The sequence below is a fragment of the Capsicum annuum genome, chromosome 1, assembly GCF_002878395.1.
Source record: "Capsicum annuum cultivar UCD-10X-F1 chromosome 1, UCD10Xv1.1, whole genome shotgun sequence".
In the NCBI taxonomy this organism is placed as follows: domain Eukaryota; kingdom Viridiplantae; phylum Streptophyta; class Magnoliopsida; order Solanales; family Solanaceae; genus Capsicum; species Capsicum annuum.
In genome coordinates this window covers 226,350,769-226,494,947 of record NC_061111.1, presented here as the reverse complement: position 1 = coordinate 226,494,947, position 144,179 = coordinate 226,350,769, and the positions used below count along the sequence as shown (strand labels likewise).

Below are 144,179 nucleotides of genomic sequence, written 5' to 3'. Positions count from 1 at the left end.
TATATACTATGCAATTAGATAATTGTTTAAAATAATTATCCATAAAATGTTGATATCTACCTGGTGCATTTTTATATCCAAATGGTAACACGTTCCATTCATAAAATCCTTGTGGTACCGTAAATGCGGTTAATTCTTTAGATTCTTCTTCTAGCTTTAGGTGGTAAAATCCTGATTTACAATCAAATTTGCTAAAATAATTATATCCTTGGATTTGTCTTATTTTTAATATCCTATTTGGTATCGGATAATTATATGTTATAGTTTTTGCATTTAAATTTCTATAGTCAATAACCATCCTACTTTTTCCTCTTTTTTGTTCACTATGTTTATTTACTATAAATGCTGGACTATTATGTTTACTATTACTTTTTTGTATATATTGTTTTTCTAATAATTCATCTATGTGCATTTTAAATTCTTTTAAATCATCAAAATTATAAGTTAATGGTTTTTGTGTTATTATGCTATTCTTATCTATTAATTCTATTTTTATAGTAGTTTTGTGTTTTTCCCATCCTTTTAATGGATCTTCACTATATAATTGTTCTAATTTTTCTGAATTATTTCTATTTTATTTATTGAAAATATAGTTATTTCTGTTTTATTTATCGAAAATACTACTAGTTCTACTGTATCTTCAGTATTGTTTATATTTTCTAACTTTTGTGTAATTTTTTCACTTCCTTTTATCCAATCAGTTTTCTTTCTTATTTTATTATTAACTCTTTTTGCTCTTACTTTTTGTTTGCATGGTGTTGTAAACCACCAGTCTGTTTTGGTTATTATGTGTGGGTATAATTTATCTAAAAATGGCATTCCTAAAAGTATATCTTTTGATGTTAATTCATAATTATAAATTTCTTCTATTGTTAATATCTTATCCCATACTTGTATTTTTACATTCCTAGCTTTATAAGTAATTAAGCTTCCTTCATTATTAAATCCTTTAACTATTATTGGTGTTTTTAGTTTATCCCATTTGCTTTCTGGTAAGCAATTATATCTACATAAATTAGCTTCTGCTCCTGTATCTATCATAGGCGTATAATATCTACTGTAATATCCTTCTACTACTATCTTCATTAATACATATATCTTCATTTCATGTTAAGGCTCTTTTTAAGAATAACTTTTCTTTGTTATATGTTAAGGTTAATTGTGTATGTTCTATATTATATGGTTTTACTTGTTCTAACCATTTTATTCCTAATATTATATCTGCTTTTTGCATTTCTTCCTTTACTTCGAATTCTATTTTTATTTTTCTAACTCCTAACATTATTTCTTTTTCTGCTATATTTTTATTATTTATTAAACTTCTTGGTAGATCTGGGCATATATCATTGTCAGTTTTTATTTCTTCATTTTTTACTAGATATTTTGCTATATGATTTTCTTCTTGTCCTGTATTCAAAAGTATTAAATATTCTTTTTCATTTATTTTTCCCGTTATGTAATATTGGTTTAAATTACTTATTGAATTTGTTTCATAACTTGTTCTTTTTGATGAGCTTGATGATTCTGGCTTTTCATTAGCTATTCTTTTCGTTGTACTTATTCTATCATTTACTATTTCTAAATTTTCTTCTGTATCTATGTCTCTATAGGTATAATCATTATAATCTATTGTTTTTACTATTTGTTCGAATGGGCTTTCTATTTGTATTTTGTTAATCTTATTTTTTCCTGTTATTTTATGTTTTGTTGTTAATACATATAGATTTTTACATCTTGCTGTAAATATTTTACTTCCTGGGGTTAATTCTATTCCTGATATTTTCCAATATAATACTAATGATTTATCTATATTCCTATCTGTTACTGCTACTGAATAATTTGCACTTATTATAAATTTAAATTTTTGGTATATTAGATTTCCTTTTACGGCAGTTATTATGCTTTTTTCTATAGGTTTTATAATTCTAACGTCTGCTAAATATAATTCTATTGGTGTATCTATTCCTTCTCTAAAACATGCTTTTATTAATATCTCTGTACCTCCAAGGTGTACATATTTTATTGGATCTCCTTTACTTTTTATATCATTTATTTCTTTATTAATTATTCTTTTTGTTACTAATGGTATACTAGCTTTTCCTTTTGCATATCTGCAGTCTATTACATGTTCTTTTTGGCATACTACATAATATTCATCTTTTTTCCTAGTAAAAATATTTTTTATTGTTGGTATTTTAAATATTTTCTCTACACTTAAATCTAATTCTTTTCCTTTTATTTCATCAAATATGTTACTATCAAATATTATTTTTTGTTCCGTTCCTTCATCATTTAAATATTCTTCTTTTGTTATTATTTTTATATCTTCTTCAGTTATTTAATTCATCTATTTCGCTATCTATTTCATTATCTGTTTCGTTTTCTGAAATTTCATATATACTATCTTCACTTTCTAATTCATAATCTATATAATCTATCTGCATATATTCGGTATTATCTATTTTTATTTCTGATATTTGTTTATTTTTTGGATTTTTAGGTAATTTACAATCTCTAGCTAAATGTCCTAGTTTTCCACAATTATAACAAGTACATTCTTTTATAGATTTCTTCTTCCTATATGGTCTTTTATGTTTATAATTTTTTACACAATATCTTTTTCTTGGTTTCTTATATTTATATTTCGATTTTTTATATTTTTTATATTTCTTATGTCTTTTTCTTTTCTTATAATATCTTTCTTCGCATCCAAATTGGGGTGCTATTTTATTTTTGCAACAAGCTAAATTTCTTATTAATGTTTTTTCCATTTTTAATTCTTCTCTATATTTTCCACATAAGTTTCTATACCATTGTTGTAAATATTTTATTCTTGCTCCTAACGTATCTACTATTTTTGCTTCTTCCCAACTTTTTATTATTTTCGAACTAAATGGCTCGGGTAATTTATTAAAATATAATTTTCTTATTTCTTTACTTTCTTCTATACTATATGCTCCTTTGTAATAATATTCTTTAAATGCGCAAGTATATTCATCTATATAACACATATTACAGATTGCTAATTTTAACATTAAATTTCTATTCATATCTCTTTCTTCATTTTGTTCTTCTTCGATTGTTGTCGTACTACCAAATTCATCTTTTATAGCTGTTTCATATTTTTTTAATAATTCTATAGGTGTTAGTTTAGTTGTTGTCGATGATGTTCCTTCTATAGGTTTATTAGTTCTTAATACTTTTTTGCTATTTTCGGTTAGATTTGCAAACCATAGTTTTACTGATCCTATTAGTGTTTTTTCTATATATTCCGGTGCATCTGTTATATTTATATTATTATCTAATAATTGTTTTGTCATATATCCTATCCATAATTGTATTGTTTTTTCTGTATCTATTACACAGTCTAGATCTAAAAAGTTATAATTTTTATTCACTATTTGTTTTGGTATCCATTTATCATATTCATTATATTTTTTGAACTTATTCTTATAATATATAGGTTTTCTTATTTCTGTTGTTTTAGGGATTATATTTTCATTTTCTTTTTTATCAAGAGTATTTATTTCTGTTTGGGTATTTTCTCTGTTTTCCTCATTAATTTTTTGTTCTTCATTGATTTCTAAATTTTTTGTATTTGTCAATATTTCTGTGTATGTTTCACTATCTTCGGACTCATAATTATCTGTCTCTTCAATATCTATATTATTTATTTCTAATTCTTCGTTTTTTATTTCTAATTTTTCCTTAAATTGATTTATCTCATTTAGTAATTTCTGTTCTCTATCTTTTTCTTCTTTTTCTTTTTGTCTTTGTTCATACAGTTCTTTTAACATTTGTAATTCTTTTTCTAATTCAGCAATTCTACTATTTTTGGTTTCTTCTATTTTTCGTATTTCTTCCGTAGTTTGTTGTTTTATTTTTCTATTTCCTTTTTCCTATCTATCTCTTCATTTTCTTTTTCTATTCTTACCATTGCTGTTAATTTATCTTCTAATTTTAATTCTTCTTTTTCTAACATTAGATATAAATGTTCACCTATTTTCTTATATCTTCGTCCTAGATTAGAAAATACTATTTTTATTTTTGATCCTTCGTAGTTTTCATATATTTTTTCATCTATTATAAATTCTTCTTTATTCATTTTATTGTGAATAGGTCATGTTGATATACATATTCTAAACTATCTATTTGTGATTCTAATTTTGATATTTCATTTTTTTGTGTATCTATTGAATTTTTACTAACTCCGGCAAATATATTATAATGTAGTCTTTCTATTCTTATTTTTAATTCTTTTCGTTTTTCAGAGATAATTTGTTTTAATTCTTTATATTGTTGTATTTTATTCATTTTAAATTATATTTATAATATCTCGATGGATACCTAAATCTAATTTTATCATAATTAAGTGTTATATGTTTCATTCTTCTAGATTTTAAATGTGTTATTAATTTTGATTCAGTACTAGATATTAATGTAATTAAGTAGGCTAGTTTTTGTGGATTTTCTTTTGTTTTATTTAGACTTATATATTCTGAATAATTACTAATTAAAGATTCTTTAATTTTTCTAAAAGCTTCTCTATTTTTAAATGGTCTTCGCATAATTAATTGAATATTTTTGTAGCTAAATTTTTTAACTCTAAATCTAACTCGAACATATATATTCTAACTCTAACTCTAATATATATCTCTTCCGTACTTTGTAAATTGCTGTGCTCTGATACCATTTGTAGGGGGGTGTGCGGATTAAATGTATCTAATAGATTTAGTAGGTTAACACAATAACAATAACAAAAAAAATTATGTTAAGATAGAAGATGACAACCTGAAAATTGTGATGAAAGACAACTGCAAGTCATATATCAATAGCTAACAACATCATAGATTTTTCACAAGATCTATCACAAAAACAGAAGATAAATAGTGAAATACATAAAATAAATTTCACAAAATGACGAAACAAAGCTACACATAGAACACCATAGGAGGATATAAAAAAAAACTAAAAACAAAATCAAAATCTAACATTTAATATAGATCCTAAAAAGCAATAAAACAAAGACCATATACCTAACTATCTACTAAAGCTTCAAATTACATTATATCAAGCTAAAAATACTTTTACTATTGCAATATTTATAAAAGACAATGATAGGAGAAGTTGAAAAAAATACAAAACTGGAGAAATATTATGATAAAATTGATGAAGAAGATTCAAAAATAAAACTCTGGAAAAGCTAGAAAAAATTGATGAAAAATAATTTAGAATTATAACTCCTTTTATAGAATTTTATTTTGGACTCGTATTTGATTTTGATTAGAATTGATTAGAAAGGAAAGGGAATTTGTTACTGCTCAGTTTCTACGAAAAAAAAAAAACAAAATTGCTCAGTTTTATTTATTTTTACATAAAATTTATATATTGATGTTGACTTTTTTGAAAGTTGGAGATTTTATAGGAATTCTAATGGAGTTTGGTTTTATTTTTTATTCTCCAAAATTTACGTTTACACTATTATTAGTTGGTTTGAAAGTCTTAAACTACATATATTTTAAATAAGGAAAAAAATCCTAAATTACATATATTTTAAATTAGGTAAAAAATAATTTATAGTTTAGTAGGTTTAAAATTCCCAAATCAGAAAAAATAATTAAATTATTAACTTTTAAATATAAAAATAGCGAAAAGATAATTTTGTCTAAAGTGAAGACCTTTAATGAAGGGAAAAAAGTTCAAATCACTTTTTAAAGGTCTTCACACTTTCAATATATAGATATAGATATATAGTTATATACTAATTTATAAAATATATACACATGAATACGTTAAATATACACGTCTATAGAAGATATATTCACATATATACGCTCTACTCAATGTATATGTACTACTTTAAATAAATATACTACAATATATATATATATATATATATATTTCAATAAAAACAGATATTTCAATAAAATAATATTATATTTCACAAAGATAATCAAAGAAAATAAACGAGGATATATTTCAGTGAATAATGATTGATTTTTTTTTTTAGTATATCAGTTTGTAAAACCTACTCAGTACTCCCTCTTTCCTACTGTTTCTTCATGTTTATCATTCATATAGTTTATATTTTCCCCAGAGTTTTTTTTTTTCACTTTACCATGTTCATCTCTTCCTCTTAATCTATGTTCTTAACATCTTACTTCTTTAACCACACCCCGAAAAATTTTTGTCTGGCAGCTAACACTAGTTCTTTGTCTATTTTGCAGACCTGTTGGACTATCAAGGCCAGAATTCCTAGGAATTTACAGGTTAATCCATCGTTGTTATTAAGAAATTAAGAGGCTAACCATATACTAAGGGTAAGAATTTTATAGATAATTTAATTTACATGATTTACAAAAAATATATAGAATAACTTTAAACATGGATATAAGAACATAAGTATAAATATTTTTTATGGGGAAAATATGTAAATAAGAACTTACATGAAGTAACTAGGAGAGAGGTTTCCCTTTCGGGAACCCCCTTAAGATTGAATAGAAAACTTGGAGCTTTTATTTAAATCACAATGGTACAAAGTTTATACAAGAAAGACTGGCTTGGATAAGTTTTTTGGGAGGAAGGGTTTAAACATTTCAAGTAGGTTTTGAAGTTGGTTGATTTCACTCTACCTTCCTTCTAAGAAATGTACGCCTTTTATAGGCAAAAACTAGATAAAGTAGTGGATCTAAGGATTACTACGTGGCCTAAACACATGTGGCCGACACTTAAAGATAAGAGATAAGAAAGAATCTTTAATAATGCAAGCCGGGTACTCTTTTGGGCCCCATCGTCACATGCATTATTAATTCTTCTTTCAGACTTATTTTGATGCGTGCTTCAACAGTTTTTCTTTCTTTTGGAAAGTAGTGATAAAGGAAGCACTCTGACCACCCTGATTATTACAAGACATAAAGTGGGCATCCCCACCTGACTATACTAGCTAATAATACAAATTGTATATTGTCTTATGTATCCAAGTTGTGCAGGGCAATTGAGTCGAAGCTCATTCCCGAGTCATCGTCTTCATATGGATCCTAAGCGTCCTGAAAGTGTGCAATACTATCTTCTTCGTCTGATCTTGCTGAATTATTATCTGTATTATTTATCTCTGGGACAGTTCTGTCTAAATTAGTGGGTTGTCCGTCTGGCTGTCCATTTATATGTTTATCTTATGTCTGGTTGCTGAAGAATCTGTCTAAAGTCTGTTTAATTATAGTCTCTATTGTTTTATTTTTTCTTTTAAATATTAAAGTCTTCTTTAAAATCTTATTTCCTGATCTTGTTAACTTATTTTTTGATGAAGAACACCCTTCATCTTTACTTTTTGGCAAAGTGACAGCCATTAACGGGTTTGATTTGTCTTTACCGGTCACCGTTTGAACCGGACTAGCTGTACCAACATCCGGTACAATGGATTTTAGAGCATTTAGTGGGAAATGCACACCCTTCTCATCCATTTTTTGAGGAGATGGAGAACTCTGAGTCTGAGTCTGTGTTTTTGCATCCATTTTGCTTACATTTGTCTGCTGGGTGAGTCTTGCTTCTAATAATTGTATCTGCTTTATTAATCTAGCGTTTTCCACGAGGAGTGATTCTTTCTGAGCATTTAGTTTCTTGAAATTCTCCGTCATTGAAAAATAATAGTTGCAGAAAATAATCTTTCCAGTCTCTTTTTGCAAATTATACTGAGGTATTTGATCTGGATTTTGTCTGAGTAAAGGAGATATATAGTAGTTTGGTCCTAAATATCCTCTAGCATGATTGGTGGCTTCGGTAAAATCATTAAAACCTTTAAAAAGAGGGGCTTTAAAACCTTGTATTGAATCTAACACTTCTAACCATGTTTGGAAAATTCCGTTAGTTTTTCCATGAATGACTACATAGTATTTAAACCTAGGCCTACTCTTTTCTGCCATGTAATGGCATAAAGAGTTCATGGATGGCATAAAATGATTACGGTTTTGTTTATTATAAGAGATCCAAAGGTTATCTACTAAACACCTTTGGGGTCTATCTAAAATGTAATCTGGTCTTACTCTAAAAGATATATTACTCTCAGGGTAAGCAATTAAATTAAATGGTCCAAAGTGAATTCTTTCCATTGTCTCTAAAGATTCTAGTGGTCTAAAATTTAAATTACCTAACATTGTCTGTTGATACGACTCTGAAGACGAAGCTACACCTTTGCCTTTGTCTAGAGGAGATTGTCCTGTTGGTCTCATGCTGAAAATAAATGAGTGAGATTAAACTTATTTATTTATTCCCAGTTGTAGTTTACTTAACTGGTCTGCTAATTCGTTTTCTTTACCTTTTATATGTTCAAATACTATATTCTTGTAAACAGATATGGTGTCTGTAAAATTTAGCCATCTTCTTCTACTACTAGTTTTATCATTTATTTTTTGATGAAATTTAATTATAGCTTCACAATCTATTCTAACTAAAATTTCTTCTTTATTTAGAATATATAATTTGAAACTATTTAACCCGTATATTATAGCTAATACTTCTAGGTCTATAGCACTCATGTTTCCTTTTTCTTTATATGCCCCACTCTGATATCCACATATTTGTTCCTCATTTTTATTACTGTATTTATTAGGTCGTGCTTTTAAGATAGCTCCCCATCCTAAATCACTTCCATCTGTTTGAATGATTAAATAATCTGATTCTAATGGAATATTTAGATCTGAAATATTTTTAATTTTTCTTTTATTTTTTGGATTAATTGAATGTCTTCTATATTGAAATTTTTCTGCCCTTTACTACCTGTCTTTGCGTATAATGGTCCTACTATTTTTCCTATGTCTTGAATAAAATTTCTTGCATAATTTACTAATCCTAGAAATTTTTGTAAATCTTTTGTCTTTTCTAATTTATCTGGCATTTCTAATACCTTCTTTGCAATGTGTGGTTGGAGTTTTACTTTTCCATTTCCTAAAGTTATTCCTAAAAAATTAATATAAGTCTTACATAATTCCATTTTCTTTTTACTTATTATTATTATTCCATGTTTAACTAATAATCTGAAAATTATTTGTAAGTGTCCTAAGTGTTCTTGCATATTTTGACTGAATACCAAAATATCATCTACATATACTAATATGAAATGTTTATATTCTCCAAATATGTTATCCATCTTTCGTTGAAAAATGGGTGGAGCTGTCTTTAACCCAAACGACATAACTAACCATTCAAAATGTCCACCTGGACATGTGACTGTCGTCCATTCTATGCTGTCTGGGTGCATTTTGACTTGCCAGTAACCTGACTTACAGTCAAATTTACTATATATCTTTTTATTTTGAATTCTATTAATTAACTCACTCTTTTCTGGTAGTTTATATGCATCTGTTCGGGTGTTATCATTTAATTTTTTATAGTTAATTACCATACGAGATTTACCTCTTATTTGTTCACTATGATTTCTTACCATAAATGCAGCCGATCTATGTCTAGAGGTAGATCTTCTTATTACTTCTAATTGTAAAAGTTTCTTTATTTGTATATCAAACTCTTTAGTATCTTCATTATTTGTTTCTATAGGTGTTGTTTTTATAGTGTATTCCGAATTAATTATATCTAATTTACACATTATCTCGTTAGCGTCCCAATGGGCTAACGGTCTTTCTCCTATTATTTCCATTCTATCTAATATATATATTAATTTTCTAAATCTTTTGGACTATTTATTATTCCTATTTTATCCATTCCTTTTCTAAAATTATAGAACTGAGTTTCTATACTCATTAGGGTGTAGTCTTTTTCTATATCTGTTAAGCATTCTTGTCCTTCTGCATTAAACAGAGTATAATTTCTAACTTCTTCTAGGTTTTCTTTTATATTTTTGTTTTCTTTTGACAGGTTGCTATTTTGGCATTGATTGTTTTAGCAATTGTCGCAACATGGTTCTGGAAGCAATCTTGTTTTATGTGTGTTTAGTGTTCTATATACTATTGACAATGTTACTATTTGTACTGGTGTATAAGTTAAATTTTTAAAGAGCAATTTTCCATATCTTGTTAAGAGACATCCTCCTTTATTCTGTATACAAAATCTTAGTCCGATAACAAAATCTGATCCTATATTTAAATCTCTTGCTAATATTTTATTAACATTGTAAACTGGGTTATAGAATTTATTGCATGTATTTAAAAAACTTATTTGTGCTTTTTCTATGTAATAATTATAGATATTTTGTGATCCATCCATTTGAGTGGCTGTTATAGGTCTTTCAAGTACTTTTAGTAATTGTTCCGGTACTATTTCTTTATTGATTAAACAACTAGTACATCCGGGATCTACTAATGCTAGAGTTTCTATTTCTACATCTTTTATTTTAATTTTTACTAAAACTTTTATGGTAGAGAATTCTTTATCTTCGTTGCATATTAGACTAGTGTCATTATTTTCTAAATTCATAAGTTCTGCTTCAAGTTTTTCTAAATGTACCGCCTCTTGTGTATCTGTTTCTTCTATGACGATTTTGGTTTTTCCTTTTTCTAGGATAGTTAATCTTTGTTCTAAATCATTTACTCTGGTTTCTAAAGTAGACACCCTTAGATTTAGGATTTGATTATTCGTATATTTTTGTCCGTTATTTATTTCTGGGTCTACTTTTATTTTTAAAGTGTTTTCTATACAATTTATACATGCTTCTAAGTAACATTTTTTGCATTTAGCTCTATTATCTTTACTTGGATACCAATTACATATACGACATCTATTACTGTCTAGACCTTTATTTCTTTGGAATTCATGTATACATTCTTGAGTAATATTCATTAAATTATTGATTACTAGGTTGTTTAAGTCTAAATCCTCTATCTCTTGTCCTAGCTCATTAACTAAGTTATCCTCTTCTGATTCTGAAGAATCAGATTTTGGATTATCTTAATCATTTATATCAATGCTTATTATTGAGTATATACTTTCTGTATCTGACATGTATTCGTCTACATTTAATAAAGTTTCTTGAAAATCCTCTATTAGGTGAGAATTTCTAGTTCTATTATTATTTCTTTTAGGACATACATTAGCTAAATGGTCGATGCTTCCACAAGTATAGCATTCTAATTTGTTTTTATAATTTATATCATTTCTATATTTCCTAACATGTCTATCTCTATTTAACCATGGTTTTTTAGCTTTTGATTTTCTTAAGAAGTATTGTTTACGACTATATGATTTTTGATTATGTTTCTTCTTATATTTTCTGTATTGTTTCTGATCGTAATTCTGGGTTGTATAGATAACAGATTTACAGAAATTCATTTCATTTCTTTTTAATTATTTTTGTATTTGTATGTTTGTACATTTTTCTGTTAATATATCCATTATATGTTGTGTTCTATGTCCTATTGTCCATTTTAAATTTGGGTTGGCTACTACCCATCTCTTTTATACCATCTATCTTCTATTTCTCTTCCTAAGGCTCCAGGTAATTTATTGAATAATTTTTTGCCTAATTCTTCATTAAAGGTATTTCCGCTGACGGTGCAATAATAAAAATAGTCTTGTAGGAATTTCTTTATATATACCCAATGCGAAATACTTAATTGTTCTAGTTTGATTAATGCTTCCTTTTGTACTGCTAATAATCCACTATTTGGATCTTTTCCAGTTAATAGCATATGCATTTTGTTTGTGAAATTATAGGGATTTGGTCCCATACTTAATAAAACCTGGAAATCATATGGGCAGTTTGTCTTAAAACTTTCCCATGTAGCTTTTGCAGATTCCCCTAAGAAGGTTTCTAAATATTTATACATTGTTTCCGTATCTGTTTCTGTATAATGTCTTAAGTAATCTGCAGCTACTATTCCTTTCCATAAGTCTATCACTGTATCCCACATTTGGGGATCATGTGCTGCTATATTCAGAATTTTACCTTTGCTTCCTCCTTCTTGTAGTTTAATATCTTTTAAATTTAGTAAACATGGCACCAACAGCTTCTTTATAACCTTCTTTATTTTTATATTCTTTGAGCAAACCAGAAATATCGGCTGCCAAAATATTACAAACAGTAGGATAATAAGCACCAAAAATTCAACTGTAGCTACATAAAATTTTTCTAAAAACTTAACAAGATTATTAATTACAATCCAATCAAAATCATGTAGCATGCAATCAGCAGAATCAGCAAATGAACCGCAATGTTGGTTAAAAGCTAGTGTAATAGAAACTCTATATTTATAACAAATTTTTAAAAACTCATACGTTGAATTTCATCTAATAACAATTTCTTCAGGCATTAATATCGGTGCAAGTCTATTTTCTTGACATTTAACTTTAAATTCTCTAATTTTTGATCTACGATTATTTCCTTGAATAAAACCAAAAGCAAGACGAATTTTTTCAATATAAAACTCAAGACCATCTTTTACAATTAAATTATATAAATGACACACACACTTAATATGAAAAATTTCAGGCAACGACGGAGATAGCTTAGATTTTAACTTTTTTATAGTAGTCTTGTTGTTAGAAGCATTATTAAAAACAATACATAAGATTTTATTTTTGATACCATAAAATCCGGCAACTTTAACAATAATCAGCAATAAAATCTCCAGTATGTTTACGATCTTCATCATATAAAAAAGCAATAATACGTTTTTGCATTACAAAACTGTTATTCATCTAGTGACAAGTAACAGTTAAATAATCATTTTTATTTACAGCACAATCAAAATCATAAGTTAGGGACAATCTATATTGAATATTTTTTAACAATGTTGATAAATAAAAACAATACTGTGAATGAAGTCTAAAAATATCAGACCGACAAGTACATCTAGGAATATCATTAAACATAGGATTATAAATTTCTTGAATATAATGAATAAAGGCATCAGAAGAAGGAAAACTAAAAGGCAAACAACCCACCACTACCATTTTAGCTATTTTTTCCCAGTCCCTCAATTTATTATACTTTTTCGCTACCTGACCGGTTGTTGGGTCCATTCTAGTTTGCGTTGGCCCACCAACATCCCCACCACCTTGTGCAATATTTAACTCTCTTTCGTGAGCATCACCTATATGTCTCATTAACATACCCGTACCCCCTTGCTTGCCACCGTTTTTATGCTTATATATGTGTTGACAAATATTGCATTGTACCTCAATATTTGATATACGTTCAAAAAATTGCCATGCAATACTAGTTGTTTTACGAGCTCTTGGGGAACGGGGAGGACGGGAAGGGAGATTAACCAATTCAGATCTAACGTTAGCATTTCTTACTGTGGGTGTCTTACCAATATTTTCATCATCTTCGTCTAAATTAACCGCATCTATTTCATTTTCTTCATCTATAACATAATTTTTCTAAGCTTCTACATAATTCATATCGTGAGCATCTACACCTATTTCTTCCTCAAAAGGTGTACCAAGCGGTATCGGAGGCGAAGGCTCACGGGTATATCTACTACTTGAAGTACCTTTACCGCTAGTAATTCGCTGTTTACTACCACTACCGCTTTCGGGACAAAAAATTTTAACACCTTTAGTAGCGAGGTTTCTTAATTTATCCATAATATAAATTAAACTAAAAAAATTCAAAATACATAAATATAATAAAATTAAATACTCAACAATTAATACAATAAATAAAAATTAAACGTAAGAGATGAAATGACAATACCAAATTTTGGAAGTATCCAAAGATTGCGACTTTAAAAACTTCCACTTGCACTTTGTAATTGCAAAATTAAAAAATTAAAGTGAGCACTTTAAGAAATTAAATATATTGAATATTTGAGAATTGAGAATTGAGATTTGAGAGAGAATGAGATTTGAGAGAGTGAAAAATTGTGTGAAAAATGATTTGAAGGCGTAAGATATTTATAGAATTTTTTTTGGGATTAAAAAATATTTTAAATGAAATTTTTTTTTTGATAAATGGGCCCAAACTAGCCGTTTGGACCCAAAAATGGCTATATAGCCATTGGGCCAACGGCTAGTTTGGCCCAAATATCAAAAAAAAAAAAAAAAAAAACATCCGAGCTGGGCTGGGCCGGTTAATCGACGGGCCTGGACCAGGCTTGGTCCGAGCCGGGTTAACCAGGCCCAACCAAATAATTTAATCGGCTCGGGACTCGATACCCTACATGATGGGCTGACCGGGCTGGGTTAAATTGGGCTGGTTTTATTTAGTGGGTTGGTTTGGGTCGGGTTGGACCGGGTCAACCCAGCCCATTTGATAGGGTTAATTTATCTTGATGAAGTCTTAGTAATCAAGTAAGCTGAGTTATGCCGCGACATTAAATCAGGCACTAATGGGAGGCAACCCATAATTTGTTGTTGTTGTTTAGTTAGAATTAGTTATTTTCATGGTAAAATTAATGTGGTTGTCAAGTGTGCAAGAATTGTGATTCGGGGAGAAGGAATAGAACAAGATGCAGTGTTGTGGCAAAAATATTGAATGACCGTCAGCCACCTGACAGGCCGTCACAATAGCTGTCAAGGCCATGGGTAAAAAGTACTCATTCTATGACGGTATGTGCGACGGACCTTTACCTCAGTGATGGACCATCACTTTTACCGTCAAGATGAGTCTACTTGCATGATGTTCTGGTAAGGTGTGACGGATTAGCCGATGGACCTTCAGTCTCCTGACGGACCGTCAGCTTAACTGTCATAAAAACCCTAGTTTTTTAAAATAAAAAGCGTGGGTCGAGCCAATTAAAGTCTAATGGGCTATTTTGAACTGGCCCAAAGGTCTATTAAATGAATAAAAGGAATCAGAATGTTAGCTACATGCACGCTCCTGTCTCTTTAGCTACCAAAACTGTTGAAACTCCCACACAGTCATTGTTTAAATCAAATTCATCCTATCTGAGGACTCTTTACTTTCCTTCCACTCTTATTTAAATAACCACCTATCACGATTATCTTTATCCGCATCAAAATATAAGTTCTTACTTTTAAAAGCAATAAGTGGTAGTTGTTCCTAAGTTGTGAAGTTACTGAAAAGTGAAGAAAACATCAATAGCAACGTATGGTTTTAACTTTTTATCTTTGCTTAAAATACTGAACATTCCATAATGTAATCTTGTTGTCTTTCTTGAGAACATTTGTTTTGAATATGATTGTGAGTCGAACACTGGTGCGATTTGTTTAGGGTGAAGTCTGAGTAGCTCATGTCCTATTAATCCCAAAGATGGTTAAAAAAAAGGCATTATGGGTTAAAAATTATGTATGTGAAAATCAAGGCTATCAGGTGTTCGATCGAATGCCACAAAAAGGCATTAAACAACAAGAGCCATGGGTGGCGGCTGAATTGACGGACCATCACTGGGGCCATTGCCAATACAAAATTTGAATTATATTCTGTTAAGCACTGACGGATAGAGCGACCATACGTTATTCACCTGATGGACTGTCAGCTAGTCCATCATTAGGTTTCTGAGTTATTGAACCATTGGTTAAGCTGTGATGGACAAGGCAATCGGTCGTCACTCACCTGACGAACCATCAGCCTGTCCGTCAGTTCAAAGAAATGACTCATTTTTCTGCTTATTGTACATTGTTACATCTTCTAATTGGTAGTTTGTTTATATGTTCTATTTTTAGGCATAATAATTCAAAAATTACCTTTAAGAAGAGGTGGTGGGCAGTATCAAAAGTCTCATGAAACCACTACTCAAAGGGACAGAGGTGAACAGGAATGGGGTGAAAAGCACCAGCTTTTAACACCTGTCAAAGTGAAAAAAAGAAACAAGCAGTCTCCCAGTTTGAGGAGGAGAGTAAAAGTGAAAACCGTAGCAGTATAAGTTCTAGCCCCTATATAGAAGGGGTTAAACTTCAAACCCTGACCCAGTCGAGGCGTCAGAACCTAAGGAAGGAAACGTAATCAAAAGCAAGGATCCGAAAGTGCGTAAATTCATTTGGTGGAAAGTTGAGGAGGCTAAAAATAACTTCTATGATAGGCTCTATCCAACACAAAATATACCTATTAAGAGAACCATCTCAGAAGAGTACCAAATAATTACTTTCGACCTCCATGAGTATCCGGAGTGGGAAAGGAGGTTCAATGAGTACGAGTTAACAAACTTGAGCAAGCCTCCGGGATCGTACTATCCAAATTTAGTGTGGGAATTCTTTGCCAACTACTTGGCACTATTGGAGAAGGAATGTCCTAAGGGTACCATACTAACAGACATGAGGAACAAAATAGCAATTCCTATGAGATGGATGATGGTTGACATCTCAGATTGCATAATTAATCGAATGTTATTTGGCCCAGATTATGAAGCACCGACAGTTACACCAGAGCTTGAGCATCGTATGTTGACAACATCTAGACAAAGGCCTTGGCTGGCTAGGCTTTTCACAGATAACGGTAATCCATCATAGTTGTAGAGTAAAGATTAAATTTTTAAATCATCCCTAAGTTTTAGGGCAAAGTTTTGGTGGGCCATTGTCAGATTGCGACTGATACCAACCAAAGGAGATGCCAACTTGGACAATCAAAAGGTAGTGCTAGTAGCCAGTATGATTTAGGGGTTAAAGATTGACTTCAGCCACATAATTGCTGATGAAATATTTATCCATGCTCATAAAATGGCAAACGCATTACCATTTCCATGCTTCATCACACAGTTGTGTAGGTAGACTAATGTACCTATAATCAGGAGAGTTGACAATGAAGTTTGAGCTTTTAGTAACTAGGACCTGGAGCAGATGAAGGACGATTCTAAATTTGAATACGAGTCCATAAGCCAACGGCATATGAGACATAGTCTGCACCCGCTCTAGAGACTTCATAGATGCCTTCAGGTATTCCAATTGCCATTAACCACTTATGTGCCACTAGATTATATGCGACCGGGTACTTTTGTAAGTTTGGAATCTATGCCTCCAGTGGGAGAGACATCAGACACTGTATCTAGCCTACCAAGATATTCGGAGTACAGGTTGACACAGGAAAACTTTGCAAAGATTGAAGCTCGGAAGAAATTCGAGCGAGAATTGAATGCTTGGTCAAAAAAATTTAAGCCATTTATAGAACGGATTGTCGTTGAAGCTCTCAAGCCATACAAGAACCTAAATGTAAGGATGGATGATATGGATAAGTGGGTGAACAATTGGTTTAGAGAGCTATCCATTCCAGATTTTGCAAAGTTTGTGGCAGAATTTAAACAGGCATGGGCTAAAATTATTGAGTTAAAGAGACAACCACCACCAAGTGTATTTGACCTTTCATTGGTAGTAATGATGAAGAAGGTCTTATAGATCTCATGGGCAGGCCACTTAAGGATAAAGGTAAAATAATTGATGAAAGTGGTGACACAAAAATAGAGAGAAAGAAGAGGTGCAAGGATGAAATTCTGGAACAAAGAGCCATGAGAAAAGTAATGAAAATATCAAAAAGAGATGAAGAGAAGAAAAAGAAGAAAGTTGTTGATGAAGCAGTGGGGGTTTCTACTAGTTCAGCTCGAGGAAGTGGGCATATGCCAGAATTAATTCCTCTTTGATATGTTCTAAGGAAAAGAAAACTATGTTGAGCACACCAATCACTGAGAGGGTTGCTACTATTATACCTAAGGCCAAAGAAGCCTCGCCTGAATCGACTGATTCACAAGCCTAAGGGCTTCTCAAGTAGTCTATTTCCTTGTACTTAAATTATAATATATTGATGACAAGGACAAAGCATTGTTTTTAGTGGGGGTTGGGTACTTATTGTGAAGTTAGTCACCACGGGGGTTTTTGTTGCCTGTGTTCTTTTTCCTCGTATGCTATCTAGTAGAATCGATATATTTAGTTGTTATTTTTCTGTAGTTTATCTTTGGTGTAACTTTTGTGATTATAAATATGTTCTTTTGTTTTGTCAGTTTCATGTGCATTAAAGAAGGATGATGTGGTAAAAAACTGTGAACTTGTTAGTTTATGAAAATGCTTCTTTGTTAATGTGTGATGATCAACTATTGTTGATCTATGATTGGCATTAAAGTGTTGAGTTAAAGCAAGCATAATAATGTGATGCAAATCCGAGAGTCTATAGTATGAGTATAAGTTCATTGCCAGTGTATGTGAGTATTTGATACAGTTATTACATTGTGTGTACAGCTAGAACTTGCCCAGTTCATTTTTTGTAGAATTATGGTTGATTGAATAGGATAGGATAGTAGGCCTCCTTCTAATACTAGTCCATTTAACCTCAAAATCCCTATAAAAAAAGAAGTAGTTTAGCCCTTTGAACCCTTTTTAAGCCTCTGTTGTTAGTTGTTTGTTTAGTACCAATGATCTGAATTCACTCTCTTCTTAATATTAGTACTTGATTTTGGCCCTGGTCTAATCTTGGACATTATGCTTCTCAACTCAGGCGAAATACGTAAATTGAGGGTGGCTACTATTTGGAAGTAACCATTTGAAGTTAGTAATTTGATTTGTATAAATTCTCTCATTCAGCCCTGATTTATTTAGATAATATGTACCTCAACTGATAGCATTAGCATAAATTGAGGATGGCTGATGCAGAAATATATAAAAGGGGTAGTTTAAGGTTGAAGGATGAAGAGTATAGTTTGTAAAGAAAGTTGAAATAAAAAATGAAGTAGTCATGGTGAGTAGCATCAAAGTCAAAGAGGGTGAAGTCTGCTCTTGAAGTCACTATCCCTAAAATATTCCTCACCTGTCACCAAAGCCTTATTACAAACTATAAGAAGTCCTATTTGATCCTTGTTAATTGGCTATAGAATACACAAGATTATAAAGGTAAGCTTGTAGGTGTACATTCTGTGTTTGAAACTTCCTTTGTGAGAGTGAGAGTCCTAGTTATAGTCTGTATTTTAAATGAGCAAGTATGGTGGATTTCTTTGAATGTAAGGGCAATCTGAGCTGTACTTGTCAATACTGACTTCTTTGAGATATTGTGTTCATGAGCATGCATGTGTTGAATTGGAAGATAATGCCAATTGTGGATCCTTATGTATTGACACTTCATGAGTAAGGTGCCAATTGAGTGGGTATGTTATAGTTCAATAGTTGAGTACCCGTCACTGTTCTTGGTTATGTATGTGATATGGTGTTGAGTTGCTTAAGGATAAGCAATTGTCTTAATTTGAGGGTGTTGATGTTCTGGCATTTGACGAAATATTTTGCATCTTTTACAAGGGATAATTGTATGTTTTTAAGCAACTATTGAAGCATTTGACATTGGTTTTTATGTGTTCTTAGGAAAATGACTTGGAAAACGAAATGGCTTGGAAAATCAGGAATTGGATGCATGTGATGGACTAACTGACAGACCGTCACTGTATCCAGCGGCCTTGAACAGAATAAAGGTCATCAAAGGCTGAAGCGACGGACCGAGCAACAGACCGTTAGCAGAGTGATGGGCTATCAAAACTAAATAGAATAAAGGTCATCAAAGGCTGAAGTGACGGAACGTCACCATAGCCATCGAAACTAAATGTAATTAAAGAAAATCAGAGCCTCAATGACAGACTAGGTGATGGATTGCCAATCTCTCGACGGGCCATTATTTTGCCGTCAACTATGACGTGGCATCTTGCATTTTGAATTTTAAATCTCCATTTCCTGAGAACCCATAAATACCCAGTTTAGGGTTATGTTAGGTATCTTTCAGCTCTTGAAATAATTTATAACTGAGAATTCTTTGAGAAACGAGATCACTTCTTTGGGTTTACATTTTAGTCATCATCCAAGATCTGGAACAATCCTTTGTATCTTTGTAAGTAATTTTGAATTGTTTATGATTACTACAATGGAATCCCTTTCTTATATTATGTGTGGCTAAAAATCCCATAACTAGGGTTATCAGAGCCTTGGTGTGATTTGTTGCTAGGGTTGGGAGAATGCTCAAATTCCTCAGATAATTTCAATTACATAATTTTCTCTTCAAATTAATGATCTTTCTTGGTTGCAAACTTGAAGGGTGTAGTTACAAGAAAATCAAAGGCTTTAACCTTTAGTTTATGGGTTGGTGCCTTAACAGAAATAACCCACTTGAGAATTGAATTGAACATTCCACATCACTCTTTAAGTTTGAAAGAATTAATGTGTAGCCATCTGTTAAGGTTGAGAAAAAATTAGATGGATTTTAGATTTCAATTAACCTTGCAATTGGAATTGTTAATTAAGGATTTGAAATAGCTCTCAACCCCGATTCTATCAACACCTTGGTGACCATAATCCTAGTTCACTTAATCTCACTGAATTCATTCTACAAAATACTCAACAGTTCAAATACCAAGTGATACTCTCGACAACATCTATTAACAACATCTCCCCCTTTTATTTTCGAAAACCTTTGATCAATAGTCCGTTAATAATCATACAACTTAGTTAACACTATATTCCCTGTGGAATTCAACTCCAACCTAGTTGGGTTATATATTTGACAACGACCGCATATATTTTCTAAAGAAATTTATAATTTGGGTGTATCAATAGCTTGGCATGAATATCGATTTCTCAGAGGCCTATGGCAGGGGACATTCAGTTTTTATCCAATTTGATGGTTCACCTTGATATTTCAGATCCTACGAGTATTTTGTCTTGTGTGGAGGTGAGGTCCTCCCTATTTGAGCAGATTCATAATCATCGGCATAAGGATAGCAAACTGTGTATTCTCCATGACCAGGTGGTGAGTGGTCAGTTTGGGAGGAACATCATTGATTTTGAGGGTATCTTGAGATTCCAGGGTCATATTTGTGTTCACCGACTTGATGATTTGATTTAGTCTATTCCTTATAAGGCTCACAGCTCTAGATATTCTATTCACCCTGGTACATCTAAGATGTATAGAGATTTGAGGCAACATTACTGGTGGATGGTATGAAGAAAGATATGGCAGACTTTGTAGCTCGTTCCCTATGTTTTCAGTAGGTTAAGGCCGAGCATCAGCATCTTAGTGGATTAACTCAAAGATTACCCATTCTTGAGAGGAAATGATAAAGGATTACTATGGACTTATTAGTGGATTGCCTCGTTCTTCCCGTGGTCTTGATGGTATTTGGGTAATTGCGGATCACTTGACCAAGTCGGGATATTTTATTCCTATTTAGATGACCTTCAATACTGAGAGATTAGACCAGATTTATGTTTGGGAGATAGTTCATTTGCATGGGGTGCCTATTTTTTCTATCTGGAGTGGGTGTTAGGTAGGAGCCCAAACGATCTGGCTAGTTGAGTCATGACAAGATAGTATCAAAGATCAAGTTTTTGATCTCCTAGTGCAAGAGAAAATATAGAGTTGAGTCTCGCGAATTAGCGTGTTGACGTCCACATCAAATCTGTAGGAGGCTAAGAGGCATCTAAGGAAACTATTTTACTTTCTTCTCTCTTATTGTGCTATCTCAATATTGTCTCCCTGGGTTGATTCCAACCGGTATCTAGTAGATTCTAATTAGTATCTCAACTACTACAACTGGTACTGGTTAACCCCAATTGGTATCTTACAATGCTAACAAGATGGAACGAGCGTTCCAACTAATAGAGGCTAGTAAAGAGGTGTATGAGGTTGCTTGATGGTGTGTAAAAACTTGTTGTGGGATAATGGTGTGTTTATAGTCACTATGTATGTTGTTATGAATCTTAGTGAAGTGCAACTTGAATTGTGATGGTTAAACTCCTATGTATAGTTGCTTGTCATGTATGCTGCTTGAATTATATTTAGCCAAGGAACCCGAGCATCGTAGGGACCAGATGTGATATCGAGGGTGACTTTATTTTTGCAACTTGAGGAATGTCTTATCTCTTTGTGATTTGGAGTATTCCCTGACTCCTATTAGAATCCCGATGAACTACCCAAAAGCCTTACCTTTTTGTGGAAAATATCGTGGTGTTTGAGAGGAAAGAAAATAAAAAGTTTATCAAAAGCTAATTGAGTTGAGGAATTAGTTGTGTTTATAATGGCTTGCATTGCGATATAAAATTTTAGACCTTAAAAACTCGGGTACGTGAGAGTTAGAAATTGTAATAGTATTTAGGGGATAGTGAGACCTTAAAAACTCAGGTACGTGAGAGTTATAAATTGTAATAGTGTTTAGGGAATAGTATAGTGCGGAAGGGGCGTGGAACAGTTAGCAAAATGAGAAAAATAGAACCACTGAGGGTTGTCGCTATAACAGTACAACTATAGTGTTAGAATTATCCACTGCAATGGCTCTAGGAAGTGAACTGCCAGGGGTTTCCCACTTTTTGTAATTCTTTAAATTGTTGTGAAATAACCTGATTTTTGAATTAATAAAATGTCATAAATCAATCCAACACTCTTATAAGCTAAGGTAATTATTATTAAGGGCACAGGAATGATGAAAGTGTTTAAAATGCAAGAAAAATAAATAAAAGAAATTATTTGTTACATGCTCATAAAAAGGGCAAGCCAAATCCAAAAATAATAAAATTTTAAGTAAGGGGGGAATCTCTAACTGGAGGGGCCACCTCTGAGGATCGAGGCGTCTGACCCTTTCTCCTTCATGCCGCTGAGGAATGAGAACTCCTTAATATTTTTTCAAGTCAGCTTTGGGAGCTTTTTAGTGGGTAGGGGCAACCGAACATTACCTGGTTCGCCTTTCATATCCTTACCAGCATGTGATCATGGGAGAGACACTTTTTTTTAATTCATCTCTGCTTGAAGCACCATATAGGCACAGGCCAGGTCCGGTGGGCAGTCAAACTCGAAGGATCCAATCTAGTAGGGGGAAATTGGGTCCATCCTATATAGCCTCGAATAGTATCCAGGTCAGCATTCCAACTACCAAGAGATACGAGAGCCTGTGTGGGAAGGGAACTCAACGCTACAGCCCCATCAATTCGACTACTCTCACCATCTTTCTCCACCTTCATCTTTTTCTTACTCCATTCGTATATTCCCTTACCCACAATACATTGTATGCCACCTCAAACTTGCTGATGGTGTCCTAAATATCTCGAGGTATGTCTACTCTATCACATAGTGTGATGACCAAAGAAGGCTGGAAAAGATACCTTGACGACCTCTCCCTAGCATAAAAGTACTGCCACTTATTCATAATTTGAGCCCCTAAATTTACCTTGATCCCTGCTACAACACACACCACTACTATAACCCAATAGAAGTCCATATCCATAATATTTCCCGAAGAATGAATCCTCCAGGAAACCAACTGTAACCATACTTTAGACTTGGATGAGAACTAGGTACTTTTAGTCCCTTGGCGCTGGATCATTTTACCTTATGAGCTCGCCCATTTAATGACAAAACCCTGGCTACCCACTATAAATTAAATTCCAAAATATTTTCCTCAAAGGTGAAATTAGAAGGGTTCGGGATACCTAGGGTACCATTAATGGTGAAAATATTCACTGCAACCTTCTTAAATCAAGCACAGACAGTATGGAGAGGCACTGACCAGTCCACAGTTGGAGGTTGGCATAAAACTCCCAAACGACTTTCATAATTAAAGGACTGTCTTAGTCAACATCTCCCACCTGAAAGCTTTCATCTGGTTGTAGAAACCCCAAAACTCCTCCTCCACATTCATCATCATTATGCCCCTTTCAAGAAGAAAGCCCCTAATATGCAACACTTTCTCATAATCATCACGATATTTAATGTTGGTCAATATATAGTAATGGGGTATGTTGGGACATGATAAACCTAAAAAGACACCACAAAACTAGGTTATAAATTAAGACGAGGTATAGAGGGAGGGAAGTAAAATTCAAAAATTTTAGAAAAGTAAAAATCTGGGAATCTACTACATAATACCACAACGGTTAATTAACACTGCAGTTGTGCCGATGCAATAGAACTTACCTATGCGGCGATACTGTTATAGAGAAAAAAGTCTACCTCTGTTGTAATTCACCATCTTCAACCCGCTAACCTCCCTTCCATGGCAGATTTTTGACTTCTCTCCATATTTTCAAGCTCTAAGTACATATCAGGCTTAGTAAAGTTCCCTATGAACCTTTTCACGCTGAAATGAGAATGTACAACAGTAAAATTCACCCCTAAATCACTCAAATCCATTGGGGAAGGTGGTGAACCTATACCTCCGACCCCCCCCCCCCCCCCCCGACTGAAATTGACCATGAACTACATCAATCTTATGCCTAGGACTTTGTAGGAGCATTGTAGATGTAAGAGAACCTAACATATTCATTATTTCTTCAAGAACACCACCAAATTCAAGTTCAGTTCATCCAAACCACCCAAAATCTCCATATTCTAATGTAATTATATGATTCTATGATGAGAAATAGATAAAAGAAGTAGTAGAGATGAAGGAATTATCTTGAATTCATTATCGGAGGGAGATTTTCTAGAGAGAGTTGAGAGAGTTTGGAATAAAAATAGGGGAACTGAAAATTTCCTCCTATAACTATCGTGAATCGTTACTGCAATAACCAACCACTACAGCGGCAAAATCTTCTTAATGTCAGTTTCGTCCCAATTTTTTGTACGTTGTAGTGTTGTGTCTTATTTGAGCAATCATAGAAGATAGTGATCTAGAGAATTAATTAGGTACACCTTATATGGGGAAATAGGAGTAACTGTAATATCTAAACTAGGCAAGACATAACTACCTCTAACTGTAGAGTGGAGGGGTACGTAAGTGCGCTAGTGAATATTTTAGTATTCCTATTAACAACCCATTGTAGTTGGAACCCCACGAGTAATCATACAAGTGTCCAAAACCTCACCTTAGGGTCATTCAGAGATGAACGGGGGTAAATTGGTATCTAATGTAATGACCCAAATCGTTGTTACGTGTGAAAATGCTCCAAAAATAATTTATATTAAATAATACGCTCAAATTGGGCCCAAAAAATTAAAATAGACATGTAAAATGAGGCCTCAAGAGATTGGGCCAAAAGGCCCGATAAAAAAACTGTTGTAGCAGTACCTGACAGTAACCTATCCAAGAAAATTTTAAAAATCCTCTTCTCTATTACTTCCCCAAGTTGCTGGAGGAGGGTGGTGCATCAGTTGATTCAATTCGATTTTGTGTATTATTAGTTAGGTTTATCAATTTTCAGGTTAACAACATGCTAAATCGATAACCAAAATAATAAGATATTTGCTATCGATTTTTGGTTTATCGATTTTGATCCTTAACGATTTGTTTTGCCAGTTTAACCGATAAGAAAATGCTCCTCTTATTTTTTTCACCTTCTCTTCTTATTTTTATATGTTCTTATATATGCACTACTTTCATGCATAAAATCCTACACAAAGTACAAGTAGAAGCAAATTAAAGTACATTATTACTAAACAAGTTTATTTCTTTTTTTGTTAAGTAACGAATTTGAATATAGTAGCAATCAATAGTGATCTCTAAAAAAGAAAAGCAATGTAGGTTTATATTTTATGCTAATGGGTGGAAAACCAACAAGCCAACAAGTTTATAAATAAAATTAAAACACTAAGAAAACAACTATAAAATGCAAAAAGTAATAGTGTATGTATTTAAAATATAAAGCCATTATTATATAACTAGGGATAAATATGTAATTTTAATATAATATTATTGGGTTATGGGTTTAACCGTTAACTAAAATCTTAAAATCAAAAACCAAATTGACATCCCAAGAAAAATTTTCTAAAATCGTCTAAAATTTGTTAACCCATTAACCCGATACCGATGAATCAATAACGATTTTTTTGGTTTGATTTATCGGTTAATTTAATTTTTGTACACCCCTAAAATTGCATATTCCCCCAAAAAATAATTTGAAAAACCCCACTTTTCCAATCATGAGATTTTAGAGACCGAAGTTCATAAGGCAGTTTTGAGGCACTCCCGGTGGGCATCCGACATGGAAAAGTGCTTAGCATTAGTGGAATAACTCTTTTCTCTTAATATCATCCGCATTTGACTATGAGGTACGTTATAGTTTTTATTTATCATACCAAGTACACTTGACCTAGATTCATTTAATATTGATAGTAATGTCGGGAGTTATCATGCATTAGGCCTTCCAGCACAGTGATTCGAAGGAAGAAAATGATAAAAATCTGGCTAGGCTATAATATGGTAATTAATCGTTGTTATACCCTATTTATTTAATATTCCCTGATATGAAAGAGGTTGGATTTTGTGATAATCGTGGCTAAGTTGAGAAAATACTACAACTCGTAGGCAGGGTGTAAGTTAATTATAGTAAAAAGGGAGTTGAATTAAGCTACGGTATAGTAAAAGGTGTCATAGGAAGTGTGATTGTTCTCGCTTTAAAAAAAGTTCATCAAACGAGAGTGAGAAGTAGAGGTTGAAAGTAACCTAAGAAAGAGATCTTTAACCTATGAGTGGTCTTAAGGTGTTAGAACTATCAAATAACCAGGCCAGAGATGTAAGGTCAAGTGTGAAAGTTTCCCAAAATAAGTTGTAGGAAGTCATTGAATATTAGGTCGGAGATATGACCTATGGGAAAAACTTACCCTAGAGGCAAGACTTAAGCCCCAAAGAAATAAGTTATGACCTATGGGCAAGAGTTGACACTAGCTTAGGGTGTAATGACTTGGCAGATGATCTACAACTCTTACCCTAGAGGCAAAAAATAATACAATAAATGCATAAGTTATGCTCTATGACCAAGCATTGACACTAGATTAGTGTGTTATGATTTGGTAGATAATCTAAAGTCTTGCCCAAGAGGCAAGATTTTTAGACCCCAAAGGAACAAGTTATACCCCATAAGCAAGAGTTGACACTAGCTTAGTCTGTAATAATTTGATAGATGATCTGTAACTCTTGCCTAAGAGGCAAGACTTTTAGATAACAAAAGAACTTATACCCCATTGGCAAGAGTTGACACTGAATGTCTATAATGATTTGGCAGATGATCTATAACTCTTGTCCTTGAGGCAAGACTTAGACACCAAATGAACAAGTTATCCTTCTTAGTCAAGACTTGACACGAACTTAGTATTTAATGATTTGATAGAAAATATAACTATTTCCAAAGGGACAAGACTTTTAGACCCCAAAAGAACAACTTATGCCCAATGGGTAAGATTTAACACTAGCATAGACAGATGATCCATAACTCTTGCCCTAGAGGCAAGACTTAGAGACTAAAGGAACAAGTTATGCTTCATGATCAATAGTTGACACTGCCTTAGTATTTAATGATATAGTAGATGATCTATCACTATTTCCCATGAGAAAAAACTTTTAGAGCCCAAAAGAACAAGCTGTGCCCCATGGGCAAGATTTGACATTAGCATAGTGTGAATGATTTGGCAAATAATCTATAAATCTTTCCCTAGAGAAAAGACTTAGACACCAACGAAACAAGTGCATAGGCAAGATTTGGTACTACCTTAGTCTTTATTGATGTAGTAAATGATCTATAACACTTGCCCCATGGGAAAGAATTGGCAATGCCTTAGTTCTTAGCTTAACTATTTTTTAGCTTATAAATACATATTTTGTCACAAAAGAACAAGTTGTGCCCCATGGGCAAAATTTGACACTAGCGTAGTCTGTTATGATTTGGCAGATGATCTATAACTCTTAGCCTAGAAGCAAGACTTAGACACCAACAAAAAAAGTACATAGGCACGATTTGACACTGCCTTAGTCTTTATTGATTTAGTAAATGATCAATAACACTTGCCCCGTGGGCAAGAATTGACACTGCCTTAGGTTTTAGCTAGCTATTTTATAGCTTATAAATACATCTTTTAGATCACAAAAGAACAAGTTGTGCCCTATGGGCAAGATTTACACTAGTGTAGTCTATAATGATTTGACAGATGATCTATAACTCTTGCCCTAAAGGAAAGATGTAGACACCAACGGAACAAGTGCATAGTCAAGAGTTGACATTGCCTTACTCTTTAATGATTTGATAGATGATCTATAACTCTTACCCAAGAGGAAAAACTTTTAGATAAGAAAATAGAAAGTTATGCCCCATAGGCAGGAGTTAACACTACCTTAGTCTGTAATGATTTGGCAGATAATCTAACTCTTGCCCTAGAGGCAAGATTAGACACCAAAAGAACAAGTTATACTACATGGGCAATAGTTGACATTGCCTTACTCTTTAATGATTTTACTTATTGAAGATGTATATTCTAAATTAAACTGTTAGTAAGCTTTTGTTGTTTCATTTTTCATTAGGTTTGTGCTTGCAATGGATGAAAAAAAAATTAGTACTGAGCAATATAATATAGGGAAATCAATTGAAATTATTGACAGAAATAATGATATAATGGTGATTGAACCAACGTTGGAGATTGAAATAGCTGAAGAAATAAGGCACTCATCCGAGATTATGAGGGTACGACAAAAAAAGAGGATAATCGATATTGAAACTAGTTTCCTGAGACACAATGCCTCTCTGAATTAGGTAAATGCCAAGTCGATTTTTCTTGACAAAGAAAATATGGTGAAGTTCATGTCAAATATTTCAATTACACACAACATTTAGTTTAAGGTTATCAAATCAGAAACAACAAGATAGTCGCTGAGATATTTGGACGACAACTGTGTGTGGCGGTTTCATGCCTCGAATAATGCCGAATCTTTGCTCTTTCAGGATACTATATATAAAAAGGCTCACAGTTGCTTGATTGATTTCATAGTGTCCGACCATAGGAATGCGTCGAAGATCATGTGTGACTACATACTAGAGCGCGTGACTCTAGTAATGTAATTACACCAAACTTTGTGGTAGATGAAATGAGAAGGAAATATGAAATAATCATATCCTATAACAAAGGATGGTGAGCAATACAACATGCCTATAAAGTAATAAGAGGAACACCTAAAGAGAACTACAACAGGTTGTCATCGTATCTTTACATGATGAAAGAAAACAACCCGGGCACATACACAAACATCAAGAGAAACAATGAGAACAGGTAAACATGCTATATTGTTGAAATTGAAAACTTTTGCCCATGAGGCAAAAGGTTATTCCTTAATTGCACTGCTTAGATTATTAACATATATGCAACCCTTGCCTCATGGGCAAGACTTAGTTTAGAATATTATTTAGTGATTATAAATATCAAATGCAAAATATTACTAATATTCTTCTGTTCAACATAGGTTTCGGTATGCATTTTTTGCTTATGGTGCTTCAATCATCGGATGGACAAACTGTAGACCGATAATAATAGTAGATGTAATATTTTTAAAGTCAAAATCTCATGGTGTCCTTATGATAAAAGTGTCAAAGGATGGAAACAACAACATATTTCCTTTGGCCTTTGAAATTGCAGACTCAGAAAATAATGACTCTTATAACTGGTTCTTAATCGGTTAAGAAATGCAATTGGGGTACGTGAACAATTGTCTATTCTATCATATCACCACCCAACCATTGAAAATGCAATTGCAAATATCTATCCAGAGTGTCAGCACGAGATATGCATTTATCACATGGAGAAAAAATTAAGAAAAAGATACTTCTCAGAGTTCTGTCACTCATCTACAATGCAGCAACAACATAAAGCACTGAATTTGATACTTTCATGGATGAGATAGAAAAAGTTGGCACAGTTGCTGCAAACTACTTGAAAGAAGAACAACCAGAAAGATGGGCACGTTCATTTCATACCAACAAAAGGTACGATAAGCACACGACTAACAACATAGAGTCCATGAATGCAATACTTATAAAAGCAAAGCAACTACCAATAATGGGACTGATTGATTACATTCAGAACAAATTACAAATTTAGTTTTATGAATGAAAAATGAACGTGCAAGGAACATTTCATGACATCACACATTGGGCGGAAGTGGAGGTGACTGACAAGATTCAAGCTGTCTTGAAATTGAAAGTAAGTAATTTCTGTTGAAACTTTTCATCTTACAAACACACATTTCTGTCTTTAAAGGTTCCGGGAGAAGAACTACTATTTGTTGCATTTGAACTATTTATTTATCCACATGATGTGAAGATTTAAATTGGTGTGTTCTTTTGTTGCTAAGTCATTTTAAGTCCACATTTTACTACTTGTTAAGTTGTAAGTTTTTTTGTTAGCAGTGGATCATTTAGAAGTAGTAGTAGAACTGATTTGCCTCTCAATATATGTAATTGAAAGAGTACTGAAGGTTTGGCATAACTTGTATTTGGTAATAGGGAGATATACAACAAAATCAGTAGATAATTAAGAAGAATAACCTCTACATATTGTTAAAAATATGATCTTTACAAAAGGATAGCCTGCATCAAGTTAATCTACTGCCCAAATAGTAATCTGCAACCAGATGACTCCTTATTCTTGCATTTTACATACACATGAGCACACATATAACATATAAATTTGTATGTCTCGTTATAATAGAGCTATAATATTTTTTGTACTTGTTATATTTTGTATATCTTCATCTTTTTAATGCCATCAATGATATCACTTGCTTACTCAAATCAATGTCTCTATTTACATATGGACGTTCATATGACTTTTTTATGTAGAGATGAGTTAATAATGGGAACCCAGATTCTGTGAATTGACTGTAGAGAATGTCACTAGATAATTTTTGTTTCTAAGTTAAACTAAACTATTTATTAATCTCTGTTATACTAAATCACTAGAAAGTGATATGTTCATATCTGTGATTTCATGTGGGTTATTTTTGTTCTGAGGTTTCATGGGCATAGCTTTCAAGATTACAAAAGATCTAAGTTGTCATTTATTTATCATTTTATTTACAGGTAAAACATATTGATGCAACAAGATTTGTTGTAAGAGAAGAAAGATTTGAATATATTGTAGACTTGAAGAATAGGACTTGTCAATGCTTGGTATTTCAAATAGACGAGATAACATGCACCTATGCAACTGTAGTGATAAATAGTAAAAATACGAACAAGTCTAGCTATTGGTCTCAAGCCAATTTTGGATACAAACATACCAAGAAGAAATCCAACCAACTGGAATCACAACATCAAGGATTGTTCCAGATAGTATAAAGGATCTAATGACAAAACCCCAGATATGAAGGTTCTACTAGGGAGAAGACAAACAATGAGATATCCTTGCAGAACAGAATCTTCAAGAAACAATTATAGATGTTTGAGATGCAAGAGAAACAGGCATAACAGATCAGATTGTCACTACACTCTGATTCTTCATCCATATGCAAGAAGATGAAGAAAGAAAAATAAAACAACATAATTAGTTTACTTTTTATTCGAGATTGGGTCAAAATAACAGTTATAATTGGATTCTCCGATCCACTATTTTAGTTAGTAACAAGTACTTTTGACTTTCAACAAAACAAGTTGCATGAATGTCTTCTTATTTAATCGAAGTTTTAACTTTTGGTGAAGTATTTAACTCAATACCTTCTTATTGATTGTTTGTGAAAGTTACTGCATGTTAAATTTTTTTATATATTGATGTGTAAAAATATATCATACTAATATGATTTGGGGAAAAACCACACCCCAAGATATGTGATGCAAATAATTCCACGGGATACACTTTAAAATTTGCCTTGAAGGCAAGATGCAGAAAAAGTTATGCCCCACGGGCAAGAGTTGACACTAGCTTACTCTGTAATAATTTGGTAGATAATCTATAAAACTTACCCTAGAGGAAAGACTTAAGCCCCCAAAAAACAAGTTATAACCTATGGGCAAGAGTTGACTCTAGCTTAGGGTGTAATAACTTGGCAGATGATCTACAGCTCTTGTCCTAGAGGCAAAAAATAATACAACAAATGCATAAGTTATGATCTATGACCAAGCGTTGATACTAGATTAATGTGTCATGATTTGGTACATAATTTATAAGTCTTTCCCAAGAGGCAAGATTTTTAGACCCCAAAGGAACAAGTTATACCCCATAGGCAAGAGTTGACACTAGTTTAGTCTATAATGATTTGGCAGATGATCTATAACTTTTGTTCTAGAGGAAAGACTTAGACATCAAAGGAACAATATGGGCAAGGATCGACACTACCTTAGTCTTTAATGATTTGGTTGATGATCTATAACTTTTGCCCAAGAGGCTATTAACTTAAATGCAAAGATGAGAACGCGTAATCAGTTCAAGGTTTTCTTGAAGGAACTTAAGAATGAAAATTAGATGAATTAGTTGGCCTTTTCGAGTTCCAACTAACAAAGAGCTAAATGTTAACTGTAATTATGTTGTAATGGTGGTTCAACTCACAATTCTTCAAAGAACATTCTTCTCCTACCATACAAAATATGTTTATAGGAATATTACAATCTTACAACCGTGTGAGAATCAATCTTCAAGACCAAAAACTAAGATATTAAAAGTCAAGAACGAAAGCAATAAAGATTAATAATTACCAAAAGAAAAGCATGGGGGAGTATTCACTTGCGAGTAGAAAAAAAGATGATACAAATTAACAAAGCAAGAATCTAACCAAATAAATAAAAGTGGAGAACTAATTAACGAGGAAGAGTAGATGACCCTTATATTACAAGGTCTAAACTGTTTCTTATTTTATGGAATTTAATTGAAGACAAATGTGATTGAAAAGTTCACAATGATCAAAATACTTATGTAGTAGTCGCACATAAGTAATGATGAGACGGCCTCCGCAGGAATAAGTTATACCTCATGGACATGAATTGGCACTGCCACATTGTCTACTAATTTAGAAGATACTCAATAACTCTTGCTTCAGGGGCAAGATTACCACAAGGAGAAGCAAAAAATACTCTTTGATTAATAAAACATAAATATATAAGGATACCAACAAATGAATCAGCAGTGATTCTACATTGTATACTTGACGTTATCACATTAAAATAGCTGATTCAATTTAAAGGACTATTTAAACTTTACAAAATCGCATAAAAATAGATAAAAATACTTGATGTGTAGTCATTTTCAATAAAAACAAAAGTAAACTACTGTCCCTTGTGCGTCCTCTTCCTCTTTTTCTTTCCAAATAATCTGCCAACTTTTTCTGTAGTGCTGTCTTTTACACCAGCTTGTAGTTTTCTCTTTTCATAGTCACACAACAAAGCTCCATACCTCATGCGAACATAACCAATGTCAATCTCTTTTGAAATATCTCTACTATGAATGAAATATTTAGCAAAGGCACAAACAAATGCTCTACAATCACTGTTAAACAAAAGAAATATATTACGTGAATATATGAAAAACAACAATAAAAGAAGTGAAATGAAAATTTAAAAATGAATGCAATAAGATACCATTGAGTTTGTTGTGGCATCTCATCAACCATTTTTATCAGCAAAGTGTCATTTTCAGATTTGTCAATGCCTTTCTCTAGATAGAAATTGACCTTTTGCAGAAACTATAGTATCAGTGTTTGGTAAGGTAACATCACTTTTTGAACAACTTTATCACTGCACCTGGTATGGATGGAGTTGTATACTATATACACCAATTATTAAAGTCAAAAACTCTAAAAATCCAGTGTCCAAGTTCAGATTTTTCTTGTGGAACATAAATTGGACATAACACATAGTCAACCTTATTCCAAAGTACGTTTGCATCACAATAGAAGCCTCTAATATACTCCTCAACCTCGTGTTTCTCGGGGATGACAAAAAAATCTATTCCATTTTCACAAAGTTTTGATAAAGAGCATCAATCTTATTTCTAAATACAAAGTTGGTTGTAGTGAACTTCACAACAATATTAGGTTCGTATTTCGCCTTCTTCTTTATATAGTAGAATATTGTATCCAAATGCTGAGACAAAATAAAAAGAACAGTGAATAAGAGTATTACATCACATTCATTACATAAAGAAGTAACCAAAGTAAGATGATCAAACCCCTCAAATAATTAGAACAATTAAACCTTCACAACTTTCATGCACATTGTGCGACAGTTAAAACTGCCACAAGCATCATTCTCAAGATTGAAAAATGTTATCATTTTCAATCAATGCAAATTACAAGGCAAGTAGTAGAAATTTAAAAAAAAAATGCATTGTGATTACATGACCTCATACTGATCTGCGATGTTACATAAATTAACTCAGAATCTTTTATGATGTATTCTATACTTATAGGAACAATATTTTATCCAGAAAGAAATTAGATTATTAGAGTTATGATGGTTTCCTTCATTTCAAATCAAGTTCGGTTCAACTTTATAAAATTCTTGACAAAACAGGTATGCATTTTAGTTGCAGAGGCCTTAAGTGACATTCCTGAGGTAGAACAAGAAGTTGTAGGAGTCACTGATGCTACAATTTATAGAGATGGTGATGTTCTTCAATACTTTTTAGGAGAAATAAAATATGCTTATATATCTGGAGTTGTTGTATTGAACAAATTTAGGTCCACGATTCAGTATGACTATGGAGATGAGCTATGCTTTCCATTTGTGCTAACACACAGAGTAAAATTACAGAAGGTAGAAAGTTGCGACAATTCGCTTAAGGCTTTGATGTTCTTGCAAGAGATTAGGGTTATGAGTATTTTTTCATAAGGGCTTATGAGAATAATTTTGGTACTCGACATTTGTATACAAATGTAGGTTATAAAATAGTTCCAAGTGATGCTCTATGGAAGACAAAGTGGATTGGTTGAAGAAGCGTTCTTATGGTTAAACAAGGCATTGGTATGTTTAAAGTATGGCAAAAGTTAAAACATTGTAAACAACCATTGAAACAACTAAAAGATCAGGGACTTGACAGTATTGGCAATAGAATTAATGTAGCTAGGAAGCAACTGATATTCCTTAGCCATGAATTGGTAAAGGGTTACTGCAATGAATGCTAGGAACCAACAAAATATTCTTAGTTCCAGTTAACTAACATAAAAATTTGAATTGTAAATTTGAACAAAATGCAATTTCAAATTTTGTATGCTATTTAAACAACAAGACATGAAACGAGTAGGTAAAACAAATATTCTGTACTAGTTAAGGAATGGAAGGTTTGCTTACCAGGAGAAATCTTTAAGTATTGGGTTGGGTGCCAAGCGAGCTTCTTACTATCCAATTTCTTCTATTTACACTACTGAGAATTTTGCATTTTCTTGAACAACACTATGATTATCTTTGCCTTATCAACCAAAAGAGAGTTGAAATTTGCTAAGTCAACTCATCATAATTAACTGTGTCTTTGGGTAAAGTTGCTAAGATTTTAAATTGGTACAGAAGCATTACGAGGAACTACAATCCAAGTCGTTTTTCCCCAAGATGATTGACTACATTACATCCGGTCCTGTTGTTTGTATAGTAGAGTTCTTCTGATTTAACTCTCGTTTCTGTTATACACTGAGTCAAATCATCAATATCAGCAATGTGGTACATGAAAGTGATACCCCCGACAATGGAAAGTGTGAAATAGGTAAGGCTTTCCTAGTTTAGCACAGTAGTTGAATAGCATGTCGAAAATCACACCCTGCTTTGTCATGTTCACCTTGGTAGTTAATAAAATCTTTAATTACCAAAAAACAAGACTCACATGAATCCATTTATAGCATTATCATGAGCCTAAATTGACTTTAAACACTTCAAATTAGAAATTCTCCACACTTTCAAACTCTTACCCCAAGAACCAGAAAGAATGTAACCATTACAAACAACTAAACAAGAAATACAGTCAGAATGTTCAACCTACAAGAAGAAAGGGAGGAACAAAACAAAGGACAAGCCAAAAGTACATTAACCGTGAATAATCACATATGATATAAGGAACAATAAGGTTGAATAGAACAGGAAGGAACACATTAAAAATGTAGATTAGGATAGCAAGTGATAATACCGAGTCATTCAAAGGTCGACCGCAAGTTGCAAGGGAATTAAACCACTCATTCGAATCCAAAATAAAATAGCTAAACATTAAACATTCGGACAACACATTTTTTCCTTAAATGTTATTTTTTTGGCACTTAAAATATATGACAAATAAATACAGTCAGAATATATGTGTTACCATAAGTACAAAAATGAGAAAATGAAAAGCCTAAAGATAGTAAACCAACTATTTTAACTTATTCAATCCATACTCGATGAATGCCCAAAAATCAGTGTTCAAACTTGACAGGTTATCAAATGCTTCAATGTCACAGATGAAAGGGTGCATTTGATAAAAAATGGATTGGGATGCACACGAATCAAAATATGTCACATATAGAGATTTGGATAACTGTCCTACAAATTTTTGTCTAACTGATTTTTTAGGAGTGGTATCCTTAACTTCTACTTCTATGGAAGATGGCATGGAATTCAACTCGGAAGCAACATCACTAATGGCTGATTTGCTGCCTTTTTTCCTCCAAATGTATGTTTGTTTTTCCAGTGGAGAGCCTTTACTTTTCAATGGAGAAACACGAGTACTTTCTTGTTCATCATGCTGAAAAAAAAAAGAGAAAGAATTAAAATTGATAGAAAAAACAACCTTAAGGTAATAAGGAAAATAAAAAGATAGATCTTACAGATATCTCAACATTACAAATTGTTGAATCAACATTCACAAACTTCTAAGTTCCATCCACATCAGAAATCATGTCTTCTGTATCAACATTAATACCACCAAGCTCCTATTGAAAAAAACAATCACATTTTAGTGAATTAGTTTAAGCAAAGAAACATGTAAATTGGAATTTAAGACACTTACAGATCTCTCAGATTGAGTATTTTTGACATTAGAAGATGTTGGAAAACTAAAAGTGTCACGACCCAAATGGCCATGAGTGGTACCCACACTAATCTTCATATGGGAGAACTATTTAAACCGAACTATTACCCAATCACTTAGTCAATATAAAGATGATATTATTATAAAATAACATAATAACAATAATCCAGGACTAATCATTAATAATGCAAAAGTCAAAACTACTTAATAAAATCCTCAAGACCTGAAAGTCATCGAACAAGAACTTTTAAACAATGATGATGTCCAAAAGAGATATCCAAAAGTAAAGTAAATAAAGAATGTTTCATTGCCCGAAAGATGGACAAGAACAAATAATATGACTCATGGCAGCCTGGAGATGGAGTACTTACCCTTGGATCAAGATCTGCTATCAAACTCTAGAGGTGAGATCATGTCTGAGCCTCTAGAATACTTTCTACACTCAACAAAAGAAGAGTTCAGGGTAGTATCAGTACAAACTACTATGTACTGGTAGGTATCATAGGCCAACTCAATTAATAGCATGTACACAACATAAATAAAATAATAAATAGATAGGCATCGTCACATAACAAATATTCAATGAATCAACAATACAGCAACAACAGGTCAAAACGTGCTCACAAATAAGCCAAATAACCATTAAGAGTATCAACCATACCATGAACATCCACAAAATCAACACAAATATGTACACACATGCTATGGGACTTATTTTTGCCCAAATAGTCATGACCTGCAGGGAATAATCTACGTTCATGTACCGTACCGGCATGATACCCGATCCAACATAACATATCCATACCAGTGTGGTACCCAATCCAACATATACATATCTGTACAGGCGTGGTACCCGATCCAACATAAACATAACCGTACCGGCGTGGTACCTGATCCAACATAAATATATCCATACAGGCATGGTACCCGATCCAACGTACATATCTGTACCAACATGGAACCCGATCCAACATATACATATCCGTACCGGCGTGGTACCCGATTAAAAATATACATATCCGTACCGGCGTGGTACCCGATCCAACATATACATATCCATACCGATGTGGTACCCAATCCAACAAATACATATCCGTACTGGCGTGGTACCCGATCCAACATGTACATATCCGTACCGGCATGGTACCCGATCCAACATAAACAAGTAATATCAATATCAAATTTACACTACCTCACATCATACAGTACAACGTACCAAGTTTACAAGTACACTTAAAATCATAAGACAATTCCAACAAGTAAATTTTCAATAATCATTTATACACACCTCAACAATCCAAACATCATCAATTTCAAGCACGTCCGAATACCAATCAACAAGTATCCAATTTAGGAGCATATACATAATTAAATCGAGTCTAAACTCTAATTAAACCATAACCTAACTCAACCGAAGAATCTGAATGTCATTAGTCCACAAGTGTCTTGCCCTTCCTCACAAATTCGAGATGTTCAAAATCTATTTAAATATTTAACTCCCATAAAAATATAAACTAGTACATTAAATTTTAACTAAAAGGAGTCATTATTCTGCCCCCAAATCAAGAATTTTTACCCAAAGAATCCTAGACCATAAATCTTAAATGTGGCATTATATCTAATAACTATTCAGTTATTTTTAAACCAAAACTAGAGACAAAATAAGAGAAAACAAGAATAGTAGTTGTCAGTTTCTGGACATTATGCATGATTGGGGACGCCTTTGAAGGAAACTGCACCTAAATTACATGAGAAATATAACATTTGGCAATCTTTACATCATTATTATTCAATGACTAATTATTACATTGTCACAAAATTGTTTATCAACAATTAACTAATCCTTACATAGCCACCAGGTATTATTGAGTAACAATAACCCATCTAAACTTATTTTCTTCACTCCATTGTATCGTACTATATGCATATTCAATTCATCCCTTATACCACCATCATGGACCAATGATTGGTCATCATTATCTCATTATTAGATTGTTCTCTTATTACTTAATAAATTTAATAAGCACAACAAAGGTGCAAACAGCGATTTTGTCACTGCTTAACCTCACTTAATCCCCACCGCCTCTGGTAATTAGTTACGCATATGGAGCAGTAGAAAACAAATTGACATCAATAAGAAGTTACCTAGGTCTTAAAGGGAGAGACCTTCTTCAAAGCTGCAAATTGAAAAACAAGAGCTTCTAACCGTATTATGGTAAACACTAGCCACTTATATTTTTTTTCTTTTATTGACCACAAAATAAATAAATTGGCATTATGACCCATTAAATTACTAATTACACTAATTATTTAAAAATATCCCAAACTTTTAATAAATTCGCAAAATTTATTCAAACCCCCATAGAAAGAAATTAAATATGTAAATTGACTAAAACGTATGTTCCGAAATGATTAAAAATATCAAAATTCTAAATCGAGGTCATCTTGACCAAAGGTTTCTGGTTATCAAACTTCAATTTATTAAACTCAATATTCCAACTAATGACTTCAATAACTTCCGAACACCTCAAGAATTGGTACTACCCATCCCATGAGTCATAATTCACATACACCAATTACGGGGAGAGCTAAAATAGGAAAGATGAGAAAATTTCACAAACGATAGGGAGGGTAGTTACATCAAATACCAATTAACAATCGTTGGTCCTCGAACGGGCAAACAAGCGACAAGAAAGGAAACTAAAGAATTACCTGAATCATCAAAAAGATATGGAAGATTCTTCCATTGGACCATTACAGATGCAATCTCCTTAGTCCTCAATTTACAAATAACCAATTACCTAGCCGAGCCTATGCTACCCCAACCGCCTCAGACTCGAAAGGTTCTATCAGTATACAATAATACAAGGCATATTCTTCACCCATATACATGCAACCGTCCTATACCGGCTAATAAATATAGGTGCATACTGGTGATAGGAGATGCGCATTCAGAAATGAATGTAAAGTACACAATCAATATCATAACTCATCATAACTATCCTCATCAGGACCATCATCATTGTAAACAACCTCCGGCCTTTCTGGATATTAACACACCATCAACAGCATCCTCCGGCCTTATCAGGTATCAACATATTATAAATATATCCTCCAGCCTTGCCGGGTATCAATATCATTACAATAGTCATTACTGAATAACATGCACTAAAATACTCAAAATATAGTCATATCACCATAAAATATCTATCTAGTCAATACTTCCCAACTACTCGTTATTAGCTAACCAACACTTATTATAATAGAATCACTACTTCGCTAGTCATCACATAACCTCTAGTTATTAGCCTAAACATTATACTTCACATAATCCTTATTCACAGGATAGAAACCAACCACTATTTATTTAGCAGCCAACATCTAACACCTAGTCAAGGTTCATCACTAGACCAAAACCGTCATTTATCCACCATTTATTATTATCAACTAATCATCCTATATCCATTAATTATTACTAGACAATACATTACTACGTGTCACCTAACCATCTTTTATTAACTGCATCCATTCATTATCTAACCATCGTTTACCAACTAATCCTTGTTGAACTATTCATTAGTTACCATTTAGCAACTATTCAAAGTTATTAACTAGTCACCTCTTATTACCAATATCTTTTCTTATTTAGCCTCATTAACATACAACTCCTTATTTATTGACTAATCGACATCACGAACTTAGTCATCAATACCAACTAATATTCACCTATGCTAGATCCGACCTCACCATGAGCCATGCATTAACCATCGCTAGCTACCATGTTTCAACTAAGCAAGATTCATTAACTAATACATTAGATTCCTTGCCAGACAAGTGTTATAGTCCACTAATAGACAACTAGTTACCACATAGCTTAACCGTTAATTAGGCAGAACAATCATAAGATCATATTTCAGCTATAATCACATTAATTACCAATATAATACTCATGAATATACCAAATTTGTGCATGCCATCTGATGATAGGCGAAATTACGCGCCTATATCAATATATTTTGCCCATATTTTAGCCTAGTTTCGAGAACTAATTATCTATTTCGTACACTTTTAGTCCTTTTTCCTGTAAATGAGCTAACAAATGTGATTAGGAAAGTTTCAGGTATAAATGATGCAAAATACAGCAATTTATGGCTTACTTGACGCAAAAGAAAGCTCACAAACGAGATGGAAAGGAGCTGGACGCATAAAGGACTAAATCTGCTGCATGGAAAATCTGTCCCGGGCTAAAACAGCATTTCTGAAGACTTTGGGACTTACAGACACAAAGCTGGATTTTTGCCATAATACATTAACCTAGTGCAATTAGGTTATGTGTTTCATCATTCTATTTGGATTATAATTTTGTAACCTTACCCTAGTACAATTGGGTCAAGGATTTCATTAGTATATTAGGATTTGGTTATTTATTTTATTAGTTTAGTAGGAGTAGGATAGGAGTATTATAAATACCCTATCATGTTAGAGATATTAAAGGGGGGAGACATTCTGACAATTCATTCATCTCCTTACAATTAAGACATCTTCCTACAACCCATTCTCAATTCTTCATTCTTCTACTCTTAAATTCCACAACAAGAGAATCGTTACTTGCTACGGAATCACTAAAACCACACGCCAAACACCTACTATTCACGCCATCCACCATGCAAAACGTGATATCCTTCGCATTCATGGGTAACTAAATCTCTTAGTTGGGGTTATGGAAGCCGAATGAGTTACTATCTATAGCTATGAGTTTGTGAGTTCAAGACAAGTATATTGCTTATATCATTATTCTCTTCATCTTAAATCTACATTCTTTGCGGTTCAAACACAAGAACACGCCATTCTAACATCTAACCTGTTCGAGAGAAAGGTTATTTGTCTAGAAAAGAAGACGCATAGACCAACGCCAGTCTAACATCTGACTTGTTCGAGAGAAAAGTTATTTGTCTGGAAAAGAGATAATGTCAAGGTAGTAGGACACCCTTTCCTATTAAAAAGCTAGTGCCGTACCTGGACTAACTTCTTGGAGAATTCGTACCGTTAGTCACGCTTTAAGCTCGAGAGAGTTAAAGTGAAATAGTCCTTGTTTAGGTCGAGAGACGCTTGGATTTACCATCGACTACAATTCTCTATAAGCAATTACATGTCAAGACTCTACACACTCATAGCCAATAGAGACGTATACCTCAGAAGGTGGACATAACCCCAACGCCTCAATTCTCATTGTTTACAACACACGTGACAATCTCTCTTTATTTTGCTATTTTCAGTTCTTACATTCTTGTTTTGGTTACATACTACAATCCCCCCTTTCCTACGAGACTTGCACTAAAAGTCTAGTAATTTCTCTTGCTTGTTGGCCAAGCTATTCTCTGTGGGATCGATACCCAACCCAGGTTGGGTTCTATATTTGCTAACGACCGCTTTACACTCCCACGAGAGCTGTAGATTGAGCGTTATCACCATCACCAGTATCCAATCAATAAAATCGTAAGAAATATATTGCATCTTCCCCCATCCCATACCAGAGAAATATGTATACAAACATATATATATTCATAAATTATAATCATATCCTTTACACTGATAAACACTCCTCAAATATTCAATCATTATCATAACAAGGTCCTTGGCCTATTAATTTATCCGAAATAGGCACAACATTATAATCACGACCTTAAGCCCATATGCATATCCGAAACTCATATCGATAATCATATTTATAAATCATAGCATATCTCTAATCATCTCACATATAGGAGGTATAATATAGATAGATATGTAATCGTCTTTCGGATATATTATATCGATAGGTCATATATCATGACTACGAGAAATATCACATCTCTAGGCCAATTGGCATATCTAAGAGGAAATAACATCTCTATAGGTCAATCATTAAGTCTAGGAGAAAATAGCATCTCTATAGGCCATATAATGTATCTTGGAGGAATATCATCTCTAAATGCTCAATATCCACTTCCACAGGATGTATCATAACTATAACTCAAAAGCCACAATCAGGGAATATCAATACAAGTTACCAAGTTACGAAGTAACCTTATTCTAAGGTTTACTAGCCTCATCTATGTCAAATATCCGCAACAAAGTCCATAAGACTTAACATAAGTTTAGGCCTAAGTGGGCCAGACGATCCCATTTCTAATTCTCAATTTTCACAATTAAGCACACTACACCCCAAACTAGGTTAAGGTATCTAGTTCATCTTCTAGATGTCAAGTAAGTCATATTCAAGCCTAAGATAGCAACTTCAACTAGAAACAAGGGTACTCAAGTCAACTCTACCCAACTTACGAATTTCAAGACTATCAGACTAGCTTAATAAGGCTAAATATACAAATCATGCTTCAAGTACTAAAACCACATCCCAAACAAAGGTTTACATCATAACCACTCTACAACTAATCTAAACTAGAGAGGGGAAGCAATAGGATTCAAAAAAGGTATAAACATGCCATTTTACGGGTCCCAAGCCCGCATCTAAACTCCCAACATCAACAATTGAGGCCAAGTCATCCTAATCATAATCAAACCTAACATCCATATCCACACACAACATATATCACACATCATCTGTGAAGAAAAATAGATAGAAGCCTATAAAAACCCACACTTAAAAAACTTCACATTAAGCTTTTTCTCTTCTAACAAACCCAAAACAATCCGTAAGTGATTCTCATGTTCCTTTTTACTCTTAGAATAAACCAGAATATCATCAATAAAGACAATCACAAAAGAATTCAAGTAGGTCTTAAATATCCCCTTCATCAAACTCATAAAAGCAGTTGGGGATTAGTTAGTCCAGAATACATCACAAGAAACTCATAGTGCCTATACAGGGTTCAAAAAATAGTCTTAGGAATATCGTCAGGCCGAATCTTAATATGATGATACCCAGAGATCAAATCAATCTTAAAAAATACGGATGCACCCTGAAACTGGTCAAATAAATCATCGATATAGGGCAAACGATACTTATTATGGATCATAACTTGTTCAACTGCCTATAGTCTATACATATACGAAGACTACCATCCTTCTTCTTCACAAACAAGACAAGAGCACCCCATGGAGAGGCAGTTGGATTGATAAAACCCGTACTTAGCAAATCCTACAACTAAGCCTGTAGCTCCCTCAACTCAGTCGGAACCATCTTATAGGGAGGAATAGAAATAGGACTAGTACCTGGATCTATATCACTACAAAAATCAATGTCACAACCTGGTGGCATACTAGACAAATCTTCAGAAAAACCTCTTGGAACTCACACACCACAGAAACTGACTCAATAGATGGGACCTCTACGAAAGTGTCCCAAAGATGTTGCCAGGAAGGCCAAAACACCTCTTCCAATTAACCTTCTTGTATGCAGAAAGGAAATAAGTTTTATTAGAGTAGAACTATAATCACCCTCCCATTAAAGTCTATGTATTCCTGGCATAGCCACAATCACTGTCTTAGCATGACTGTCCAGTATAGCATGATAGAGAAACAACCAACTCATACCCAAGATTATATCAAAATCTACTATGTCGAGAATCATAAAATCTGCCCAAGTTTGATACCCTATAAACATAATAGAACAAGAATGATAAATCCTATCAACAATAACAGAATCCCTAATAGGAGTAAACATGTGAATTGGAAAGTCAAGTAAATCACACACAATTTCCAATCCCAACACAAAATTGACAGACACATATGAGAATAAGAACCAAGAGCAAATAATACAGTAGCCATCTAATCACAGACAAGAATAGTACCTGTAATGACAACGTCTGATACCTCTGCCTCGGGCCTGTCTGGAAAACCATAGATATGGGCCCTAGCACTAATTTGAGCATCATTTTTATCAAGTTTATTACCATCCCGATGAGGTTGATTACCACCCCTACCTACCTGATGACCACCACGACCACTCTATAAACAACCTTTGCCATTACCACCACCTTCCCTACCTGCTAGGATAGAGCTCGAGAAGTCTGCTGCTAGCCAAACTAACCATAATGCCTCAAATTAAGAAAAACCTCATAATATGACTCACTCCATCACACCTATCTTCTATAATAAGAATGAAAAAAGTCAGATACCAATTGGATTCACCACATATCAATTAAAATCAAGTAATAGTATGTAAGAAAGAAGAATTTGAATTTTCATAGTACCCTATAGCCTCTCGAAGAAAAGTACAGACATCTCCGTACCGTTTCGCAAGACTCTACTAGATATTTTCTTATACGACAAGATCGATGAACCTAGGGATATAATACCAACTTTGTCATGACCCAAATAGTGATGAGTGGCACCCCCACTAATTTTCCCGTGGGAGAACCATCTAAATCGAACCATTACCTAATCACATAGTCAATATTAAGATGATATTATTATAAAATAACATAATAACAATAATCCAGAACTAATCATTATTAATGCGCAAGTCAAAACTACCTACTAAAATCCCCAAGATCCGAAAGTCATCATACAAGAACTTCTAAACAATGATGATGTCCAAAAGAGATATCCAAAAAATAAAGTAAATAAAGAATGTTTCATTGCCCAAAAGATAGACAAGAATAAATAATATGACCCATGGTAGCCTGGAGATAGAGTGCTCACCCTTGGATCAAGATCTGCTATCAAACTCTAGAGGTGAGGTCATGTTTGAGCCTCTAGAACACTTTCTGCACTCAACAAAAGAAGAGTACATGGTAGTATCAGTACAAACCACTATGTACTGGTAGGTATCATAGGCCAACTTAATGTAATAGCATGTATACAACATAAATCAAATAACAAATAGACAGGCATCATCACATAACAAATATTCAATGAATCAACAATATAGCAACAACAGGTTAAACAGTGCTCATAAATAAGCCAAATAACTATCAAGAGAATCAACCATACCATGAACATCCACAGAACTAACACAAATACGTACACAAATTATATGGAACTTATTTTTGCCCAAATAGTCATGACCTTCAGGGAACAATCTATGTTCATGTACTGTATCGGCATGGTACCCGATCCAATATATACGTATTTGTACCGGTATGGTACCCGATCCAATATATATATATCTGTACTGGCGTGGTACCCAATCCAACATAAACATAACCATAACGATGTGGTACCTGATCCAACATAAACATATCTATAACAGCGTGGTACCCAATCCAACATACATATCTGTATTGGCATGGTACCTAATCTAACATATACATATCCATACTGGCGGGATACCCGATCCAACATATACATATCCGTACCAACATGGTACTCGATCTAACATATACATATCCGTACCAGCGTGGTACCTAATCCAACATATATATATATATATTCGTATCGGCGTGGTACCCGATCCAACATATACATATTCGTACCAGCGTGGTACCCTATCCAACATAAATAAGTAATATCAATATCAAATTTAGACTACCTCACAGCATACAATACGATGTACCAAGTTTACAAGTACACATAAAATCATAAGATAATTCCCATAAGTAAATTTTCAATAATCATTCATACACACCTCAACAATTCAAACATCATCAATTTCAATCACGTTCGAATACCAATCAACAAGTATCCAATTTAGGAGCATACACATAATTAAATCGAGTCTAAACTCCAATTAAATCATACCCTACCTCAACCAAAGAATCTAAATGTCACTAGTCCACAAGTGCCTGACCTTCCTCACAAATTTGAGACGTTCAAAATCTGTATAAATATGTAACTCCCATAAAATATAAACTAGTACGTTAAATTTCAATAAAAAAAAGAGTCATTATTCTACCTCCAAATCAAGAATTCTTACCCAAAGAATCCTAGACCATAAATTTTAAATGTCACATTATATCTAATAATTATTCAGTTATTTTTAAACCAAAACTAGAGACAAAATAAGAGAAAACAAGAATAATAGTTGCCATTTTCTGGACATTATGCGTGATTGGGGACACGTTTCAAGAAAACTAGACCTAAATTACATGAGAAATATAACATTTGGCAATCTTTACATCATTATTATTCAATAATTAATTATTACATTGTCACAAAATTGTTTATCAACAATTAACTAATCCTTACATAGCCACCAGGTATTACTTGAGTAACAATAACCTATTTAAACCTATTTTCTTCATTCCACTGTATCGTACTATATGCATATTCAAGTCATCCCTTATATCACCATCATGGCCTAAGGATTGGTCATCATTGCCTCATTATTAAATTGTTCTCTCATTACTTAATAAATTTTATATGCACAATAAAGGTACAACCAATGATTTGTTACTGCCTAATCTCACTTAGCCCCCACCGCCTCAGGTAATTAGTTACGCATATGGAGCAGTAGAAAACAAATTGACACCAGTAAGAAGTTACTTGAGTCTTAAAGGGAGAGACCTTTTTCAAAGCTATAAATTGAAAAACAAGAGCTTCTAATCGTATTATGGTAAACCCTAGCCACTTACAGATCTCCCAACTTAAGTATTTTTCACATTAGAAGATGTTGCCAAACTAGAAGAGGCTGCAAACACACTAGAAATAATATTATTTATTATTGAATCGACATCGCCACAGTTTTTAGTTCCATCAATATTGTCTCCATCAACTTTAATACCACCAAAGACCTATTGAACAACATAAACAAATTGTGCATCAGTTTAAAGAAATAGACTAGTAGAATAATTATTATTTTTTGTTGGTGATAAAAAATCGTTTGTTGCCGGAAATATGTTGCTCACCTAAATGACTTTGTGAGGAATTCTTGCCTCATCTTCTGAAGGTTTATTAAAAAGTAATTTATTTTGTAGATATATTACTGTGTACAATGGCTCCTATTTATAGCTTTAAATTAAGGAAACATTTATAAATATCACAACCTTTTTCAATTTATGATGATGTTGCAGAATTATGGTTTTCTGTTGGGCAGACTTATCATGACATATGTTTTCAAAATTTGGTTTTCTGTCGGGCAGAATTATGGTCGATTTACCTACAGCGGAGAATAGAAAGAAGATTTTGAGAACTCTTCTAGTAAAGGATAAAGCAGTAGATCTTCAACTCCCATATTTTTTCCCTATGAGGAAGAATAATCAATAAGAAAACAAAAAGCATGAGTAATAAAGCAGACAATCAAAAAAGGTAAAGTTGAAGAAGAATAATTGGGAGCTAGACGCATGTATTACCAAATCTTTCTTCCTAGGAACCTATATCATTGATTTGATCATAATTTCCATTGTAACATCTCAAAATTTTAACCAGGCGTCTAAATAACTAAAAGGAATTTCTGTTTGGGTTTTAGTTTTTTTTCATCTACAACAAATCTCCTTGAATATCTGTTGGAACTCAGCTTTATTACGATCAGCCAAATATTGTCACTAATAACAAAGTAGAATAGCTAATTGCAACTTCTGTGGGTAGAACTACCAACATGAAACATAATTTCAAAATCAAAGATATACTGTATTGTTTATGAAATAGTACAAGGAACCCTACTTTCTTTATAAAGATATTCTATCCAAGAAAGTTTATGTAGCAAAAATTGCAATTTTTGATCCAAGATGGGCAAAGAGTAGCTATGAGATCATGAGGACCAAAATAAAACTAAAGAAAGTACTAAGTGCATCATATGGTCCAATCAAACGAGAGCAGGAATATCTTTGTGATGTGGTTCAGCATCTTTGTGTTTTACAAATACTCAATGGACTGACAATATAAGGACTGGATTACCTAATTCTTTGCCTGTCTCATGTCTTCTATGTTTAGAGGCCTCAAATCAATTACTCTTTCTTCTATGACTTTTTCTTTCTCATCTGAATGACCTTCTGCATTCTTCCCTTCTTTTACTCGCCACTTCTTTTCCTATGAGGAAGAAGAATAAATAAGAGAACAAAAGAACATGCATAAACATGCATAATAAAGCAGACAGTCAAAAAAGGTAAAGTTGAAGAAGAACAATTGGGAGCTAGAAACATGTATTACCAAATATTTCTTCCTAGGAACCTAGGTCATTAATTAGCGCATGTTAGAAGGATCTTTAGCTTGGCTAATATTAGTAGAAGATCCCACGTGCATCTATTTTTTATATGTGCAAAAGAAAACTTTCAAAATGCTCATTCACCTTGATGCAGTAAGATAATATAATATAAGTATGATAGATTCTCCTTGACCAATTTAATGGATGTTGAGAAGACTAATAAGCAAGAAAGCACAAGCAGTATAAGGTCACATATACCAATTGAAGAGTAATCAATTTTCTTCACAAACCTTTGCACACTGTTTAGCATTATATTCAAAACTCCCACAAACAAAACACGGTTTCTTACATCTAGCTGAAGTACAGTTAGCTGCAGTGTGACCCTTTTCACCATAATTATAGCATGTTCCCCAACTCCCACAAGAACATAAAAAGATAAGGCAGGAAACTATTTACTTACAGATCTCTCATTTTCTATAGGTTTGTGAGAAGCATCAGATTGATCATGAACCATTGGATCATGACTTGGTTTAGCTTGTAGATCCGGTTATTTATCTGATTGAATATCCCCATCTGCTTTAAGTTTTCCCAACAATAATCTTTTGATTTAAGATAATTTGGACTTTAAAATTTTGTTCACATCTAGAATCTTTTTAAACTTCTTCGAACGGGTGCTTCGATGTTTCTGCATACAGAATACATGAAAAATTTTAAATAATCTATTTAACAGACAAGTTTGTAAGAGAGATTAGAGGAAAAAAACTGATGCATACATCAAGTTTCTTATTTAACACACTGAATCGCTTGTCTTCACTATCATTATTACTTAGCAGCTCATGCTCCAATGAGAATTCCCCATCCACTCCTTTCTATTAATAAAAAAAAATTAACATAACTAAGTATTACAATAAACATATGCTGATTAAATCCATAAAATAAAAATAAAATAAGTGTAGATACTTACCGAAGACTTTGATTTGTTTGAGTGAAAAAATTTGACCACTATTGTATATTGTGGAGTAGTACATGTCACATAACGCAACATAAGAGGATATTTTTATTTAGAGACTATCTACACATTTTTTCCCTATATTTGGGGAAAATATCTCATGTGCATACCATAAAGGCATATAGAAAACCTACAAGCTGGTATGATGCTCCGACAATGGTTTTTGTTGGTTTCAATGAGCTTTTCAATGAACTTAAAGTTTCATCAAAAGACAATTCACCCCATCCAAACTCTCTACACAAAGTTTCATTCTCTAATATCATAATAAGATTAGCATAAATGACCTTGGCAGGCCTCTCCCCTAACAACACGCATCCTAAAAAATAGATTTCAGCTAGCTTGACAGCGTATAAATTATTTTGGACTTCACTTTTCCTTGTTTTCATTACAATTTTCAAGTCCTTCATTTTTAATTTCTCTGCGCCATCAAAGTAAGTGTTCAACAGACGACTACCACCTCCTTTTTTCCCAACTGATGCTAATACATTACTTGAACTTTTAGTTGACAACCCAGTAACAAGACCAAAATCATCAAGTGTAAACTCAATATAACTTCCCTGGACATAAAATGATATTGAATTCTTCTTATTACATCTTACTTCCGATAAAAATATGCAATGTAAAAGCATACCGGATGGATTTAGATTACCTAATTGCACAAAATTCCCAAAGTCATATTTCTCTAACAATGACAACTAATTGTCATCCAAAAAGCTTGTTATAGTTGTGTGGTAATTTGAATCTCCTCTCTAACGGGGGTCTGATTTAAACCAATCATTAGGATCAATAAAGTACTCAACACGATTTGTCTTACTAGACATGCTTTACAAAATCTGTAGAGTTACAAAGGTAAAAAAAATTTTCAAAATAAAAATTAACAACAAAACAAGAATCAAGCTGTAAAATAAAATTTATCGAATAAAAAAATTAACCCAATGGCTACAGAAAATACCCAAAACTCAACTCTCACAAACAAACCTAAACAACCAAGTGACTGGACAAAAATGAGTTCACTGAGTACAGAAACCTCCAAAAACCCAAATCTCACCACCAAAAACACATTTTTATCAAGCTGATTTAGATTTTTAAAAAATAGAGTTTATAAATTGATCCATGCATTATAGAATGTGATTAAGAGAAGAGAAGAGTGATTTCCAGCTAAAAAAAATTGCTATGTAACAAATAGTTCAAATGCATTCTATGAGATTAAGAAAAAATTATAGAGAATTACCTGTGCAAAGGAAGAAATTGCAAAGAGATGAGGGACAAAATCAAAAACCCAAAACGTAAATGTGATTTCACCAAAGAGAAGGAGAGAAATCCGAAGCTCCAAGTTTTGCAATGAAATTTTTTGTAGCTTGGAGATGAAATTTGTTGTAGCTTTGAGATGAAATTTGTCCTACCTTGAGCTTTGTGCAGTGGGAAAATGTATTTTTAACTTTATTTTTTGGTACAAAATGTACTATATTAATCCGAACTTTGATATGAAATTTGGTGTAGCTTTGAGATGAAATTTGTCCTACCTTGAGATTTGTGAAGAGTGTAAATATATTTTTAACTTTTTTCGGGTAGAAAAATGTATTTTAAACTTAAAGTTGGTGCAAATAAATTATGTCATTTAAAAAATAATTAATTTTTAATAAAATAATATATCTCAAATTATGTCTCATGGGCAAACGTTAACACTATTAATCTGTATTAAATTAGCTAATGTTTTGCAACTTTTGCCTTAGAGGCAAATTTAGACCCAACAAAATAAGTTACGCCACGCGGGTAAGAGTAGGCATTATTAGTTTGTATCAACATAATTATACAATTCTAACTTACGATGTCTAGTTTTACAATGTCTAACACAGAGTCCACCCAGATAAAAGTTATGTCCCACGGACAAAAGTTGACGTTTTCTTAGTTTGTAATGATTTGATAGATGATCTATAACTCTTGCCCTAGGGGCAATACTTTTAAATCACAAAAGAACAAGTTGTGCCCTATAGCAAGAGTTGACTTTGCCTTAGTCTGTAATGATTTGACTGATGATCTATAACTCTTAACTTAGAGACAAAACTATAAACAAGTCCATAAGAAAGAGTTGGCACTACTTTAGTCGTTATGATTTAGTAAATGATCTATAACTCTTGCCAAGAGGCAAGACTTTTAGATCACAAAAGAACAAGTTATGCCCCATGGGTAAGATTTCACACTAGCATAGTCTGTACTGATTTGGCAGATGATCTATAACTCTTGACCTAGAGACAAAACATTAGCCCGAAGACTTCAAAAGAACAAGTAATTCCTCATGGACAAGATTTTACACCAGTCACACTATGTGTAACTTATGGGGTATGTAGTAACTATTGTCATAGAGGCAAAACATAGTCGAATGACTTTTAAAAAAATAGTGTATTTCACAAAGTTTAACTAATTGATTATTATACAATTCTCAGCTTAGACGCATAATGTGCAGTAATTGTTGTCTTACATACAAAACACAACACAAGGCTTATAAAAACTAACAAATACTTAATGGGCAATAATTATGCTATTTCAAAAAATCTAACTTATGGAGTATTATATAACTATTGCCTGGAGGAAAATGTAGCTCAAATTTTTAAAAAAATTAACGTATGCCTTATGGGCAATAATTTACATAATTTTACAATGTCTAACTTATGAGATACACTATGAATCTTGTAGAGAAGACTTAGCCAATGAGTTTTAAAAGAACAAGTTGAGACCCATAGACATAACATGTAGTAACAGTTGTCTTATAAACAAATAGGTCAAGGACTATAAAAAATTAACGAATATTTCAAGGCAACAATTATACTATTCACAAAGTCTAACTAATTGAATATTATGTAGTTCTTTCCTTAGAGGAAAAATGTATCTTAGAAATTTTTCAAAAAATTAATGTATGTGAAACAATTTACACCATTTCACTGTGTCTAACTTATGAGATACTCTAACATAAGTTGATAACTCAAAAAAAAGAATATATCATGACCTTTATATAACTTGTCTTGACAAAAATAAACTCACAAGTAAAAAAGATCAAGATCGAAATTTGATATCAAAAAGTCGAAAGAGCAAGTATTAAACAAATAAGAAAAATAAAACAAGAAAAAATAATGCAACAATTTACAAAAGGATAAGCAAAAATCGTGGCAAATTAGTTGAAAGTAAAAACTGTCAATTACAACTTGAGTGACCATCTTTAAACATCATAAAGAAACAAAATATAAACTTAAATCCTCTTAAGAATTTTTCACGTCTTCAGCAGTACAAAATTCATCTTTTATAGAAATATGATCAAAAACATCGGGTGGCATTGAAGTTATTTGAGTAAAACTAAGACCATAATATTCATCTGATACTTTGCATCATTTTTTTTTTCTAGAAAGAAAGTCATCAATATTTTCAGGAGCTATTGAAAGATCAATTTCTCCGTTTTAAAGCTTGGCACAAATCTGTGAACTGATTTCAAACTTGACTTCATCTTCTAGAATAGGAACATTTTTCTGCTGCATTTCATCTACCCTCTTGAAAATTGCAATGACAACTCCTCGTCTGTCACGTCATTTATTTAATCTCTAAATAAGCTCCATAATAGAATCACACTCAGACTCTAGAGACTATAAAAAAAATTAATAATGTCAACAACACAATCAACACAATTATTAATGTAATGATGTTGTTTCTATTGAATAATAAATCTAATGTGAAATTTACCGTAATACAGCTCATAACCCCATCTAAATAATTATCAAGATGAGTCTTCGTAGAAGAGGTAACTCTCTGCATGAAAATTGCAAAAGAAAAAGAAAGACTACTAAAGTAAGTTAGAAACTCAACATTGAATTATGATTTGAACATTAAAATAATAAAGCTATATTGAATTTTAAAGAAAAAGAGAGTGACACAAAGTCCATCCAGATAAAAGTTATGTTCCATGGGCGAGATTTGACACTAGAATAGTCTATAATGATTTAGTAAATGATCTATAAATCTTGCCCAACCGGTAAGACTTTTAGATCACAAAGGAACAAGTTGTGCCTCATGGGCAAAAATTGACACTAACATAGTCTGTACTAATTTGGTAGATGATCTATAACTCTTGCCCTAGAGGCAAGACTTAGACAACAAAGAAACAAGGTCATGAGCAAAAGTTGACACTGCCTTAGTCTTTATTGATTTAGTAAATGACCTATAACTCTTGCCCAAGAGGCTAGACTTTTAGATCACAAAAGAAAAAGTTGTTCCTCGCGGGCAAGAGTTTATATTGCCTTAGTCTGCACTAATTTGGTAGTTGATCTATAACTCTTGTCCTAGAGGCAATACTTAGACAACAAAGAAACAAGTCCATGGGCAAAAGTTGACACTGCCTTGGTCTTTATTGATTTAGTAAATGATCTATAACTCTTGTCCAAGAGGCATGACTTTTAGATCACAAAGGAACAAGTTGTGCCCTATGGGCAAGAGTTGACATTGCCTTAGACTGTACTGAGTTGGCAGATGATCTATAACTTTTGCCCTAAAGGCAAGACTTAGACAACAAAGAAATAAGTTCATGGACAAGAGTTGACACTGTCTTAGTCTTTAATGATTTGGTAGATAATCTATAATTTTTTTTCAGGAGGCAAGACTTTTAGATTACAAAAGAATATGTTGTACCCATGGGCAAGATTTGACACTAGTGTAGTCTGTAATGATTTATAAGATGATTGAGAACTCTTGCCCTAGAGGCAAGATTTTTAGCCCCCAAAAGAACAACTTTTGCATAATGGGCAAGAGTTGATACTAGCTTAGTCTGTAATAACTTAACAAACTATGAAAAATTTAAGACTTGGAGATTACTATTTCAAGCTTGATAAAGAATGATAATATTTTGAAAACTTGATTATATCATGTATGACTTTTTTATATATAGATTTACATGATTTACTATAATTAAGACACAAGTTATGTACAATCTCTAAATTTTGAAGATTGTTTTCTTTATGTTGATCTATAAATCTTGGGATTGGCAAGGCTAAAACGATATCAAACATTCATAATATAAAAACAAGAGAATGACAAAGTTGACTGACAAGTTTAGCATCATTCCTAACTCAAAGTTCTCTAACGAGATTCCTACCTTGGTAAAATTTACCTCCCCTACAACTTAAAATCTTGTCTAGAAAGGTCTTTGATCAGACAAGGAATAGCCTTACCAGTTATTGATAAGAAACATTCAAAATGTTGTAATGATCACCTTATCATTTTTAAACTGAGTACCTTTAGAACAAAACAGAGTATTTCAGAGGAGAACAAAGCTAGACCCACTTTGAACAAATCATAAACTTCAAAGATTGATAACATAATTGCTTACATGAGCATACCAAAAAGGTAAATGCAAATTTAAGCATGTATTATGATACATTGTACATACACATTTGACCACAGAAAATGTACTTGACTACGTTTTATAGGCATATCTCAGCAAAATTACTTCTTAGAATTAGGAAAATATTGTAAATTTACCCATAAGTTTTTAATATCCAAACATAAAGTATGATTTCAAACATTTCTCTAGCCAAGCTAGAATCTTATAGAGATGATTTTTGACCAAAATAAAAAAGAACAAAATAAATAAAGTAACACACTAACACCTTTGACAGCAAAGTATCTGGGACACAATAAACACATGCACGAAACATGCAAACAAGCTGTCATTGAACTAATGCAGACACTTCGAAGCTGATGTGGAAAATAGTCCTAATCGTACCTCATTACGAGCTAATTCTCAAGTCATTCCAGTTTACAAAATTAGAACAAAGTGATTTCATTAAAGTGTTTAAACAAATTTAAGAGAAAATCTCAATTATTGGCATATTTGACTTTAACATTCATCATTTGTACATAATATTACTAAGGTAGTAGATGATCTATAAATCTTGACATAGACGCAAAGACTTAGCCCCTATGGAAACAAGTTATGCCTTATGGGCAAGTATTGATCTTGCCATATTGTCTATTAATTAAATATTTGCTCAATAACTCTTACCCTAGAGGCAAGATTTATTCCACAAAGAAACAACTAGCCCCTATGGATAAGAGTCGACACTATCTTGTTCTGTAAAAATTTGATAGATGCTCTATAATTCTTGCCCTAGAGGCAAGAATTAGCTCTCAATAAACATATTTAAAGGAAGAGAGGGTGACAGAGAATTCTTCATCTGTAAAATATATAAAAAGTGAAGTTGCATTTTTTGTAGTATACTAATAGACATTGATGTAAAATACATGTAAATAATAAAGTGAATTTAGTAGAAACTTACATCAACAATGATGTTAATTAAGTTTGAAGGTAAAGGTCCTAAAGAATTGGAAGCAACATCCACTAAGAGACGCTCTATTTCTTCATCAGAAGTAACACATGACTACAAAAGAAAAAGCATAGAACAATTTTTGATTTTTAAACATAAATGTATACAAACAAGAACACACTGGACATTTACAAACAACAAGAACACTATTATTTTTTCAATAAAAAAAACTGATTGTACAAATCATTTTTATATTATGCTATGCAGGTTAGAGATTCTCCCATTTTCAAATCAAACAATGACTTTAATTCAAAGTTAATTACAAACCCTAATACTCCTATTTAAGTACCCCTCAGTTTAAAAAATAATGACCTACTTTCCTTTTAATCCATTTTAAAAAGAATGACCCCTTTCATTTTTTGGCAATACTTTAATTTCAACTTTGCACATGACATGTTTAGGACCACAAGATTAAAGGACATTTTGGTACATTTGACATAACTTTAATTTAAGGTCACAAGATTCATAAGTCTTTTTTATTTTCTTAAACTTGTGCCTAGTCAAAGTAGGTCATTTTTTTTAAACGGAGGGAGTAAAATTTATTAAAAATATACAAAACCCACAAATTATAACATCTTGAAGATGAAAAATTAGCGCAAGCTTGTCCATCTTTTTTTGTATATCGCGATTTAGATGATTTAAAAGAGATAGCAACAAAAAAAAAAGAATTACGATGAAGAGAAAAAGCATCAACGAGAAAGAGTAGGGCGTTGGAGAGGAGAGATGCGTTCAGGGGCATTAGAGAGAATAAAGATGAGTTCAGGGGTAAAATAGTCCTTTTGATATGGCACTAAAGCAATGACGGCTATTTACCTAAGGGTTTTTTATTTAGTGTTAAATATACAAAGCCACCAAAATTTGGGGTCAACAAATGTAATTTCAACAATTTAAAATTAATCAATATTGCTTAAATCAAAACTAAATATTGGATCCATTGAAATAAATTTGACCAACTCCATTAAAATAAAAATTAAACACATTAATTGAGTAGGTGTGGATCAGAATTTATTTTAATGAATTTTATTTTTAATTTAGAGTTTAAATAATATTGATCGATTTGAATTTGGTGATGTGTACCTTTAATAAGAGCCTACGTGGTAAAAATGATTTTGCAAAATCATCTTTAAAAATTAAAATACGAATGAATCTTTTCTAGAAAGACAGTGAAATAAACGGGCCAAATTTTTAATGAATGACATAAATAAGTCATTTTTAATAATTCGATAATATATTTGATCCTTTCAACATATAAATTTAAGTATTAGATGTATTATATAATTATTTAATGATAACAATAATATTGAAAGAGAGTAACAAAATTCTCTTAATTTTATAAATTTAATAAGTAGTAAATGGAAATTATTCATTTTAGTAACGGGTCATATAAAATGAAAGGGGAAAAGTAGCTAAAAATCTATTTTTGAAATATAGTGTTAGTAAAAGTTTATAGATGGATAGAAATCCAAAAATAATCTTGGCCTTAAAACTTAATAGGAACACGGCAAAAGTCAAATTTCCTATTGAGATTTGAGCATCAGTGGAGGCATATTCTCTGGAGCAGAGCCACTCTCCACTCGACCTCTCTCTCTAATTTACCTTTTCCCCATTCCTAAGTCGTCTCAATTTTGGGTAAGAGTCTTTTTACTTTTTAGACTAGCAACTTTTTCTTTTGTATATCCATTCAAACTGTTTCTTTGATTCTTTTTAATTTATGAAGAATATAAACACTTTCAGATGGTTTGTACTCTCCTCGTCCCAATTTATGTAACATCTTTTCAATTTTGAAACTCAAGCAAATCTATATTTAATTCTATGTTATTATATCTCTTTTAAATGTATTGAATTGGCAATTAGTATGATATTGGGCCTGTTTGGATAGGCTGAAAAAAAGGGCTTTTGAAAGTTCTTTAAAAGCGCTTTTGAAAGTGCTGAACTTATTATTAAAAATAAGCAGTTATGTGTTTGGATAAAAGTACTGAAACTTGAAAAAAAGTAAAGTTATTGATGTGGTTGGTAAACAAGTGATTTTAAACACTTTGTTTGGTCAAAATGTCTGAAATACCCTTAAAGCTGTTAGCAGTATATAGAGTTGATTATTATTAATTTTTATTTTTAAAATGATTCAAATTAAAATTAATATATATGTATATATATATATTAAAAATATTTTCATGAATGACTATTAATTTGTGTGCTAAAAAATCTTTTTTTTTTGTTAGAAGAGTAAACATTAATCAAAATATATATGTTACTAATCATTATAACTATATTAATAGATAAATAGTTGGTCACAAATGATACTATTTGTTTGATAAAAGACTCTTAATTAAAAAATATATTACTTGTTGATTGAGTAATGATTATCACTAAAACATTGGTGAATACGAATATTGTATCGTGAAATATAGATGGATCATTCACTAATCGTCCATGAAGTTGTATATCTTCAATAAGTATTCTCCATATATTTTGGTTGGTGAATTATTTTTTTAATTAAAGAAATTCATATGTTGTACAGTAATAATTGTCCAAATTTAAAAGAATATATTAAAGAAGGAGAATAATATATGAAATTCATATTTCATAAATTAGAAGTTTCATACAAAAGAAGTACTAATATAGCTAGAGTTAAGTTTGCCATAAATACAAAAAGTGAAAATATTCAATTAATACAAGCATTAAAAGCTATTTGGGGGCTACACAAGGGTAATTTTGGAATAAGGAAGAATTTTGAGGGACAAAAATGTCTTTTAATTGGTCAAACTACTATGGCTTAAAAGCCAAAAAAAAAAAATAAGTTGGGAATTGGAGCTTTTAGTTTTTGGCTTATAAAAAGCAAATTTTGGCTTTTTTTAAGCAATTTTGAAACTTGCCAAACACTCCTAAAAGTAAAAGGTGGCTTTTAAGCCATTTTGACCAACTTATAATCTTATCCAAACACCCTCATTGTATATTTATGTAGCTTCCAAATCTTTAAGTTATATTTATAAACTACTTGACTTCTAGGAAGCAAAAAGTATCACGTAAACTTGGACGGAGGCAATGCAGTATCAACTTTCATTTTATGTTACTGTACTGAGACACGAAACAATTTTCTTATTCAGTACTGCAACTTAAATAAGTACATGTCCGTAGTTCGTAATTTCCTTTTTTTAATACCCATTTTATGAGTAGTGGTTGATGTATTCCCTTGAATGGGTGTATTGCTAGGATAGTAGTATGCAACACTTATTTTGCCATCTTTTTGATTATTTAATATTGAATAAAAGAATGGATTGAGTGTATGTTTGGTATGAAGGAAGAAAATGTTTTCTAGAATATAAGTGAGTTTCTTAGTAGTAGTACTGATTTTTGATAACCGTCATGCTTAGGTCAACTTTCGTGCATCTCGACTAAATTTACGAGATACTATCTCGTAACTCTATCCATCAAGAGAAGAATCACCTAGTGTTTTTTAATCTCTATTGCGATTTGAAAATGAGATTTGAAGTTATCAATCCACTTTATTGACCACTAAGACACACCCTTAGGTGCAAGTGATTTTCTTACTTATTTTCTTGTAGTTGGCATGTAAGCATAAAATATTATCTTAAATGCATTTGTATATAATCTAAAAAAAATACTATGAGAGGTGGGGGTGGAGGGGTAGTGGTGTGTGTTGGTAGGGATGGGGCTAAAGAAGGGACGTGTTGGAGGGTGAGGAGGAGATAATCAATATGGAATGCCACTTGTAGAACTTTTCAATAGTGCAGTTATTTTCCTTGTTTTTAAATATTTTGTTTTCTTGGAGAAAATATTTTTCAAAGATTTTGACTAACCAAACTTGAGAAAACTGAAAAACATTCACACACACGGAGAGATATGAAATTCAAGACCAAAATGGTCATGCGTAAAGATTGCCTAAAAGGAGGAGGCGGCATTTAATTGGGTGACAAAATGTTGTGTTTAACATCCTTTGATTTTTTTATAACTGAGTGTCTGGTCCAACTTATGGCGTCAACTGTTCCACCAGGTACCTACTATCTCCACTAACACAAGTACCAAATAACTCTACCCACCGAGGCCTAGGCGAATAGGAGAATGTTTTCTGCCTTTTGCTTGAATTTGAACTTGAGACCTCGTGGTTCTCATATCTCCATCAACTTTTTTGGCTAATTGATCACACCCGTGGATGCGCCTTGATATTTAATCTTGAGATTCTTGTGCATTTGTTTTATTCCTGTTTTCCAGGCTAAGGAAACATAAATCTGTATTTGCAGAGGTGTACCTCTAAATAAAGTGATGTCTTCTTTAATCAGTCAAATGGTTCTTCCATCAAGTAATGGTTACAAGGCATGGGAAGATCCTTATTTTTTTAAGTGGAGGAAAAGAGATTCTCATGTCCCACTCCATTGCCATGAGTCAGTTGAAGGTAATGCTCGATTGCATCTATATAATGCTACTAGCAATGATCATGCTAAGCGTTTGTCTTGTTAGAGTTCTCCTCTTATGCCTATCAATAGTTTGGCTTACAGATATGAGTCGGACTGAAGTTTACAATGTTATTCTTACAAAAGTTGTATTTTTCATTCTTATTTTCTCGGTACCTGTATTTTTTTTTTATGCAGTTTACTCTTCTATTATTGTGAAGTTATATGTTAATTAGAGAGAAGTAGGAAACCAATCAGCACTAAGATAGTGCTGTACTATATACAGTGAACAGGATTGACCGACAAAAGGCAAAAACCTCCCTACCTATCCTTGGAGGAAATCCATGAATTCTGAAACAGATTGGGCCTCATTTACAGTTTCCTGTTTACACCAAAAATAAAGCAAAATATATACAGTTAATTTTATCTTCTCAACTGAATTGACTTTGTCTTCAATAAAATTCAAATTTCTCCCATTCCAAACTGTCCACCATATTCAAGCAGGGATGACATTTCATATTTTGGTTAATGCCCTGGTTAATGCCTCTTGTATTACAGCATCTGAGTAGGTCCTGTGCAGTTTTAGGAATTACCCAACAGAAGACCAGGATGTTTATAAAAACAACAACAACAACAACAAACCCAGTGTATTCCCACCTGGTGGGGTCTGGGGGGGTAGGATGTACGCAGTCCATACCTCTACCTCTGAAGAAGTAGAAAGGCTGTTTCCGATAGACCCCCGGCTCAAGACACGCGGTACCACACAAACACATAGTAAAGCACAGCACAAGGTTACAAGATTACATAACATAAATACGGCACCCATAAGTAATCTAAAACAAAGGAAAACACACAGATCCATAATAAAACATGGGACACGGGCTCCTAACATGCATAAACCCCCACCAAGTAGTTCCCTACACTAGCGACTCAGGCTGGCCCTAGTCCTCTGCCCTGATTCGCGTCCTCCAGACCTTCCTATCTAGGGTCATGTCCTCGGTGAGCTGTAACTGCTCCATGTCTCGCCTAATCACCTCACCCCAGTACTTCTTCGGCCTACCCCTACCCCGCTTAAACCCATCCAACGCTAGCCTCTCACACCTACGGACCGGGGCATCCATGCCCCTCCTCTTCACGTGTCCGAACCATCTCAATCGGGCTTCCCGCATCTTGCACTCCACTGGTGTCACACCAACCTTCTCCCGGATGTTCTCATTCCGAACTCTATCCCCTCTAGTCAGCCCACACATCCAGCGCAACATCCGCATTTCTGCCACCCTCATCTTTTGGATGTGGGAGTTCTTCACTGGCCAACACTCCGCTCCATACAACATGGCTGGACGGACTATCGTCCTGTAGAATTTGCCTTTAAGCTTAGGCGGCACCTTCTTATCACACAGCACCCCCGACGCGAGCTTCCACTTCATCCATCCCGCCCCAATACGGTGCGAGACATCCTCATCAATCTCACCGTTACTCTGGATCACGGACCCGAGATACTTGAAACTCTCCCTCTTACCTACCTCCTGTGATTCCAGCTTCACTACTACTTCGTTCTCCCTCCTCATGTCATTAAACTTGCATTCCACATACTCTGTCTTGCTTCTGCTCACCCTGAACCCTTTATACTCAAGGGTTTGCCTCCACACCTCTAATTTGTCGCTCACACCCTCTCGGGTCTCAGCTATCAGAACTACATCGTCTGCAAAAAGCATACACCACGGCACCTCCCCTTGAATACGCCGCGTCAACACATCCATTACTACTGCAAACAAAAAGGGACTAAGAGTAGATCCCTGATGCAACCCTGTCCGGACCGTGAAATGTTCTGAGTCTCCTCCCGCCGTCCTCACCTTAGTTTTCGCTCCATCATACATATCCTTGATTGCTCTGATATATGCCAGCGGTACTCCCCTCACCTCCAAGCATCTCCAAAGCACCTCCCTAGGGACTTTATCGTAGGCCTTCTCCAGGTCGATAAACACCATGTGCAGGTCCTTCTTCCTCTCCCTATACTGTTCCACCAACCTCCGTACCAGGTGAATTGCCTCCGTCGTCGAGCGGCCAGGCATAAATCCAAACTGGTTTTCTGAAATAGACACTATCCGTCTCAGCCTCACCTCGACCACTCTCTCCCAGATTTTCATAGAGTGACTCAATAACTTAATACCCCTATAGTTGTTGCAACTCTGGATGTCCCCCTTATTCTTATAGAGAGGTATCATGGTGCTCCACCTCCAAGCCTCGGGCATCTTTGCCGTCTTGAAGATTTCATTAAACAATCCCGTCAACCACCTCAGACCAGCCTCTCCAACGAACTTCCAAAACTCGGCCGGTATCTCATCCGGCCCCGTCGCCCTACCCCTTCGCATTCTGCGAACAGCCTGTCTAACCTCTTCTACCTTAAAACGTCTACAATAGCTAAAATCCCGACACTCCTCTGAGTGCTCCAGTTCCCCTAACACAATAGCTCTATCCCCTTCGTCATTCAAGAGCTTATGAAAGTACGACTGCCATCTATTCTTAATGTGGCCGTCTTCCACCAACACTCTACCGTCCTCCCCCTTAATGCACCTCACCTGATCGAGGTCACGACCCTTCCTCTCCCTAGCCTTAGCGAGTCTAAACAACTTTTTCTCCCCTCCCTTCCCCTGTAACCCTGCATACAGGCTCTCAAAGGCGGCCGTCTTAGCTGCCGTGACTGCTGACTTAGCCTCCTTCCTCGCTAGCTTGTACTCTTTCCTGTTTACCCGTTTCTCCTCTTCGTCCTTACTCTCCACCAACTTGGCATACGCCCCTTTCTTGGTCCCTACTTTCTTCTCCACCTCTTCATTCCACCACCAATCCCCCTGATGGTGCCCGGCCCGGCCCCTAGAAACCCCCAACACCTCACTCGCATTCTCCCTGATGCACCTAGCCGCCCTATCCCACATACTATCCACGTCTCCCCTACACTCCCACACCCCCATTCCTGCCAACTTCTCCCCTATCTCCCACGCCTTCACTGGCGTCAAGCCGCCCCACTTAATTCTAGGTCTACACTCCCTACTTCTCCTCTTTCTATTCTTCTTTATACCCAAATCCATAACCAAGAGCCTATGTTGGGTCGAAAGGTTCTCACTCGGGATGACCTTACAATCCTTACACCACGCCCTATCCCTTTTTCTAAGCAACACAAAGTCAATCTGGGTCCTGGCTACCGCGCTCCGAAAGGTGATCAGGTGCTCGTCCTTCTTCGGGAAGCCCGAGTTCACCACCACCAGCCCAAAGGACCTCGCAAACTCCAGTAGGGTAGCCCCCTCCTCATTTCTCTCCCCAAAACCAAAACCACCATGCACATCACCAAAGCCTCCCGGTAGCGCCCCGATGTGCCCGTTGAAATCTCCTGCTACAACAATCTTCTCCGAGCTTGGCACGCCTCTCACCACCTCCTCCAAGGCCTCCCAAAACCGCATCTTCTCCTCCCCCTCCGATCCCACTTGCGGTGCATAGGCACTACACACGTTCAGGGTAAACCCCCGAATGACCAACTTAATAGTCATCAACCTATCATTGATCCTCTTCACCTCTACTACCTGACCTCTAAGCTCTTCATCCACTAAGATGCCAACTCCATTCCGACGCCTCTCGCTCCCAGAGTACCACAGCTTGTAACCATCCACATCCCTAGCCTTAGACCCTACCCACTTGGTCTCCTGAACACACGCAATATTGATCCTTCTCTTCCTAAGGGTCTTCACAAGCTCTATGGACTTGCCATGCAGGGTCCCTATATTCCAAGACCCAACCCTCAGCCTACCTTCACTACCCGCACGCCCTCCACTACTTCCCCCGCGGCCAAACCTTGGCCTCCCTCCCACTCCCGCCCTTTCCTCATCCCCCGTCCCCACCACTGCCCCCTCCCCAACCCCTTCGGACATGACCCTATCCACCCATTACTGCCCACAGCCACAACTAGGCGAAAGTATAAGAGAATATAAAGATAATATAAAGATATAAAGACATAAACGATGGTAATAGTAAAGCAGCAGCAATTAATACAAGGCTCACACCAAAAAGCTGCCAAAATATGAAATATTACACGAAAAAGCAAAAAAGTAGACTGATGCTTTATGGGTTTTCGTCACTCAAGAAACATGTGCTGCTAGCCTCTTTTCTGAAGATCCTCATGTGTTAGGCATGTTTCCTTATCCATCAACCAAGAAAAACAAGCTATCTCATATGGAACCTTTTTCCCTCCATAGTGTTTTCCAAATCATACGTTAGTTTGGTTTTCTGTTATTGATAGAAAACGGGAAGCACGATTTTACCCGAAGCATCCTTATTGTCTCCATTCCAAATAAGATTAATCTAAATACGTTTGTTGTAGATTTAAGAAACTTCTCTTCCCAAAACTCACTTATTATATTCAATTTGTTTTATGAATACCCATGTTAACCCATTGGCTCATAAGATCCCTTGACATTATTTTTCGTCCTAAATTTTCCCCCCACAGTGGCTTGGGGGGAGACTTTTAATTTAAAACGGAAAAGGTCCAAATTTGCCCGTGAACTATGTGAAATGGTCTAGCTTTGCTCCCATTAATTGTTGGGGTCAAATGAGCCCCTGCTGTTAGCGGAAGAGCTCAAATACTAATTGGTCTAATTAGAAAAAAAAAGTCTAATTAGTCTAATCTTGATGTTTAGCAATTGCTACTTGGCATCATTTCAATCCCACATTTAATGTAGTATTTCTTTCTCTTCGCCTCCCTTTTTCTCTTCTACCACCATCCACACTTCTTCCACTTCTGTTTTGCCACTATTCTGCTACTACGTCCACCACCACATCTACCTCATCCCTTTCTTCCAAAATAACCAAATACCTTACCTACAACAACATACCGAGTATACTCCTACATAGTGGGGTATGAGGAGGGTAGACTGGACACAGTCCATACCACTACCTCAGAGACGAGGAAGAGAAGCTGTTTCTGATAGACCCCCGGCTCGAGAAAAAAATAGTCTAGAAAAAAGACATAATATAAGAACAAGAAGTAATAGGTAGTAACAAAACAACAAATATTAACTAAACAAAACTCCTACAAAATAATACAACAATCGATCTACCCGAAACAAGCATTTCCAAAATTTCGAGACATTGCAAGCGTAGCACTACGATTACTAGCATGGATAACAAAACAACACACTCTCACTTATGCTTACTAGCATGGACACATTCCTTCCTACTAACCTTCTACCCTAATTCGTGTCCTCCACCTCTTCCTATTTAGGGTCATGTCCTAGGTAAGCGGTAACTTCTCTATGTCATGTCTAATCACCTCCTTCCAATATTTTTCGGTCTACCTCTACTTCGTCTGAATCCATCCATAGCCAACCTCGCACGCCTTTGTACAGGGGGCATCCGTGCATCTCCTTATCATATGTTTGAACTATCTCAACCTCACTTCCCACATCTTGTCTTCCACTTAATTCACTTCTACCTTGTCTCGGATAACCTTGTTTTTGATCCTATCTCTCCTAGTAAACCTACACATCTATCGCAACATCCTCATCTTCGCCACCTTCATCTTTTGGATGTGAGATTTCTTGACTGGCCAACACCTCCGCCCCATACATCATAGTTGATCTAATCGTCACTCTGTAGGACTTGCCTTTAAGTGCAGGAGGCATCTCCTCATCACACAAGACTCCGGATGTGAGCCTCCATTTCATCCACCTTGCGCGAATACGGTGAGTGACATCTTCGTCAATCTCACCATTTTACCTAGATCATAGATCCAAGATACTTGAAACTATCTTCTCTTTGGAATGGCCCGAGTATCAGGCTTCGCTACCCCGTCAGCCTCATGTGTCGCCTCATTGAACTTGCACTCCAAATATTCTGTCTTGGTCCTGCTCAACCTTAACTCTTTAGACTCTAGGTCTTTCTCTAAACCTCTAACTTAGCATTCACTCCTCCGCAAGTCTCGTCAATCAAAACTACGTCATCTACAAATAACATACACCATGGCATACATTGTATGGTATTACACCATATACCATACCTAAACTTTTATTATAGCCACATTGTGCAAAAAATGAGATACTGTTTTGTATATGCCATTGGGTGATAAGTGGTTGGGAATGTGATTTGGTTTGGGGTTGGGGTGGTTGTGGGGGTAGGAAAGGGTGTCAATTTGTTTTCAGATTAGGGATCTACCATCTTGGCTTTGCATTGATGAGAGTTGTAATCCTAGTCTTCCTTGAAGCGATTTAGATTTTCCCCCTTAATTGCTTTTTTGGTGTGTTTTTATTTTTTTTTTGGTATCGAGAAGAAAGGGTGTATGAAGGAGGAGATTACTGTCGATAATATTCTCTGGCTGGCCAAGAATTCTCCGGTGAGCTTCAATGCTAAAAATTGAGATTAGAAAATAATTAGTCTAACAATTTTGGCCGTTAGCAAATAAGGGCATATTTGAGCTCTTCTTATAAGGAAAGGGGCTCATTTAACCCAATTATTAATGGAGGGAAAATTGATACCATTTTGCATAGCTTATGGGCAAATTTGTACTTTTTCCCTTTAAATTAAAAGCCTCAGCTGCTATGGAAGATCATTAGAGGCAGGGGCAAATAGAGGTGAAAGTAACTTTGAGGGATTTTATGAACCATTAAGTTACCGGAGGGTATCCATAAGACAAATTGAAAACGATAGGGCCATTTTTGTATTTTTTCCCCACACTAATGATGAATTGGAGCTACTTGACTTCAAATTTTGAATATTCTTTTCCTTACGTTGGTGATGGACGTGTTGACACGGAGTATTCAAGGCGAGGTGCCTTGGTGTAAGTTATTTGTAGATGATGTAGTGCTGATTGATGAGACGAGGGGGGTGTGAATGACAAATTGGAGGTTTGGAGGCAAACCCTTGAGTCTAAGGGGTTTAGGTTGAGTAGGTCCAAGACGAAGTTTTTGGAATGCAAGTTTAGTGACTCGAGATAGGAGGACGAAGTGATGGTGAGGTTGGACACCCAGGATGTTTGCAAGAGGGATAGTTTTAAGTATCTTGGGTCTATGATCCAGGGGAATGGTGAGATTGATGAGGATGTTTCTAAACGTATTGGAGCAGGTTGGATGAAGTGGAGGTTCGTCTCGGGAGTGTTGTGCGATAAGAAGGTGCCCCTTAAGCTTAAAGGAAAATTCTATAGAGTGACAGTTCGTCCGGCCATGTTGTATGGAGCGGAGTGTTGGCCAATTAAGCACGTTCACATCCAAAAATTGAAGGTGGAGGAAATGAGAATGTTGCGTTGGATGTGTGAGCTTACTAAATGGGACAGAGTTAGGAATGAGATTATCCGGGAGAAGGTGGGAGTGGCTTCGGTGGAGGACAAGATGTGGGAAGGAAGACTCAGATGGTTTGAGCATGTGATGAGGAGGGGTACGGATGCCTCGATTCGTAGGTGTGAGAGGCTAGTATTGGATGGTTTCAGGAGGAGTAGAGTAGGCTGAAGAAATACTGGAGGGAGGTGATTAGACATGACATGGAGCAGTTTCAGCTTACTGAGGACATGACCCTAGATAGGAAGGTGTGGAGGTCGAGGATAAGGGTAGAAGGCTAGTTTTAGTGTGTGGGTTGTAGCAAGCAGTCAGGAGAGTTCTTGTGTAGCCGGGTTAGTAATCATAGGACAGTGTACATAGATGTCTTTGGCATGTGAGTGTATATTACTACTAGGTGGGTGTCCTATTTCTTATTTCTTAGTTCTTATTTTTCTTATTCCGTGTTGCTCTTATTTCCCGTATTTCATGTCTCTGATTTTTATTTTATTATTTCTTATTCTTTATTTCGGTTATGTCATCCATCCCCTTGTTTACTATCCTTTATCTTGAGCCGAGGGTTTATCGGAAACAACCTCTCTATTTCTTCGGAGGTAGTGGTATGGACTGCGTACATCTTACCCTCCCCAGACCCCACGTTGTGGGAATACACTGGGTTTGTTGTTGTTGTTGTTGATACATGTTGCTGCACTTTCTCCCTATGATGTAATGCTAATCTAAAAGTATATAGTAGCGTTACTATGATTATCTTAATTAATTTCTATCCCTTTTTAATTTTGTTTGATTAAAAATACATGAATTCATACTTTTTTCAATTTAAGTCATGTGGTGTTCGTGGCGGAGGAGGTTTAGACTCCCCTACCATGACACTATTCATTCATAACAAAGACGGTAAGTCATGACAAGAACCATAAATCGATATAACTATGAGACTAAGTTAAGAAAAATATTAAACTTATTTCTGTTGTTATTTCTTTCTGTCTCGTTTATATAGCAGCGTTACAATCATTATTTTAATTAATCTATATCCTTTTTAGAACATGTAATATGTATACCATAGTTTGTAAGTTGAGTCACTTGGCATAACTAAGTAAGGTGGGTTTGTAAATACAGGGGTGTGAGCTTTTGCCCTTGGTCACTTTTGATTGTCTGAAACTGTATTACTCTCCATTGAATTGATTCAAGCTGTATTGATAGCTTAAATGGTCATTTCTGACCCTCTTGGAATAAGGTTGTTTGGTTGAATGGCGAGTTTGCTTGCTGCAACCTGCTTATACTCACATAATCCATGAGTAACAGATAAGTAGTCTTTCACTTGAAGCCATGAAGATCAATTCGAAGCTGCACATCCAAAGCTTTGTCATTTGTCAAGAACTGTTGTAGCAATTAATTGATTAGAGTGAAAGATCACACATGTTATACTTACCTAAGCTATCAGGGTCTTTGGTTCTTCCTGACTCCTTGCACTTTGCCAAGTCTTATGTTTCTCCATCTTCATTGTATTTGTAGAAATATTCTGCTCTTGATGATATTCTTCAGAAGATTGTGCAGTCATAGTGCTTACAACACCGTTTCCTTTTTATTATCAAGTAGGACTCTACTGCAACCCTGGGTCCATTGTTAGGAAACTAGATTAAGACTGATAATGACGTTGGCTCGCAGCAGTTTGGTAGTTGACAAAATTTAAACACCTTAAGTTTTGTCTCATCTTTTGACTGGATAGACTTGCTTGTCACCCTTGGGTGCTCCCTGAATTATTTGTTTCTGATGCTCCTACTACGTAACTTTTAATGGCACTCTGGTGCTATTCAGGATCTCTGAGATACTGGAAAGAGCGCAACAAAGTGGATCTATTGATATCAGAATCAGCAGTTTGGGATGATAGTGCTGTTTCTAGAGCTCTTGATTGTGCTGCTTTTTGGGTTAAGGATTTACCTTTCGTTAAATCTTTGTCTGGCATATGGAAATTCTGGCTGGCTCCTGGTCCTTGCAACGTTCCATTGAATTTCTATGATAGCTCATTTCAAGATTCTTCATGGGAAACAATACCAGGTATTATAGAGCTCTCTACTTGCTTTTATAATAAAGAGGTACCCGGCTCAGCTCATAGTCCTTCTCTGTCTGGTCTCTCTTGAATGGTTGAATTTTTTGAGCACTTTTTTTCTTCTTCTTATAACTGTGGTGTCCGGGCCAGCTTTCGCACACTTATTTCTCCATTACTACTAGTACCTTTATTGGTTGCGGACAGACCTCTATATGTCTTCCTTTATTAGGATTTCTTTCACAATAGTAGATATATTATATTTTGGAGATCTAAATTCTTGGATAATGTACTGGAAATGTCTAAGGTTTTTATCACCTTGTTTCAAGTAAAACAAGTACTCACTGTTGTTTCTGATATACTGTTGGATTTTCTGGAAGAAAATGATAGTAGAGTTGCAGATGTACTTTTACTGTTTTATGGATTATGCGGCTTCCTGTAGCTTCGGTTTTGCTCTGCTCTTCTCTGTTCTCTTCATATGCAGTCCTCCTAACTATCGAGGTTACACAAAATTAAAAGCACAAAACAAAAACTATGCAGCAAATTGGGGTCGGGTATATCTACACACACATATATGGTCAGATGATAAAACTGTAAAAGTCATTTATCCTTGCAAGACCCATTTAGTGAAATAGTATGACAAATAACCAAAAGCCTCTCAACAAAATCTGTATGAAGCATCTTTAAAGTTGATCGATGTACGCATTTTTCTTTTAACACTTCCATTCTATTATAGTTACCACATCTAGGGTAGTGACTCTGCATATGGTGACAAGTTTTTTTGTTAGAAGGGATTGGCCAAACACAAAAAATAAGCTGCAAATGTCTGACTTGACAGCTAACATTTTGTGTTGCTTGTTGAAATGTGTATCACCAAGAAATGATTTGAATAATATTGCCTGCTTATGTGTGGAGTTGATAGGGTTTTTGGTCTCCTTGACCTTGCACCGACCTACTTTGATACCATCGTGCTTGCTTTTGAGTGGATATGGATCTACTTACTTTGGTGGCTGATATTATCTAGATGCTTGTTGGAAAATGTGAGAATGAATTTGCATGGCTTAAGCTTGCTTAACCTATTAATGCCTGAAAATTCCTTTCCCCTTTTTGAGTCATTTTTTGTTGGGTGATAAGAAAATTTGTGACCTGCTTGATTTGATGACACATAAAATTTGTCAAAACTGAGACTTTACTATTGAAAGATCCTGCCTCTGTGATAATGTTCTCTAGACTGTATTGTATGATTTGGACTTTTGTTAGTTTTGTGCAGACATGAAACATCAAAGTGACAATCGAATGGACTGAAGTACAACCAAAACTGACAGAACTTTAAAGCAATTGACAGCAGTGGAAGAGGATCCTTATAATAGATCTAATGTTGACACATGTACCAAATAGCCAGGGACACGAGAAGTGAAGAAAAAGATGCTTAATCTAACACGACAGAGGAAGTAAGGACATAAACTAAGTGTTTATTAAGAATAATGTTCAACAAGCATTGACAAGTGGAGTGACAATGGATTGGAGAGGTTATTCAGTCAATTGTTCAACTCGAACCACTAAAATAAAAAAAGGGCAGCCCGGTGCACTAAAGCTACCGCTATGCGCGATGTCCGGGGAAGGGCCCCACCACAAGGGTGTATTGTACGTAGCCTTATCTTGCAATTCTGTCAGAGGCTGTTTCCAAGGCTTGAACCCGTGACCTCCTGGTCACATGGCAGCAACTTTACCAGTTACTCCGAGGCTCCCCTTCAACTCGAACCACGAGAATAATAATTTGAATTTCCATACATCTGAGCTTGATAGAACTTTGGTTATACTTGAAGAATTACGTTGGTAGAGGTAAAAAATGCCATAAAATGTCAGCATTAGAATAGATTGAGGTCCAGATGTTATCCCATAGAGGTACAGAAGTGTCTTGGAGAGGTTGGAGTAGGAAAGCTTACCAAGCTATTCATTGTTATACTAAGAAGTGGTAGGATGCCTGATGAAGGGAACAAGAGCACCCTGATTCCAATTTATAAGAACAAAGGAGGTATCTGAAATTTTGGGAATCATCGTGACAATTAACTTATGAGTCATATGATGGAACTCTGGGAAAGAATGATCAAGCTTTAGACATAGGGACACTACAAGAGTGATTGAAAATCAGTTTGGGCTTATGTTCGGTTGATCTATAATGGAGGCTATATTCTTGCTAGAAGATTAATGAAAATTTATTTTGAGAGAAAGAAATATTCATATATAGTGTTCATTAATCTGGCAAAAGCATATAATAGCTTTAGAATCCTAGAAAATATTTTCTTAAGCTTCGAGTCGATTCTACGCTCTACATCGCTCAAGTTGACTATTTTATATGATAGGAGTGATAAATTCGCGGTTTTATGTTTTAGAACAATGAGGATATGTTTGGTGGCTGATTGGAACCAAATGGAACTGTTTTGTAGTTAAATAGGAAGCTCGAGATAAGAGGAGTAGGAAAACAACAAAAAGAACGGCAAATTTTAATAAGCGAAACATTTCCAAACTCCAAAAGAGCATAACTCAATGTAAATCGAATTTGGCAATGGTTCTGAATAAAAGTGTATCCCTTGAACTCTTGTTTTCAACACTTCAAACCAATTGTTGTTTGGGATTTTCTATTAAAAGTTATGACCATTTTACTGAATTGTACGATTGTACAAAAGCTAGTACGATCACCCCAAGTAGAAAGGAAGAGGCAGTAGCCTTCTGATTGTGTTATGTGATTACCCCACCTAGGAATCCACATTCTGACTATTTAAAGACCCTCATAGATGGGATTTAACCTTTTTCCTTCATTTTTGCCTCTTTCACAGAAGTTCTATTAGGGTTTTGTTACCCAAGAATCTTCGTCAACTCTAAGGTAAGCTCGCTTTAGCTATTTATTTTATTCCAACATCCTAAAGCTAATCCGAACACCAAAAATCATAATTTTTTGTTTAGATTCTTCAACGTCCCTACCAAATCGCTAAAAGTACCAACTTTGGGTCCTCGCCGCCGAGAGGTAAAATTGGATTTTATTCTCAAATTGTATTGTAAGATTATAAATGGCATAAAGAGCATATGGTGGATAAAGTGGGAATGGTACGGGTAAATAATTTGGATTGGGACCACGACCCAATACCCAAAGGCTATAATTGGAAGGACTAATTCCCGCCTGACATGTTTAAGTTATAATTGATGTATATTGACATGCATCCAAGGGTGTGACCTTCCATGAAGCTAGGTTGAGCACCATGAGCTCCCAGGTTCAATTCCCAACAGAGACAAACATTAGCTGATTTTTTTCCATCTGTTCTAGCCTTGGTGGACAGAGTTTACCTGGTACCTGTTGTTGGTGGGAGGTAGCAGGTATCTCGTGGAATTAGTCGAGGTGCATGCAAGCTGGCCCGGACGCCACAATTATTAAAAACAAAATTGATGTATATTGACATCATTGACTTTTGGGAGTTGATATTATCCTAGGTTATGGTAAGTGGAGACATAACCTTCCTCGCAAACAGTTATAAGATCAACGATGTGATATGAGAGGGAATGTTGGGTTGCTAAAATTCCAATCCATCCCCAAGATGAGTGTCGCAGAGATCTAGATCCAAAATGGGTGTCTGGTCATACAAAATTAGAAAAGAATAAAAATGATCACGTCTGCCAGAAGGTGCAAGTAGCACACCTGGAGGATAAATTAGATAGTTTGGTCATGTCATGCGTTGACCTCTAGAAGACTGGTCCTTAGGTGTGAAATCATGGTGAGTGAAAGTGGCAATGTAGACCTTAAATTACAAGGGAGTTGTTTTGAAAGACCTACAACTCTGAAAATTCATGTAAAGTTAGCAAAAGGTAAGACACAATGAATGAAAAGGATCTATATAGTAGTTATTATGCAGAATTAGACCTATATAGCACAATTAGTTAAGAGTATGGTTTAGTCATGTTAGTACGTTTCTTTAGTTCCTATTTTTAGAGGAGTCTTACAGTCTTATACTTCTATTTTGAGATTTTTATGCCGTAGGAAACCTATAGAACTCCTGATACTTTTTTTTGTATAGTTTGCCTTAGCTGAATTTAGATGGAGAAGTATTTTGGAATTCTTAAATGTAGGGGGTTAATAAAAGTTAAATATTGAACTTTTGAAGGAGGGTGGAGAACTAGAGACATGCTTTGCCTTTTGGGTATGGTCCGTTGATGAATATTTTGAAGGAATGGGATGTGTTTGGGAAAACATCTCATTTAAGGTCTAAGACGGGGCCAGGGTTAATTTATGGGAAATAGATAGCTCAGGGATTTCAAATTGAAAGATGATTTTTAGAGCATGTAGCTAATTTATTGCTAGAGAGAGATAACAATTCAACAAATTAGGGGGATACAAGGTGGAAAGACTTCTTGGGACTTAACAATTCACAAATTTTTTAAAAATATCTTTGGAAAGTATTTTCTCCCTCACAAAGGGACAATCAATCTCAATGTGCTTAGTCCTCTCATGAAATACTAGATTTGATGCGATATAAAGCTGCTTGGTTATCACACACAAGTTTCATTTGATTGATTTCTCCAAATTTTAGCTCTCTCAACAACTGTTTAATCAAAACTAGCTCACAAGTGGTTACCGTGATTGCTCGATATTCTGTTTCTGCACTAGATCGAGTAACCACACTTTGTTTTTCATTTTTCTAGGACACCAAATTATCTTCTTACCAAAACACAATATTTGGATGTAGAACGTCCATCACAAGGTGATCCTGCCCTATCACCGTTTGTATCCCAATGCCTATTCCAGGGAGAATCCACAAACTAACTTACAACATTCTCATGATAGGAAATGTCAGGTTTGGTCAGTGTGAGATAATTTAACTTACCAACTAGATTGAGTGGCTCCTCCTGTCCTGGCAAGAGTTTAGTATTTGGAACCATAGGAGTGTCAATGGGTTTATATCCCATTATTCTTGTCTCTTCGAGAATATCTAAGGCATACTTGTGTTGCGAAATAAGAGTACTTGATCTGGACTGATAAACTTCAATACCTAGAAAATACTTTAGTCTGCCGAGGTCTTTAGTTTGAAAATGTTGAAGAGGTATTGCTTTAAATTAATGATACGATGATCACTGCCTGTAATACGACATCATCTAACCACCAAATAAATACATAGATTTAGAGCAGAATGTCGATAAAACACAGTGACCTGCATCACTACGAATCATGTCAAACTCTTGAATTATTGTGTTGAACTTTTGAAACCAGGCTCGAAGAGATTGCTTAAGACCATAGAGTGACTGATGCAATCGACACACCAAGCTAGACCCAGCAACAAAACCAGGTGGTTGCTCTGTTTAAACTTCCTCACCATGGAGAAAAGCATTCTTTATATCCAACTGATAAAGAGGCCAGTGTAGAACAACAACCATGAATAGAAAAAGACAAACAAATGCTATTTTAGCCATGGTAGAGAAAGTATCACTATAATCAAGCCCAAATATCTATGTGTACCCTTGGCAACTAGGTGAGCCTTAAGCCGATCAATTTGGCCGCTCGGACCAACTTTCATTGCATAAACCGAACGACAACCAACGATTGATTTACCTAAAGGGCGAGGAACAAACTCCCAAGTACCACTCACTTGTAAAGTAGATATCTCGTTAATCATAGCCTGTTGCCATCCTGTGATGAGAAAGTGCTTCTTTTGTGGACTTATGCCTCATTTGTTTGCACTTAATGGAGGTCTGAATCTAAATGGTTTAAACTTCAGACCATTAAGTGCATTTGTTTTTTATTAAGATTTTAGCTTTTAATAGGTCTGAATAGGTCTTAATCATTCTAATCTAGAACCAAGTCTTAATAGGTCTGAAGAGATATTCTGGTGTTAGATAATATGCACCACTCTATTCATAATCAGCAGTCACCACCACTAACCACCTTTGCCACCGCCACCATTGTCAACCACCACCACCAACCACCTCCATCATCACAACCACCATCGACAACAAATATCGCTACCAATCACTATTGTCAACCGTTACCACACCTACTACCTCTATTATTCTAATTACATTCACCATCACTGCCATCAACAGCACCACCATCATCAACAACTACCGGTCAATCCCTGCTACCGACTAACTCATCTATCACAACTAACACCACCACTAACTACCACTAATACATCACAACCTCCGTACATTCTTTGGCCACCATCACCATTGTCACTAATAACGGCCCTCTACCACCACTTCAACCACTACCATGGCTACAATTTATCTCTACTAACAACCAGCTCCACCATCACAACAAACAACATCTCCAACTAGCACCAATACATCGTCAACCATTATGCATTCATGTTTCAGCCAACACAATCAACATCTCAAACTACTAACATCAAGCAACGTCACATCACAACCACCACCACCATCATAACAATCACTACAATACCAACTATCACAACTATCACCACCAACATTATTAATCACTAACACCAATCATTATCACCGCAACCACCATTATAAACCATCCCCACTATTACTAACAAACATAAATATTTTTTCTCAATCAGATAATAATTTTGTTGTTTTAAATTACATGCTTTTCTAATATATAATTAATTTTTTATTTAAATTGTATTTTTTATTTTATTATATATATAAATAAAAAAATTTTGCACATTCAGATGTTGAAAAACAAACAATCTTAATCAATTAGTTTTCAGATCTAAAGACAACATCTTAATCATTCAGATGTGCATTCAGATTCAGACGTTTGAATCTTAATAAAAACAAATGCAGCCTTAAGGATGAAGACAAAGGACAAAAATGATGAAATAGCATAATGGGGTGATGATAGATGATTATAACTTACTATTCGAAGTGCAATTGGTTGTTTAAGAGGAGACAAGTCTGTTGTAGGTCCAGGGTCAGGTGTAGGACGAGAATCATCTGAGCCTAATGTTGTACGTGGATGTCGCTATGAATGGAGTTGTAGAAGGTGTTGTAGATTCCTCAAAAGTCAGTGCAGGTAAGACTGATGGCACCATGGATGGAGATGTAAAAGTAACGATAAGGTCCTCAAAAGTTGATATAGGTAAGACGTCAGATATGTTGATCAAGATCAGAAGAAGATGTAAAGAAAGGTCGAGACTCAAAAAATGTGACATCAGCTGACCTAAGGTGCCGATGAAGATCAGGAAGGTAGCAACGGTATGCTTTTTGTACTTGATAATAACCACGAAAGACAGATTTGAGAAACATGTACTACCAAAGATATGAGGGGAAGGAAGTATAAAGGTGACTGACCTCAATACTGAATAAGGAATTTGATTTTGAATGGAAGATGAGGGCATCCGATTAATTAAATAGCAAGATGAGAGACTGCATTGCTACAAAAATGCAGGGGAACACTTGGTTGAATGAGAAGAGTGTGAGCAGTCTCGATAAATAATTTCTTGATGAGTCATTAATTGTTGAAATTGAGAGGACATATTCTAAGGCGTTATCACTATGAAAGGTAAGCATATAGACGCCAAATTGATTTTGTATTTCAATACAATAACTCTTGAATATAGAAAACAATACAGAGCGATCTTTAGTTAAGAAAATCCAAGTACATCTTGAAAAATTATCAATGAAGTTAACAAAATAACGAAACCCTAAGGTTGAACTGACTTTATTAGGACCTTAAATATTAGAGTGATCTAAGGAACAAATAGTCAATGCACGACTCTTAGTACTACATTGAAAGGTTGTTCGAGTGTGTTTCCCAAGTTGACACGACTCACAATCTAATGTAGACAGACTGGACAAACTAGGCACCATCTTTTGTAGCTTGAACAAACTAGGATGTCCCAAACGTTTGTGAATTGCTTTCGGAGAATCTGTAATTGGACATGCTATGGAGTAATTAGAAGAGGTAAGGTAGTAGGGATCTTGTGATTCATATCCTACAACAATTGTTTTTTTAGGGCACGAGTCAAACGATTGACTGATACAAGATTAAAAGGACAATTAGAGACATAAAGATTACATTATAAAGCGACAGAGGATATGGGATTAGCTTGTTTAACTCTAAAGTGACAACCAGAAGAGACGGTAAATAAATAATATCTGATAGAAGTGATTTATCACCAGAAATTAGAAGCACCGGAGTCTACAGAGTCTACAACGCATGGTCCAAAGGTAGAAGACTGTGCAATTGAGGCTACTGGTAGGGATCTCTGCTTGCTCAATACTGAAGATAATCATTATATTCCTTCTTCAGATAAATACACCCATTGATTACCTGGGGTGTTAGACTGAGCAACATGGGTATTTTAGGTAGTCGGCATGCAATGAATAACATATTTTACGAGTATGTCCAAGAGTATTACAATAATTACACTCAGGTCTAGAATAACATAAGTCACGAGTGTGTCCAAGCCTTTTACAATAACTACACCTAGGTCGAGATTTTCCAAACAACCTCTCTCTCGTTGATTATTCATGGTCTGTGACGTTTGATTTTCTAATCTCCCCATTAAGGGTTCAGACATAATCACAGGACTAAACCGACAAAAAAATTTAGAAATATGTTGTCGAAATCTGAAAAAAAGTTTTTAGTCGCCGGGATATTAGATCTAATTGTCGAATATTGGTCAGAATCAAAAAGTAACTATATGTGAAACCTCAGTATGAAGAGGCGATCTTATTGGAAAAAAAAGCTTGCCGAAGTGGTCGGAAAATGTTGCACGCACCGGCACGTGGTGACGCAGATCTGATTCTTCCGGCGGTGCGTGACAATGCATGAATGACCAGAACCCCGACGAGCTTACTGGGGTTTGCCCGCTTGTGTGTTTCGTACCTTGTGGTGGTGTTGATTTTCTCACAACACTTACAAAACAGACGAGGACACAAATCAGCCTTGACAGTCACCGGAAATTGACGCACGATAACCTGTCTTACTGAGTTTCTTCCCTTTAAGTTTCTTGCCAATGCTCTGATACCATGTGAGAAAATAAAAGAATATTATTGAATTGATGAATCTACATTATTTCACTGAGACCCTATTTATAGACACTACATTTCAATCCTTTTTCAAGTAGGATTCTATTCCTACTCGTACTCCAACAATCTGCAAATACGTAAATCTGTCAAGGCGCTTCATCATAAAACTATTTTTTTTTTCAAGTTGTTTATTTAAATTTCTGTCTTGCTCATTTATGATATACATTCATGTTTATGGTGGAAACGACCTACTGGTAGACTGTAGGCTTATCTGTCCTAAGCAGGTCATTCTTTTCCTTCTGACCTTTTTTAATCAGTTTCTCTTTCTGACTTTTGTGTTCTTCTAATCAATACAGTTCCTTCGAATTGGCAGATGCATGGATTCGACCGGCCTATTTACACAAATACGATATATCCATTTGCTTTCAATCCACCTAAAGTTCCAGATGATAATCCTACTGGCTGCTACAGAACTCTTTTCGTCCTTCCTGAAGAGTGGGAAGGTGAGGTTTTACGTTTTTCCATTTTGTGTCACAGTTAATTTGCTGTTTGGTTCCTATTCCATACTGGCATACTCATCTCTCTTATATATTCACCTATTGTATACCACATATAATATATATTTGAGGGAGGTACTTATTTGTTGCTTTATTATCAGACTATTTGTAAGTTACCCTTGTTAAAAAAAATATCAGACTATTTGGCAAAATCTATCTCCTATTCTTTTTTAAAAAGGTATGATTTTATTAAAGAATTAATCAACACTGGGTTATAACATATACGGATGTAGTGGAATGACCCAAAAAAGATCCCGCATTATCTATCATTGGAGGATTATGTGAATTCTGAAATAGATTCCGTCTTATCTGCAGTTTCCGGTTTGCACTGAAAAGAAAGCAAAACTATACAGTTATTTTAATCTTCTGAACTAAGTTGGCTTTGCCTTCAAAACAGTTCAAATTTCTGTCTTTCCAGACCATCCACCAGATACAAGCAGGGATGGTATTCCATAACCCGTGTTAAGTCATTTTTTATTCCAGCATTTGAGTAAGTCCGGTGCAGATTTAGGCATTACCCAACTGAATCCCGGGATGTTAAAAAGGAAAGGAGCTAAAGCTGAGACAAGATAATGCATAATAAATGACTGATACTTCCTGAGTTTTTTTTTTTCACACAGGAAACTTCTACTGGACAACTTCTAGTTTTTTTTTTTTGGAATGAGAATCATTAGACATGCTTTCTTAGCCTCTAACCAAGAAAAACAATCCACCTTATATGGAACCTTGTCTTCCATAATTGTTTACAAGGCCATAATTTAGCTTGATTCCTACTGATAGAAACTTGCAACATGATCTAATGGTGAAGCATCTTTTACTGTCTCCTTTTCAAATTATTTTGAAGAAATAAACAGATGGGTGGTCAGATGGGATAGGATACTTGGATTTTGTGTAGGAGCTCTATGGGTGGGTGGGAGGAAAAAGGTGTAGTCGACAGTTGGAGGTGGTTTGATGCTAACACTGTGATGTTGAGTTAGCAATGCTAGTCTCACTCATGATATTGTCTTACCCCACGACGAAGGAATAACAAGACAAGAATAAACCAAATTGAGAATGAACATACAACAACATACCCAGTATATTCCCACAAAGTGTGGTCTGGGAAAGGTAAGCGTACGCAGTTCATACCGCTACCTTAGAGTGGAGGTAGAGAAGTTGTTTCCAATAGATCCCCGGCTCAAGACAAAAACAATCATAAAAGACATTGTATAGGAATAATAAGTATTAACACAACAAATAATAATAGAAACCTAACCCTCAAGGGTTGGCCTGGTGGTAATTGGCTTTAGCCTGGAGGTTAAGGTCTCAAGTTCGATTCCCATTGGGTGCAAACAATTTCTGAGGGCCATCGGACTGGGTGAAACCCTGAATTAACCGTGGTGCACTTGCGGGAAACTCCTTGCCGAGGGCCTGTGCACCCCCGGGATTAGTCGGGACTCGAAGAGTACTCGGACACCCGGTGCAAGTCAAAAAAAAAAATAATAACAGAAACCAGTCTGCCACAAAGTAATACTCTAAACCGATCTATCCGAAACAACAAACATTAGCAAAACTCTACAAACACGACACTACAAACATAACACTATTACTACTAGCTTTGATCACTAGCACAGATACCAAAACAAAGCACTCCGACCTACCAGAACAAGGACACATGCCTTTGGACTTATCTTCTACCCTAATTTGCATCCCCCACACCTTCCTATCTAGGGTTATGTCCTCCGTAAACTGTAGTTGCTCCGTGTCATGTTTAATCACCTCCCTCTAATATTTCTTCGGTTTACCTCTACCTTTACCTCATGAAGCTATCCATATCCAACCTCTCATAGCTCCGTTCTGGGACATTAGTGCACAGCCTCATCACATGCCCGAATTATTTCAATCTTGCTTCCCGCATCTTGACATCCACCAAAACCACTCCCACCTTATCTCGAATAACCTCATTTCTAATCCTATCTCTCCTGGTAAATCCACACATCCATCTTATTAGCCTCATCTCCGCCACCTTTATCTTTTGGATGTGAGAGTTTATAACTGGCCAACACTCCGTCGTGTACAACATAGCAGGTCTAACCGCCACTTAGTAAAACTTACCTTTAAGTTTAGGAGGCATTTTCTTATCACACAAGAATCTGGATGCGAGCCTCCATTTCATCCACCCTGCACCAATACAGTGAGTAAAATCTTCTTCAATCTCTATATTTCCCTGGATTATACACCCATAATACTTGCAACTATCCCCTTTTCGGATAGCCTATGTATCAAGCCTCGCTTCCACGTCAATCTCGTGCATCACCTCACTGAACTTGCACTCCAAATTGAGAATGAATATTCCCTCTTCAATCACATTCCCTACTTTCAGTGATGAAATTGGGTTATTTTCCAATCTTGCGTTGCATTTTGAAAAAGAACTGCGTTTTGACAGGTCGCAGGATATTTTTACATTTTGAAGCGGTTGATTCAGCTTTCTATGCTTGGGTGAATGGAGTTCCTGTCGGATATAGGTTTGTGTTGCATTTTGATATCTTTATGCTCTTTTTCTCTTTTCTGATTGAGTTCTTTATTAAGATACCTATTTTAGGTTCTCTTATTTTCGTAGTAGTCTTGCTTTTGAACATTATTATCGTATGTGTCGGTACATTGAGGTGAGTCATGTACTATATTTGTGTAACTTTTTTGGTTTGTAAGTTGTGTTACTCTTAGGAGATATTTTACTAAATTTTTGAAGTCAAATGATCAACTTGCAGGTATTTTCGTGGTACTTGGTCCTCATATTAGTTACATCTGTAACAAGCTCGTTATATATGATTTATATTCACCAGCTTGAGAGGGAGTGCTAGAATAGGAATAGGAACAAAATTTGTATATCGTGTCTTACATGGAAAAGGATTATATTGTACTGACTCTATATAGGTCTTATCGGAGGCAGCCTCTCTACGTCTTCTGGTGTAGAGGTATGGACTGCGTATATTTTATACTCCCCGGACCCCACTATGTGGGAATACATTGGGTTTGTTGTTGTTGTTTTATATAGGGCTTGGTGTAATGATATAGTTTACGCATCTTAATAATGTTTTTCTCAGCCTTTTCACATATTGGGAAGGAGGAACTTAAAACTAAGGAATGGGAATGTCCCCGGATTAGTGAACCACTCTAGAGTGCTTCAAAGTGTTTAAACCCAAATAAGTAAATACTGAATTAATTTCTTAAATAATTGGTCTAGGTTGCCCTATTCCGTTTCCAGCTCATTGTCATTTCTTAAGTCAAATATAGTCCAAAAAGATCAACTAATAGCTTGTTTGGCCAAGCTTCTATAATCAACTTATATTGAAAAGTGGTTATTTCAAAAGTGCTTTTCAAAAAAGCACTTTTTTGTAAGAAGCAATTTGAGTTTGACCATTAAATTTAAAAAGCACTTTTGTGCAGCAATTATAATGTGTGGCCAAACTTTTTAAAAGTGTTTTTAAGTGTATTTTCATAAGTGCTTTTCGAATAAGTGTTTTTAGGAAGAAGCTATTTTTTAGCTTATGAAAAACAACTAATGCTATTTCCTAGAGAACTTATTTTCTCTCAAAAGCTTGGCCAAACACCTCACTTTTTAAAAATAAGCATATTTTAGAAAAATAAGCACTTTTGAAAAAAAAAACTTGGCCAAACAGGTTATAAGTAGAGCCTATACTAAATTAGTAGTGTCATATAGGGAAAGTAATGAAATACCCAACAAGAATTGTGTGTATCTATCACATTCAGTACATAGTCACGTTCAAGGGTTCAGCTCATCCTAAAATCCTAAGCATAAAGACTACTCATGGAATTAAGAAATTCAAGCACCGGTAACATATACCCCATGAATGGCATTGAAGTAAGAGAGCATATTGCAAACTAAGGCAACTTCTTCAATCTTCACTCTCAACTACGATCTTCTTATACAAATCATCAAATTTTTATTTTGTAGAAAATACCATTTTTTCATGAACAACATCACTGCCCTTGCCAACTCGAACATTTTTATTCTTCATGCGACGCATAACCCTCCGCTCTAGTATCACTTCAAATTTATTCGGACTCATCTTCAAGTGTTTTGTCTTTTGATGCCCCTCGCTATTATTTGTCATGTCACACCTACATGGCAGCGACTTGAAGTTTTTATCTTCCTATTACATGGCCCCACACTGCTCTTCTAATGCAATGTGTTAGGGTTGCTGTGTACTTTGTGGAGTTTTGCCTACTTCTAATGGTGTTTCAATTTCTTTCACTGCGTCCCTTCAATACTATCGAAGGTAGCTAGCCGCTCTCGACTTTGCTATGCCTAAAATTGTTCTTCTTTAGCCGTCCTTCTATTGTAAGCTCCTTCCTCTATTAGAATTCCATATTCAGAAGAATTGGAAAGTTGAACACATATTTTCTCCCAGATCAGGAATCATAGGAAATAGAAAAAAGGCATCGTTTCCACCTCAAACTATACAAGAAAAGTCGAAGTTACACCTAAACTATACTAGTAACCTATTAAACACCTAAACTATAAAAAAGTGGAACATCTGACGTGGAAAAAAGATAATTAAATAAATTAAAAAAGGTGCATCTACATTAAAAATTAATGCAAAAAAAAAAAATAACAAAACTCCAACCCCCAAACCATTATCTTCTTCATCACCCCCCACCCCCAAACTCCAACCCCACCCCAACCAACATATCTTCTTCATCACCCCCACCCCCAAACTCCAACCCCACCGAATCAATGTCAATTTCACTAATTTCGAAATCTCGAAACAAAATTTGAATTACTAATTTCGAACTAAGCTTAAACGAGCTTGCTGAAATTCAAATTGAATTTGTTGTTTTCACTTCGCCGGTGTTACGGCGAACTCAAACGATGACGAATATCCCCATATCCACTAATCCCAAAGATGAAGCACCAAATTATCCCCACATAATCACCATTGAATCTTCCCTTTCCAACCCCAATAAGGGTGCTAGTACCACCATCACCACTACCCCTTCTTTCTCATCGTTCCCAACAAACACATCACCACAAAACTTAGAAATCCAATTCCAAATATCCAATCAAAAATCACAAAACTCAGATAGGTTTTCTCTAATTACTCAACAAATTGATCATAATTTCAAGCAAAACTAACAAAATTCAGTTACCCAACAATTTGATTACAATTTCATTCAAAAATCACAAAATCCAGATGAATTTTCTTTATTTGGTGATCCGGAGGTAAAATTGAGGAGAAAATGATAAAAATTGGTTGATGAAAGAGGGATTGACTTTGAAAACTTTCAGTTCCAAGTTGCAACACCCGATCGATCCCAAAGCTGTACACAAACTCTACTCTCCACCGCATACAAAAAAAGGTAACGAATAGAGAAGAAAGACGGGTGAGAAGCCTAGTATAGTACTAGTCCAAAGAAGAGAAGAAAGAGGAAAACAAATACAAGGGACATCAGTGAATAAAAATGGCAGTGAATGATGAAGAAGAAGAAAGAATAATAGCAGATGACAAAAATAAAAATAATAAGGGGATTTTGATATTTTTATTATTTTTTTCGTATTATGCTGACGTGGCAGCGCGTGTAAAACACCGCACCATATGCAAGTGGTATAATGCTTTACAAGGTGTAGAAAGTTCCACTTTTTTATAGTTTCGGTGTGTAATAGGTCACTAGTATAGTTTAGGTGTGGCTTCGATTTTTCTTGCATAGTTTGGGGTGGAAACGATGCCTCTTTCCCAGGAAATAGATAAATATGATTTTAAAAGAACCATAAAAATCCCACCTTTCAATTTTAAAAGCGTCCAGGCTTATTTTCTATTCTAATGTACAGTAACAACATACCCAGTAAAATCCCACAAGTGAGGTCTGTGGAGGGTAAAGGGCATGCAGGCCTTACCATAACCTCGGGGAGGTAGAGAGGCTCTTTTTCGAAAGACTCTCAGCTCAAGTGTAGCAAATCCATGTACAAAGAAGAGGAACAGTGAAGAAACTATAGCAACTAACAAGAGAACAGTGCAAAATCTACCAAAAAACAATAATCAACCACAAAATAGTGCAATAGTCGAAACACAATAAACAACAACTATGATAGATATCATAAGTAAGGATTAGCTCCATCTTAACATCTACGGCTAAACCCTAAGCTACCATACTACAACTAATGCACAACAATACTCCTACTCTACTCTAAGTTGTGTTGACTTTTCACTTTTGATGCTGCACTTGTGTGGGATTCTCCAAAAAAAAAAATACTAGCTTTGGCGAATCCGACACGCAACCGTTGACATTTTTAAAGAGTTCGAGCAACAGACTCTACCAGCCTTCTAATATAATACGCATCCTCCACATCCTTTTATCTAAGGTCATGCCCTCGATAACCAGAATATGTGTCATGTCCTATCTAATCACCTCTCCTCAATACTTAATCGGCCTACCTCTACTCATTGTACCCACTATATCCAACCTCTCGCACCTTACTACGGTGTCTGCATCTCGTCCCGCCACATGTCTAAACTATCTTAATCTCGTTTCTCATCTTGTCCACTATGGAGGCCACTCCCACCTTATTTAGAATAACCTCATTCCTGGTCCTATCACACCTAGTAAGCCCACAAGTCTACCTCATCATCCTTATATCTCAAACATGTATCTTCTGAACATGTGAGTTTTTGTTGGCCAACACTCCGTCTCATACAATGGCGGTCTACTACCACTATGTAAAACTTGCCTTTAAGTTTCGGTGGTATCTTTTTATCACACAAGACTCCGGAGGCAAGCCTCCATTTCATTCATGTCGCACCAATCCGATGTGTGACATCATCGTCAATGTCTATATTACCCTAGATAATAGTGCTAAGATACTTGGTACCGTCGCTCTTAGGGATAGTTTGTGTGCCCAGTCGCGCTTCCACACTTGCCTCATGCAACCTCTCACTGAATTTGCACCCTAGATGCTCAATTTTGGTCTGCTTAACTTAAATCCTTTTGCTTCCAGAGTTTGTCACCATGCCTTTAACCTATCATTCACTCCATTACGCCTCTCATCAATTAGTATTATGTCATTTGCAAATAACATACACCAAGGCACTTCATCTTGTATGCACTGCGTCAATACATCCATCACCACTAGTGCAAAGAGGAATGGATTAGGAGCTGATCCCTGGTGCAACCCCATTTCCACATGGAAATGCTCTGAGTCTCCTTTTATTATTCTAACCCGCATTTTAGCTCCATCATACATGTCTTTTATCGCCTTAATGTAAGCCATCGATACACCTCTAACCTCTAGGCATCTCCAAAGGACTTCTCTCGAAGCTTTGCGTAGGCCTTCTCAAGGTCAACAACAGCAACATACCTAGTGTATTTTAACAAAGTAGGGTCTGAAGAGGGTAAAGTGTACGTAGTCCATACCACTACCTCAGATAAAGTAGAGAGGTTGTTTCGGATGGCCCCCAACTTAGGATAAATAATAGTATACAAAGCAAAAAGCATAAAAACAAACAACAAAATGGGATAACATACCACTAGGTAATAAAAGAAACAAGACGCCCACAGAATGATACTATAAACTAAACAAAACGCCCACAGAATGAAACTATAAACTATCTATTCGAAAATCACAAACATCACGAACAAAAAAATACAAGACACATGCATAACACTATGAGTATAGGTACATCTACAAACAAAGCACTCCTCTCTACTAGTAAGGATGCATTCTTATCCACTAACCCTCTACCCTAATCCGCGTCCTCCACACCTTCCTATTAAAGTTCATGTCCTTCGTAAGCTGTAACCAGTGTTCTGGAATGTGAGCGCATCATCGCATTATGCGGTGATGCGATGCGAGGCTTTCCCGCTGCGAATAACAGATGCGAGGCTATTTAACAAATGCGGGCGCATAACCTCGTGATGTGAGATGCGAGTCGATGCACTCGCATCATGTTGATTTATTTGTAAGGCCATTTTAAATTAAAAATAAAAAAGTCGGGCCAATTTTAAAGTTAAAAAAGAGTCTGATCACTATTGCCTTCACTTCTGCGAAATTTTAGGGTTAGCTCTGAAGAGAGTCGTGACTGCACTGTTGCAACCTCTTTTCTTCTTCATTGATATTTTATGGTGATTTTTCTTTCTTCTTTCGTCTTTGTTTTGCTGCTCATTGCTGTGACTTCACTATTTTTCTTTTTTTACTTTTGTTGTTCACGGCTGCGATCAATTACTGTTTTGCTCTATTTTCTTTCTCTGTTTTTCTTTTTCTCTGTTTTCCATTTCTTCAATTCTGCTCCTCACTCTTTTTTTCCTTATGGTTTCGGCGAACAAACCTGTGATTTTGGCGTTTCACTTAAACTTTTGCTTATATATATCGTCTTTATTGTTGTTTATATAACTGTTGTGGTCTTTTCAGTTATGACTTACTGTGTAGATGCTACTTGGTATTTTTTCTTTTAAATTGCACTTTAGTTTAATGATGTGGTCGCATTGCTTCACTCATCGCATAATGCGTGATGCGGAGCCTTGTTTTTTTTTCCACATCATGCTTCCCTAAACACTGGTTGTAACTGTTCCATGTTATGTTTAATCACTTTCCTCCAATATTTCTTTGGCCTACCTCTACCTCGTCTAAAACCATCCATAGCCAGCCTCTCACACCTTTGTACTGGGACATCCTTGCATCTCTTCATCACATGCCTGAACCATCTCAACCTCATTTTCCGCATCCTGTATTCCACTGAAGCCATTCCCACCTTTCGAATAATCTCATTTCTAACCTATCCCTCCTAGTAAGTCCACACATTCATCTCAACATCCTCAACTTTTGGATGTGGGAGTTCTTAACTGGTTAACACTCTGCTTCATACAACATAGCCGGTCGGACTACCACTTTGTAGAACTCTCCTTTAAGCTTTGGAGGTACTTTTTTATCACACAAGACTCCCAAAGTGAGTCTCTATTTCAACCACTTTGCAACAATATGGTGCATGACTTCCTCATCAATCTCTCTATTCCCCAATCATAGATCCAAGATACTTGAAACTTTCTCTCTTCTGAATGGCCTGAGAATCCAGCTCTACTACCACTTCCACCTCATGCGTCAACTCACTAAATTTGCACTTCAAGTACTTCGTCTCCTCAAGGTCAATGAACGAATGTCTATTTCCGCTTCTTTTTTTCTCAGTATTTTTCCATCAGTCTAGTCTCCTCACCAGATGGATGGATGGCTTCCACAGTAGATCGCCTCGGCATTAATCCAAACTGGTTCACAGAAATGGACACACCCTTCCTCACCCTCATCTCCACCACTCGCTCCCTGACTTTCGTAGTGTGACTTAACAGCTTGATACCACTATTAATTGTTGCAATTTTGGATGGCGCCCTTGTTCTTGTGCAATGGGACCATTGCATTCCACCTCCATTCTCCAGACATCTTAGCCGTCTTAAAAATGACACTAAACAATCCAGTCGACCACTCCATACCTACCGTACTTGAGCTCTTTCGAAACTCCACTGAAATCTCATCAGGTCCGGTCACTCTTCCCTTTTCCCCTTCCCCTGCTCATTTTACTAATAGTGGACGTCACTTCCTCAACCCTAATGCATCTATAATATCCGAAATTCCTATCTCTCATAGAGTGCTCCCAATCCCTAGCACAATAGCTCTATTACCTACTCCGTTCAATAGTTTGTGAAAGTAGCTTGCCATTTTTTCTTGATGCACTTCACTTGATCCAGGTCTCGGGCATTCTTCTCCGTCATCTTTGCAAGCCCGTAAAGTTTTTCATCTCCGCCTTTGTCCCCTGGTCGTCTTAGCTTTTGTGACCGCTAACTTAGCCGTTGTCCTTGCCACCTTATAAATCTCCTTATCGTCTGCCTCTCTTCCTTGTCCCTGCATTACATCCATTTAGCATAGGGTGCCTTCTTAGCTTCCACTTTGCATTCAACTTCTCCAATCCACCACCAATCCCCTCGACAACCACCTACATTGCCCCTTGACACCCCAAGCACCTCTCTAGCTGTCTCTCTTATGCTTATAGCTGTCTTCTGCCACATACTAAAAATTCTTTTTTTATTTTCGGAGGTGTATTGCTTGGCATGTCCTGTTTCATATTAACCAGTAGATCTCTCAATTATCGAGAGTATGCATTGTTAAATATGATATCATTACTAGATAATTTAGATATGAGAATATCTCTATATTTATTAAATAGTGAAGATGTGGAAATATCTTCAAATCTCCCACATTAGGCACTTAGAATATTGTGTAATATTCTTATTAGTTTTCTTCCTTATTTACATTCTCTGTAACACTATTTAACCTCACTAGCTTGAGGGAATAATTAAGACAAATTCTCAAATTCTCTTCTCTTCTCTTCTCCCTTTAATTTCTCATGGTATCGGAGACCTCCTTTCTTTAAATTTTCTTCTATTTCTCAAAACAAATTCTGCAAAGCAGAATTGCAGAAATAGATTCTGCAAAGCTGAATCATAGAACAAAAAAAACTACAAAACAGAGTTGCAGAAACAGTAACAGAATCACAGAAATAAAAAAAAAACTCCGCCAGTTTTTTGTTAAAGCTGGTTTCTACATCTTTTTTGGTAAGTCATGATTCATGCCTCCATACGATAATGACCACCATAGATACACAACAAATGTGGCTCATAACGGAAACGATATTTTGCCTGCACCTGATTTTAGGGATGGATCATCTATATCTATCACTATAACTGCAGCAGACTATATTGACTACTTACAGTACAAAGCATCAAGGCAACAATCATCAACTTCATCAGCTGCTTGCACAATGCAACCTGGTAACTCCTTTGCTTATGTCACAGTCTTCATCTCAGGAGCAATGAATTCTTGATTCTGGTGCTTTGGACCATATTTCTGGTAACAAAAATACTTTCTTCTCTTACTACCCCCTTCCATTCTCTCTATACCATGACCTTGGCTAATGGATCAAAAACTATAGTAAAGGGATAGGTATAACTCACCCTTTGCCTTCCATATCTTTAAAATCAGTTCTTTTTGCACCTGAATGTCTGTATAATCTTATTTTCATTAGCAAATTAACCAAAAATCAGAAATGTGCTGTAACCTTCCTTGACTTTATTCTTCTGCAGGACCGAGACCGAAATATGGGACATAACTAGAAAAGGACATGGGTCATAGGGATTGTGCTTGCTATCCACCCCTCAACCACATGCTACTTTCACTTCAACCACTTCCTCTGAATTGCTCCATAATCAACTAGGTCATTCGAGTTTCATGAAACTACAAAATATGGTTCCCAAGTTATCTAGTCTATCTTTGTTAGAATGTGAATCGTGTCAACTTGAAAAACACACTCGTTCCTCTTTCCCAAAGCACGTCAATAATAGGGCCACCTATATGTTTGAAATTGTTCATTCTGATATATGGGGTCAAGTTGTGTCGGCTCTTCCTTAGGTTTTCATTATTTTGCGACTTTGGGCGTGGTTATTCTTAATATAAAATGGGTCTGAGTTATTCTCCATCTTTCAGAAATTGTGTGCTGAAATTCGCAATCAATTTGGTATTGCCATTAAGAAGTTAATCAATGTCCCGAGAGAGATTATGCAATTATGCCACCCCCAGCTTGACCTCCTTTTCTTAAGGTCTATTCTCGATGACCCTAGCCTCCTCTCGAGCCTTCTAATCCATTTAGTATTTCCAACTCTGATACAGGTACATAAAACATTCTTGGTGACTCATTACCTGCTCTAACAATGTCTCCTGCTCCAGTCGAGCACTCATTAAGTGATCTTCCCATTACTCTTCGCAAAGGTACTAGAACTACTACCAATCAAGCTCCTATTTATACTTATTTAAAGTATCGGTTGTCACCTTCATATTATGCCTTAATTACTAGCTTATCCACTGTCAAAGTTCCCCTAAGACTGTGGCAGAAGCATTGATTCATCCGGGTTGTCTTCAAGCTATGATTGAAGAAATGACTGCTTTGCATGATAATGGTATTTGGGAGCTTGTTCCTTTATCGAAAGGCAAAACCATGGTTGGTTGTCGTTGGGTATTCACAGTTAAAGTAGGTTCAGATGGAGCTATTGATCGTATCAAAGCTAGACTGGTTGCTAAGGGATATCGTTAGATTTATGGCATTGACTATGGAGATACTTTTTCACCGGTTGCCAAGATGGCGTTAGTTCGTCTTCTCATACCTATGGCAGCAATGAAACATTGACCCCTTTTCCAGTTAGACATAACGAGAACTTGCTAAAGAGGTTTATATGGAGCAACCACCAAGATTTGTTGCTAAGGCGGAGTCTGGACTAGTATGTAGACTTTGTCGATCTCTTTATGGTCTCGAGCAATCTCCTAAAGCATGGTTTGGTTGTTTTCGAGTTGTTGTCCAAGAGTTTGGAATGATTCGAACAGAAGTTGATCACTTTGTTTTTTATAGGCATTCATCTCATGGCAAACGTATCTTTTTAATTGTCTATGTTGTTGATATTGTTATCACAGGTGATGATTATGAAGGTGTTTCTCAACTCAAACAACACCTCTCAAGTCACTTTCAGACTAAGGATTTGCGTAAGCTGAAATACTTTCTAGGCATTGAAGTGGCACAGTCTGGTGATGGTATTGCTATTACGCAAAGAAAATATTCCTTAGACATTTTAGAAGACGCATTGCAAACATGTGGACACTCCGATAGATCCAAATAGTAAACCTATTCCAGGACAGGGGGAGCCTCTAAAGGATCCTAGTAGATATCGGAGACTTGTTGGCAAACTCAACTACCTTACGATCACACGACCAAACATCTCATTTGCTATTAGTGTAGTTAGCCAGTTTTTGCAATCACCTTGTGATAGTCACAGTCACTGGAATGCGGTGATTCACATTTTGTGACATATCAAAAGCTCTACCGGACAAGGTTTATTGTATGAAGACAAGGGACACACCGACATTGTTGGGATTCTGATGATGCAGATGGGACTGGGTCTCCTTCTGATAGTCGGTCCACTTCAGGTTATTGTGTTCTAATGGGGGGTAATCTAATATGCTGGAAAAGTTAAAAAGCAAGATGTTGTGGCTAGATTAAGTGTAGAGACGAAGTATTGATCTATGACATTGGCTACGTGTGAGCTTATAAGGTTGAGACAACTTCTCCAGGAATTGAGGAATTAAAGAGGGGGAGGAGTTGAACTGATGAAATTGATTTGTGATAACCAAGCTGCACTGCACATCGCTTCTAATGCCGTATTTCATGAAAGAACGAAGCACATTGAGATAGATTGTCACTTTATTTGAGAGAAGATTGAGTTGGGATATATCTTCACAAGTTTTGTCAACTCGAAAGATCAGTTGGCGGATATTTTCACAAAATCACTCCGAAGATCCAGCGTTGACTATATTTGTGGCACGCTAGGAGCATATGACTTGTACAATCTAGCTTGAGAGGGAGTGTTAAATATGATATCATTACTAGATAATTTAGATATGAGTATTTCTATATTTAAATAGTGTAGATTTGGGAATGTACTCAAATCCCCACAATTAGGCACTTAGAATATTGTGTAATATTCTTATTAGTTTTCTTCCTTATTTACATTCTCTGTAACACTTTTTAATCCCACTAGCTTGAGGGAATAATCAAGGCACAAATTTTCAGATTCTCTTCTCTTCTCTCTCTAATTTCTCATGCATAAAGGGTTCTAAGTTGTTGAACTGTTGTTAAGCACAAATTATGCAGTTATTAAATGCTGGTTGTTCAAAGCAAGAGAATTGGTGCAGTTTTATGTTAAGATGTTTTTGATTTCTTCTATATATTTAGTTTAAGATCTTTCAACATTGGAGAAGTGTTGGGTGTTTCGAGAAGTCGGGCAGGTCGCTTAAGGGGGGACTGGTGGAATGAAGAAGTGAAGAAGACAGTGGAGATTAAGAAGGGGAATGATGAAGAGAAACGGGTGAATAGGGAGGCTTACAAGGTAGCTAAGAGGAAGGCTAAGTTAGCAGTTACGGCTGCTAAATCAGCAGCGTTCGAGAGCTTGTATGCGGGGTTAGAGGAGAAAGGAGGAGAAAAAAGGTTGTTTAGGCTTGCAAAGGCTAGGGAGCGGAAGGGGCGTGACCTTGATCAAGTGAAGTGCATTAAGGGGGAGGATGGTAGTGTTCTAGGAGAGGATATTCACATTAAGAAGAGATGACATGAGTACTTTCATAGACTTTTGAAGGAGGAGGGAGACAGATTCTTTGAGTTAGGGGAGCTGGAGCACTCAGAGGAGATGGATATGTTGATTCCTCTATATAAAAACAAGGGTGACATTCAGAGTTGCAACAACTATAGGAGTATTAAGCTATTGAGTCACACTATGAAGATTTAGGAGAGAGTGGTTGAGTGGAGATTGAGGAGGGTCGTGTCTGTTGTTGAGTGGAGATTGAGGAGGGTCGTGTCTGTTTCAAGAATCAGTTTGAATTTATGTCTGGTCGCTCGACAACGGAGGCAATCCACATAGTGTGGAGATTGGTGGAGCAGTATAGAGAAAGGAAGAGGGACTTACACTTGGTGTTCATCGACCTGGAAAAGGCGTATGATAAAGTCCCGAGGGAGGTTCTTTGGAGGTGCTTGAGGTGAGAGTACTTACACTTGGTGTTCATCGACTTGAAAAAGGCGTATGATAAAGTCCCGAGAGAGGTTCTTTGGAGGTGCTTGAGGTGAGAGGGGTCTCGGTGGCGTACATCAGAGCTATTAAGGACATGTATGATGGAGGGAAGACCAGGGTGAGGACGGCGGGGGAGACTCATAGCATTTTTCGGTCGAGACAGGGTTGCATCAGGGATTGATTCTTAGTCCGTTCCTATTTGCGTTGGTGATGGACGTGTTTACGCGGAGTATTCAAGGCGAGGTGCCTTGGTGTATGCTATTTGCTGATGATGTAGTACTGATTGATGAGACGTGGAGGGGCGTGAATGACAAATTGGAGGTTTGGAGGCAAACTGTTGAATCTAAGGGGTTCAGGTTGAGTAGGTCCAAGACAGAGACAGAGTATTTGGAATGCAAGTTTAGCGATTCGAGGCAGGAGGACGATGTGGTGGTGAGGTTGGACTCCAGGATGTTTGTAAGAGGGATAATTTTAAGTATCTTGGGTCTATGATCCAGGGGAATGGTGACATTGATGAGGATGCCACTAATCGTATTGGAGCACGTTGGATGAAGTGGAGGCTCCTCGGGAGTGTTGTGTGATAATAAGGTACCCCTTAAGCTTAAAGGCAAATTGTATAGAGTGGCTGTTCGTCCGGCCATGCTGTATGGAGCGGAGTGTTGGCCAGTCAAGCACTCCCACATCCAAAAGTTGAGGGTGGCGGAAATGAGGATGTTGCGTTGGATATGTGGGCTTACTAGAGGGGACGGGGTTAGGAATGAGATTATCCGAGAGAAGATGGGAGTGGTTTCGGTGGAGGACAAGATGCGGGAAGGAAGACTGAGATGGTTCGGGCATGTGATGAGGAGGGACGCAGGTGCCCTAGTTCGTAGGTGTGAGCTAGCGTTGGATGGCTTCAGGAGGAGTAGAGGTAGGTCGAAGAAATACTGGAGGGAGGTGATCAGACATGACTTGGAGCAGCTGCAGCTTACTGAGGATATGGCCCTAGATAGGAAGGTGTAGAGGTTGCGGATAAGGGTAGAAGGCTAGCGGGCTAGTACTATTAGGACTGTGCGCATAGGTGCCTATGGTTTGTGAGTGTTTGTTACTTCTACGCGGCAGTCCCATTCATAATTTCTCCGTTCCTTTTTTTCTTATTGCGTGTTGCATTATATCTAGTATTGCGTATTTCTCTGATTTATGTTTTATTATTCCTTACGCCTTATCTTTGTTATTTCTGTGTCTGTTATTTCTATTTCTGTTATGTCATCCACCCCATGCCTACTATTTTGTATCTTGAGCCGAGGGTCTATTGGAAACAGCCTCTATACTTCTTCGGAGGTAGCGGTATGGACTGCGTACATCTTACCCCCCAGACCCCACTTTGTGGGAATACAATGGGTCCGTTGTTGTTGTTGTATCTTTCAACATTCTTTCGAATTTTTTCATTATCAAGAATCTTAATATTAGGTTATATTCCGTATTTATTAATAACTGTTGTTTCAATATAGTCGCCTAAACTCCAATAAGGATCCCTCTTTTTATTTTTTTACATCCAAATCAAAACAAGTTTTCCATTTCTATTGTTTTCCTGTATCTAAATAGCTTCAGTCTACCCGAAAAGGACCTTACAATCTTGTTGTAATTGTACTTTTCTCTTCTCATCTCCAAAAATGGCAACACCATATCTTCAGGTGACTGTATTGACTACTCTTCTGGCTCTTTTTCAAGCAAAACATAATCCTAAGTTTTTCTCTTCTTCTCGACTATATGAGGTTCAGGCATTGAGTCTCTCTTCTGAATTAAACTTCCACTTATCAGTGTCTGGTATTAAGTCTCTCTGGTGAACATTGAATTTCTGGCACTGCTCCAATGTGGTTGTGAAGTTCGTGTATTAAGTTGTTTCATTGATTATTGAATTTCCTGTCATGTTTAGGCAACTTTCTTGGTTATTCTTTAGCTGCCAATTTAAACCATGTTATAGATTTGCGTCATTTTACCTATTGTGGATTAAGTTTTCGACAATAACTTTTTCCCGCATACTTGACTTTCCAGTTTCAGTTTACAAGCGCAAGTACAGTTATATGTTAGTTGTTCTAGCCACATCCAATGTGTAGCTCTATAGTAGATAATTTTCTTCTTCACATAATTAGGAATTCCCACCATTTGTGTAATTTTCCTTGTTTCTAGTGTCGTAAACTCCTTTTTAGGGAGAGTTGTATTTTGTTACAATCAAATCAAGATCATTCTAGTTTATTTTCCTATATTTTCATTGCTGGATGACCCTTGTGTATTAAACACTTAAGTCAGTGAGTTACATCTATAACAGCATATATGATGAGTAGTCCTCATAATGAGTTCAGTAGAATATTTTCTAGGATTCTAGCAAGAATAAGACAGGATAATCCAACATGCGGATGGACATTGACATTGTGTATCAGAATCTTTAATTAGCTTGTGTAGAATGAAAAATTGGATTAGACCATTTCTCCAAATTAGCTGTAGAAAAGGATCAAAGCTATAAAGATCTTCAAACCTGAGGTTGCGGCATTGTATCTTGTCACTTCCTTATTTCCAGTTAGTGTTGTCACTCATATTTTTCATAATATTGTTAAATGGCCCTTCTGCAATTATGTGGAAAGCTGTTGCAAGTTTTTAATAAGCCCAGGAGTTCTTCACCTCGTATTTGTATTCTTGTTGATAATTCACTCTCTCGGATTTGGACTCCTAACATATTCCATTACATGGATAATTTCTGAGATTCTTCATTATGCTTTCAATACTTACTTTTTTGACAACCTTGGTGTCCGCGTCAGCTACTTTTATATATCTCAACTCCTCCATTTCTCAGCTTATGGTGATTTTTTTTTTTTTTTGTTCGATTTCAAACAAATATGGTATACCAGTTATGAATGTTTTCTCATGCTGGACTGAGAGGCATGAATATTAAATACAGATGAAAGTCTCAGTTACGTGGATCTTTGTAATGGATGATTGATCTAATTTTTATTGAATGGTTCAGTCAGGATAGCAGACTCCCTGCTGAATTTGAGATCACAGATTTTTGCCATCCATGTGGGTCAAAAGAAGGAAACTGTCTGGCCGTTCAAGTGATGAGATGGAGTGATGGTTCCTATCTTGAAGATCAGGATCATTGGTGGTTATCAGGGATACACCGCGATGTGCTTCTTCTAGCAAAGCCTAAGGTGTGAACTTTTCCTTTCAAATGAGTTCCGTATTTCCTTTTTCTCTGGAACTATATTTGGAATCTGGCGATGAAAAGAACACTACCTCGCAAGGTATTTCATTGTCTATCCACTTTTTTACTCAATATTAACAATAGAAGTACAGAAAAAACTATTGTACCCCCTTTTGCTAAAGATTTACCTCCCATCCCCTGCCTCTAACTACTCTTTCCTTATCTTACTTGCCTTCTGTATGATCACTTTCTCTGTGTTCACCAGTGTTACTTTGAGTGCACCTTAACAACTCAAGGGGCAGGGGGAGGGAGGTTGAACTGGTTCATACCTAATTCTCTCTCCTATTAAAATTTTCCCAACACTACTATAAAACCTAGTTGTTATGAGTATTTAGTTTGATAACTAATAACAGTAAAGTGCGAAATAGCAAGAAAGATTTAACGTGGTAAAACACCTAGCTAAAAGGTGCAAAAACCACTTCCTGCCCTATTAGGATTTAACTCCAAACACCACTAACAAATTGATCTAGAAAATCCAATCACAAAACCTTGCAATCTAAGACTTAACTCTTAGAGTTGACATCAATGGTCACCCAATTGCTATGCTCCCCTCAAATCACCGTGACTTGAAACAACAACAAAACGTTTCTTCGCAACAAACAAACAACGACCTATCAAAGTTTTTAAATTAGAATTCAAAATTCTAATACAATTGAACTAGGATCGGACTCGACGTATAGAAACATTAAGGAACGGAATCTTCTGCCTGGCTCTTCACTCTTAGATGATCAGTCTCCATACTTTCAAGAATACTCTGTTGTTGTACCTCTCAATTTGTGTAACTGAATGATTTCTTGCACGGTAATAAGCATTAAGGACCTGGTTGTGATGGAAGGATTTTGTTAATGTCCAAAGTTTATTACATGAACAATTATGGAGATATACACATTTTCCCATATATATTTTCCTAACTAATCTCGACACAATGACTCAACACAGGCTCAGCTTGCAACACATAAGCATTAAGGACCTGGTTCTTAGCACAATTCCTTCACAAAGTACATCGGGTTTGTTAATCATCAAAAGATATCAATACTCAACAATCAACTTCCCTTTTCCCTCTTTCTTTTTCTTCTCCATCAAGGAGAAGGGGATAAGGCGTTGTGTAAAGACTGTAAAGTCATCCCGAGTGAGAATCTTTCGACTCAACATAGGCTCTTGGTTATGGATTTGGGTATAAAGAAGAATAGAAAGCGGAGGAGTAAGGAGAGTAGACCGAGAATTAAGTGGGGCGGCTTGACGCCAGTGAATGCGTGGGAGATAGGGGAGAGGTTGGCGGGAATGGGGGTGTGGGAGTGTAGGGGGGACGTGGATAGTATGTGGGACAGGGCGGAAACGTGCATCAGGGAGAATGCAAGGGAGGTGTTGGGTGTTTCTAGGGGCCGGGCCGGACATCATCGGGGGGATTGGTGGTGGAATGAAGAGGTGGGGAAGAAAGTGCAGACCAAGAAAGAGGCGTATGCTAAGTTGGTGGAAAGTAAGGACGAAGAAGAGAAGCGGGTAAACAGGAAAGAGTACAAGCTAGCGAGGAAGGAGGCGAAGTCAGCGGTCACGGCAGCTAAGACGGCCGCTTTTGAGAGCTTGTATGCAGGGTTACAGGGGAAAGGAGGGGAGAAAAAGTTGTTTCGACTCGCTAAGGCTAGGGAGAGGAAGGGTCGTGACCTCGATCAGGTGAGGTGCATTAAGGGGGAGGACGGTAGAGTGTTGGTGGAGGACGGTCACATAAAGAAGAGATGGCAGTCGTACTTTCATACGCTCTTGAATGACGAGGGGGACAGAGCTATTGTGTTAGGGGAACTGGAGCACTCAGGGGAGTGTCGGGATTTTAGCTATTGTAGACATTTTAAGGTAGACGAGGTTAGACAGGCAGTCCGCAGGATGCGAAGGGGTAGGGCGACGGGGCCGGATGAGATACCGGTGGAATTTTGGAAGTTCGTTGGAGAGGCTGGTGTAAGGTGGTTGACTGCATTGTTCAATGAAATTTTCAGGACGGCAAAGATGCCCGAGGCGTGGAGGTGGAGTACCATGATCCCCCTCTATAAGAATAAGGGGGACATTCAGTGTTGCAATAACTATAGGGGGATTAAGTTACTGAGTCACTCTATGAAGATATGGGAGGGAGTGGTCGAGGTGAGGCTGAGACGGATAGTGTCTATTTCGGAAAACCAGTTCGGATTTATGCCCGGCCGCTCGACGACGGAGGCAATCCACCTGGTACGGAGGTTGGTGGAGCAGTATAGGGAGAGGAAGAAGGATCTGCACATGGTGTTCATCGACCTGGAAAAGGCGTACGACAAAGTCCCCAGGGAAGTGCTTTGGAGATGCTTGGAGGTGAGTGGAGTACCGCAGGCATATATACGAGTAATTAAGGATATGTATGAGGGAGCGAAAACCCAGGTGAGGACGGCGGGAGGAGACTCAGAGCATTTCACTGTCCTGACAGGATTGCATCAGGGATCTACTCTTAGTCCCTTTTTGTTTGCGTTAGTAATGGATGTGTTGACGCGGCGTATCCAAGGGGAGGTGCCGTGGTGTATGCTTTTTGCAGACGATGTAGTCCTGATAGATGAGACTCGACGGGGTGTGAATGACAAATTAGAGTTGTGGAGGCAAACTCTGGAGTCTAAAGGGTTCAGGGTGAGCAGAACCAAGACAGAGTATGTGGAATGTAAGTTTAATGACGTGAGGCGGGAGAATGAGGTAGTAGTGAGGCTAGAATCACAGGAGGTAGGGAAGAGGGATAAGTTCAAGTATCTCGGGTCCGTGATCCAGAGTAACGGTGAGATTGACGAGGATGTCTCGCACCGTATTGGGGTGGGATGGATGAAGTGGAAACTCGCATCGGGGGTGCTGTGTGATAAGAAGGTGCCGCCCAAGCTTAAAGGCAAATTCTATAGGGTGGTAGTCCGTCCGGCCTTGCTGTATGGAGCGGAGTGTTGGCCAGTTAAGAACTCCCACATCCAAAAAATGAAGGTGGCAGAAATGCGGATGTTGCGCTGGATGTGTGGACTGACCCGAGGGGATAGATTTCGGAATGAGACTATCCGGGAGAAGGTTGGTGTGACTTCAGTGGAGTGTAAGATGCGGGAAGCACGATTGAGATGGTTCGGACACGTGAAGAGGAGGGGCATGGATGCCCCGGTCCGTAGGTGTGAGAGGCTAGCGTTGGATGGTTTTAGACGGGGTAGAGGTAGACCGAAGAAGTACTGGGGTGAGGTGATTAGGCGGGACATGGAACAGTTACAGCTCACCGAGGACATGACCCTAGATAGGAAGGGCTGGAAGATGCGAATTACGGCAGAGGATTAGGGCCAGTTCGGGTCGCTAGTGTAGGGAATTACTTGGTGGGGGTGTATTCCTGTTATGATTCTGTATTCAGTGTTTCGTGTTCCGTGTTCCGTGTTCCGTGTTCCATGTTTATTACGAATCTGTGTGCTTTCCTCTGCTTTATTATTCCTGCATTCCTGCTTTACTCTGTTTTATATTCCCTATGGGTGCCGTATCTATGTTATGTCATCTGCTGCTGTGCTGTACTATGTGTTTGTGTGATATCTCGTGACTTGAGCCGGGGGTCTTTCGGAAACAGCCTTTCTACTTCATCAGAGGTAGAGGTATGGACTGCGTACATCTTACCCCCCCCCAGACCCTACTAAGTGGGAATACACTGGGTTTGTTGTTGTTGTTGTTGTTGCAAGGAGAAGGGAAAAAGTTCTCCTTATAAAAATAGGCAAAACGCTAATGCTAATAAAGTTCCTGAAAAAGCAGTTGTTTCAGTTCAGATTATCTAGTATCTTAACTTTTTAGAACGTCACTTCTTATTTATACCCCCAAAAAGGTACTTCCATCGTTTCAATTTATTTGGAGAAGTTTGAATAAGCATGGAGTTTAAGAAAGAACAGCAAAACTTCTTGAATTTGTGGTACTTAAACATTACATAAACATTTGTGGCTATTAAAGCTTCTCATTAAGAGTAAAATGAAAAGTGTAAGTTAAATTGTTTCCAAATCTAAGAAGTTACCAGTCTTGTGAACAAATTTTAAAAAAAAATATATATTTTAAAACCTCCACTGGAACGGAGGGACTTGCAGTAGAAATAACAAGAGTAGAACTTTGTAGAAATGACTGTTTGTCAGACATCTAAACAATGAATGACGAAATGAATTTGAACAAATGTAAGCAGGTCAGTGATCTGATGTTAGTCTTGGTAGTGGAATTTGGATCACATTTGAAACCATCTCATCCAATGCGGTGGACACCAATAATCGAGATATGAGTCCTTTGATCTAGACCACGTAATTAGCACCTTTTAAAGGAAGGTAAAATAAGTGGTTATCAATAAATTTCAAAACTTCTCCATTACCCTACACGCCACCCTTTCCTCTGAGAATCTTATTGTATTCAAAATCTCTCCCTTACACCTAGGGGATATCCGACTCTGCCATGAAGATAGCCATCTCCTCCCAGAAGCTCGCCTTAGATCCCTCCAATATCGGCCTATACAGTCCTCCAATACCCCTTATAACTCCATTCCCTTGATTTTTATTTCCAGCCGCAATCTTTAACTTTCTTTTTCTTACTTCCACTACCTCCACCATCCTCGTTAAAACTTTTCCTAGCTTATTAAGGGTAATATCTGGTTACCCGCTAATGATTAGGGGACGAGTTGGTTTATTTTTAAACTCAAACCGTTAGATCAAATTAAGTAGTTAACATGATTTCCTTATTGTTTAAAAAGTTACTGGTTTCAGAAAAAAGATTTCCTTATTGTTTAACTATCAACTGATTACTTCTTTCGGGTTCAATTCATGTCATTAGGGATTGTTCCAATTGAAAGCTCATTAATGAAAATTTATAAAGCAGAAGGTTATTAAACAAATAGCCAATAACCAAGATCAATCAGACGAGAACACGTATATTAATTAATAACCAATAGATCCATCAAACTCTAGATAGGGAATTTAGTCGCAACCTTTTTCAAAAGAACACATCAAGTCCAAAATATTCCATACTATGCATACAGGAAGAATTCAAGAGAAAATATGTAGAAAAACTCGACTTGGATCTTGATCTGTCACCTAGTGTATAAATTTTCTCTCTTCAAACCTTGATTTCCTTGCCAAAAGCTAGCCAAATCTGCATAAGATTGCATATTTATACGATTGGGGTTGGTCATATGAATTTTCCAACATTACCTTTAATAAGCAAATGGATGCTAGGCTTAACTCAATCCCAAAAGCTAGCTCATGAAAGGAAGATTGCTCAAGACTATATAAGGAGACTCAAGGATCCTTTATCCTACTAATGTAGGACTCTAAGCACCCCTGCCAACATGCCTATGAATGGACATCTTGAGCATGGCCCAACATTAAAAACAATGATTTGGGATGGGTCTGGCGTTCCTACTATGATACAAAACTAGATCTTGGGCCTAACACAACCCTAAAAGGTCGAAGGTAACATTTCTCCGTGAGGTAGAGGAAGCGCTAGAAACTATCATATGAGACAGTTTTTGTCTTGCAACGAAGGAACATCATAGGTTCAGCGCATGGGAGAAGATGATCTATTTGTTGAACACACATTGACCTTGACTGAGATCCTATAAGCAATTGGTGAATTATGTGCAAGAAAACATGGGGTATGGAAAGAAATTTGTTGCATATTATTTGGCTTATTAGAAAAGATTCTTTTGTGTCTCTAGTCTTTACTTGATGACTTTTAGCTGTGACTTCGGCTGTAGCAAGAATATCCTTCCATGAATTAATTTCCCTTTTTAATGCTGCACAATTAAATAGGTGAATATGCAATAACTTCTACTTTTTGTTTTTTTAAGAAAGCAAAAGTTATGGGAGATTTAAATTATTTATCGTAAGAATTTTCTGGGTAGTTTCTTGAACTTATAAACATGTAAAGACTTTACTTTACAGAAAATGGATTTTATCAGGAGAACATCCATATAAAAATCAATATTGGTTTTCGGACAAGGGAGTAGGATTCTATAATTGAGATGCTCTAATGGCTATAGCATGTTGCTTTTCTTAAAGTGTAATACCAGAAGTGTCAGGATTGACTTCGTCCACCTTGAATCAAGTGTCGGAAGGTTTTGCTATCTCTATCTGGTGTGATGACGCAGTTCTTTTTTATTGCACTCTGAGTTCCAGGTCTATTGTAGTACTTTTTGCTTGAGAACCAGTCATAGTCTTTTAAACCTTATTTATCTGTCGACATATGGCAGTTCTCACCCTTTTTCATTACACTCTGGGCAAGTCTATACTCCATACGATTCTTGGAAGTCTGATTTATTATGACTTTATGCAGTGTTTTGGTTGAGAACGGCTTATTTTCTTTTTACCCTTCTTTATGTCACTGTGACCGACTTACTACTCTTACTGTTGTCATCACTGATTATTAACCCACTTTGCTGATGCAGACGTTTATCGCTGACTATTTCTTCAGAACAAACATGGTGGAAGATTTTTCTTATGCAGACATAGAGGTAATCATAAGTGGGAATGGCTTTCTTAGATTCCCTTTGCTTTTTCGCTATCCTACTTGTGCAGTATACCTTAAAAAATGTATACAATTCTTCCTCTGCACCAAATTATGGAAAAATTTTCTGGAATTTACTAGCCATCATCACCCTACTAAATGTGGAGAAGGCAGAGAGCCGATGGGCTATTGAGAATGGCTAGAGTTCTTGAATTTTGCTAATAAATGTAAAGCCTCTGGTAATAGAACCTTTGGTTTGTACTTTGTTCTTTCGAAACCTAGAAATACCCAAAGATCAGTGGTGCAAGGTTTAAAACTCAGTGGATCATGGGCCTCAATTCTACCCTTCTCCACTTAAATACTAGGGTTTTTTTCTGCGATAAGATTCATATCCATGACATTCGCCTAATTCACATATCACAAGCTGCGCTTCTACCACTAGACCAAAGCCCTGTGGCCTTTACTGTGTTACTTTTAGTGTTGTTTTTGTCTGCCGATATATCTTGTCAATCTTTATTTGCACCTCAGGTTAAGAATTTCCTTAATGTTTCACCAACTTTGGTTGGCTCTCATTTCCTGGTTGATTCTTTTATATGGGCATTAAGACTTTTTTTTGACTTCAAAGAAGAATGTCAGTTGGTCCATATAGGAAATTATAAAGATTAACCTTTGCTATGTCCTATGTCCATTTGCATCAGACAGCAGACAACCAACTTCCATCTAATAGTTTCCCTCTGTATTGTTTCCTCATTTTGTTTGAACTATACAAAGTATGAGATAAAGTCTTGTGCTTCTCTTTTATTATCTTAACCTCTTTCCATTTACTTTCATTTCTTTCCGTGCTAATTTTGTTTTCCCTTGCTTTTTGGGGGAGGCAGAGATAAGCAAAAGTTTCACCGTTTTGGTTGGCATTGTTTGTTTCTTATTTTGTTGGCTGCTGACAAAAAAAGTAGCTAAATTATCTTGATTATGTTGGTGTCCTGTCAGTCAACAGAGTTGTGTCCAAATGTGGACATGTGTAGAGATCAGATTGCTATAGTTACAACTAGTCTGCAACCCCAAGCTAGTCGGTTTCAACTATATGAATTATCACTGTCCATATAGCTTCATTTAAGCTTATTATAGTCCAATATAATACAAAATACGAATAAACATCAAATAGAAAATACTAGAAGTTTTTAATTTTTCTGCTATTTGAGTTCCCATATCGCGCGGGATGGGAACCTTGATCATCTTGTATGGTCTTTGACAATTTTTACCTCATTAGTTAGCTTTTGGGGTTGAGTTAGGCCCAATGTCCATTACTTTACAACTCTAATGGTACTTGGAAACTTGTTCCTTTACCTTCGGGTAAATCTACTGGCAGTTGTCTTTGAGTATATATGGTAAAGTTTGGCCTGATGGCAAATTGACTATAGTGATACCTTCTCTCCTATGTCTAAGATTGCTTCAGTCTGTCTCTTTTTTATGTTGTACATTGCTGGACTCTTTACGAGTTGGATATTAAAAATGTCTATATTCATTGGGACCTCGACGGATTTTGTTGCTCAGTAGGAGTCTGGTCACATGGTGTTCAGGGAACGATAAAAACTTTTTGGCTTGAAGCAGTCTCTTCATGCATGGTTCGGTAAATTCAGCACGTGTCATTCGGGACTTTGATACAAGTCGTAGTGAAGATCATGATGTGTTTTATGGTCACTCTTCTCCAGATTTATGCATGTATTAAGTGTTTTATGTTGTTGATATAGTTATCTCTGGTAATGGTAAAGAAAAAATTATCGAATTAAAGCATCACCTCTTTCAGCACTTCCAGACTACGTATCTTGTCGATTGATGTACTTCTTGGACTCTGAGGTTGCTCAGTCCAAATTAGAAATTGCTATTTCACTGAGGAAGTATGCTCTTGATGTTTGTTACCATTGAGAGCTTCTAATAAAGATCTTGCAATGTGGAATCCGGTGGTTGAGAGAGTTGAGAAGCGATTAGCAGGTTGGCAAAAGAGGTGCCTGTCGAAAGGGGGAAAGAGAGTTTTGATCAAGAGCACCCTTTCTAGTATTCTTACATATTTCATGACACCTTTGCAGGCCTTGGGAAAAATGATTAAAACATTGGAAAGACTAGTAAATTTCTTATGGGGCTCAGCGGAAGGTGTTAAAAAGTTTCATCTTGTGAATTGGAGAGTTGTCACATCTCCAAAGGAAGGGGAGGGCTTGGAGTGAAAGATCTCTAGGTGTACAAGAAAGCTTTGCTAGGAAAGTAGATTTAGGATGGAGGAAAATGCTTTTTGGAGGGGAATGGTAGTGGATAATTATGGTATAATGGATTGTGGATAGAGAATTAGAAACATTGTAACTCCATTCGGATATGGTATGTGGAGGGGTATCATGAAGCGAGGGGAAACGTTTTATCAACATATCTCATTTAAGGTTACGGATGGAAGTAGAATTAGTTTTTGGGCACATAAGTGGTGTAGGGAGGTTGAGTTGAAGGAAGCTTTTCGTAGTTTATACTGCATTCCTTCAAGAGAGATGATAGGCCAACAAATTTGTAGGTCTCATGATGGTGAAAGAACCTTCATGATTGGGAGATGGAAGTATTTCAGTCTGTTAGAGCTTTTGTGTGGGCTAGACATATCGAACAACTTGTTAGATTCATGGAGGTGGCAGGAGAGTGGTGACGGCTTATTTATTATTAGCTCTTTTTATAAGAGGTTGCTGGTGAGAGTGGAAGGTACCTTTCTTTATGAATCCATTTGGATCCCTAGAGCACCAAGAAAGGTTAGTTTCTTTGTATGGTTGGCGGCAAGGGGTGTGATATTAATAATGGAGAATCTGAGAAAGTAGAAAATCACTCATGGCAGTTGGTGCTTCATGTGTAAAAGTACCGGCGAAAGTGTAGATCATATTCTTCTGCGCTGTAAGGTAGCTAGTCCGTTATGGAGGGTGGCCCAAGCTAGTGTATTTTTGAAGAATCCAATACGGGTGCGGCATTGAAAGTGAAGAGTCCACGCAACTTGGTTGAGAACTTTATTTTGGTGTAGGTTCTTTAATTTTTGGCATATGTATATGGGCTTTCCCCCCCAAATGTTAATAAAATTGTTTACCTTATCAAAACAAAAAGGGAAAGTGGAAGGCCTCGTAATACTCTGATGGAACCTAATGTTATGCTTCTATCAGGTCAAAAGGAGCGTTAGTGATACTAGAAGATATAGGATGTTGGTAGGCAAGTTAAATTACCTCACCGTGACTCGACTTGATATTTTGTTAACGATTAGTATTGTAAGTCAGTTCTTGTATTCTCCTTATGACAACCAATGAAATATAATTATTCATATCCTTTAATATATAAAATTTTCTTTAGCGAAAGAATTACTTTATAAAAACCGAGGACATGAATAAATTGTTGGTTATACAGATGCAGATTGTGCAGGATCACGCTCTAACATGCGATCTAATGGATATTGTGTTATGTAGTTGTGTGGTTGAGTATAAGAGAAAAATATCAACCTACGGCAGGTCTTCGAGATCCTTTCGATGACCTATGTTGAAGGGATATCTATCTAGTCGATCGATTGCGTAAAGCTTCATCGAGATTTAATCCAAACCGCGATGGTATTTTCTTGTTCCTGCATGGGTCTGTTTCATCTTTTAAATGGGCTTACTTTAGATAAATGCTCTGTAATCATGCCTGTTTTCAAGCTAACTAAATGCCTATCTGCTGCTAGTTCTGTTCCACCTTCTAAATAGAAAGGAAGAGGTCTGTCACCAACAGGAATCCCTCTATTTCGGATCCAGTTCCTCCACCAATGCGAACTTGAACTTATATGGACCAAGTAACTACCAAAAGAATTGACATTTGGAGACATTCATAAAATGGAACTTATATGATAGTGAAGCTGCATTCACATTGTATCTAATCCAGTGTTTCACGAGAAAACCAAATACATAGAAATTGATTGTCATTTTGTCAGTGAAAATATAGTCTAAGGAGACATTGTCTCAACTTTTGTGTGGTCAAATGATCAGCTAGAATGCATTCACCAAGTCTCTTGCTGGTCAAGATATATATGTAGCAAACTTGATACTTATGATTTGCATGCACCAACTTTGAGTGGGAGTTAGGAATCTCATAAATTTTCTAGCATTAGTGTAAAAATAGTAGATAGCTTGATTTTCCCCTTGTAATTGTATACTATCATGTATTGATTTCCTTTCCTTTCCAGGACATGCAACTTAGTTATTTAAATTCCAATAACTTTAGGGAATATCTTCCTTCTCTCTTTCACACATGGTATGTCAGAAATATAGGAGAAAAATATTATTGGATTGTTGTAACTACATTATTACAATGAGACCCTATTTTTAGACACTACATTTCAATCCTCTTCCAAGTAGGACACTACATTACAATCCTTTTCCAAGTAGGATTCTATATACAATTCCTATTCCTACTCATATTCTAACACTCCCCCTCAAACTTAGGTCATATGCACCATGCTTGTGATGGATGTAATTGATACGAGGATTAGTGAGGGACTTAGTAAAGATATCTGCAAGAAAACTAATAAAGACTGCTCGGGACATCTGGGTGATCACTATTAAAAAGGAACAAACTGAAAAAGTGGTTGAAAAAGTAGTAAACATCACTTAGAAGTTGATTTGTTGCTGGAAAATTGTCGAAAACTGGTGTAAAAGTATATAGGTCATCTCTAAATCAAGAGATAAAGGTCATCTTGAACAAGAAAGTCACTGAACTACTCACTGAAATACTGGTCGGAACATGCTCACGTGCCGGATTATTAGATTTGACGGCAAAGAAGTGGTCAAAATCTGGGAAAACTTATCTGAGTAGGGTCGAAATGATGATACGATCCTACTGTATGTAAAAGAGAAATTATATGGGTAAGGTCGGAATGATGTCACGACCTGCTGGAAAAGAAAAATTGTTGAACTTTCCAAATTACGCTCGAGGAGACTATTTCAAACACGACCCCATGCAAATTAGATTTGCAGAGTCACCGGAAAGAGGCACAGAACTACGCAAATCAGATCTGAGGAGGAACCGGAAAAACACACAATAGTATGCAACTCAAATATGAGAAAGTAGTCCCAAACGATGCACGGTACTACGCAAATTAAATATGAGAAGTCGTCTAGATAGATGCACGGTGCTTACACAAATCAAATATGAAATAGTCCCCGAAAATATGCACGATCATACGCAAATCAGGTATGAGAAAATAGTCATCGGAAAGGTGCACGGTGCTACGCAAATTAGATATTAGAAGCCACCGGAAAAAAGCACGGTGGTCCAACTTTTGCTAACATAATCATTGGCCAGACAAGCAGCTTATATGGTTATAGCCACCCGCCGGTAGCAAAAGCTCTTTGATTTCCTATCAAGATTGTAGAGGCTCTGATACCATAAGAGAAATGTGAGAAAAAAATTATTGAATTGTTGTAACTACATTATTACAATGAGACCCTATTTATGGAGACTATATTCCAATCCTTTTCGAAGTAGGACACTACATTACAATTCTTTTTCAAGTAGGACTATATACTATTCTTATTCCTTCTCATATTCTAACTGTATTATTAGACAGAGGTCGTGGGTTCTAGAATCACCACATCCATTATCAAAAAGTAATTTACATGTTCAGGTTATGAAATAGAATCAGGTCTACGCGTGAAGGAACGGATTGAGACATAATATATTAAGTAATAAAAAGTGTGCTCTCTACTAGCTTAAGATTTTACAATTACATGGTTACACAATTCAATTATGTGGAACTTTCATCTTTTATGGTCTCGGACAATGCTCACCTCTTGAGCTAGCTTTTTGGATTAAGTTGGGCCCAATGTCCATCTCCTTTAATTTATCAGAGATTCATCCCAATTCCCATGTTTATCTGATGTTGGGCCCTCAACTTTATATCTAGTTCTTGACGTGTCTGGGAGGGATTGAGTTCTCACATCAGGTGGGATGTGGAAGTTCGTGATCTCGTTATATGTTGTTGGTCAATCGTCCTCTCATGAAGCTAGTTTTTATGGTTGATTTTAGGGTTAATCCGGCTTCTAAAGCTATTTTTACATGCCCTCTTGACCTTTTCCCTGCTAATTCCGGAGCCAGTCTCAATCAACTGGCCCCCGACTCTCCTAACCCTGATGGATCTCCAAATGGAAATAGAAAAATGTATTATGTCCTTCAGCGAGTCAAATATCTGGCAAGAGGTCCCTGTTGAGCGATTGACATCGAATAAGAGTGCACATGAGAAGAGTGATCAAATTATATTATAATATGGGTCCCTGGGCTTCTCTGCCTCCCCCAACCCCCGAAAAGAGAGAGAGAGAGACTGCATTTCTTCCACCTTCCCTGTATGAGTAGTGAAGAAGTATAGATAGAGATTCTAGGCCCAATGTCCATTTCCTTTCACCACTAACATATAAATCTATCTGATTATTCACGAATTTGAAATTCTTGTCAGGCTTGCAACCCATATTTTGTTTTAATTTCCCATTTCCTTTCATCGTATTATTCAGAGGTACTTTGACTGACATGGATTGAAATACTGTGAGGGAGAAATATTTGAACAGATTGCTTTATTTTATTTTGTTCTTGTTTTAAACTTTAATGAAGTAAGAAATGTTTGAGTAGATTTTGTATTGAGCTAGGTGGAGAACTTTAGAGAAGAGAGGTTACTAATGTGAAAATACAATAGTTGAAAGAATGGCCCTTCTGGTCAATAAGTATAAAGTCACAACAGCGTATACTGGTTTGATCGTTACGGGTAGAAAGTTTCGTGACTTCAGGCAATCGGTCAATCAGGATGGCTTAGTATTTTTAGCATGTTATTTTTATGGAAAGGAGGGATTTTTAAAGCTCATGACATAATCTTGCTGATTTTACCTTATTCTGTCTATAATGCAGGTGGAAGTGAAAATTGATAACTCATTCGAGAATAATGATATTGCTGACTTCAATATTGAAGCTTCACTCTATGACAGTGGAAATTGGCTTAGCTGCTCTGATCATATTGACTTGCTTTCTGCTAACATTGTTCATCTGGAGTTAGTTCTGTCTTGTGATCCTTGTCTGGGATTTAAAGGCTACATGCTTGTGGGGAAGGTGCAAGCACCTAAACTTTGGTCTGCAGAACAAGTAAGTGATTTTTCTTAGCTTTATAACAACAACAAGAACAACATACCCAGTGTAGTCGCACAAAGTGGTGTCTGAGTTGGGTAGAGTCTACGCAGACCTTATCCCTACCTCAGAGGTAGAGACACTAATCAATATGGTCACAAAAGTTTTGGAGATCTAAACCATGATAATGTTTTATAATTCTCTTATCCTTGTTCCATTATTCATATAAGGCATATTCTTTGCTTTTCTTTTTTTTCCTTTTTTTTTGGTCTAAACTCAAATATTGCATCTCATTAGATGCCACACTCAAAACTCATTCGATGTAGGATTTGGGTTTAGAACTGATACTATGTTCCGTTACATTAGTAGCACTAGTACAATGTTAATCATTCATTATAATCTGGTAGTCTGCTTCTCCTGCACTCCCTTGCAGGGAAGGTTAGGGTGCAAGGAATATTTCTGCTCTATTGAGCTGGGAAATCTTGTATTCTTTATCATGAAAATCGACTTCTACATTTTGAATGAACCTGACATGTATTGAATTCCTAAGCTTTATCTAAGATTTGCATGAGTTTACTTCCAGTTATAACTAGGAAAAGATGCAAGACTTTTGATTCCCGTGTATAAACTTCACTCTTGACTTTTTTATGTCCCTTTAGCAAAATGGGGTTTGAGTACACCAGGGTACTGAGTATATCTCCATCTCCATGATTTTATCAAACTCACATTTGAGAGATTAAACATTGTATTGGGAAGTCAGCTTTGTAGTGTTGCTTAGGCAGGATGGGATTTGCCATTTAATTGCAGAAATTGACCGATGGTTTTCTCTGACCTCAAATTGATGTAATTTACTTTAATGCTCTCACTTCAACTTTGAAGAAATTCCTTGTCCATCTGTTTCTTCTGTTAACAGCCAAATCTCTACACTCTTGTTATCACCCTTAAAGATGCATCAGGGAACTTGGTTGACTGTGAATCATGCCAAGTTGGTATGAGAAAAATATCAAAAGCCGCAAAACAGCTGCTAGTAAATGGGCGTCCAGTAGTAATTAGAGGGGTGAATAGGCATGAGCACCATCCACGTCTTGGAAAGACAAACTTGGAGTCCTGCATGGTCAAGGTTGGTAATTCCTTTTTCTTTTTTCTTTTTGTTTAAAAATGTGATGAATTTCTCTTCACTAAAAATTGCAAGCATGCTTATAAATTTTCATTGTACAATCTTCTTATTTTCTGTTGAAGACAAATCATATATCCTGTTCCTTCTTGTAGGATTTGGTTTTGATGAAACAAAACAATATTAATGCTGTCAGGAACAGCCATTATCCTCAGCATCAGCGCTGGTATGAGTTGTGTGATCTGTTTGGCATGTACATGATCGATGAGGCCAATATCGAGACACATGGTTTTTTTGATTATCCAAATTATAAGCATCCTACACAGGAATCTTGTTGGGCTGCTTCCATGATGGATCGTGTGGTCAGCATGGTTGAAAGGGACAAAAATCATGCCTGTATTATAATATGGTCCATAGGGAATGAGGCAAGCTATGGACCAAATCATGCAGCACTCTCTGGTATATACTTTTTTGTTATTTTTACTTTACATTTTCTGTTTTATTTACTCTTTGTTCTACAATAAGTCCTAAGCCTTACAAGGGATGTAAGGACACTTCCTCATGGGTAAATACATGTGGCCACAACTTCAAAAACAGATGCTACTCACTCTTCAGTTTTCCCCATTTGAGCTATAAGTCTCTTACCGGTAGTGGAACAGTAGTTTAGCCACAAAGCCATCCCTGAAGGGACCTCCTTCAATATGCTTTAGCACAAAGCCAACCCTGAAGGAACCACCTTTAATATACTTCCCTAACATTGCTACGGATTGTTTTATATGTTGCTTAAATTCATAACTGCTAGGTATATTTGATTATAGTTTATAGATCCGAACACATCTGAATGGCTAAAGTGCTTGTAAGTACCCTATAGATAGCCAAGTTAATGGGGGATGCTTCATTGAAGAAAGTAAAATCAAGGAGCAGAGACTAAATGCAGAGTATACTTGATCATCCTGCATGTGATATTTGTGATCCTCTTGATGGTCAAAAAATATTAGATACATCATACTTCTTTCGTGATGTGTCAAGTTCAGAAAAGGCTGGCTTTTAGATCCATCCATGCAAGCTTTGCAACTAACACCCCTCCTTAGTCGATCATGTTCACCAACCAAGTTAGACTCTTTTCAGGTTGGGTCCGGGAAAAAGATGCATCAAGACTGGTGCACTATGAAGGTGGTGGATCAAGGACATCTTCAACAGATATTGTATGTCCCATGTATGCACGTGTTTCCAAAATAATTGAAATAGCAAAAGATCCGACTGAACAGAGGCCTTTGATATTATGCGAGTAAGATCTTCATTATTCACGTCTTTTTCTTGGTCAATTTGACTGCTCACAATTTTCAATGCGATGACTTTATGTTGCAAATTTTTGTGTAAAACTGCTCAGATATTCACATGCCATGGGAAACAGCAACGGTAATCTCCATAAATACTGGGAAGCAATAGATAGTATCTTTGGCCTGCAAGGAGGCTTTATATGGGATTGGGCTGATCAGGTTTGTTCATCATTTAGGATTGGTCCTGTAATTATGGAATTGTTTTAGTAAGAGGAGTTAATTTAGTCACTAAAATAAATCGCTTTGCAGTTTTTTCCCTTCCAACATACTTCATAGTTAGTTAGTTTCAGAAAGTGTTATCATGAATCTGTTTCTATGGCTTCAAGCTGTTGTCTGAGTTAAAAAGCATATGTATGTTTATTGACGTAAGACATTTTAAAGATGCAAACCCCATGTTGGATAGATTGTAAATCAAATGCTAGGAGTAATGCCTGCTCTATTTGGATGGAATGGAACTTGGTGGCAGTCTCTAGTCTATCTGCATATTGCAAAAATTAGAATTGGTTCATTTAGGGGTCGTTTGGTAGAGATTAAAAAGAATAATGCATGCATTATTTTTGTATATTACTAATACATTGTTTGGTACACTTTTTCATCCTTTGTATTACTAATGCTTTGCATTAGTTATACACTCTATTTGGTAGTAAGGAATGTATTTACTATACATTGAAATCTATGGTATTATTAATGCAATGGATTTTAATGCATGCATTAGTATGGTTAAGTCACAATTATTTCTCAAAATCTTTTCTATTAGAAATTTTGGTGTATTTTTATAAAAAAAATATTTTTTATTAGAAATTTTGCTTTTCATGTTATTTCTAGTACACCAAACCAAATACTGCATTAGAAAAATGCATGCATAACAAATACAAGCATTACTAATACACCGTATTTTGCACTATTCTTATACACTATCAAATGACTCCTTAATACTTAAATCCTGTTTAGAAGGCACAATCTTTCTGATTTTGGATCTAACATTTGGTGTTGCAAGTGTAAATTTTGATGTGAAATGCATGGTTGTTGCTATTTTTAACATTGGCACATGGAGAACCAAGCTAAAACCATTTGTCGCATAATTGTTGTGTGATATTCTGAAGCCTGCACAGTTACAAAAAGCTTCAACTCCCACATGGAAAGTAGTAGGCATAGAGATGTTATATCTTTCTGTTTATATCTTTCTGTTATTTTGGTTGTGCTTCCTTTTTTACTGAATGTTATCATGGTTGGCACTTTTTATAGGGGTTACTGAAGGAAGTACGTGGAAAAATGCGCTGGGCATATGGAGGTGATTTTGGGGACACTCCTAATGATTTAAACTTCTGCCTAAATGGTGTCGTATGGCCTGATCGAAGTCCTCATCCTGCATTACATGGTGAGTAGACAGCTATCTTGTTCAATAATTTGTTTTCCCCTTTGTCGTATAAAAAGCTTTCAAGACTAATAGATAATAAGTCCTGTCAACTAACCTTTTCTCAAAAAGTGTAGGTTGTGGAAGCATGGGACATTAAGCAATGCTGAATAAGTAATTTTTTGTTTTAATTGTTTGGGTACTTTTGGGCTTAAAATTTTTAGTTTTCACTCATAACTTATCTTTCATTTGATTGAAATTGCTTTCAGTGACTAGAATTTTGGCAAATATGTCCCAACATGTTGACAGTCTTGTAAGTTTTCCTGTTGTCTCTGGAAATTTATGGGGGAGGGGGAAGGAGGGAACAATTGACTAGTATGCACAAAGCATGTACATGCCTGAGCATGTTATTTGCGTTGGACCTGGTAACCTGTAGTATTGGGGAGAGGTGATTAGACAACACATGGCGCAGTTTCAGTTTATCGAGGACATGACCGTAGATAGGAGGGTGTGGAGATCATGGATTGGGATAGAAGGGTAGTAGGTAGCAATTTGTCTTGCGGTCCGTTTATATTAGTACTCGTAGTGTTGCTCCGGTAGTTTCTTGTCCTTTTTTGTTACTATCTGTTGCTTTCTTGTACCTCGACTATTGTATTGTTTTGTTGTTCAACCTGTTGTTTCTTGTACTTCTGTTACTTCTATATCTAGACTGCTTTGGATTGTTTTTCCTTGAGCCGAGGTCTATCGCAAACCACCTCTCTACCTTTGAGGTAAGGGTAAGGTTGATAACAGTGTACCCTCCCCAGAACCCCCTTTGTGGGACTATACTGGGTATGTTGTTGTTGCTGGTGCTCTAAACTCGAACATGTCTGACTATTTAAAACTTTTTTTGCCAGAGGTTAAGTTTCTTTACCAGCCAATCAAGGTCTCATTTAAAGAAGGAATTATTAAGGTACTCTTACCATACCACTTAATTTTCTGTTCACTTACATCAATATCTAAATAACAATTAGGCTTTTCTGTTCAGATAACAAACATGCACTTCTTTGATACTACCCAAGCTTTGGAGTTCAACTGGGTGCTTCATGGCGATGGGTATGAACTTGGGTCTGGAATCCTCCCTCTACTTGTCATAGAACCCCAGAGAAGCCATGAAACAAAATGGGAATCTGGCCCGTGGCTTTCTGCATGGACTTCATCTAGTGCATCAGAAATTTATTTAACAATTACAGCGAAGCTTTTGCACTCTACTCGATGGGCTGATTGTGGTCACCTCATTTCATCCACACAAGTTCCGTTGCCTAACAGACGTGAAGTTGTCCCTCATGTACAGCGCTCTTACTTTACATTTCTTATCAAGTCTGGTAGTTGTGTTTTCAGACATCACTGACTATTTTACGAACTGTTATTGTCTTAGATCATTAAAAGCACCGATGCCACTTTACTTTGTGAAGTTTTTGATGACATAATAAAGGTTGGCCTGAAGGACTTGTGGGAGCTGAAATTTAACAAACAAACTGGTGGTATAGAGGGCTGGAAGGTAAATACTGTATGCTTCAATAAGTTGAGCGTGGTACAATATCAGATGAAGCTCTATTATTTTGTATATTGTATAGAAAATGTACCCCGAGTCTTAACTCCCAAAGGCTGGGTCATGAGGTAAGGGCTGCATGTGGTATATATGAAACTAACGCATTCCCTCATCCATTCTGGGCAACTTAATAGTTATGATGATTGATGTGGCAAATGATAAAGATGGGTTATTTCTTAACTTTATTTTCTGTTCCACTCAAATGATTGCAGGTTAGTGGAGTTCCAATAATGAATAAAGGCATCTTTCCTTGCTTTTGGAGAGCACCAACTGATAATGACAAAGGGGGAGGGCCACAGAGTTACTTATCTAGGTGGAAGGCTGCTAATCTTGACAAGCTAAAACTTGTGAACAAAAGCTGCTCTGTTGAAAGTATGAACGCTCACGAAGTGCAAATATCAGCCACTTATCATGGCGTAGCAAATGCAGAGGAGAAAACTCCCTCAAATGCAGAAACTTCTAGCGTTCTCTTTAAGGTTGATTTGACACTTTTCATATATGGTTCAGGAGATGTTGTGCTTGAGTGCAATGTAAACCCATGTCCTGATCTTCCACCTTTGCCACGTGTTGGGGTTGCATTTCAATTGGATTCAGCTGTAGACCAGGTTAAATGGTACGGAAGGGGGCCATTTGAATGTTATCCAGACCGGAAATCTGCTGCTCATTTAAGCATTTATGAGCTATCCGTAGGCGAAATGTATGTGCCATATGTTGTTCCGGGGGAATGCTCAGGCAGAGCAGATGTTAGATGGGTGACATTTGAAAATAAAGATGGAGTGGGACTTTATGCTTCCACTTATGGAGGCTCTCCACCAATGCAAATGAATGCAAGCTACTACAGCACCACTGAGCTCGAGAGAACTACACACAACGAGGATCTTAGGAAAAGTGAAAACATCGAGGTACTTCATTCCTTGACTGATGCACATGTTGCATTTCATTTTTCACTTGTATGTGCAATCAAATATTGAAAAATAATCCAAAGGATTTTTTGTAAAATGAAAAACCATCTTGAATCGCAGCAAGTGGAATCTTGAAATCATGTACTAATAGCATTGACATGATTTTCTGCATTGCAGGTGCATCTGGACCATAAGCACATGGGTTTGGGTGGAGACGATAGCTGGTCCCCTACAGTTCATAATGAATACCTTGTTCCTGCCGTGCCATGCTCTTTCTCCATTAGGTTTTTCCCCAAAACTGCAGCAACCACCGGATCTGATATCTACAAGTCCCAATTCTCTGACAAGTGATTATTGATTACTTCTCTACTTGTCTACGTGTGGGATTCTTCAAATTTGCAACTTTGATTAAACTAAATCAAATGATTCAAGTGAAAAGCACTTTTAGAGTGCAGATCCTTTTACTTGAAGTGCATAATTGTTTCATATAAATCAACTCTTGTTTTCTCAAGTAAACTACTTTTTACTTCTTCAATTGGTAGTGTATTTAAGTACGTCACAGATTGTTGAGCATTGTGCTTCACAGATTTACAAACTGTAGCAAATGTTACAACTCTGTTTTTAATTTTTTTTTTTTGTGTGTTCATAGCCAGTTAAGGATTTTCAACATTAAAATCACCATTGTTACAACTTACAAGCTTAAAAAGGTGGATCTTGAATTCTGAATAATGAGTTTAAATCAAGTGGTGTTGCTGGAAAAGCTTAAAGTCATTGGCATGAATTAGATGGGTGGTTCAAATTTCAAAAAAAAAAAAAAAAAAAAAACTGCTTCATGCCTGAACATATAGAAAAGCTAAAATCATTGGGATGAATAAGATGGGTAGTTCAAATTTCTAAAAAAGAATTGCTTCAAGCCCGAACACAGAGATCTTATTCCTTGCAAACTTGAGACATTGTAGTAAGATTGGCCTTGACTAAAGTTTCAAGCAAAAATGTAAGTTAGGTCATGGCAAGCCAAATTTTATGAGAAACATTGTTAGTAGTTTGATTTAGCAAACCCAAACTCATAACTGAATATTTACAATTTTAATCTCGTATGTCTGAAGTTGATTTCAGAGTGATTAAACTCGCGAATTTGTATACACTACAGATGACTTAATGGTAATCCCAAAATCAGAGCTGTCTGAGCACTTGCCTTGGTGGCTGATACGATTCTGATCAGCGTCAAATCTCTTGAGCATGTCATTTGAGGCCAATTCATGAAGAGCCAAACCATGGTCAACTTGAGGGCACGAAAACGAGCTTGGAAGAACATTTTTGAGCCCACATTAGAGCAATTTCATGTATGATTAATTGCTTGGGAGGAAAAGGAGGAGTAAATGGCATTCTGTCAAGGGTTGACGACTAGGTTGACAAGTTATCAACCTAGTGACGACTAAGTTGACAACATAGTCGACAAGCTATCAACTTGTTGACGACTTGGAGATGGAGGAATTGCATTCTGTTAAGGGTGACGACTTGTCACTTGATTGACGACTAAAGTGACAACTAGTGACGAAGTTGTCGCTGAAAATCACCCCTGAGGTTATCTTTGTAATTTGCTCATGGGTCACTTTTGGGCTTTGTAATAGACTATAAATAGATAGCTTTGGGTCTTTTCTTCATTAGCTTATTTTTTATTATGATGATGAACTCATGAAAACTCCATTGCGAGTGTTGAGTGCTTAAAAAAGCCAATGTTGAACCTTGTTTTGAAACGGTGGTTGTAAGGAAGATTCAATCCCCTTTGCAGTTAATGTAAGAGTTAGGTGCTAGTTGGTAATTCTTTAAGGAAGGTCTTAGGGTTTGAAACACCGTTTTGGTTGCCTTTTTGTTATCTTCGTGTGTCTATCTTTCTATCATTGATACTATCCTTCTATCTTTCATTTTCTGCATTCAGATTCAAGTTCTCGTGGCTTGAATCGTATCATTTGGTATCAGAGTCGAGCTTAAGATCGTTCTCACGATTCTAGTCTTGGGTTTGTTATCTTGAAAATCACAAAAAAATGTCCAAAACCGTTTTTAGTGTTTTCCCACTTTTGAGTTTTTGATGTTTGGGTCATTTTGAGTTCTAATGCTAGATTCTTGTTCCCTAGTACTAATAGAGTCAAAATTCAAGAGTTGAGCTTATTCCAATGATATTTGAGTCATCTACCATTGTTGGAGCTTGAGTTTCGAATTTCATCGAATTCCGGGTTTATTTGCATAAGGGTCAATTTTGAATGTTCTTGGTGTTCTTCATGTTCTTCAAATATTGTTGAAGAAGAACATTCAAAAGTGTATGTTTGATCTAAAAGGAAGTGAGAGAAAGGTGTTGTACTTGTTTATTCCAAAAGAATATTCCAAATCTTCCAAGGAAAGAAAGGATCAAAGTGGTATCAAGAAGGAATATTTCAAAAGAAGAGAACAAAAGAGAGTACAAAGGGAGGGTGGGGGGCCACAAGGAATTCAAGGCTATCAAGAGTTGGATATCCATTGTTGAAGAATTCAAAGCCTTGAATAATCTCCAAGGAAGCTATCAAGATCATCCAAAGAAGGAGAAAACATTGGACGACCCTTTACACCTCTTCCTTTACATGTTAAAGACATAGATCCACACTGGTTAAGGGTGACAACTTACTGACTAGTCGTCAACCTAGTCGTCAACTAGGTGACGAGATGTCAACCTAGTCGTCAACTAGGTGACAAGATGTCACCCTAGTCATCAGCTAAAGACAACCCCAAACCCCTATATTGCTTAAAGTTGACGACAAAATTATCAAGTTGTCAACTAAGTGACGACTACCAACCTAGTCGTCAACTTTGTGTCAACTTGGACAAAATTTTAGTAAGCTCATTTTTAGATTTTTAGTCTCTTTTCCTTGATTCTTAGACTTCCTTTCTTGATTCTAAATGCTAATTAACAACTAGTATTCAACCTACTTAGTTGTGAATTAGTTTTTGAATCCATTTTCTTTCTTTGTCCTATTTCTTTTTTTGTGTTTTTTTAGTTTTTAATTCATTGTAATTTTTTTATTCAAGTCTGTAAGTAGTTTTTGTTTCTTTGAGTCGTTCAAACAAGAATTCACTTCAACAGCAAGTAGAGATTGACACATTATTAACCACTAGAGTATAAACAACTTTCAACATTCGCTGCTTTAATTGTGAGGATCACAAAGGTGAGATTCATACAAGTGTTGGTGGGGATCTTTGCTACTAATCTTGTTTGTTCATTTTGTAGGTACAAGGTGATATAAGGAAGTATGCCTTCGATAGTCTCGGATAGTTATGACTACGACATAAGAGACAGTGATTGTGATGAAGATAGTTATGGCTACAAAGAAGATTGAGATTATGGAAGCTATGAATGTAGCCATGATCAAGAGCTGAGTGAGAATGAGGGCTACTATTCCGAAGAAGAATATGAGATGAATGATGATCCTAGTTCTTATAGTGAGTATGGAGATAATGACGAGCCTTGTGACAGTTTTTATGAGAAAGATGGGGCATGTGAGGAGTATTACATTTCCCACTCCGAGTATAGAGGTGAGGTTAAGTATAACCTTCTCTCTTATACACCATCTAAGAGTCATGGTGAGAGTGCTTATGTGAAGTATGGAGATTCATATTCCTCACCTTGTAGTGCTTCTTATCAAAGTCGAAGTGGTGTGAATGGCTATACTAGCTATAGTAGAGGTTTCTCCATAGGACTAAAAACATTTGCATCTTCAAAACCTAGGGATATTACATTTCAAGCTTCTTGTTCTAGTTCCTAAACGTGTGGAAGCGGGAACAAGGTAGAAATGGAGGGTATTGTAGGAGTCATGGTCCTCCTACTCTATATATCTTTAAAGGAGAGAGAGATCTTGGAGTTTACCTTGATTGGGAATAACAATGCGAAAGAGTCTTCAAGGATTATGTTATGAGCGAAGTCGAACAAGATACATATGACCTTAGGTAGATTCAAGGTCCGACCTTAGGACAGTATAAACTTGCAAGAAGGTCCACTCAAACATTAGGTGCCTTGAAAGAGTTCTTGAGGTCAATCTATGTGCCGAATGGTTACATAAAGCTTTACAATAGTGATCTAAGAAGACAAATTTGTTCAAGATGGGTGGAAATTTGGGGAGTTCCAAAATGTGTTCTTATCCTTGATGATTGGTGTCATGCAAACTACATTACTCCTCTTATAGTTGATTATCTAGGGATATCTCATGTGTCCATGCATTTCCCATACTTCTTGGAAGGCTATAGAGTCTCTGAGAGCGTGATGGTTTCCTTCACTTGAGATAGGTACTATGAGGAGGTGTGGTGTGACATATTCCCTTTGAAAGTTGGAGACTTGTGTTTGGGTGCCAATTGGTTTGCACAACATAAGGTTCCAAATATGCAAAATTGGCCTAAGATTGTGATGAACCTATAGGGAAATCATTTCTTCCCACCTACCCTTCACAAATCTCAAGGAAAAATGACCACTTACTCCGAGCCTAATAAAATTGAGAGAAAAATTATTGAGAGGAGTAAGGGAGTGCAAGGTGGCAACCTAAGAGAGAAAAAAGAAGAGGTTTAGAGGAGAGAAGTGAGGAGGTTTCCACCAAACTGAACTAATATTGTTTGTCCTACTTTTTGTAAAGATATGTGTGTAGGTACCAACATGGCAAACAGAGAAAAACAAACACCAAAAGAGAAGATCCCCTTTGAAGATTTGACAAGGGAAATCTTAGATGCTTCCAAAGCTTGTGGAGGACCTTCACATCAAGGTAAAAAAGAATATTCTCAAGAACTTCAAGGTAACATAGCTAACTTTTACACTTTTGTACATGTGAATGATAATTGTGCAGCTTGTAGCCCATTGAATGTAAGTAGTATCTTATATGTATTTAGGTCTCATGATTATTCACCTTTTATTGATAATGTGCCTGTTGAGAGAGTCGATACACTAGTTGACCCCGTTTATGACCAAATTGACTCTTCTTGTGAGATCAATTTGTGTCCACCTAGTGTTAAAGCCCATGTGATGAATGATGGTACATTTTCTTGTGAAAATTGTGTTGACCAACTTGTGTGTGTAACTAGACCACCACTTGAGGATGTTTGTGATGTGATTAATGAACCTCAAGTGAGTGATGATGCTGAAAATATTGGTCAAGTAAATAGGAGTGGCCCTTTAAGCATATCTTTTAATGAGGATCCTATTGCTTGCTTAGCTCATAAGAATAGCCTTGTGTATGAAACATCTTTAACACTTGATAGTCGTTTTTTAGAGAGTGAACTTGCATATTTTAAATCTTCTTCATGGATAGATCCTTCTTTCTTTAAATGTAATATCTTGTTCAAAGATGACGAATTCAATTCTAGTGAATTACCTAGTGGTGTGGATAATGTGGAGGATGTAGCTCATCTTGAGGGCTATATTCTATATAACAACCCACTATTATATGCTAACATCCCTCCTAAAGATGAAAATATCTTCTTGGAAGATGAGAATACTCCTAAGGGAAAAGAATGTGAAAGATTAAAAGGTGATCTTTGTGTACCAATTGCCTATTCATCTTTAAGTGTTACAATCTTTAAACATGCCCTTGATAATGTTATTGGGCCTTAGAGTGAGCATTTTATTGAGGACATCTTAGATGAAATCAATTTTTGTGATACATTTCTTTCAATTTTTGTGATACATTTCTTTACTCTCTATTTGCTTTTGATGATGCTTATGCTAGTATGGAGAGTATATCCTTTTATTTTAGCGATGCCTTTGGGGAAAAAGAGTGTTGTCTAGACCCATGTCTATAACCACTCTATCCATTTGATCCCGGTGATAAATTTAAATGTGGTTATGTTTATACATCCAAACTAGTGCTTGGTCAAGACGACAAGCAAAGTTTGATTATGGATGTTGGTATCCTTCGCTATGATGGAAAGTCTTTCTAGGGGATTTACAATCCACTTGATAGACCTTAGTTGTGCATAAGAGGTCTTTCCAACAAAGATAGGTGTTCATTAAAGAAGGGGGTAATGAAAAGATCCAAGAAAGTACACCCTTGAGTGATTCCATTCTTGACCAAGGCATCACTACTTGTAGGTCAAAGAGAGAGTTTCATCTTGAAAACATTTTATATGAATTCTGCTCACAGGATACCCTTCTTTGTAACTTGGTTGTGATTAGAGACCCCTTTCTTAAAGGTGGTTTCATGATTGAGGACCCTAAGGAATATATGTCATTGCCTCTTCGGGGTGTTGCTTATATACTTCTATCCTTGTTTGACACACTTTTTCTTAAGTTGTATGGCTGAGGACCCACCAACCCGCCGGACAGTTCATGAAGTGGCTATCCCACTTGTGATAAATTTGACCTCCCCTATTCAAAAACCATTTTCTAGAGGTAGATTCGAGTTGAAATAGAACATGGTGTAGCTTTTGATCAGTAGTGGACAGTTTATCGGGCTTTCATATGAAGATTCACAACTGTACTTGCAGAATTTTTTGGAGATTAGTAGTACATTCATCTCTACGAGTGTGTCAACTGACTATGTGAGGCTGACACTTTTCCTTTTTTCACTATTGTGGGAAGCGAAGGATTGGTTGAACGTTGAGCCAATAATTTTAATCACAACTTGGGATGACTTAGCCCGAAAGTTTATCCGCTTCCTTCCATCTGGCAAAACCGCGAGACTTTGCAGTTACATTGTGAGCTTCAAATAGAGACCAGATGAAAACTTATATCATGCTTGGGAGAGGTTCAAAGCTCTTCTTCAGGACTGTTCACATCATCAGCAGTCTAATGGGGTATTAGCTCACACCTTTGTTGAGGCACTTGACCATAACATGAAAATTTTGCTAGATTCAGTTGCAGGTGGTCAAGCATGGGAAAAGACATACGATGAGCTATGAACTTTGTTAAACCAAATTGCATAAGGAAATCCGGATTGGCATGTTGATGCCTAAAGAGGCTAAAAAGAAGGTTGTAGGTATGATTGAAGTTGATAGTGTTACAGCCTTGGCTGCTCAACTTTCAGCCATGCAGAACTAGATAATAACCCAATTAAGTAAATTAGGTATGAATCAAACTGCGGCTCAAGTTAATGTAGTGCAGTAGACCACAAGTTAGTGTGAGGTTTGTGGAAATAGTGGTCACTCTGAGCTATGCATGGTGAAAATCCCAAGTCGTCATATTTGTTGGCAATGCTCAAAAGCCAAATTATGGTAATGCATATAACCAAAAGTGGCAGACTCAGACACCAAATCAATCCTGGAACAACAACCAACAATAGCAATTTCAGCAACAGCCGTAAAACACATAGGCCAGTAACATAAAGGACATGTTAAAGAAGATCATGGCAACCCAAGAACAGATAGTTGCTGAACCCAAAAATCATCAAGTACTGAAGAAAAATTTGGAGCGTCAGTTGTCACAATTGCAACAGACCCAAAACACTAGACCTCAAGGTAATTTTCCAAGTGACAATGAACCTCCTAAACAAGTAATGGCAATCACTTTGATGAATAGTAAAGAGCTGAATGAAAGGCCTCCAAAGACAACCAAAGAGGTAAAAGCAGAGTTGAGTTCTCAACTAGATGTAGACAAAGTTGCTGATAATTCGAGGAAGTCTGAGTACTTGAAAACTAAAGTTGCTGAATAGGTAAAGGAGTGACCACCATCACCATTTCTACAGAGGCCGAGAAAAGCAAAGGAGGATGCATGCTTCAAGAAGTTCTTTGACACATTCAAAGAGTTTCATATTAACTTTCCTCTTTTAGATGTTTTATAGGGAATGCCCAAGTACGCTAAGTACTTGAAGGACGTGGTCACTAATAAAGTTAAGTTGCAGGATGTTGAGATAGTAGCACTCATTAAGGAGTGTAGATCTGTGGTGATGTAGAAGATGCATAAAAAGTTCAATGATCCTGGGAGTTTCTCTCTCCCTATTCATATTGGCAATGGTGAGGTGGTCCATGCACTGAGTGATTTAGGGGCAAGTATCAATTTTATGCCCTTATCCTTTATCAACACTTTAGGTTTGGGTAAGCTAAGACCTAGCTCTGTGATACTCTAATTGGTAGACCGAACCCTAGCCCATCCTGAAGAAATTATAAAGGATTTTCTCATTAAGGTTGCTAAGTTTATTATTACTGTTGATTTTATTGTTTTAGATTTCAGGTAGATGAAAAGGCACTGGTCATCTTGGGACGTCTATTCTTGGCGACGGGAGGAGCATTGATAGATAGGAGAGAGGGCACAGTCACAATGAAGTTGGATGATGAAGAGGCAGTTTTCAAAGTTTACAAACCATTCAACACACTATCCCACTACAAAGATTTGTGCATGATTACAGTGACTGAAGGGGATAAGTATGGGGTGGTAGAGTTTAGTCCACCAAAGACCTCTTTGGACTTTCTCATTGAGCAACTCGAGCCACAAATACCCCAGCCCAAAGTGATGCTGATTGATGAGTCTGGGAAGGTGATTGTTGAGAAAGTTGTTGACCTTGAGACAGAAACAAATAATATTGCTTCCACATAGGAGGAAGATGATGAAGGAAAAAAAAACTAAGTATGATGATAGGTCATGATGCGACACTAAATCAGGCACTGCTTGGGAGGCAACCCAAGTTAAGGTAGGTATTTGCTTTTCTTATTTTTAGTTTTTACTTTACTTGTTTTTTTTTTGAGTCACAGGTTGATGGGAAGTTTGAGTATCGGAAACCTAAGTTAAATAGCATGGAAAAGACTGAGTGTAAGGTCCCTGAACCCTCTTGATGTATAAAAATACTACTAGCTAGGCCTAGAGGCCTCAGAAAGTATTTTTATCTGTATTTCAAAGTATACTTTAGGGACAAAATAGATTTGTAAGTGTGGGATAAAGGAATTCCCATGGGATAGGAGTAATTTTAAATTTTTTTGTTTTAGAAAAAGCAAGATGTTCTTGTTAGTGCAGTATATGATTGCATGATGCTAGTAATTTTTAATGTAAAGAGTACGTTGATGGTGTGATATACTACTTTTGAGACTCCTTGGCTCTAGTTTATGACTCTTGTTCTTGTTGGCTTAATGTTTTGAATTTATGTTATTATTTGGTTGAGAGACTATGGTGATCCTACTTGAGTTGAGCATGTGTCATGTGTGTGAGAGGTTTTGTGTATTTCTTGTTAAATTTGATGTCTAGAACTTTCCTGGTGTGTATACAAAGCGAAATAAAGAGTGTAGGTTTAGGAGATGATATAGGCATTTATTTGATAGACATGTTTCATACCCTATTTTACCTATCCTTGTGCATAATTCTAGTTAACCCCATTGAGCCTTTAGCTTATTTTCTTTGGCAGCCTAATATGTAGCCTAATCATTTCTTTGATTGACCGTAGTTTGATCCAAAGCTGCTAAGCGCTTTAGTTGGAATTAAATTGAGTTAATGAGTTTGAAATTCAAGTAGGAAAAGGTGAAATTGAAGCCCCAAAGTAATAGTTATTGGTGTGTACAATTTATGTGTTAAGGTTGGGAGAGAAAGAAATTTGTGCTAAAAAATTAAATCATGTATTAATAGACAATACTCCCTCCCATATTGTATGTGAGTAAGATTAATGAGTTGGAGCAAAACAAAAGATATAAGTAGATAGAAGTGGTGGAAATTGGTTGTTAGAGGTGTATTGAATGAAAAGTGTGATGCATTAAAGTGCTTAGGGAAGATAGTCACTATTACTGGCCAAAATAGTTCCTACCAGTCCCTTAGCCTACATTACAACCTATAAAGACCTATTTGATCTTAATCCTTAACATTATGATATTAGTGGAGTACTACACTAAGGGAAATCCTATAGTTCATCTTGTGTAACTTGTGAATTCTTTGTAAGAGTGAGTGTAACTTGATTCGTGTGCCTATTATGTGATAAAATGCATCTATGTGAGTGTTTATGGGTAACTCTCTTGTTATAAGGGTAAATGTTTGATGATAGTTGGGTGATTTGTATGATGTCTTTGATTAAGAAATATGCATGAGTTTTTCAACTTGGTGAGTCAATTCTTGAGGTTAGGATGTTGTGGAGTAGTATTCTTGAGCTTTCAATTGTGTATATAACATGCTTAGTATAGAAACTTGCATTCTGTGTAGTAATTGTAGTACTGGATTGAATGTCTTCTGTATAGTAGAAGTGTGGAGTCCTCTCTTATAATGATTCTTAGAGTAAAGAGTTGTTCAAGGACGAACAAGGCTTTAAGTGTGAGGTAGTGATCTGAGGTGGAATTATGCACCTCAGAGTTGTTATCCGGGCTTATTTAGTCTTGTTTTGAGGGCTTCTTGTATGATTACTGATTTATATAAATAAGCATCTAAGTGTTAAAGTACTTGAATACAATTTTTAATGTGTTTCTCAAACAAGTTTGTACTTAAATTGGTCACTTAGATTTCAAATGAGAAAACTAGTGTTACTAGCTTGAGCTAGGTGTTGTTCTAGTTGATCTCGATGAATTCTAGTGTGTGTAATGATTTACTAATGGTATGATTGTGTAATTATGTATGTAAAAACTTATTTATAATGTTCATGGTTCAATTGAAACAATCCAAGAGTCAAAACCAAGTTAAGGCTCAAAAGGGGAAAAACTAGTATTCTTAGCTTAAGTTTCTAGTTCTCCATCTTGGATGTTGTGTTGTTTTGAGCTCTAATTCATGGTGTTTGATTCTGTAGGATGATTTTTGAGTTGATTATGATGATATATTGATGATACAACAGCTTTAAATCGAGTGTAAAAAACACCATAAGACTTGGAATGGATTGACAAAAGCACGGGACAAGATTTGACATAAAACGGACCTCTTGGAGTTCACTAGCTCATTGTAGGGCTTAGACACTACTATGGGGAACATTCTACACATATGGAGAATACTAAGGGACCCAAAATAGTGTGTATCCTCTATTATGGCGTGTATCATACCCTAGGTACCGCGAAAGAGGCAGTGACGCGGACCCTAGTCCAATTTCTATAGATTTGACCTCCTATAAATAGAACACTTAAACATGAGGCTAGATAACTTGGAAGACTTTGAAACTTTGAGGGAGGATGGATAACACTTCAAATAGGGTTTTTATTCCTTTAATTTAGTTTTTTTATGTATTTTATCATGTATTAATATATCATGATTAGGGTTATATCCATGAGCGGCTAAAAGCCTTTTTCCGCGGTTAAGGCCAAGAACATGATTACTCTTGTTATGAATTGATTTGGTTTTGATTATTTATAATATTTGGTTATTTATTTATGCTTGTTATCACTATTTTAAGGATTCGGAACCCTTATCATACTTCCATTGTCATCTTATGAGCCCGGAAGGAGGAACAAGAGGATAGAACGTGGGGTAAATAAAGTAGGAGTGTAATCTTTTACAGAATGAAGTTATAATTTGCATTTAGGTTAGGAATATACCTAAGTCACCTATTTTTTTCACTTACGGGATGAAATATGAATGCGTTTAACTTAGCTATCACATCCACGCTCAATGATGTAGTTGTGGGTCTAAGTTAGATAGGTGATTAAAGGCTCGGAAGACCATGATCATAATATCAATCCCGTGAATCAACAACCAAGATTAGTAACCTAACCAATGAAGTTCATTAGCATAGTATGATTGTTCGTAGAGCCTTAACCCTGGGTTTCTCTTCATTGATTGTACAAGAACTTTACTTTTCCATATTGTTTACTTTACTTTTAGTTATAACTCTCAAACTCTCATGGTTACGTTTGCACTAATTTAATATTAATAGTGAACTAGAATTGGATAGTTGTCAACATAAGTCTCTGAAGGATCGATATTCGGCTTTATTTAAGGCCACTGTATTACTTGGTGAGACTACATACACTTGCGTGTGAGCTTGGTCGCAACAACTATCATACTTGCTAATGGAATCCCTAACATCCTGCACAAGATATTTTCAATGGAATAGTGACTGTAGTCTTTTGATGCTTGCTGATGTCACCCAAAACTACACCTCCTTGAAGTATACTATGGTCGATGTCAAGTATAGTAACCCAATAGAGGTTGGGGTCGAACCCATAGGAAATATGTCAAATATCTCTCACGAATCTTTTGAAGTAGCTGGAAAAATATAGGAAAAGTAATTGGGGAGTTTTTTTGTAAAAACAGTAAATTAGCAACAATTCTTGATCGCTTTAGTTGAAATCAATCTGAGATGAATACTAGGATAATGATACCCTGGCTTCCTAACTTCGTAGACTTATCGTGCTCAATCCGACTAACTCAATGCAATGCATGCAGAATCTGACAGGAGGGGTATCATCAACCGTCCTGTGAACGCCTTGGTAAATTTCATGCTTTACCTTGTGAGTCTCAGAGTGTTGCCTTACTAACCCTTGTCTTTGGCCCCAGATCAACTATCTCCTTTTGGGTCTCAAGTTGATTAAACGAGGGTTGGTAGCCTCAAATTACTATCGTATTTCATAATCTTGACCTCTTTTGTGAAGATGGTCTCAAATATAGGCAAGTCCTTAACTTTTGCAGTAGTTAAGAAAGCATACCAACTGGAGAAGATCACAATACATGCACACACATTGATTTGGAAAGACTTCAAACTTCCTCTACTTCGTTAATCAGTCAGGGTTCCCAAAGCCCTAGTTAGGTCATTTACCCGCCCACAGTTGCAAGAAAATCTATAGAATTCAATAAAGAAAGCATAGAAATAATCTCACAATAATTGAATAACAATAACCAAATTCTCTAATTAATAATCAACCAATAAATCAAGAACAAAGGATTCCAAGATCAAAAGTCGAATCTTGAAATCAATATATGTTTGTGAATGTATAAAGTATGTATGCTAATACAAAAACGTCAAAAAGGTATTTATAGGGTACATTATAACTCTAAATATCCTGACCAATACAAATAGGGAAAACTAGGTCGATGGCCACTTACGGACCCACTTACGAGTTGTAAGTGACACTTACGCCCCATTATTGGGTTTCATAAGTGACTTGTACTCTTCAAACTGTAAGAGGCCCACTTACGACAGTAATCACGAGAGGTAAATGGTACTTATGTCCCGTAAGTGACCCCATTGTAGGTTTCAAAAATCTCTTTAATTTTCAGCTTCTTTGAACCTTCAACTTCTGATACTTGCATTGGCACTTATAACATCGTAGGTAGTACCTATGAGACGTAAGTAGCCCTTCATCAATGTTAGGACAAAAATTAACTTTTAGGTTCTCTGGACTTGGCATCTCTGAAACATAAGAAGTCACTTATGATGGCCGTAAGCAGCACTTATTATTATTTCAAGATCCAAAACGTAGACACAAAAACACATCATATCTACCTAAATGAACCTAAGTACATGTATATTTTCTGATTTTAAGTATCGAAAGTGCCATGAGACCATGGCACATAAACACTCTCAACTTAGAATGTTTGCATGTCCTCAAGCAACAAAAACACAACAAAACAACACAACAATTCTTAACTAAGAGATACCTAAGGCACCTACGACAGACAACTCAATTTTAGCTCAAAACTTTTCACCCCTTCATATTCTTAACTTTTCAAAAACCAACCGTGTGGATCTATGTAGCCTACCAGTGCAACACAAAGGAATTAAGATATCGCATTACATTAGCAATAAACAACCAAGCATATGTACAAATTATACTACCTGGATAGATAAGTAGCTAGCAACACAACCCATGTTCCCTCAATGCAGGGACGACCATGAGACATTCACACTCAGAAAAGGAGTTCCAATCAATGTGCATTAAATACCATAGGCTTGAACTTATTTTATTTACCTTAATTTTCTTATAGTCAGACTAGGATCACTATATGACTTTATTCGTCTTGTAACGTAGACTTGGGGACTGGTGTGGTACATTTAGGATTTTAGTAACTAACCCTTCTTGACACTACAATCACATTTTGGGGTCCATGTCTTACCCAATTTTTCCTTTATTCCCTTCTTATTTCTTCCTTTTTATTTTTATTGCTTATTCAGGTTGCGTACAGTTTCTTTCATTCATTTTTTTCTTTTTATTTTTCACTTTTTTTTCTTTTTGGTGTTTTTCTTTTTTTTCTTCTTACCACACTCAATCGTGCTTTTTCTCTTATTCAAGCTCTTCTTCATATCCAATTCTAACTACGCTCTCTTATGATAGCCACCCTCAATTTAGAATTTTTTTTTTGAGTTGAGGTACACAAGGAGGGACCAGGACCAAAATAGGTTCATTGTAACTAACTGGGAAGGTGAAAGGTAAAAACAATAAAATGGTCTATGTAGGCTCAATATCGGGATCAAGGGATATTTATTCTCATTTGGAAGGTCCTTTAGGCTAAGAGTGGACTAAATCAAGACGATCTATGATCCTTTTCTAATCGACTGTCCTATAACCTAGGCAAGACTAACCGAACAAGTTATGGATTAAATCCACAAAGGGAACTAGGTTAGGAATATCATGCACTCACACAGAGTATAGGGTTACGCTACCAACTACTACCTATCTAGTTCATGCAAATTGTAAGTTATGATTCTTATTTCCCTAATCCTAATACCATAATAAGATTCACAATGGTCATAAATATAAATACAATACACAGTTCAAAACATGAATTTCAGAGGGGCATTATTTTTCTCAAACATTTACATGTACTCAAAATACATCAACTGCCCTTAGGTCACTTGTTTTTATCCTACTTAAACATAAATAAAACATAACACATGCACGAATTAAACACAAAATAACCGAAACATTCCAGTTCTACTATGATAACGCAACCAATAAAAAAAGAAACATGGCAAAAAAAATCTTCAATCGTGGTACACCTCCACCCCAACTAAAAGACTACGCACTATCTTGAGTATGTAACTACGATATAAAGAGAGAGAATGAAGACATACCTAGGACTCTAGGCATCCATCTCAAGCTTGCTCCCTTTTAGGGAAGGAGGTGGTGCAAAAATAAGAGGTATCTCAACTGATGGAGGTGGTAGTGGTGCACTACTAGAAGACACATCCACTGCTATCTCATGGCATCTTCACTCATAAACTATTGCAAACACCGAAGAATCATGGGAGCCTTTTTCAAGGGCTGATCATATGGTACAATTGGGTCCTACAATTTTACATCTCTACCTCTCTTAGTCCCAACCACCGAGATTGTCTCCTTCTCAACGAACAGGTCAAACCATATAGATCTACATGGAGGCATAGGCTGAGTGAATGAAGGGATAATTATGAGAATGGCCGAAACCTAGATCTTTGCAAGAGAGTGTACCTTTGTACGTAGTGTGGTCACCTCTTCCAAAATCCCAGCTAAATTAGGAGCCTGTAAATCTCTAAATTGTGCAGACACCCGATCCTCAAAAGCATAGATCCGAGAGTGCAACTCCCTAGCATACTCTATTATATTAGTTCTCAACTCCTCCCTCACCCAAGCCTCAACATTATCTAAAGTTGTCCAAACCTAAGGCTGGATCTGCCCATACAATGTAACAAGCTCAGACTCTACATTAGTAAGACGAGTGGTAGTCTCATACTACCGCTCCTCTAGGCACTGTAAGAACTCTCGTGGTACCTCAATAAAACCTATAGTTATGGGGTAAGGGGTGACAGCAGATGCCCTAATTGGCTCAAAAGTATAGGTCAGAGCTGGAGTAGATGTAGCTGATGTCCCCTCTCCCTTAGTAGCAACCTTGAGTACATCTCTTCACTCGCCCATATCAATATTAACATCAATAACTGGCCTATCAACATGATTTTCTAAAGCTGGAGGTCCCTCAAAGTGGATAGGAATCACAATTGGAGGTACCTGAGCACTCTGCATAAGGACCAAGTTTGTCGAATCCTTGATTAAGTCAGTATTAGCGATGCTCATCACCTCAATTATCCTATCAACATCCTGAATATCTGTCATACCTGTCATATAAAAAATCTACTAGATAAGGCAAGGGAACGAAAGAGTAGTGGTCTCACCAAAAGTATGCTCATGTATCTCTAGTCGGATAGGCGCCGCAAAGTCAATCTCATATCCCACAAGCAAACTATCAACCAGTGCAGCCCTATCCCATGTCAGAATATTATCTGACGCAGTCTAACATAACTTGAAGTGTACCACCATCCACTAAAATTTGGCTATAAAATGCAGCGCTGCCTTCTTAATCTCTCTCTTTCCCTTAATTTAGGAGGCATCATTACCCAAGTCTAAAATCTGATTGGCGATCCACCTCGCCAAATCCAATCTTTGTCATCTTTAATTAACATCTCTCATAAAGAGTCTATCTCGCATGAATCTCACCCTAAAGTCAAACTTTGCAGTAGATGTCGGAGTTACATACTCAGGTCCAAATAGAATGGTCACTGTAAAAATATCAACTCTAACTCCTCGCACCTAAGTATGCTCTAACTAGGGATGCTCTACACCTCTACGTCCTTGAGGTGTAAATAAATAGATCGTAGAGGTGTAGGAAGCATAGAACTCCTTAACCAAGGTCTAGCTAAATGATCCCTGGGGTCGAGTCATCTACCTCAAGTGATACCGCTCAAAAGAAGACCTCAGGTCTGGTGCCCCTACTATCCCTAATAAATCTATCCTCTTCTCATCTGTAATACTTTTCTTAGGCTGACCCATCTCAGTAATGTGGCTATACTGCTAAAAATATGTTACATCCCCTCTACACACTATCTTGGGTTTATCTCAGCTATAGGCACTGGATCAGCTAATGGTGGAATAGGAGGATGAGCATCTTGTGTAGGTAGTTGTGTAGCAGGTGTTGAAGATGATGAAAATTGATGTGGACCTTTAGTTGTACCCTTCTCAAGTTGGGGTACAACTGAAGCTGACTCACTAGATGAAAGGAACGCATCCTCTGATTGCTCCTTATACTGGGGGCCATGTGTGTCCTCCTCTACAACAGAACCATACACTAATCTGGACTCAACCTCATGTTTGGATCCATACACCTCTTCCTCCTCTGCATCATCCTTTGAAGCATGCTCTCTTTTCTTAGATTAGGGAGAATATAGAGATTAAGTACGGGCAGACTTTATCCTCGACCTAGAAGCTGGTCTACGTGAGGTCGTCTATTCCCCATCTTATGTAGATGCAAACTAAATGTTTGGCTGAGTCTGTGTGGTGGTAGGATGGGTGTGTTAGGCACCCAATGCAGCTGCAACAACAGCAGTTATAGCCTGGGTCTGTCTCTGAGAGCGACCCCTAGTCTGTGGGGGCCAATAGTCTGTATGGGATGATCCAGTACTCCTCCACTAAGCCACTACGCTCAAGGGACTCTTCCTAAAGCCTCGAATATACAATATTCTTTTGGGATGCCTTGGGTGCCATGGTACCTGGCTTAGGTGGGGCTTATGACCCCCATAAGTGGGTCAATAAGCCTATTACCTAGATTTTTCTGAATTTTTGTAATTTCTTACCAAGTTTTAGGTATTTCCTCATGCTTTACACCTACAAAAAAGAAAAATAATGTGAACACTAAAATCATGGGTTGCCTCCCACCCAGCGCTTGATTTAACATCACACACGACTTAGCTATGTTAGTTACTCAAACTTCACCAACAAACCCATGGGTTGCCTCCCATAAAGTGCCTACTTTAATGTTGAGGCACAAATCGGTTGCCTTGACTACATAGACTTCATCAAGACTTACATCAACACAAACTTTTACTTCATCAGTATTCCTCATATAATGCATGACACGCTACCCGTTTACTGTGAATGAAGCTTCACCATTTCATTAAAGAACAATAGTACCATGCGGGAACACCCTAAGCACGGTGAATGGTCTATACCACCTAGACTTCAACCTCCAGGAAATAAGCGAAGACTTGAATTATATAACAAAACGATATCACCGGGCATAAACACCCTTTTCTCGATCTTCTTATCATTATACAACTTTATCTGGTCTTTGTACAGAGATGAACTCTCATAATCTTAGAGCCGAAATTCATCCAACTCATTCACCTTACTCATCCTCAAGTTAGCTACATCATGTCACTCAAAGTTCAACTTTTTCAATGCCTATATTGCCTTGTGCTCAAGTTCGATCGGCAAGTGACATGCCTTACCATACACAAGCTGATATGGGATGGCACTTATGGGGGTCTTAAAAGTTGTCTGGTAGGCCCATAAAGCATCATCTAATTTCTTTGACCAATAATTCGTATTGGCATTCACAGTCTTCTCCAATATGGACTTGATCTCATGATTGGAGACCTCATCCTTCCCACTCGTTTGAGGATTGTAATGTGTTTCCACCTTATGTTTCACACCATATTTGTCAAGTTGGTCCTTAAATATATGATTACAGAAGTGAGACCCACCATCACTAATAATAGCACGTGGAGGGTCAAATTAAGAAAAAATATTCTTCTTCAAAATTATGGTGACCTTTTGCCCTCATTGTTGGGAAGTACAAATGCCTCTACCCATTTAGAAACATAGTCTACTGCTACCAGAATATACTTCAACCCATAGGATCTTACAAACGGACCCATGAAATTAATTCCCCACACATAAAACAACTCTAACTCCAAGATAGGTGTCAGAGGGAGTTTATGTTTCCAAAAAATAGTACCTTGCCCCTAACACTGATCATAGGCTTGAGAAAAATCATGAGCATCCTTGTAGATAGTTAGCCAATAATACCCACAATGCAAAATTTTGTGAGTTGTGCGCGTACCACCATGATGACCCTCAACTAGTGATGAATGACAAGCCTCAATAATGATTATCATCTCTACCTCGGGAATACAGTTCTGAATAACTCCATCTACATAAATCCAAAAGAGCTAAGGTTCATCCTAGAAATACTTCCTCACCTCATACATAAACTGCTTACGCTACCGGAATAACAAATCTTCCAGAACAAAATCACTTGCCAAAAAGTTAGCAAAATCAGTAAACCAAGGGATTAAGTCTTGAGATGTTGCCAAGACCCGCTCATATAGAAAAGTGTCATCTATATCAATCTCATCCCTTAACTTCTGCATTACCACCTTCTTGAGTCAAGATAAGTGATCCACAACCTGGTTCTTAGTGCCTTTCCAGTCTTTCACCTCAAAGTCAAATTATTGCAATAAGAGGACCCACCAGATCAACCTCAGTTGTGCATCCTTCTTCGATATCAGATACCTCAATGTTGCATGATCAGTGTGAACTATAACTTTGGTCCCTATCAAATAGGACCAAAATTTCTCAAAAGTAAAAACCATCGTGAGTAATTCCTAGCCAATGACTGTATAGTTTTTCTGCCCTGGGTTTAATGCTTTGTTGGCATTGTAGATGGGGTGAAGGATCTTCTCACGTTGTTGGACTAGGAGAAATCCCAAGGCAACACCACTAGAATCACATCACCTCAAAAGGTAAGGACCAATTAGGAGATACAATAATATGAGCCGAGATCAACCGCTTCTTAAGGCGCTTTAATGCCTTGATACATGCATCATCAAACACAAACGTCACCTTATCATCTAAAAGCTTGCATAATGGATTAACAATTTTAGTGAAACCCTTGATGAATCTCTTATAAAACCCATCATAACCTAAGAAACTTCTGATACCTTTGACTAAAATTAGAGGAGTTAATTTTTCAATCACCTCTATCTTCGGTCTATCAACCTCAATACACCTTTTTGAAATCTTGTGTCCCAAAGTAATCCCTTTCTTTACTATAAAGTGGCACTTTTCCCAATTTAAAATCAGGCCGCACTCCTCACATCTCTGAAGTACATTGGCCAAATTGTCTAGACAATCATCAAAAGAGTCCCAAATAACTAAAAAGTTATCCATGAAGACCTCTATAGTGTTCTCTATCATATTAGAATATATTGACATCATAAAATGCTGAAAGGTGGCAAGAGTATTGCGCAGTCCGAACAACATCCTCTTGAATGCAAAAGTACCATATGGGCAAGAAAAATTATTCTTCTTTTGGTCTTTAAGGGTATAGAAATATAATTGTACCTCGAATAATCATAAAAAAAATAGTACCAACCCCCGCCTGAAAGTTTGTCTAGCATCTAGTCTATAAATGACATAGAAAAATGGTTATTGTATATCTAAGTGTTCAACTTCTAGTAGTCCATGCACACTCTCCATCCAGTAATCGGTCTCATGGGCACTAGCTCATTCTTGTCAATTGGGACCCTAGTGATACTACCCTTCTTAGGTACACATTGATTCGGCTGATCTACTTTCTTTCTGCAATGGGGTAAACCATGCTTGATCTGACCACTTTGTGATCTCTGTCTTTACTAACTCTTATATAGGTAGATTCAAACAACATTGGTTCTCGATGCTAGGAACACAGTCCAGTTCAAGCCAAATTTTATGAGTATAAATCCCACATTGAATCCACATAATGTCTACAGTAGTCTATCCAATGGCCCTCTTAAATTTCTACAAGAAAAAAATCAATGTTTCAACCTGGGAATCTACTAAATCAGCAGTAATAATGACCAACAAGGTATTGTCGAACCCCAAAAAATAAATATCACAAGTAAGATGGGAGGGCCTTCAATTTCAACATAAGTGGCTCCTCAATAGATAGCTGAGCTGGTAAAGTATCTCTATTCTTTTAGTCAAGATCCAACTTCATCGGACCATAGAATAAGAGCATCTACCATACAGTGTGCTCACTATCTCATCATATTCATTGAAACCATCACTTTCGAAGTTCATAATAACCCCTGCTAGTGCCTCAACCCTAAGTCTCTCCTCAATAACAATATTCAATATATCTTCATCAATAGTGTCTATAGACACCACCTTTATAACCTTCAGTTGTTGCATCAACTGATATTAATTAAAATTTACCTATTCGTCACTGAGTTTGAACTTCATCTACCCTATCTCCATACCAACTAATGCCTTACCCATATTTAGGAAGGTCCTTTCAAGATATTAAGGACTTCGAAGCCTACCCACAATTAAGGATCCCAAAGTTAACTAGAAATATAGAAAATGCCACTTTCACCAACAATCATATAATATGCCAACCAGTGTTTTCATAGTACGGTCGGCCATTAATAGCCTCATAGATGATGGTTTGGTTGCTCCACACCCTAACTACTTGTACACAACCAATGGCATCTGATTAATACTAGATCCTAAATCATATAAAGCTCGAGAAAAGTTGAAGGAGCCAATAATACAAGGAATAGTAAAAGCTTTGGGGTCCTTTTATACTCTACTAAAGATCGAGAAGCAATAGCACTACAATGGTGCAGATTATCAGTGGGCTCAAAATGTCTATTTTCTTCTTAGTAACCAAATCCTTCATGAACTTTGCATAGCCTGGCATCTTCTCCAATGCTTCCACAAGAGGAATATTAACAGATATTCCTTCAACGTCGAAATAAAATTTTGATATTTTTCTTCCTCTTGATTTTTCTTCAGTTTTTAAAGAAAAGGAGGAGGAGGTCATTGAATGGTCTTTAATATAGGATTAACTCTCTTCCCTTTTCATTTATCCTTCTCAGCTTTTCTATTAACACCCATTGATATTTGTGATAAGTAACCACTAGTCACCAATTTTAATTCTGCTTTGGGTGCATCATCAATATCAGCAACATCATCTTAAACTTTATCAACTACAGGCATAGGGGGATAAATAGTAGCCTTACCACTCAGAATGGTGAGGGCCAAATAGTGACTTCTATTTTTTGAATTTTGCATAGCATTACTCAAAAGAGTGCCCAATTAATGTTGATTCAAGGTTACCAAAATTTGACTAAGTTGCTGCTCAAGTTGCTTAATTGCAGTAACATGTGATTCCACTTCCTGGCTCAAACCTGAAATATCTGCCTTAATCTCCTTAAGGAAATTTTCTTGATTTTTTGACCCCTTCATCAACTTAGTGAGCTATTCCTCCATCATTGACTTAGTGTCACGGTTCCCCAGTGGTACATATATGATAACACCCAAGCTATACCTTTAATTTGAAGATAATGCGATCGTTGTCAAATATAATAACCCAACAAAGGTTGGGGTCGAGTCCCAAGGGAATATGTGGGCTGTTGATCTTAACTGTTGTAATCAACGGATAGAACTAGAAAAGTAAATGGGGGATTGTAGTGGAAATATCGAACAAGTAACAAATATCAACTCTGGTTGTAATCAGTCATAGATAAACACTAGGATTGTGTTCCCCCTGGCTTCTCAATTCAATAGGATTATGTGCTTTATTGGACCAAACTGATACCTTCCATGCAGAATTTGATAATTTGTGTACCATCAACTATCTTTTAGACTGGTTGATAGATTTTACCCTTTACCTTTTGCTTCTCAAGATATCGCCTTACTAACCCTTATCCTTGATCCCAGTTAACTATTACCTTTTGGGCCTCCAATTATTAGAACATAGTTAACGATCTTACTTTGATTATACCTATTAGTGTGGATCAACAGTTAATATTCAAATTACTATTGTAATCATCTTTTTCTAGTCACTGCTTCTCTTTTGAAGTAAGTAGCAATAATCTAGATGGGATCCTAAAGTTTGCAATTGCTAAGACATCTACCAAATTGAAGATAATACAATACATGCATGGGTATCGTTTAGAACAATATAGCACTTCCCTTACTTCATTAATCTGCCAGGGTTTCCATAACCCTAGCTAAGGGTTTTGGCCGCTCATGCTTGTGAAATAATCAACAACATTCATATTTGAAATCATAAGATGAAATCATAATAATCATAACTTAAAATAAAAACTTCAACTGTCTTAACAACCAAAATTAATATAAAATATTTCAAAAATCAAATTCGAATCTCAGAATCACAATATATGTTTGTGTGTATAAAGAATGTGTAACCTCTACTAAAAACAGATAAAGGGTATTTATAGTAGATAAGAAAACCCTAAAAATCAAAGCCCAAACAAAAAAGGACAAACAGAGTTGGTAGCCACTTACTTGGGCCACATACAGCCCGTATGTACTACATACGGTCCGCATGTGGACCTAGGTGAGCGCCAGAAAATTTTCCTGCATTGTTTGCTCTCTAGATTTTGGACTTTTCGCACTTACCTTACACATTTGTGGTCCGAAAATACTACATACGGTCCACAAGTAGGCACAGATAAGTTCCAGAAATTTTCTTTCAGCTTTTGCACTCTTTGGATCTTCGACTCTAGCACTTACCTTAGCCACATATGATCTACAAATGGACATAGGCAAGTGTCAGGTCTTTAAATTCCTGCAACCAAGCTTCTGGACTTCAAGTTTCGGTATATGCTTTGGTCATAGATGCCCGATAAATGCAATAAATATCCAAAAAGGGTCAAGTAAGTAGCCCAAAACTCAATTTTTCTAGTAAGTAGCCCAAAACTCAATTTTTCATCTTTTTCTTGAACTTAGCATCCAAAACCTAGTTTCCTACAAAATATGCCCAAAACACATTATATCTAACAAAACAACCTAAGAAACTTACATATTTTTATCGTTTTAAGTGTCAAAAGTGCTATAGTTCTATAGCACATCAACACCCTCAACTTAGAACATTTGCATGTCCTTAAGCAACATAATAAAATAAAACAAAAAAACAACGTTTAACTAGAAGAAACTAAGCTATCCAGGGTAGTCAATCAATGCTTTTAAACTCAAAACACATAACCCGCTCCTATTTTTAAAATTTTAAAACCAACTGTGCACAATCATGAAGCATAATAATATGACACAAAGGCATCAAGATATGGCATTACACTAGAAACAGACAACCATGCATATATATAAGTCACATCTACCCAAGCAAGTATGTAACTTAGCAATATAGCCTATGTGCCCTAACATCAAAGAAGTTTCCCTCACTCGTATATAAAATCAAGCATGTCAATGCAGGAACAATCGAGAGACACTCTTACTTAGAAAGAAGTTCCAATCAATGTATGTCAACTACCATAGGCTTGCCCTTATTTTCTATACTTAGTTTTTAGACAGTCCTGTTAGGATCATTTTTGGACTTTATTCCACTTGTAATGAAAGATTGGGGGCTAGTGTGGTACATATGAATATATCAAGTGACTAAGCCTCCTTAGCACTAAACTAGCTTTGGGGTCTACACTTTAACCAATTCTTCACTTTGTTTTTGGTTTTATTTATCCCTTGTTAATTTAAAGCACATTCAGGTTGGGTTTGTTTCTTTATTCTTTCTTTTTCAAATTTTTCACATTTTTCTTTTTCTTTTCTTTTCTACCACACCCAGCCTTATTATCTTTTTCTCTTATTTTAGCCTTCTTCATACCCACTTTACATCACATACTCTTATAATAATCGCCCTCAACTTAGGTGATTTTCTTGAGTTGAGGTGGACAATGTCCAAGGAGGACCAGGGCCAAAACAGGTTCATTGTAACACAAATAAGAAGGTGAAAGGTGAAAACAAAAAAATACGCTATAAGGCTCAAAGAGGGATCAAAGTATACTATTCACAATGGGAAGGTTATTTAGGCTAAAAGTGAACTAAAATAAAAAAAGGCTTATGATCCTTTCCTAACCAACTATCTTACAACCTAGGCAAGACCAATCGGGCAAGTTCTAGATTTACCACACAAAGGGAACAAAGTAACATCTCACACTCACGAGGCACAAAGTCAATATTATAAGCTACTACTTATCCAATCTATGCAATTGTTAGAAAATGATTATCATGTCCTTAATCCTAAATCATAACAAGATCCACAATACTCACACATATATACGGTCACACAGTTCTAAAATAATTTTGAAGGGGTATCATTTTTCTAAAAAATTAATCAAAAATATGACAACTAGCCTAAATACTTAAAAATATCTAATTACACAAAACACAACACAATATGAAACAAAATACAATACGACATAAATTTTTAACCTAGACATACCGGTTCTGCAATCATATCGTGGCCGACAAAAAAATAAGCACGAAAACAAAAACTCACGATGGCAATGGTTTGCCCCACCCCCAACTAAAAGTCTGTGCACTATCCCCAATGCATAAAAATAAAGTAAAACAAGGAAAGTAAGAACATACTTAGGACACACTAAGCGTCTGTGTCATCGACATCCCCAGATGGGGTATATCAATAGGTGGAGGCGGTAGTGGTGGTGGTATACTACTAGAAGAGGAACCCACTATCTCGTTATGTCTCCACCCCTCAATAAATGTAGTCTCAAGAGAATCATATATGACCCTATTTAGGGCCAGCTCCTACGTCATATTTAGATCCTATAAGTCCCCCTCTCGTCCTTTCTTGGTCCCAATAATAGGGACCTCCTCCTCATCCTCCGCAACTAAATCAAAGAATCTAAGACCACATGGAATTGACAACTGAACAACTAGGTTATGATAGGAGGATGATAGTCATATGACTCTTTGTGAGAGAGCGCACCTCTGCTCTCAAAGTGTCCATCTCCTCTTTAATTCCTCCTAGAGCCGAAATTCAATCATTGTGAACTTGACAGCCATACATCTCTCAAACACATCAATATGTGGCTGTAGATCAACACATAGCTGTGACATAGCAGCTATGTGTGCAGACTCCCATCTGGCCTCTGCCGTCTCTAGTCTGTTCTGGAACCATGGTTGGATTTGCTCATACAAAGTAGCCACCTCTGTTTCTATATTCTTTAGTTATTTGGTGGTGACGCTCTAGCTATCCACTAAGCTCTACAAGAATATACGAGAAATAAACACCATACCTGATGCAGCAGCTGAAGTAGATGGGTGAGCGAGCCCTAAAGATATGCCAGCTGGCTCTAAGGTAGAAGCCGGGGCCGATGTGGATGTCACTGGGGTCCCCTCACCCTATGTACTCAACTTATGGGTATCTCTTTACTCTCCCAAATCAAAATCTATACTAGCTTCCACATCCTCTCGTATACAACATTGGGCTCTGTGGAAATTGAAGGGCCCTCGATCTGGGATTGAGGTACTGTGTCATGACCCAAAGCTGCCCCTAAGTCATAACACGATGCTTAAGGCCAAAAGTGACCCCAAGCTAACCCATGATTCGGTACCTATGGTGAGCACTGAATAAAATAGTAATGGGATAACATGCGTGGAAGATAATCTAATAAAATGTTGGTATGATGTAATATTAAAATATAATTCAACATGTCTGAAATAATTAAATGGACTAAACACCAACTAACTGTTTATCTGTCTGAAAGCCTCTAGAAATCATAAGGAATGGGTGAGATAAACCCCTAACTAACTTTGACTGATTGAACATAAAGAGGTGTTGAAATAATGGTAATAACATGCCATGTCCTTGATGGATGGGGAATCACCACTACTGCTACTGGGTAATGCTGAACTGTCTAAGAATGGTCGAGGAACTGAGCATCCGAACCTGTGCTATAAGACAACATAGCGAAAGAGAAAAGTATGCAGTCAGAACTTTGAATTTACTGGTACGTGAGATAAGGACTAACTAAAATACATATGACAACTGAACATGGATGCATGAACATGTAAAACTGAGAATGCAAGACCAAGTAAAGCGTGAACTGAATTTAATTTGTAAAACTGACCGACTGAATATCTAAAAATCTGATTACTGGCAAACCTAAATTGATATAGACTAAGTACTAACTGAAACTGTGGGAGCTATCATGTAACTGACATGCCCCAATCTGAGCTAATCGGGGTCCAACCCGTGACCCCAGTTAGAAGGGTGTCAGTACCTTGCCATGGGTACTAACATTGGCTGTGTGGATATAATAAACTAGTGTCCCGAAGGACTAGGGAGTCACTCTCTAGTGGCAGGTGACCCTAAGAGAATGTCAACCATCTACTAGCAGGAAGACCACTCAAAACCTATGCTGGATACGTAGTTTTGGAACTCAGGGATTTCTACTAAAGTCACACCCTCTACTGGAAGGTGAGCCCCCATCCCTGAGTTTAATCGGTGCTAAATCCTACTCCCAACTAAGTTGACACTGTTTCTAACTAAGGTTAACTGAACATCACAACTGATAGTGTTCAACATGATCATAACAAACTGAGTATGGCAATAAAATCATAAATGCACTAATCATTACTTGAAAAGGCTAAAATATAAGTAAACACATAGGTAACGGGTGTTCATAATTGGCCAGCATTGAATGATTACAAAATATGATAACAACACTTGAAACA

At 36.2% G+C, this 144,179-nt stretch overlaps 1 protein-coding gene across 4 annotated transcripts; it reads left to right on the top strand.

The window, feature by feature from the left end:
- Nucleotides 1-57,298: 57,298 nt before the first annotated feature.
- LOC107847409 (beta-galactosidase) lies at nucleotides 57,299-117,573 on the top strand. 4 transcript variants are annotated; one of them, XM_016691627.2, is made up of 18 exons: nucleotides 57,299-57,557; nucleotides 60,188-60,339; nucleotides 69,460-69,699; nucleotides 79,030-79,176; nucleotides 81,656-81,734; nucleotides 96,872-97,055; nucleotides 103,536-103,601; nucleotides 110,525-110,755; nucleotides 111,651-111,857; nucleotides 112,007-112,310; nucleotides 112,980-113,139; nucleotides 113,242-113,350; nucleotides 114,437-114,569; nucleotides 115,442-115,497; nucleotides 115,573-115,872; nucleotides 115,963-116,085; nucleotides 116,349-117,038; nucleotides 117,216-117,573. In XM_016691627.2, the coding sequence occupies exons 2-18, from the start codon at nucleotides 60,210-60,212 to the stop codon at nucleotides 117,387-117,389; spliced, it is 3,333 nt and encodes a 1,110-aa protein (XP_016547113.2). In that variant the 5' UTR covers nucleotides 57,299-57,557; nucleotides 60,188-60,209; the 3' UTR covers nucleotides 117,390-117,573. The 4 variants fall into 4 exon arrangements, with proteins under 4 accessions (XP_016547113.2, XP_047265181.1, XP_016547121.2 ...); XM_047409225.1 differs by having other exon boundaries at nucleotides 57,555-57,665; XM_016691635.2 differs by lacking the exon at nucleotides 57,299-57,557 and having other exon boundaries at nucleotides 79,047-79,176.
- The last annotated feature ends 26,606 nt before the right edge of the window (nucleotides 117,574-144,179 follow it).

What these genes read in the sequence shown, in the direction of transcription:
- LOC107847409 (XM_016691627.2), top strand. Translation starts at nt 60,210, where the DNA reads ATGTCTTCTTTAATCAGTCAAATGGTTCTTCCATCAAGTAATGGTTAC. An exon ending in AACTTTGGTCTGCAGAACAA is followed by an intron (nt 110,756 to 111,650) that starts GTAAGTGATTTT and finishes TTCTGTTAACAG; the next exon opens with CCAAATCTCTACACTCTTGT. An exon ending in TTAAAGAAGGAATTATTAAG is followed by an intron (nt 115,498 to 115,572) that starts GTACTCTTACCA and finishes TTTTCTGTTCAG; the next exon opens with ATAACAAACATGCACTTCTT.